This window comes from Ceratotherium simum, chromosome X, assembly GCF_057802395.1.
Source record: "Ceratotherium simum simum isolate JZ-2026a chromosome X, ASM5780239v1, whole genome shotgun sequence".
NCBI lineage: Eukaryota > Metazoa > Chordata > Mammalia > Perissodactyla > Rhinocerotidae > Ceratotherium > Ceratotherium simum.
The window spans coordinates 83,669,207-83,813,385 of NC_141940.1; the positions used below are offsets into that span (position 1 = coordinate 83,669,207).

The following is a 144,179-nucleotide window of genomic DNA, read 5'->3' on the forward strand; positions in this document are numbered from 1 at the left end:
AGCATCATTAATTATCAGGGAAATGCAAATCAAAACTACAATGAGATATCACCTCACGCCCGTCAGAATGGCTATAATTAACAAGACAGGAAACAACATAGGCTGGAGAGGATGTGGAGAGAAGGGAACTCTCATACACTGCTAGTGGGAGTGCAAAATGGTGCAGCCACTATGGAAAACAGTATGGAGATTCCTCAAAAATTTAAGGGTAGAACTACCATATGATCCAGCTAATCCACTGCTGGGTATTTATCCAAAGAACTTGAAAACACCAATGCGTAAAGATACATGCACCCCTGTGTTCATTGCAGCGTTATTCACAATAGCCAAGACTTGGAAGCAACCTAAGTGCCCCTCAAGGGAATAATGGATAAAGAAGATGTTGTATTTATACACAATGGAATACTACTCAGCCATAAGAAATGATGAAATCCAGCCATTTGTGACAACATGGATGGACATTGAGGGTATTATGCAAAGTGAAATAAGTCAGAGGGAGAAGGTCAAATACCATATGATCTCACTCATTATGTAGTAGATAATAACAACAAACAAACACATAGAGACAGAGATTGGATTGGTGGTTACCAGAGGGGAAGGGGGGAGGGAGGAGGGTGAAAGGGATAATTAGCCACATGTGTTCGGTGATGGATTGTTAATTAGTATTTTGGTGGTGAACATGAGAACATTATGTAATCCATGCAGAAACAGAAGTATAATGATGTACACCTATAATTTATAAAATGTTATAAACCAATGTTACCGCAATAAACAAACAAAAAACAAAAGGATTGAAAAACTATCTGCCAACAAATTAGACAATCTAGAATAAATGGACAAATTATTAGACTCATACAATTTCCCAAAACTGACCCAAGAAGAAATAGATAATTTGAATAGAACAATAACAAGTAAACAGATTGAAACAGTCATCAAAAACCTCCCCCAAAATAAAAGTCCATGAATAGATGTCTTCTCTGGAGAATTTTACCAAACATTCAAAGAATATTTAATACCTATCCTTCTCAAACTATTCCAAAAAATAGAGGAAGATGGATCACTTCCTAACACATTTTATGAGGCCAACATCACGCTGATACCAAAGCCAGATGAGGACAATACAGAGAAGGAAAACTACAGGGCAATACCAGTGATGAACACAGATGCAAAAATCCTCAACAAAATATTGGCTAACCTAATACAGCAATATGTTTAAAAGATCAAGTGGGATTTATAGCAAGGACATAGAGTTGGTTCAACATCTACAAATCAATCAATGTGATACACCACATTAACAAAATGATAATTAAAAACCACATGATCATCCCAACAGATGCAGAGAAGGCATTTGACAAGATCCAACATCCATTTATGATAAAACCTTTCAACAAAATGGGTCTAGAAGGAAAGTACCTCAACATAATAAAGGTCATATATGACAAACTCACAGCCAACATCATACTCAATGGGGAAAACCTGAAAGCCATCCCTCTGAGAACAGGAACAAGACAGGGGACCCACGTATAAACTAGAGGAAGGTTGGCACAGATGTTAACTCAGGGCTAAACTTCCTCAAGCAAAAAAAAAATAAAAAAAGAGGAAGATTGGCAACAGATATTAGCTCAGGGCTAGTCTTCCTTGGGGGGAAAAAAAAAAGCAAAAATCAAGAAGTGGGATTACATCAAACCAAAAAGTCAGCCAAAGAAACAATGAACAAAATGAAAAAGCAACCTATGGAATGGGAGAAAATATTTGCAAACCATAAACCCGATAAGGGCTTATTATCCAAAATATATAATGAACTCATATAATTCATTAGCAATAAAACAAATAACCTGAAAAAATGTACAAAGGACCTGAAGAGACATTTATCAAAAGAAGACTTGCAAATGGCCAACTAGTACATGAAGAAATGCTCCACCTCATTAATCAGGGAAATGCAAATCAAAACCAAAATTCGATATCACCTCACACCTTTTAGTATGGTTGTCATCAAAAAGACAAGAGATAAAAAGTGTTGATGAGGATGAGGAAAACAGGGAACACTTGTGCACTCTTGCTGGGAATGTAAATTAGTACAGCCACTATGGAAAACAGTATGAAGGTGCCTCAAAAATTTAAAAATAGAAATACTATATGATCCAGCAATCCTACTTCTGGATATATACCCAAAGGAAATGAAAGCACGATATTGAAAAGATATCTGCACTCGCATGTTTATTGCATCATTATTCACAACAGCCAAGATATGGAAAAAACCTAAGTGTCTGTCATTGGATGAAAGAAGATGTGGTATATATTTACAATGGAATATTATTCAGCCATGAGAAATAAGGCAATCATGACATTTGGGACAACATGGGTGGACCTTGAAGGCATTATGCTAAGTGATATATGTCAGACAGAGTAATACACTTATTCCACTAATATGTGGAATCTAAAAAAGCCAAGCTTGTAGAACCAGAGAGTAGAATGGTGGTTACCAGGAACTAATGTGTTGGGGACATGGGGAAATACTGGTCAAAAGGTACAATCCTGCAGTTAGTAGATGAATAAGTCTAGAGATCTAATGCACTGTGTTGAGATTATATTTAACAATATTGTATTATATAGTTCAAAGTTTCTTAGAAACTAGATCTTTAATGTTCTCACCACAAAAAAGAGGATAACTAAGGAAATGATGGGGGTGTTAGCTACACTACATCATATCACAACATAGAAAAGTATCAAATCAATACACTGTTCACCTTAAACTTACACAATGTTATATGTCAATTATATCCCAATAAAGCTGGAAGAGAAAAAGAAACTATAATTTGGAGAAAATGCTGAGGGAAAATATCTAGCCTACAAATAGGATTAAAGTAACAGATCCAGATATTCAGCATGATGAGCTAAGTCATCAGGCCAGTTCTTCTTTCATCCCTCACCTTGTGATAAGGGTGAAAATCCTGTATTCTGGGCCTCCCTTTCCCAGCTATTCTGGCTTCTTATGATCCCTTGGCCAAGATTCAATGATTCCTTGCTTTGGTTTCACCAGGACATGAATCTTTCCCCTTGTTGACCTACTCTAATCCCTTTCAAAATGTACCTAGTCCCATTCTCGCCTATCCCCACTCATTCTCTGCCCAATGACTGTACCTAAACTGATAAATAAATCAGGATAATATACCTGTGGGTGATAAAATATGAATTTATTTATTAACACTCCCAAGTAAGTCCTGTGTATTTTTTTTTCATCATGCTATGCAGAATAGCATGCAATTTAAAACTTATAAATTGTTTATTTATGGAATTTTCCACTTAATATTTTCAGACTGCAGTTGACCATGGGTAACTGAAACCGCAGAAAATGAAACCAAGAATAAGGGGGATCTCCTGTAGATCAGCTTCAGCAGCACAGGTTTCTGAACCAGGGTGTGTAGGATTGTCCTCAAAAATGACAACACCTTGGGGCTGGCCTGGTGGCATAGTAGTTAAGGTCTCCAGCTCTGCTTTGTTGGCCCGGAGTTTCGAAGCATCGGATCCCAGGCAAAGACTCACACACCGCTTGTCAAGCCATGCTGTGGCAGTGTCCCATATAAAGTAGAGGAAGATGGGCATGGATATTATCCCAAGACCAATCTTCCTCAGGAAAAAGAGGAAGATTGGCAACCGATGTTAGCTCAGGGTTAATCTTCCTCACACACAAAAAAAAGACAATACCTAGGCATAATTTGTTACTTTGTCAATTATTATATTAAAGCCTCCCTCAGCTAAGATCACTTTTTTCCTTAATAGCATTGCTCCTCAGATCACTAAATTCAAAAATTTTGATATTTTTCTTTGTAATTCACTTTTATCAATGAAGCTATAGCTTTTGAAATTATATGCAACAAATGGCGTTTTATATGTAATGTTTACTGTGTAATATGTAACTATGATGTATAATGTAACTATGATGTATAATGTAACTATGATGATATTGAGAATGAAAAGTCTAGTCCTATGATTCAACATTTAATCAAATACAAGTAATGTGATGAAACTTTCACAGAGGCTTCATATTGTTGATGACACCTACAAATTGACTTAAGTAAATTGTTTTTGTCTGCTATGATGTTATTTATAGGTTCTCAGTTTTGTGATACTAAATACAGTTGTAAAATAGGGATGCATGTCCATATGTTTTCCCATATATACACATAAGAGAAGTGGCTATAAGCCCAGATTTTCTTTTTCCCCTCTGTGATTACTATATGAGTATCTGATTAAGGTATCACATGGAGGATGTACCTCAAAATACTTCATGTGTGTCAGTATATAGACACATTGCATAAAGATATCATTTTACCAGCCCTTTTCCTTTCAAAAACTAGGGTCTTTTCATATGTCTCTATTTTTTTTTTTAATTTTTTGTTTATTGCAGTAACATTGGTTTATAACATTGCAAAAATTTCAGGTGTACATCATTGTACTTCTATTTCTGCATGGACTACATCATGTTCACCACCAAAATACTAATTACAACCCATCACCACACACATGTACCGAATTATCCCTTTATTTTTTAATAAAATATTTCAGACGAGAGATGTCTTTGCATTCACTGTTCCCTTGACCATATTCTATGACAGCCTTACAAGTTGTTTCCCTCATGCATTCTCACAGATTTACCTTAAACTCTCAAACTCAGGTCCTTCATTTCTCTCAATACAAAGGCGCAGTTATCTGTTGTGGATTTTTCCAAAACAATGTGATTTGAAGATCATTCCATGTAGGTTAATATAGATCTACCTCATACCTCATTAACTGCTTCATTGTATTCCATAGTATAACTATACCATAGTTTAAGTGATTTCCCTATTGATAGACATGTAGGTTGTTTATAATTTTTCATGATTATAATCAATTCTGAAATGAACATCTTTATTGTACACACACCAACCTCTACATAGATGAGAGTTCCTCTACCGTAGACACCAAAAAGTGGAATTTCTGGGACATACAGTATACGGTCTTTTTCATCAAAATAAATACAGAAAAATTTCCCTCCAACATGACTAACCATATTTTATCTCCAACCAGTAGTGTATAATAATTGCCCATTTCCATATATTTTGTCAACACTTGGTCTAATGAAACTTGCAAATATTTGCCAGTCAAATGAGTGGAAATGGTTATCATTTTAATTTCATATCCATGATTAGTACTGAGGTTGAACATCTTTTTATATGTTTACCAGCTATATATAATCAATCCGGAAATTATTTCCAGATTATTATTGTTAATTTTTATTATTTTCAACTTTATTGTTAATTATTAATTTTTTATTCATGTTGTATATTGTGTCTTTTTTCTTATTATTTGTATGATGTATTTATATATGCTGGATATAAATCTTGTGTTATATGTGTGGCTGTCTGTTAACTTTTTTATGGTATCTTTTATTGTTCACACGTTTTTGATTTTCAGAAATATTGACCACACATCTATTATGACATTTAAGACACTGCTGTGTTTTTATTGCATTCTAGTATCCCTCATTAGAAAGTGAATTTCTTGACAGCAGCTGTGTTTTATTCATCTCCATAGCAACCAGCAAAGAGCCTGGATTATTGATACACTTTCAGTCAATATTTGTAGCACCAAGTTGATGATGCTTTTAACCCAAAGAGATGACAATGACTCTTAGAATAAAGAAATTAGTAAAGAAATATTACTGGGAAACCTATAAGCTCTGAGATTTCTTGTTTTATATCTTTTGTAGTGAAAATCCCTTTCTGGCAGCCCCAGAAATAGTCACTCTTCAATCTTTCCTTCCAGCTCTTGGTCTCAATCTCTCTCATAGAATTTTCCCCTTTCTCCTTTTTTTTCCAGTGTCTCTCTGAAGGACAAAGCTTTCCAAAGCAAAGTCTTCAAAGCAGCTTCCCACATGCCCACCCAGGGCTGGTATTTGTACTGAGGAAGCTTTGGAATTTAAAGCTGTCCCAATACCCTCCTTTCTCATATTATTTCTTAGGAAAAAAACAAACAAACAAAATGGTGAGAACAACAGGGATGGGCAGGAAACCTAGCCAAGTGAGTCTATTTCCCACAAACTCTTATGGTATTCTTTGTAGGAAATATACAAAAAGAGCACGCAGTCTTCATGGAGCCCCATTCAGTGACATGGCTGAACAGCTTCCCAAGAATGGAGAAGTCCTCATGTGCTTACACAAATTATTGTGTTTAAGACATCCCAGCTTGCTTTCTTGCCCCATGTTACTATACAATAGTCTAATCACAACTTTACCCAGTTAAGGGAAAGAAAAAGATCTACTTATGCCATACCATGTTGAGGAAACATAAAATGGAGACAAAGTCAAGATAATAGCCATGGTTTATGAAGTTTAAAATATTTTTATTAATAAAAAAGTATAATAATCAAACAGAAGATTGCTTAGTAACCAAGCACACACCCTGCCTAGATGCCACAGAGGGAGAGTCCCATTGGGCTAGAATAGAGTAACCTCTAAGTGGCCATGATAACTGAGGCAATTCTTGAGTATCTCCAGGTGCATAATAGACTTGTATATGAGAGATTGCTCATGATCCTAGCCTCAAAGCCATGTCTCTGGAACAAGAACTAGTAGAAAATAGAGGAAAAACAGGGTGCTGCTCTAAAGCCCTGAAATAACAAGGCACAAACATAAGAGTTACAGAGACTAAAGCTTAATATACTGTTCTATAATTTCTTTAAACAAACCAACAATGACAAAAAACTCAATAAATCCCTTTACTGCAGGCTCCTTTCCCCAACACACACACACACATACACAAAAGAGTCAGTTTCTGGCACTGCTTTCCCACTGTGACCTCCTGTCAAAACACAAGGATGGACACCACCAAGGATTCTCTTCCTCTTTTCATTCAGGAATACAATAAAAACAGCACTACATATAACATATTTATAAAGTAATGTCCAACACAACTACTTGTACTGCCTCTGGGAAACATCAACTGGAAGGGAAGGAGAGTTTCTTAACAGTTAACAAAATAGTTAACAAAATAGTATCTCTCCCTATACCCCTGACCCACCACCAGAAAAGGAAATGGAAAGTGAAACCAGTGTTTGATAATCAAAGAAATATCCTGTCATGTGTACAAATTCTATCTTCTTCATCCCACTCCCACCCCAACCACCCCATCCCACTTCCCTCCTACCTATACTGTTCAGGGTACACTCAGTGGGGAAAGAGAAATTGTAACTAGTGAAGTCAAACTGGCCAAAGTCTGAAGGGCTCTGGGAAATTCCCTTTGTGCTTCTCATAGGGTGACATGTAATATGGTCCAGGCAGAGTAAGGAAAGGGGAAGAATGCAGCTTTTAAAGCAATGGATTTTGCCTACCTATTCCTTTAGGCCCTAATGTGCTTGGAGTCTGAAAACAGATGAGAATCCTATTGCTAGTAATGAAAAGAATGTAGAGAAAGTGAGAGGAAAAGAAGAAAGAATATTGCTTCCAGTGACCACTCTTCAATTATCTTTGTCACTGACTCAAATTTAGCTCTTTATCACCCAGGAAGCCTAATCCTCTCCTTTCTCTAGGGTAAATATAGGGTACTATACTTATCATTATAGTGATAATCATAATATTTTGTTGTTCATTTAAGGATCTCCCATCATTTTTGCAAACATCCATTAATGAGAATCCTCACAACATTCCTGTGAGGTAGATATTTGGATTCCCATTTTACAGATGAGTTAACTGAGGCACAGAGAGGTGATGCACTTGTCTAAGGTCAACCAAGTGAGAGATGGGAAAATATGGAAGAGAGGTAACTGAGGGTAGCACCCCTATTGTCAGAAAGTCATATTTACCAATGAGAAAATATAGTGCTATGTGTTTCTTTAAATTGGGCACACCCACTTTCCTCTGTGTCCATCTCTCTCTATAGGTATTAGCACACTGTGGAGGATCAATAATTTCTCTTGGCTTGTTCAAGGTTAGGTCAATTTCCAATGGTTTGGCTCTTGAGAAAACTTTTTGGGGACAAAATAGACCCAAACTTCCTGAAACTCAGATCAGAGAAATCTCTAATTTCTAAATTTTTCAGATTACTTTATTTCAAAGAGCTGTTGGAGTTCTAAAAATGTTACTATTGTGTATGTAAGTACTACACTCTAGTCATTTCCCACAGGTGTACAGGTTAACTAGATACCACAATACATGTATACTGGAACTGAACAATTAAGTAAATAGATGGCAGAGTGTGTGAGCCAAGTTTCTCACTGTTGGAGTGGGAGGTTACAGATAAGCAAAGAAAACAGGTTAGAATAATTCATGTGGTAATGGATTAGAGTTGGAGACATTAGTATGAACTCAAGTTTAGCTTAATAAAGATATGGATGATTACATACAGAAATATTTATAGATACATGTATATACATGAGTCAGTGTACACACATATATTTCCTTCCTCTGTCAGCTGAGATGGCCAAGAAGCAACAATACCCAGTACTGACAAGCACATCTAAGGCCCAGATCCTGGTTTCTAATATAATTTTCCATTAAAAGAAACTAGGACTCCTTAAAGAAATGGTTGATTATAGAATTGGGCCCAAAAAATGTACAAGATGAGCCTGGAGCATCTTGTAATGCCAGAAAATAAGGATGTGCTAAAAAAATGATAGGGGTATGTCAAAAGGACTTGGGACTCTACCCAAAAGAGTACCCAATGGCCAAAACTGGAACAATTTAGCAACAAAATAAAGTTGTATTGAATTATAACCCAAAGTATGAGATAAATATCCATGAGTCCCTACTGATACAAGTAAATGATTGCATAAATAAATAAATGAGGGAGAAGAGACAAATTTCCCATGAGGAAGAATTCCAAAAACTTTAGGTAGATACCCTCAAGAATGTAGTGCATAACTCACCACTCAAGTGTGGGCTGCACATAGTGATTTCCTTCAAAGAGTACAGTATGAAGCCGGGGGGGGGAAGAATACAGAGGAGAAATCTGACAAACACTATCTCAGCCAGGTGATCAAGATTTAAATCAAGATTATAAGTCATGTTAATATGATGTGATGAAAATGACAGTTTACCTCTATGTCCTTCCTCCCCCAAACTCATAACCTCAGTTTAATCATGAGAAAAACATCAGACAAATCTCAATTGAGGGACATATTCTTTGGAACTGTCAAGGTCATAGGAAACAAGGAAAGTCTGAGAAACTGTCACAACCAAGAGAAGCCTAAGGAGATATGACTACTAAATGGGACGTGGTATCCTGAATGAGATGTTGGAATAGAAGAAGAATATTAGGTAAAAACTAAGGAAGCTGAATAAAGTTTGGACTTTAGTTAATAACAATGTATCAATATTACTTCATTAATTATAACAAATGTACCATATTAATGAAAGATGCTAATAATAAGAAAAACTGGCTATCAGGTATAGGAAAACTCTCTGTATGATCTTTACAACTTTCCCTAAATCTAAAATTGTTCTAAATTTAAAAATTTATTTAAAAAGTTACTCTCACAAACCTTTCTGTCTTGCCCATAATTCCCTCCACCTAATCCACCCAACCAGTTCCCATTCTTCATAGTTTTTCCTGAAATTTTCAATCATAATTCTCAATAGTTATGTTTAACTGCCAATCATCTACAGATGGAAGAATTCTATTGAAACAAATCCCATGATATTATCCAACCCTATGGAACAAGGCCATTTTCCATGACCTAGGAAACTGTCCACATAATGGTGCTTTGCTGGTGTGAGCACAGAAAATTCAATTAATCTCAAATGCTACCTAAGAGCAACAGTTCCTTTCCATCTCATTGTCTATTTAGCAAAGTTCTATATGCTTTTGGTGCAGTACTCTATTGTACTATATTTGAATCCCTGTACCCTATGAAATACTCTTAATAAATTTTGAAATATTTCTTAAAGAATACATAAATAATTGGAAGGATTGTATATTATTTGGAGGGGAGAAGGTAATGAGAATAGGGTTAGAATTGTTTCCTGACTATAGACAATTAATAAAGCATTAACAAAGTCCTTCATTACTTTGCAGGAAAAAATTTGAATAAAAGCTTAGGGATGTCAGGGATACCAATATTTGAAATCCTAATTTGATCATCCTAATTAGTACAATAGTATGTTTTATAGCCTTTATTTATAAATAGATCATATGCTCCAATGCAAAAGATCCTGAAGTCTGAGGGGCATGGGTCAGTTATAAACTCTGGAAAAGGAGTCTCAGCATCCAAACTCTGGGGAAAATGGGTAATCCCTTGGACTTGACTGTGAAATACCATTATCAACTACTCAATTATAAGCTTAAATCTATGTATGATGGTAATTCAACTTGAACAATCTGTGTTATAGCTACATAGAAGTCCCCTTTAACAGACTGGCCCTAGATACTTCCTAGTGTTTTAGCAATTAGTCTACAGTGTGGAACTTGCACACCAAAAGTCAGGGAAAAGTCTATATCAAAATAACAATAATAATAGTAAAAATCCACATGTCATTTTGAAAAATATGGCAATTTTTGAATTTTTGAGGGATATGGTTTGGAAAGACATTATAAGTTAAAATGAGGTAAATCAAATGTGAGATATAATAGAAAGTGTTAGAATAGAAAAATTATGTGTCTAATGTTATATGTCAATGACCACAAGCACATTTTACATACTATTTAATCAATGGTAAATGATGTTGTGAGTGGTCTAAAGTTTTCTGAAGCATAACATATAAAATTGGACAAATACTGAAAACAATCATATAAAATTTTCTTTAATTTGGTTTAATAATGTGATCCCTGGGAGAATGGGTGTGCAGGTCTACAAGGCCTCAAGGAAACATCTGGGGAAAGAATCTGACCCGTATTTGTCTCACTTGTAAAATACGAATGATGGGTTAGACTAGATGGTTAATAGGATCCCCTCTTAGTGCTAGAATTCTATGATTTAGTCAGAATGGACGGCCTTGGGAGGTAGTAACAAAAAGTATTAAAGCAGGGACTCGTTGAATTTCCACCAAGGAAAAGGGGTTCACAATGAAGACAACCTTTAGGAGAGAGGCCGAGTCCAAAACTAAGTGATGCAACGCCCCCTCGCCTCCGGGAGAGGAAATACGCCATGTGGAGGTAGATCTGAGGTCCAGGGCCTGGAACAGAGGGTTTTATGTTGCAGAGACTATCATGAAACAGTCTGATTGGGTAACCAAATGTATATATTGTGCAACCTGCTGTAATGGCTAAAAGAAATGGCTTAGGCATTCATAGCAATTACAGAACATCAAATTGCTTTTTGTAGGTCAGTTTTCACTAAAAGCCTCTTATATTCTGTTTGAAGCACAGGAATGCATACTAATAAGGAATTAACAAAATTTTTTCTTCCAATCCCTCACCTCTGTATAACATGGCCAGTGTGTGATTTCTCATCATGCAATATGCTCATAACAGTTGTTTTATGTAAACAAAGGAATAAACAGTATAGTGCAGCCCCTCAAGACACGAGAATCTCAACAGGCTGCCATTTGAATGAGGTTTGTGATTACAGCACTTTAGATATCCTATACAAATGAAAGTCCCCCTCTATTTGTTTTCAGAAGCATCTTAGGCCTGATTGTTTCTCTCACTTCCCAACATACTCTCCTGAAACATTTTTCTCCCTACTGGCATGTCAATGTGTGTTTTGAGCATCTGACCAAATTTAACCTAACAAAGATTATCATAATTGTGCAGCAAAATCTTTAATCCTGAAAGAGGAGGAAGAATAGGACAAGGACAAGGACAAGAAGATCCCTTCATTCCCTTCAATAGACTTAAGAAGCAGAAGCACCAGCACTGTCTGAAAACCAAATTGTAAGAAGAAATAGATTGGATTCACAAAACCTTTAAGTTTGGTATGGGACTCAGCTTATTTACTGAGAATGTGCTCTATACTGAGGAACCAAATCTCTGTAAATCTTACCAACCAACTACATTGTTATACCCTCTTCTATCTATGAACTTGAAAAAAGTCATTTTAGAACACTACCAAACACTTTTAAATATACTGATTCAAAAATATAGATAATTCCAGAAAACAAGAGAAAAAATAGGAAAAAAAGCAGCGTATGTTTGTTCACAGCCTTGAGTTTGATTCCTGTTTTGTTATTGTTGGGAAGATGTCCTATCTCAGAGTAGAGATGGGGGTGGAGGGGCAACCATGAGTGCCACACTGGAATTCTACCCACGTGGAGGTTGAAAAAATTGGGGACTGGACAGTGGAGAGGTGAAGGTGGAGGATGAGGAACCTCCATGGGAGACCAGCTACCTTTTCCTCTAGTCTCATCAACCTGGCGCAGTGATCTGCTCCAATCTCATCCTAGAGGCAAGCTGAAGTCAAACAGTTTCCTCATGACTTCAGCACACACACAGGAAAAAGACCAGTGCAGCTCTTCTAGCACGGTCTGTGCCGCTCACATGGTATCATGGCGCCGGCGGTGGAGGGAGAGGTGGTCAGAGCGAGAAAAGCTACGGTTGCAGTCTGTGCACCGGAAGGGCTTGATGCCTGTGTGCTTGCGGAAATGGCGGGTGAGCTCATCTGAGCGAGCAAATTTCCAGGAGCAGCCATCCCAGGTGCATTTATAAGGCTTCTCTCCTAAAAAAAAGGGAATATGACAAAACAAAAGGAGTCAGAGAAGAGATGTTTAGATACTGGAAAGATAACAGAATACACAACCTTTTATCAAGTCTTTGGTCAAAAGGCGAGGTAATCACTTTGAAGACATGCTCTTGTTCACCTTTACAGAAGTCCTAAAGAGAAGCCAAGATGGTAAAGTGGAAAGCACATAGGATCTAGCTCAAACAGACCTTTGCTTGAATCCTAGCTCTACTACATACTAGCTGTTCAACCTTAAATAAATCACTTCTCCCTGGCTGGGTCTCTATTTTATCATCTCTAAAGGGGGATAAAAATACCTCGCAGGGTTATTTAAAACAGTTTCTTTTTTAAACACAGCTAGTAAATGATAAAACTAGGATCCAAACACACATCTTTGACACTTTCCACTGTACCACACTGTAGTAATCACATCCTCTTCTCTATTACCTCCCAACAAATAGTCTAAAATAGAGCCATACACACAGGAAGAAGGTGTGATTCACTAGAATGTCATTCACTAGAATGGGCCCTCAGCTAAGGCTACAAGCTTTCTTCTGTGTAAGGTCAGAAACCAAGGGCCTGGAACAAGTTGAAGAGAAGTGTCAGGTCAAACTTTCTGAAATAGCTCCATGCTCAGTATCTCCTGGTTGCATCTGGGTTATATACATGGAGAACATGTATGCTCCAGATAGAAAGCTAAATGAAAAAAAATAGTATAAAAACATTAACATAGTATGACCCCATTATGGTGTATAGCTCACACACCACATATTTATATACTCAGAATAAAAGCAATATCAATATACTTAAATGTAAATTGAGAGAAATTATTAGTAGTAAGTGAATATCTGGAAAGTGAGGATGAGAATGGTGGGAAGAGGACTTTTCCTTTTTTACTTTTCACCTTTCTGTATTGTTTGAATGTTGTAACAATCATGATGTTGTTTCTTATAATAAAAATTTTAAAATGAAAAGGAAAGAAGCTATATGAGCAAAAATGAATATTAACCGTGGTTAAGTCTAGGTCATAGGATTACAGTAATGTCTGTTTTCTTTTTAATGTGTTTCTCTATTTCCCATGTTCTACAATGAGCATGTATTATTTTATAATCATAAACAAGCAATAATTCAGACACAAAATGCATTGGTATTCTAATGGTTTCTCTTCCTCTGGCTCTTTCTCTTTCTCCTTGTAAATTCTCTGGGGCATTTATTTATTTATTTTTTTTGTGAGGAAGATCAGCCCTGAGCTAACATCCATGCTAATCCTCCTTTTTTTTTTTTTTTGCTGAGGAAGACTGGCCCTGAGCTAACGTCTATTGCCAATCCTCCTCCTTTTTTCCCCCAAAGCCCCAGTAGATAGTTGTATGTCATAGTTGCACATCCTTCTAGTTGCTGTATGTGGGACACGGCCTCAGCATGGCCGGACAAGCAGTGCATCAGTGCGCGCCTGAGATCTAAACCTGGGCCGCCAGTAGCGGAGCGCACGCACTTAACCACTAAGCCACGGGGCCGGCCCCTGGGGCATTTACGTTTATGCTGATCTAAATTCTGGTGGCAATCTAGTTTGCACATACTGTTTTTCAACTTACTGCTCGTCACCTACCAATCCTCCCAAGTGTTTACTAATTAACTGTAGAGCTTTAAAATAATGGGCAACAGAATGGAATTCACTGACTCACAGTTTTGGACCATACCCAGGCAACCATTTTGATTAAAGATTAAAGATAACCAAGGATTAAAGATGTCAATTACTGATCATTTCAATATTCAGAAATTGCTGCAGTAGCTGCTAAGAAGAATGAGAAAGTTGGATGTATTGAGACCAAAAGGTGGCCAATGAATTGTTATCAAATGAAAAGAAAAAGCTACTGAATGGCTACACACACACACACACACACACACACACACACACACACACACAAGGGGATCCCATTTATGTTTTCTAAACCACTGTACCTCTGTGCTTCTGTGTCTCTCTGTCTGACTCTCTCTCTTTCTCTCTCTCATACACACACACACACCAGACAAAGAAAAGATCTGAAAGAGTACACAGAAAATTATTAACAGTGGGGAAGAGACTGAGACTACAGATGGTGTTGAGAGTGTGTAAATGGGATTTTCACTTTTTGGTCTATGTAATTATATCCCATCTCCACACCTCCCAACTGTTGCATTGCTATAAATTTTGTTGTAATCTCTCAAGAATTTCTCCTGAGAATTCCTATCTTCTCTACACCCAAATGAAGAAAATTTGACTTGTAAAGCAGTGACACCCCGTGGCGATGGGAGCTCATTGCTAGAATACACAGATTACTGTACAGGAATTCAGCAAGGAGACCATTATTCCTATTTCAAAAGCAGTTACATTTCATTATTATTGAACAAGCTCTTGTTTGTGCCAATGTACTTCATACAACACAAGTCATGACCTCCATTAACATATCTAAATTGAAGAACAAAGCATACATAGGGAAAACAATTGAAAATATAATGTGTACATATTAAGTATATGACAAAGATAGTTAACGTAAAATAAGTTCCAAGGCTAAATAATAATCTGTGGGCTAGTGTGAAGGCATTGAGCTTGAGAAATGGGTAGATTTAATTTTATTTATTTACTTATTTATTTAGTTAATTATTTATTTATTTAATTATTTATTTATTTTTCTTATTGCAGTAACATTGGTTTATAACATTGCAAAAATTTCACGTGTACATCATTGTACTTCTATTTCTGCATGGACTACATCATGTTTACCACCAAAATACTAATTACAACCCATCACCACACACATGTACCGAATTATCCCTTTAACCCTCCACCCTCCCCCCTTCCCCTCTGGTAACCACCAATCCAATCTCTGTCCCTATGTGTTTGTTTATTGTTGTTATTATCTACTACTTAATGAAGGAAATCATACGGTATTTGGCCTTCTCCCTCTGACTTATTTCACTTTGCAGAAATAGAGTAACACAATAATAGTAGGGGACTTTAACACTCCACTTACACCAACAGATAGATCATCCAAACAGAAGATCAATAAGGAAACATTGGCCTTAAACGACACCTTAGAACAGATGGACCTAGTAGATATATACAGAGCATTCCATCCAAAAACCGAAGAATACACGTTCTTTTCAAATGCACATGGAACATTCTCCAAGATTGATCACATATTAGGCCACAAAACAAGTCTCCATAAATTTAAGAATACTTATTTATTTTTAAGCAAATATTGGTTTATAACATTAGATAAATTTCAAATGTACATCATTATATTTTGATCTCTGCGTAGACTACATTGTGTTCACCACCAAAAGTCTAGTTTCCATCCATCACCATACAAACATCCCCCTTTACCCCTTTTGCCCTCCCCTGACACCCCTTCCTCTCTGGTAAGGGGAATCTGTTCTCTGTATCTGTTTACTGTTATTGTTTTTGTTTACTGTTTACTGTCCATATATATGGAATATGTATTACATCTTTTTTATCCATTCATCTGTCAATAGGCACTTAAGTTGTTTCCAAGTCTTGGTTATTGTAAATAATGCTGCAATGAACATAGGGGTGCATTTATCTTTTTGAATTAGTGTTTTTGTACACTTTGGATAAACACCCACAAGTGAAATAGCTGGATCATATGGTAGTTCTATTCTCAATTTTTTGAGGAATCACCATACTGTTTTCCATACTGTCTGTGCCAGTTTACATTCCTACCAGCAGTGTATGAGGATTCCCTTTTCTCCTCAACCTCTCCAATACTTGTTATTTCTTGCCTTTTCAATAATAGCCATTCTGATGGATATGAGGTGATATCTCACTGTGGTTTTGATTTGCATTTCCCTAATAATTAGTAATGTTGAACATCTTTTCATGTGCCTGCTGGCCATCTGTAGGTCTTCTTTGAATAAATGTCTGTTCAGATCCTCTGCCCATTTTTTAATTGAGTTGGTCATGTTTTTCTTGTTGAGTTGCATGAGTTCTCTATATATTTTGCACATTAACCCCTTACCAGATATATAGTTTACAAATATCTTTCCCCAGTCAGTAGGTTGTCTTCTTTTGTTGATGGTTCCCTCTGCTGTGCAGAAGTTTTAAGTTTGATGTAGTCTCGTTTGTTTATTTTTTCTTTTGTTTCCCCTGGCTGCGGAGACATATTCAAAAAGATATTGCTAAGACTGATGTCAAAGAGCATATTACCTATGTTTCCTTCTAGGAATTTTATGGTTTCAGGTCTTATATTCAAGTTTTTAAATCCATTTTTAGTTAATTTTTGTGTGTGTTGTAAGATAGTGGTCTACTTTCATTCTTTTTCATGTGTCTGTCCATTTTTCCCAAAACCATTTATTGAAGAGAATTTCTTCCTCAATCGTATGTCCTTGAACCCTTTATCAAAAATTAGCCATCCGTAAATGTGTGGGCTTATTTCTGTGACCTCAATTCTGTTCCATTGATCTGTGTGTCTGTTTTTGTGCCAGTACCATGATGATTTGATTACTACAGCTTTGTAGTACATTTTGAAATCAGGGAGAGTGATACTTCCACCTTTGTTTTTTTCCCCTCAAGATTGCTTTGGCTATTTGGGGTCTTTTGTTGTTCCATATAAATCTTAGGATGCTTTGTTCTATTGTAGTGAAAAATGTCATTGGGATTTTAATAGAGGTTGCCTTGAATCTGTAGATTGCTTTAGGTAATGTGGATGTTTTAACTATGTTAATTCTTCCAATAAATGAGCACAGAATATCTTCTGATTTCTTTGTGTCTTTGATTTCTTTCGACAATATCTTATAGATTTCACTGTATAGGCCTTTCATCTCTTTTGTTAAATTTATTCCTAGGTATTTTATTCTTTCTGTTGTGATTGTAAATGAGACTGTATTCTTGATTGCTCTTTCTGCTGGTTCATTGTTAGTATATAGAAATGCAACTGATTTTTGTATGTTGATTTTGTACTCTGTAACTTTATTGTATTTACTTATTATTTCTAAAAGTTTTTTGGTGGGTTTCTTAGAGTTTTCTATATATAAAATCATGTCATCCAGAAATAGTGACAGATTTACTTCTTTCTTTCCAATATCGATACGTTTTATTTCCTTTTCTTGCCTAATTGATCTGGCTAGGACTTCTAATACTATGTTGAATAAGAGTGGTGAGAGTGGACATTTCTGATGGTAGCATCTTATCTTCATTGGCCTATGCAGGTTCTATCCTTTTCCTCTTCACCTTCTACGTTTCTGTTGTCACAAATTATCCCTTTTCATATTGTGAGTTTGTTACCAAACTGAAGTGGTTATAGTTACATTTAAGGCATTTTTTCCCTTTAACCTTTATAATATAATTAAGTGTTTACTAACCTATTCTGATATAGAGTTGCAATTTCTTGATTCTGTCTATCACCTTTCTCAGAGCTTCGTATACCTTTCCCTTTTCATTTCAGGTAGGAGAGCTTCTTTCAACATTTGTTGTAAGGCAGGTCTAGTGGTGATGAACTCCCTCTACTTTTGTTTGTCTGGCAAAGCCTTTATTTTTCCTTCAAATCTGAAAGATTAATTTGCTGTATAGAGTATTCTTGTCTGACAGTGTTCATCTTTCAATATTTTGAGTATATCTTTCCATTCTCTCCTAGCTTGTAAGGTTTCTGCTGAGAAATCTGCTTATAGACTAATGGGGGTTCCTTTGCAGGTTGTTTTCTTTTTCTCCCTGGTTTATTTTAATATTCTCTTTTTGTCATTGAGTTTTGACAGTTTTATTATCATGTGTCTTGGAGAATGTCTTTTTGCATTGAAATAATTGGGTGTTGTATTAGCTTCATGAATCTGTATATCCAGTTCCTTCCCTAGATTTGGGAAGTTCTCAGCCATTATATCTTTAAATAAGCTCTCTGCTCCTTTCTGTCTCTCTTCTCCTTCTGGTATACCGATTGCCCTTTCTAAGGGATAATTCTCTTAGAATTCTCACATTTAATAAAAAAAAATCTTAGTTCTGTCTCCTCTTCTACCTGCATCATTTCTGTGTTTCTATCTCTGAGCTGGCCAATTTTCACTTCCATATGGTCTGCTCTATTTCCAATGCTTTCTAATGCAGTCTTCCTCTAATTTTGCGTTTCTCAGCTCCAGAATTCCTGCTTGGTTCTTTTTTAGAGTTTCAATCTCTTTGGTAAAGTATTCTTCCTGTTCATTGATTTTATTCCTGAGCATATTGAACTGCCTTTCTGAGTTTTCTTGTAGCTCACTGAGTTTCTTCATGACAGCTATTTTGAATTCTATATCAGTTGGACCACAATCTTACATGACTTTATGTTTGGTTTCTGGAGAATTATTTTCTTTTTGTGATGCCATTTTGTCATGGCTTTTTGTGGTGTTTGGTGAATTATTTGTCTGCTGGCACAGTCATAGTAACATTTTTGTTATTTAGGTATAGCTTTGCTTGTTGATTTTTTTTTTTTTTGCTGAGGGAGATTGGCCCTAAGCTAACATCTGTTGCCAATCTTCCTCTTTTTGCTGAGGAAGATTGGCCCCAAGCTAACATCTGTGCACATCTTCCTCTATTTTGTATGTGGGATGCCGCCACAGTATGGCCTGATGAGCGGTGCATAGGTCTGTGCCCAGGATCTGAACCTGTGAACCCCAAGCCACTGAAGCAGAGTGTGTGAACTCAATCACTACACCACTGGGCTGGCCCCAGCTTTGTTTGTTTTGATTGAAACTTTTCAACTGGTTGGATGTTAGAGGCCTTTCTTTTGTTTTTCAGTAGGTGGCACTATAGTGCTGGTTTTGGGTTTCTCATTTGAGCTGCCTCTGGCTATATTTGAGCATCTGCATGGTCTATCCTCCACTGCCTCTATTTGGGGTGTTGCTGGTACTCTTGTTGTCACTCCCTGTGCCTCTGAGGGTTACTGGTGCCCGTGCCACTGTGGTCCTTGGCTTCACTGCTAAGAGTACAGGGATGGATGACACCTCCATCACATGTGGGGTCACCTGGGTTGGAAGCTCCATTGCCATGGCTGGGGAGAGGGAGAGTGGGAAGGGAGCTGGGTTCACAGGGTCCCACCTCTGCTGTTACCTGTTACTTTGTGGCCACAAGTGCTACTGCAGTTCATATGTCAGATTCCTGTGCATGCCTCCACTGCTGCTATGAGGCTCTGAGCCATGGCTGGGGTCTGGAATCATAGGCTCCACCTCTGCTGCTGCTCCAATGCCTGTGACTGCAGGAGCTGCTGCAGCTAACTGGCCAGAGTTGCAAAGTGTGCCTTTGCTGCTGTCCTCTGGGTTCCCTGGGCCTGGGTGCGGCTGGCTAAGCTGCCACAGCTGAGACATCAAGGGTTCCTGGGCTCTGACTTTGCTGTTCTCCTGTTTAGCTTTCTCTATGTTCTCCACTCCACTCATCCTTTGTATGTACTGATGTGTGGATCTCTCTGGCCTCCTGACTTTTGGGCAATGTAGCCTTTGTTGGGTTTTGGATGTTTTACTTGCTGTAGATTGAAGGGGAAGGACAAAGGGATCCTCTCATCCTGCCATGATGATGACATCTCCATGGGTAGGTTTTAGAGGGTAGAACAGAAGGTGAAAAGCAACCCACTCAGTTGGGGGCATGGGCTGATAAGGTAGTACAGTGAATGATGTATAGGGTCAGCTATCCTGAGACATGGGGTATCTTTACAGAAGTGCTATGAAATGGCCCATATTATAAAGGCCAGACTGAAGAAGTTGGATTTTAGCATGAAAAGTAATGACATAACAAAGGGAGGGGGCAATGAGAGTAGTCTGCCTCAGGTATAGGTAATAAGGGAGATGCATTGACTATAAATAATTTATAAAACAATAATAAAATAGACTAAAAGTGAGTTTGTTCTTTGTTATTGTTATGTTCCAATTGTAAACTATGTCAATGATAAAATACTCCTTCCTGCCATGACAGCTCCCATCACTCTCTCCCTCTTGGTACACCAGTGCCCGAAGGCAATGGTCGGGGGGACGGGTAACATTGAAAAATTTTGAACTCAAGAGTAACTTGGTCAAAGACATACATTGAAATTATCTAGGCATGGTACACAAGATGGATTACATTGAATGGAAAGATACTGGGCTAACCCTACTTGTTTGGCACATAGAGAAGGTGCTCAAAGCAATTATTTATTGAATTGATGAAGGAATCTAGCACAAATGTAACAGAAGATTAAAATAAATAAAAGCAGAAATGAAAGAAGAATCATTACGATGGATGCCTTGGAAATAAAAAGTATAATAAGGGACAACTATGAACAATTTCATGTCAACAAACTAGACAACTTAGAAGAAATGGATAGGGGCTGGCCTGGTGCCATAGTGGTTAAGTTCACATGCTCTGCTTCAGTGGCCTGGGGTTTGCTGGTTCGGATCCCAGGTATGGACCTACACACTGCTCATCAAGCCATGCTGTGGCAGCGTCCCATATACAAAATAGATGAAGATTGGCACAGATGTTAGCTCGGGGCCAATCTTCCTCACCAAAAAAAAGAAAAAACAAAAAAAAGAAGAAATGGATAAATTCCTAGAAACATACAATGTACCAAAACTGAATAAAAAAGAAATAGGAGGCCTAAACAGATCAATAAGAAATAAGGAGATTGAATCAGTAATCAAAATTCTCCCAAGAAAGAAAAGCCCAGGACCAGAAGGCTTTATGGGTGAATTCTACCAAACATTCAAAGAAGAGTTCATACCAATTATTCCTAAACTCTTCCAAAAAACGGGAAAGGAGGGAACACTTCTAAACTCATTCTATGAATACAGCATCACCTTGATATCAAAACCAAACCACTTTAAGAAAAGAAAACTATAGGCCAATATCCCTGATGAACATAGATGCAAAGATCCCCAATAAAATACTAGCAAGCTGAATTCAACAGTACATTAAAAGGATCATACACCACGACCACGTTGGCTTTATCCCTGGGATGATGCAAGGATGGTTCAATGTACTCAATCAATCAAACTAATACAACAGGTTAACAAAATTCAAGAAAAAATCTTCATGATCATCTTAATAAATGCAGAAAAAGCATTTGACAACATCCATTCATAATGAAAACTCTCAACAAAATAGGTATATAAGGAACTTACCTCAACACAATAAAAGCCATATATGACAAACCCACAGCTAGTATCATAATCAATGGGGAAAAACCGAAATCTGTTTCCCTAAGATCCAGTACACAGCAAGGATGCCCACTTTTCTCATTTCTTTTCAACATAGTACTGGAACTCCTAGCTAGAGCATTATACAAGAAAGAAAAAAATAAAAGGCATGCAAATTGGAAAGGAAGAAGTTAAATTATATCTATTGCACAAGACATGATTACACAAATAGAAAACTCTAAAGGCTAAAAAAGAAAAAATGTTAGAACTAATTAAAGAATTCAGTAAACTTGCAATATGCAAAATCAACATACAAAAATCAATCACATTTATATGCACAAACAACAAAATATCTGAAAAGAAAGTAATCCCATTCACAATAGCAACAAAAAGAATAAAATATTTAGGAATAAACTTAACTAATGAGGTGAAATATTTGTACACAGAAAATTATAAGACACTGATAAAGGAAATTGAAAAAGACACAGATAAATGGAAAGACATCCCATGTTTATGGATTGGAAGAATTAATATTGTTAAAATATCCATAATACCCAAAGTGATCTACAGAGTCAATGCAATTCCTCCCAGAATTCCAATGTTGTTCTTTACAGAAATAGAAAAAACAGTCCTAAAATTCATACGGAACCACAAAAGACCCTGAATAGTGAAAGCAATTTTAAGCAACAAGAACAAAGCTGGAGGCATCACACTTCCTGATTTCAAACTATATTACAAAGCTACAGTAATCAAAACAGTATAGTACTGGGGCCGGCCCCATGGCTTAGCAGTTAAGTGCGCACGCTCCGCTACTGGCGGCCCGGGTTGGGATCCGGGCGCGAACTGACGTACCGCTTGTTCGGCCATGCTGAGGCGGCATCCCACATACAGCAACTGGAAGGATGTGCAACTATGACATACAACTATCTACTGGGGCTTTGGGGAGAAAAAGGGAAAAAAAGGAGGAAGATTGGCAATAGATGTTAGCTCATGGCCGGTCTTCCTCAGCAAAAAGAGGAGGATTAGCATGGATGTTAGCTCAGGCCTGATCTTCCTCACAGACACACACAAAAATAACAGTATAGTACTGACATAAGAACAGACATATAGACAAATGGAACAGAATAGGGAGCTTAGATATAAATACTCACACCTACAGTCAATTGATTTTCAACAGCATGCCAATAACAAACAATGTGGAAAGGATAGTCTTCAGTAAATGGTGCTGGGAAAACTGGATATCCACATGCAGAAGAATGAAACTGGACCCTTATGTCACACCATATACAAAAATCAACTCAAAATGGATTCAAAACTTAAACATAAAACCTGAAACCATAAAATCACTAGAAGGAAAGCTTCTTGACATTGGTATGGGCAATGATTTTTTGGATATGACACCAAAAGCACAGGAAACAAAAGCAAAAATAGAAAAATGGGATTCCATAAAACTAAAAAGCTTCTGTACAGCAAAAGAAATAATCAACAGAGTTAAATGGCAATCTATTGAACTGGAGAAAATATTTGTAAAAATCAGATATGTAAACCACATATCTGATAAAGGGTTAATATCCAAAATAAATGAACTTATACAACTCAATAGCAACAACAACAACAAAAAAACAAACAACCTGATTAAAAAATGGACAAAGGACCTGGATAGACATTTCTCAAAAGAAGACATGCAAATGGTCAGCAGGTATATGAAAAAGCCAACAGGTATATGCTCAACTTCATTAATCATCAGGGAAATGCAAATCCAAACCACAATGAGATATCATCTCACACCTGTTAGAATGACTGTTATCAAAAAGACAAAAGATAACAAGTATTGGAGAATACGTGGAGAAAAGGGAATTCTTGTACACTCTTGATAGGACTATAAATTGGTACAGCCACTACGGAAACCATTAAGGAGCTTCCTCAAAAAATTAAACATAGAACTACCATATAATTCAGCAATCTCATATTTGGGTATACATCTAAAGGAAATAAAATTAGTAACTTGAAGATATATCTGCACTCCCATGTTCATTGCAGCATCATTCATAATAGCCAAGATACAGAAACAACCTGAGTGTCTATCAATGAATGAATGGATAAGGAAGATGTGCTATGTATATATATATATATATATATATCAGAGGCTGGGGGGAGCATGGAGAGAAGTTGGTCAAGGGGTACAAAGTTTCAGTTTTGCAAGATAAATAAGTCCCAGAGATCTAATGTACAACAATGTAACTATAGTTAACAATATTATACTATATACCTGAAATTTGCTAAGAGGGTGGATCTTAGGTGTTTTCACCACAAAAGGTGATGGATATGTTAATTAGCTTGATTGTAGTGTATATTTCACAATGCATATGTATATCAAATCACCAAATTGCACATCTTAAATATATACAATTTTTTCCAACTATAACTCAATAAAGTTAAAAGAAAAAAAGAATAAATTAAGACAAAAAGCCTAACGGGGTGGCAGTGAGACTAGAATGGAAAGAATATGAATAACAGCTAACATTTATTGAATAGTTGCTATATGCCAGATATTATTTTAAGTGTTTTACACTATTAATACTTCTAGATAAGGAAACTGAGGCAAAGAAAGGTGAAGTAACTTTCAGCTACTGAGTGGTAGACTGGGATGTCAAAGCCAGACAGTGTCATTTTACTCTATATGCTCTTGGCTATTATGTCTACATTCTCAATAAAAGAGCTATTTGAAAGAAGAAATAATAGAACTTTAGAAACAAACAACTGAGGGCATAAGAGAATGTTAAGAATCAATGATAAATTTTGAGCCTGGGTAAATGGGTCATATTAAAAACTAAGGCTTGTGTATATGTTTAATGGAAATTATTGTATTTGTATTTTCTGCTTCGTATGATTGTAAGCTCAGAGGAGATGAACAGGTGCATTGCATGCTAGAGGCAGTATCCAGATAAGCAAGAGCCTCATGGCTCTCTGCTGAGAGAATATCTACCAGAGACAGGGATATCACTCTCTGGGACTTCTTGCAATGAACTCCAATCTTTGGAGGGCAATGAAGCAGGCATTTCTGCAGCTGCCTCAGTTCCAAAGAACCTGTGGAATACCAGTAATATAAAAAAGTATACCTAGGTTGCACATCAAGGTTTGATTCCAAAAAGGTTTTCCCACTTACTAACTGTGGGAGTACTGGCAAACTCTCTATCTCTCTAAATAACATCTCCATCCACCCAGTCACCCGAAACAGAAATCTGAGAGTCATCAGTGTCCCCTCAATCATCAATACACTTCCTTCTCTCCACATCAACTCCCAACATCCTAGTCAGGCTCTCATCATTTTTTTTACCTGGATCACTACAGTAGCCTCTTAAGTGGTCTTCCTCCTTCCACTCTTGCACCCCAATGCTTCCACCACCAACCATTGCACTCAATATGCCCTAGCTATGCTGGGCATATTGTCAGTTATTAGAACAAGGCAAGCTTATTCCCATCTCACAGCTTTTGTACTCTGACTAGCCAAGAACACTCTTTCCTTGAGCTTTTTGCATGGCTGGCTCCTTCTCATATTGATTACATTATTCAATGTGTGAGCCTTGTTTAGATCTTGATTTGAACAAACTTTAAAAAAACATTTATTAGACAATTGAGGAAATCTGATATTAAGGAATTTTTATATGCTAGTAATATTGTGCTTACTTTTAAACATTTTTGTCTTTTAAAGCTATATTCTGAAGTATTTATGAATAAGATGATATGATGTCTGGAATTTGCTTCAAAATAATACAATGGGAGGGGCCAGCCCAGTTGCACAAGCGGTTAAGTGCTTGCGCTCCACTGCAGTGGCCTGGGGTTCGCCGGTTCCAATCCCGGGCACGCACCGACGCACCACTTGTCAGGCCATGCTGTGGCAGTGTCCCATATAAAGTAGAGGAAGAGGGGCACGGATGTTAGCCCAGGGCCAGTCTTCCTCAGCAAAAAGAGGAGGATTGGCAGATGTCAGCTCAGGGCTGATCTTCCTCACAAAAAATAATAATAATACAATGGGGAGTGGGAGAGTTGGTAGGGCTGTAGAAGAAACAAAATTGGCCATATACTGATATAATTGTTGAAGCTGGGTGAAGGGTACACGAAAGTCCAGTAAACTGTTCTACTTTTGAATGTTGAAAATTTAGGTTTAAGTACTTAAGAAAAATATTTATATAAAAAAATATATATAGTCAGTGGAATCAGCCTCCATCCTACATGGAGGAGAAGCAAACAAAACATCAATAAATAAAAAAAGTGCATGGGAATGTTGGGACAATGCAGCCTAGAAATCAGTCACCTGGTCATAGCCTCAGGGCATAGCAACTAGGACTCTGGGTCTTTCCATACAAATCCTAACACAGCAAATGTAACACAGTACATGTTTACAAGAAAGGAAGGCCCCTTCCTTGTCCAGGGTGTCCAAGCCTCAATTCTGAGCTGGAGATGATTGGGGAGGAGGAGTATCCAAGGCAGAGGGTACAAACTGATGACTGACAAGCTATATCTAGCCCATAGGCAGGTTTCTTTGAATCTACGGTATTGTCAAAAAAGTTTGATTAGATGCCAACATTCAAAATCTAAGACATTTCACATAAAAATCTTGATTTTCTGCTTTTCTTTAAAATTTGGAAGACTTGGTAATATTTAGTTGGAGTTGAATGACAGTTCTCCTTCAGATGGGGCAGGTGCCCCCAGTTTGGCACAATCCCCACCAGGTCTGCTTTACTTATTTTTTCTAATGTGCACCCTTTTTCTAATGTGAACCAAAGTATGTTATAGGTTGGTGGATGGTGCTGAGTTCCAAAAGCCTGCTTTAATTGCACTTATTTTAAACTACTTTTGTGCTTTTCAATACTCAGTAATACCAGTGGGGCTCTGGTAGCAAGGGAGGGAGCAATGTCTTAGCTGACTTAATCTTTGCATAAGTGTTATGAATTCCTAATTAGAAACACCCACAGGTACTCAAAGGGGATGATGACTATTCAGAAGACATCAGGCTTAGTGTTTTCCTAGGCTGGATTTATAAAAGCTACCTTAGAGTAGGAACAAGACATATAGGTAAAAGCCATGAACGGAGCTTGGGCCCATGAGTATAAATGGATCAGTCTTTCTTTCAATACTTTCTTCTCTTCCTATCTCTCAGAGACTGTGTGTATGTGTGTGCACATGTGCGTGTATGTTTGTGTGTGTGTGTGTGTGTTGGGGCGTGGGGTGGAGGTGGGCAGACCTGTATGGATTCTGCGGTGGGCTTTCAGGTGAGAGCTTTTGGTGTACACTTTGCTGCATCCAGCAAAGTCACATTGGTGAATCCGTCTTCTCTTGAAGTCAAGGGACTCTTCTCCCTGCATTTGTGTCATTGCTGCTGGTCTGAGCAAAGAAAGAGGAATAAAGCCAAAGAATTATTTTAAAGCGGAGGCTAAATAAATGGACTTACATACAGTGAGACCACCTCATACATGCATTTAATTTATGCAAATATAACACGAGACCCCCAAGAGAAGAAATAATTTAAATATTTAAGCAGTTCCCTCAACTAGGCCATTCTGCTCAGTAAGTGCTGGTCCCAGGGGGTGGCAATGTTTCCTTGGGTGGTTTCTGCTCCCAAACGGTATGAGCATTTCACTCTAATAAGTCTCATTCTTGTGTTTAAAAGAATGTATTTTTCATACCACATAATTGCTAAAACACAAGCCAACTAATTCATTAGTTCCAACATTAGAAGACAAGGCTGCTTTAAACTTATAAAGAGAAACAGTATGTAACTGTATTTTATAGGAAATTTGCAGATTTTTCAAAGGTAAAATTGATAATCTACAATTAGAACATAATTCTGCCATAATATGCATGTCCATGTCCATGTGTGCACACAAACTCATTCCTTCCCTGGGAAGGCAGTTTACCTATATGTTGTTGTCCTCAAATTCTTACTATTGTGTCTGAGAATTTGTTCCACTTCTATCACATACACACACATATATACACAGAGACAGACCTGAAGTAAAGACAAAAGTACTCACTCTTGCTGTAGTCCTTGAATACCCTGTAAGCCCGAGGATCCACTTTCAATTGCACTCTCCTCACTGTCACTTGGGATCTCCAGTGGATACATGGACATGGGGTCAATTTTCACTAAAAGAAAAAGAAAAGGAGCAGTGTGGGCTATAAATATATGTGCTTCTGTAATTATTATCAGGATTCCTAGTTTGGCCCACAATGAGAAGTAGAAGCAAGATAGAGAAATAAAGAAAAAGCAAAGATGGAAGAAAAGTATTTGTAAGGAAAGAAGAGAAGAACATTTAAAATTTTTAGCATAGCAGGGAACAGAAATTCCTTTGAGGGAAAGGTAGTAAAGAACATTCTAGTACCACTAGAATGAGCTTCTCTAGGATAGTGAGTTTGATAGGACAGTAAGCCTCCCAAGGATAGGGCATGGGTATCATTCAATTATCTCCAGCCCCCAGGACAGGGTATGCTGAAAAGTCAGGTTCAATATATGTTTCTTGAATTGAACTTTCTGAATAGTTCCCTGGCTGTCCCAAGATCAATGTCTAGGCTCACCCCACAGGTGAGAATGTCTCCTTTGGTTTCTGTGCTCCTAAATGGAAATGAGTTGATGAGATGAAACACATACCTAGTACCTAGTAAGTGCTTGATACATGTTAGCATCCTTCCCTTCTACCTACATTGGGAGAAGCCCTCAAATATTTTTTTTTTTTTTGTGAGGAGATCAGTCCTGAGCTAACATCTGCCAATCCTCCTTTTTTTTTTGCTGAGGAAGACTGGCCCTGAGCTAACATCTGTGCCCATCTTCCTCCACTTTATATGGGATGCCGCCACGGCATGGCTTGCCAAGTAGCGCATCGGTGTGTGCCCGGGATCCAAACCGGCGAACCCCGGGCTGCCACAGCGGTGCACACGCACCCAACCACTTGCGCCACTGGTCCGGGCCCTCAAATATTTCTTATTATCAAACACTGATGCTTCTGATCCCTAACAAAACTCAATCAGGTGGTCGGCAGTCTGCTAGATCTAGTGAGAGTTTCAAAATTTCTATATAGAAGAAACTTAAGAATGGCAATAAAGTTTGGGGGGGAGAGTATTTGCTTAGTGTAGTTGCCTCCATACATTGATTGTGTATCATTCACTAAAAAGTTTTAAGCATGTATCTCAAGATGTGTTTGTCTTTGTGCATGTGTGTATGATATAAGTGTACTAGTATCCTACAATTTTGTGTACATTATTAAAAATACAAAATATACAAAAAACAAAAATAACATGTAAAGGGTAAGAAAATACAAATAGAAATTTTGATACTTTATTTTTGTGCTCTAATTGTTTTATGTGACTCCTCCCAAGGTGTAAGTATACCATTTTGGAGACCACTGGGCTAATGGGCTTGCTTGAAATTACATTGAACACTTTTAAAATTTATTCTGTTTATTTAGAGTGGTTTTGGTGGACTGATGGATATTATGGGGGGAATTCAAAGCCCCGTCAAACCATCCCTTTGTAACTGCCTTGATATCAGCAAATTCTTACACAGGGAATTTTATTTTCCCATTTCCTTTTTTATTTGGCTGTTTCTCCTTATATGAGAATTGATAACCATATTTTATTTTATTATTATTTTCTTTTTGCTGAGGAAGATTCACCCTGAGCTAACATCTGTTGCCAATCTTCCTCTTTTTTTTCTGCCACCACAGCATGGCCACTGACAGACAAGTGATGTAGGTCCATGCCCGGGAACTGAACATGAGCCACTGAAGTGGACCACTTAACCACTAGGCCACCAGGGCTGGCCCGATAACCATATTTTAATTAACCCCCTCAGGGAATCTCAAAAAGAAGATGGTTATGAATACTTATCATTACCATAATTAACCACTAGTCAATGATGGCATTTTTATTCAAAAGAACACTGCAAAGTGTCAGCAATTTGATGCTTAGTACATTGTTTTTATCAGTCTCCTACATTTAGTGATGGGATGATCACAAGGCACAAGGAGTTTCAAAGGTAGAAAACTCTTAGAAAGTTTTTTTTATACTGAGCTGAAATCTGGTTCCTAGTCTTTTCCACCCACATATCTCCCTTTTGGTCTTTTCAATTCATGCTAAACATTTATCAGCTCCTCATTTGACACGGGTGTGAATCCTCTCACCATCCTAATCTCTCTGCTCTGATTATACTACAATTTCCGAACATCCTTTCTAAGGCACAATATCCAAGTGATTGTAATTCTACAGATGTGGTGAAGCTAAATATCTTGAACCACTTCAGAGGCCATATAATTTTCTTTGATCACTCCCAATTACAAACTAAAGTAGATATACCTCTAGGAGGGGAACTGGGTGGCTGGGGAATAATGGTAGAAGGGAAACTTAATTTATACCTTTCTGAATTTTGAATTTATTTTAAAAATTAAATAGAAGATTACAGCATATGAACTCTCTCCTGGACAAATTTTCAAGTTTGTTAATCAAATTATTTGTTGCAAGACAAGTACTATCTACCACTATGTTAGGATTTCTGGAGATACACAAAGAGAAATAAGATACAGTCTTGTCCTTAAAGAATTTACAATTAAGTTGGGAAGATTGTCCATGCACTTGTGATACAGGTAAGTACAAAAGTAAAATGGAGGATAACAGATGCCAAATGAGGAGGAAGAGAGAGAAGATGGCAATATTTCAAAGAAGACTATTTTACTGTAGCTAAGAGAAAAGGTACGGTGTTGGGAGAGTCAGGAGATAAGGTTGGCTAAGTATGTAGGGCTAGAAATGTTCTCAACTTTTCCACCAAAGCATTCCTAATGGCATAGAAGAATAAACACATTCTCCTGGGAAGTCCCAGGGTGGGTGTCTTAGTAAGCTTAAAATTATTTTTGAACTTGGTGTTTTGTCTTAAAAGGTTATTCAAGTTTTACATTTTTCTCTTTAACAAAATCATATGTTTAAAATATAAAATGTTTTAAATTACTTACTATCAAATAATATACAGGTTTTAGGAAGATATATAGTATTTCACTCAAGGATATACATATTCCAGTTTGAGAAGCATGGGATAAACAAAAGAGAGGCATTGTACATTGTTAATCATTGAAGAGACATGATCAAAACAGTATTTATGAAAGATTACTCTTGAAGCTCTGTGCAAGAATAATCAGAGGGGGTGAAAAGAGACAGAAGATAGGACAACTCAAAAAGAGAATAGATGGAGAAAAGTGAGGCCTAGGAAAGGGGCACATTGATGCTTACCTGATCCAGCATTTTTCCCATCTCCTCCAATGAGTGGGACTGTAATGGCTGCAGGGCCCCCATCTGCAGGCAAAGTAGTATACACCATGGGCAGCGACTGCACTACCACTGGGATAGTCTTCAAGCCACCCATCTTATTTGGCAGATTGACTGAGGGGACAGTGTGAATCACATGTAAGATCTGCTGGCCACCAGTGCCCTGAGAGGAGGCCAGGATAGAGCCTGGAGTCAGAACCGTAGGGATATTTGCTGAAGTGCCTGTGTCAGATGTTGAAGTGGACACTACAAGGGCCTGGGGAGTAGGCTGTGGCTTGGGAGGACGTACTGGAGCTTGCAGCATGCTAGCAGGCTGGAGAGGAGCCTTGGGCTTGTGAAAGGAGAGGTCGACTGGTTCCACCTGAGGCAGGTTGAAATCGTTAGCCAGAAGTTCTTCTGGGGGCTCAATCTTGATGTCATTAAACAGTGTTGGGTTCTCCATGGGATTAGCATCCAGGAGAGATGGAGATGTCATATTATGTCTGTCTGCTATCTTAGAGGGATCTGTGATCTGAACAGGACCAGTGACCTAAAACAAACAAACAAATAAATAAATAAATAGTAAGTAAATAAGTAGATAAATAAATAAATGAGAGATGCAAAACAGTCAGTGTTAGCAACCTGGAGAAGATACATGTGAGCAATGAAAGAAAGAAATCTCTATTCTCTTCTCATGGGCAGAATATACAAGGAGTTGAGAGAAATGAGACTAGACTACACAAAAGAGGAAAAAGGAAGGGAAATTTTACTGAACTCCAATACCAGGCACTGTATCAGGCAATTGACACAAATTATTTCATTTAATCTTTACAATAATCCTGCAAGATTATTTAAAGTCAATGCTTTCTGAATATCCCCTATAAGTACTAAGTCCAGTAAGGGCACACATGAATATGCTATAGCCATGAAGTGCATACTGACATACTAACTATAAGGATAGAACAATGTGAGTAGCTTCTAAGTCATACTACAGTAAGTGATGCAGACACATATGCAAAGTGTTTAAGAAAAGGGAACGATTCTTTCTGTCTAAACAGGATCAGAAAAGGGTTTAAGGAGGAAGTGATATTTTAGATGGGCCTTAGAGAATTAATAGGAGTTCTCTAGGCAGAGAAGGGATAAGAAAAATATTCCTGTCTGCAGAGACATAAGAACAGACAATATGCTTAGGGAATAATGATGCAGTACAATCAGTTGTATTATACGCAAAATCGAACTGTGCAACTTTTAAATTTAAAAAATACTAATTAAATGATCACTTTATAGGTAATATATAAAATAACATAAAACCTCAACTTAATTAAAAATTTTCTAAGAATTCCATGAATTCAAAGGTCAAGGATATTGTGAACTGTGTATGCCATCGCCATGCAACACTCTGGACCTTGAAGACGGCCTTGGAAATGATGGTGCTATGTCAGCCAGTAAACAAATCAAGACTCCATACTTTATCAGGATTATATTTGAGCTACAGGAGTTTTGAATTATGAGAAATGTTCAATAATGCATCCCTTACACAAAATACAACTATCCTTTAGTTTTGTATATTTGGAATATGAGGGAAGTTGGAGTTCAAGGAAAGGCTGGGTGATAAAAGATAACTGTTTTGAGGAGGGAATTGACATGGGCAGAGCTATTTCTGTGAGATTTAACTAGTTCCTCAATGAAGGATAGATTGAAGGAGGAATAAGACTGGATTCAAAGAGACCAAAAAGGAAGCAAGAGGAAAAATCTTGGGGAGACATTTATGAGACAATTGGAGAAATCTGAATATTGACTGGATATTGGATGATATTAAGGAATTTATTGTTAATTTTTAAAGGTTTGATAATGATTTTATGGTTATGACTTTTAAAACTTTAGGTGAGAGATAAGGGCCTGAACTCAGAGAATGATCAGGGGCAAGGAGAGGCAGTATTCTCTTGCTCTGACTTTGTTTAAAAAACCCTCAGAGCATGCTGGGAGTGAGTAAAGGCACCAAGAAGCATCCATACTTTATCTACAGAATTTCGCCAGACTGCTACTTTCTCCCTCTGCTATCCTATGACGCTCTTGATTTCTTGATTTATAAGCCCCAGCCCCAACTCAGGCCTTGTTTGTGGTCCAAATATTGCTTTAAGCTGCTCCTCTGAGACATGACTTCTGTGATTTGTCCCACTGTTTCACATACTTCTAATGTAATCCAACCCTTATGGGAGGATTCACTCCATCCAGATAAAGAGGGCAGCAGAATCCTGTTGGTGGGGGTGGGGAATGATAAGGAAAGAACTTGTCAAGAATGACTCTGCTAAACTTAAAAATTCCTTGTCCTCTGAATCTCCCAAATCAACTTTGGCACCTATTTTTCCTACATTTCCCACTTGTGTCTTTACCTGAACAGCTCCCTTCTCAGATTAAAGAAGCAGAAGCCCAGGAGTCTCTAAGGAAGAGTGGGAAGAAGTGTCTTTCTATAGTCTCTTTATCAGGGCTGTCAATAACATTGAGAAATATAATTACAACAGAAAACATGAGATTGGTTGTAATATCATTTTCTACAAGAATGTAGATTGTGGGTACAGCTGTATAAATAAACACTAAGTCTGCAAATATACAATAAGGATCTAGGTAAATTTTTATGGACTTTCTGGACTCTATGCTTTAGGCCCAGAAACCTAAGGAAACTGAAGTTCTGAATACTAAATATAAAATGGAGACTACTTACAGTCTTGTGCTAAACAGAGGCCATCTCCAAGACCCTGAGTGTTGCCTAGAATAATGTTATTAGTTCAAGGCCTTGTGCTTAGCTGGTACTCGATCCACAGTTGTTCATTTTATTGAAAAATATATTATTCAGGAAAATCCAAAATGGAAACTTACCAATGAAAGTATAGAAACTGAACATATAGACTATTCTTACTGCCTTGATTAGATAAGATGTTATAGGGCCCTACTTCAGCAAGCAATCATGAGTTACCCTGTAGACTAAGCCCGCCCTGTGGTCTACCAATTCTTAACAAAACCCTGTCCACAATAGGACTTCAATCATTACTCCTCTTATGCTATCATTACAAGACTTTGAAAGAAATGTTGGAAGTCCAGTCGTTTGGGTTTTACTGTTTTAATAGTAACTTCCTCAAAGTATATCATCACATATTCTCTTCTATATATATTACTTTAAAGTGTACCTGTTATGCCTAAGTGAATCCAGACTGCAGCAAGGATTTTCTGGCTTATGAATGATGTATTCTGAAAGTAAGCTTCCTCAGGAAAACAGACTATGCTTGAAAGCAGCTCTCAAGGTTGACCTTACTGTTTCTTGCTTTGTGGCCCGAGGACATAATATGACAAGTATTCCATATCTACACATTACTATGGTGAATAACTTTTTGTGTGTACTGAGAATTCTCTTTTCCATATGGTCAAAATAATTTTAATAAGAAGTCTGATATACAGTTTGATCACTTCCATATTTTTAATATAACTATGCCTATGGTTAAAAAGAAATCAACACACTATCTGTGTTACCTTCTCCCTGTACATAGCATACTATACTTAAAGATTCTGAAGAATACATAAAGTAAGGAGTGAATGCGGTTTTAGCCCTAGAGTTTTGTTGATTTTCAAGAATTCTCACTAAGATGACTCAAGATGGCTCCCCATTCCACTTTTCATTAAAGACAATTATCACAGCTTTAGAAGCTCATCTGATGATTGATTTAAAGCTGTGCCATCAAATTTTTCTCTTTAAATCACATATTTTCATCTTCAACATTCTGTAATGGCTTAAAATTTTAAGTGTTCTGTAGTAAGTCACTACCACTTTTCAAAGAAAGAGAATAGCTACTTTATCCACTTGCTATTTTAAAACTTTAGGCTGCAGCTTTCTAAGATTTCTGAGTCTATGAAGAAGGTTGGGTATAAAAAAATACAGAAACTTGGAGGTGGTTTGGAGAGGTTTTAATTTCCATAGTCTTTCTCCTCAAATGTCCAGAATCCTAATTAGATTTTAATGCAATCTCAGTTGACCAAAAAAAGAGTTATTTATTGATATATCACCAAAGATGATGGATAAAGGCATGAAGGACCCTCAATTCTAGAAAGAAACTCAGAGAAAATGTCATCAATTTCACAAATATTTAATTCCTTGAGCATTGATAAAGACAGGTAGAAAGGCCTGGGAAGTGGAGGGTCAGGAGAATTAACCGCTTAAAACAGCTCTGATTTAGAGTGGGATTGAAAGTGGGAAGGCAAGACTGAAAGAAAATGAAAGAACAGGAATTAAAAGAGTTTATCACCAAGAAATCAGTCTTACAGGAAATGCTAAAGGGATTTATTGAACTGGGAAAGAGAAGACCACAAATAGGAATAAGAAAATTATCAAAAAAAAAACAATAAAATCAGTGGTAAAGGCAAAAATATATTAAAGGAAGCAGATCAACCACCTAAGAAGATAATATGAAGGTCAAAAGACAAAAGTATTAAAATCATCAATTTCCATGATGAGAGGGTAACAGATACACATGCACAATAAAAGAGGTTAGATATGATATCAAGAGCATAAAACATGGTAAGAAGGGAATAAAAGTGTAGAGCTTTTAGCAAGAGATAAAACTAAACAGACCACCAACTTAATATAGATTGCTATATACATAGGTTATTATATATGAACCTAATGGTAATAACAAACTAGAAACCTATAATAATACACAAAAAAATGAGAGAAAGGAACCCAAACATAATACTAAATAAAGCCATCAAACCACAGAGGAAGAGAGCAAGAGAAGAAGAAACGAACAGAAAAGAACTACTAAAATACCCAGAAAACAAGTAACAAAACAGCAATAAGTACATTCTTATCAGTAGTTACTTTAGATGTCAATGGACTAAATGCTCCAATCAAAAGGCATAGGGTGGTCGACTGGATTAAAAAACAGGTCCCATACACATACTGCATACAAGAGACACACTTCAGACCTAAAGATACTCAAAAACTGAAAGTGAAGGGATGTAAAAAGATACTCCATGCAAATGGCAAATAAAGAAAGCCAGGGTAGCAATACTTATATCAGATAAAATAGACTTTAAAACAAAAACTGTAACAAGAGACAAAGAAGGGCACTACATAATGATGAAGGGAACAATCCAACAAGGATATAAAACTTGTAAATATCTATGCACCCAACATTGGAACTCCTACATATATAAAGCAATTATTAACAAGACATAAAAGGAGAAATAGACAGCAACACAATAACAGTAGGGGACTTTAACACTCCACCTACACCAATGGATAGATCATCCAAACAGAAGATCAATAGGGAAACATTGGCCTTAAATGACACACTAACCAGATGGACTTAGTAGATATACAAAGACCATTACATCCAAAAACCACAGAATACATATTCTGTTTAAATGCACATGGAACATTCTCCAGGACTGATCACATATCAGGCCACAAACAAGTCTCAATAAATTTAAGAAGACTGAAATAATAACAAGCACCTTTTCTGACCACAATGGTATGAAACTTGAAATCAACTACTGGAAGAAAATTGCAAAACCCACAAATATGTGGAGATTAAACAAAATACTACTAAACAATGATTTGGTCAATGAAGAAATCAAAGGAGAAATCAAAAAATACCTGAAGAGAAATGAAAACGAAAATATGACATGCAAAACTTATGAGATACAGCAAAGGTGGTTCTAAGGGGAAAGTTTATAGCAATACAGGCCTATCTCAACAAACAAGAAAAATCTCGAGTAAAAAATTTAACAGTGTACCTAAAGGAACTGGAAAAAGAAGAGCAAAGCCCAAAATCAGTAGAAGGAAGGACATAATAAAGAGAAGAAATAAATGAAATAGAGACTAAAAAAAGAATAGAAAAAATCAATAAAACGAAGAGCTGGTTCATTGAAAAGGTAAACAAAATTGACAAACTTTTAGCTAGACTCACCAAGAAAAAAGAGAGAAGGCTCAAATAAATAAAATCAGAAATGAAAGAGGATAAATTACAATGGATAGCTCAGAAATACAAACGATTATGAGAATACTTTGAAAAGCTATGCCAACAAATTGGATACTCTAGAAGAATTGGATAAATTCTTAGAATCATACAACCTTCCAAAACTGAATCAAGAAGACACAGAGAATTTGAGTAGACCTACTACCAGTAAGGAGATCAAACAGTGATCAAAACACTCCCAAAAAATAAAACTCCAGGACCAAATGGATTCCCTGGTGAATTCTATCAAACATTCAAAGAAGATTTAATACCTATCGTTCTAAAACTCTTCCAAACAACTTAAAGAGGAGGGGAAGTTTCATAACTCATTCTACGAAGCCAGTATTGCCCTGATACCAAAACAAGACAAGAACAACACAAAAAAAGAAAATTACAGGCCAATATCACTGATGAACATTGATGCAAAAATCCTCAACAAAATACTAGTAAATCACATACAATAATACATTAAAAAGATTATACACCACGATCAAGTGGGATTTATTCCAGGTATGCAGGAATGGTTCAACATTTGCAAAGCAATCAAGGTAATACACCACATTAATAAAATGAAGAATAAAAATCACATGATCATCTCAATAGATGCAGAGAGAGCATTTGACAAGATACAGCATACATTTATGATAAAAACTCTGAATAAAATGGGTATAGAAGGAAAATACCTCAACATAATAAAAGCCATATATGACAAACCCACAGCTAATATCATTTTCAATGGAGAAAAACTGAAATCTATCCCACTAAGAGGAACCAGACAAGGATGCCCACTTTCACCACTCTTATTTAATATAGTATTGGAATTCCTAGCCAGAGCAATCAGGCAAGAAAGAGAAATAAAAGGGATCCAAATTGGAAAGGAAGATGTGAAACTGTCACTATTTGCAGATGCCATGATTTTCTACATAGAAAACCCTAAAGAATCCACCAAAAACTTTTAGAAGTAATAAACAAATACGGTAAAGTTGCAGGATACAAAATCAACATACCGAAATCAGTTGCGTTTCTATATACTAACAACGAAGTAGCAGAAAGAGAAATTAAGAGAGAGGAGGGTGAAAGGGATAATTCGGTACATGTGTGTGGTGATGGGTTGTAATTAGTATTTTGGTGGTGAACATGATGTAATCTATGCAGAAATAGAAGTACAATGATGTACATCTGAAATTTTTACAATGTTATAAACCAATGTTACTGCAATAAACAAAAAATTAAAAAAAAAAAGAATACAATCCCATTTACAATTGCAACAAAAAGAATAAAATACCTAGGAATAAACTTAGCCAAAGATATAAAGACCTGTGCACTGATAACTATAAAATATTGTTGAAAGAAATTGAAGAAGACACCAGAAATGGAAATATATTTCATGCTTTTGAATTGGAAGGATTACCATGGTTAAAACGTCCATACTTCCCAAAGCAATCTACAGCTTCAACGTAATCCCTATCAAAGTTCCAACAACATTTTTCACAGAAATAGAAGAAAGAGTCCTAAAGTTTATATGGAACAACAAATGGAATCCTGAGAAAAAAGAAGAAAGCTGGAGGTATCACACTCCCTGACTTCAAAACAAACTACAAAGCTATAGTAACCAAAACAGCATGGTACTGGCACAAAAACTGACATACAGATCAATGGAACAGAATTGAGAGCCCAGAAAGAAACTCACACATCTATGGACAGCTAATTTTCAACAAGGGAGCCAAAAGCATACAACGGAGAAAGGAAAGTCTCTTCAATAAATGGTGACGGGAAAACTGGGCAGCCACATGCAAAAGAATGAATGTAGACCATTACTTTATACCATACACAAAAATTAACTCAAAATGGATTAAAGACTTGAATTTAAGACCTGAAACCATGAAACTTCTAGAAGAAAACATAGGCAGTATGCTCTTTGACATCAGTCTTAGCAGCATATTCTAAAGTATCATGTCTGACTGCACAAGGGAAATAATAGAAAAAAAAAGAAAACAAATGGAACTACATCCAACTAAAAAGCTTCTGCACAGGAGAGGAAATCATTAACAAAACGAAAAGACAACCTATCAATTGGGATAAGATATTTGCAAACCATATATCTGATAAGGGGTTAATATCCAAAATATATAAAGAACTCATACATCTCAACAACAAAAAAACTAACCACCCAATTAAAAAATGGGCAAAAGATCTGAACAGACATTTCTCCAAAGAAGATATACAGCAAGCACATGAAAAGATGTTCAACATCACTATCAGGGACATGCAAATCAAATCTAAAATGAGATATCAGCTCACTCCCGTCAGAATGACTATAATTAACAAAACAGGAAATAATAAGTGTTGGAGAGGATGTGGAGAGAAGGGCACTCTCATATACTGCTGGTGGGATGGCAAACTGGTGCAGCCACGATGGAAAACAGTATGGAGATTTCCCAAAATATTAAGAATAGAACTTCTATACAATCCAGCTATTCAACTGCTGGGTATTTATCCAAAGAACATGAAAACAGGAATGCATAAAGGTATATGCACCCCTATGTTCGTTGCAGCTTTATTCACAATATTTAAGACTTAGAAGCAATCTAGTTGCCCACCAAGGGACGAATGGATAAAGAAGATGTGGTATATATACACAATGGAATACTACTCAGCCATAAAATCGGATGAAATCTTGCCATTTATGACATCATGGATGGACCTTTGAGGCTATTATGCTAAGCGAAATAAGTCAGAGGGAGAAACTCAAATACCATATTATCTAACTCACAAGTAGAAGATAAAAACAACAACAAACACATAGAGACAGAGACTGCATTGGTGGTTACCAGAGGGGAAGGGGGGAGGGAAGAAGGTGAAAGGAGTGATTAGGCACACCTGTGTGGTGATGGATTTTAACTAGTCTTTGGGTGGTGAACATGATGTAATCTACATAGAAATTGAAATATAATGATGTATATCCAAAATTTATATAATTTTATAAACCAATGTTACCACAATAAAAAAATAAATAAATAAAACAGATCCTAAGAAAGAAAAAAAAATAAAATGAAAGAACAAAATACTTCAGACAGCACAGTAGGTGAAAAGGAGAGGAAGGAGTATTATCATGGTAAGAAGATAAAACCTAAACTGCTCCCTAACAGAAGGAGGAAAGCTGCTTTTGTACACAGGTCCCTTCTAGCTTCACTCTGGGTTTAGACCAATAATTTTCATGCCTGGGTGCACACGTATGCACATACATACATATATGTGCACATTCATTGTTTAAGTCAAAAAGTCAGTTTAACCTTCTGAAACGCCAATCTTTCTCCAATTAACACATCAGGTGTTTGGGTTTTAGAGAAAGGAGAGGTAGATGGAGTTGATTATTAGAAAGCTAGACCTAATCTAAACCTAGAGGGAATTCAAATCTTATGTTACCATCATCTCAATAACTTCAGGAAATGGAGCACTATAAGAGAAAAGTATTCATCACTTTGTATACACTAACAAACTAGGCAATCCTAAGAGATTGGGAGAAAGTGTGAAGCATAGTAGCAGCCACATCCAGGCAAAATGAGGTCAGAAATATGCATATGTGTATGTACATATGTATGTATGTATATGTGTGCATATATTTATTCATTAGGTATTTGATTAGTACTAGCATGAAAATATGGAAATACTATTACCTAGCATTTCATTCTATGTAAAATATGAAAAATAATAAAATGAAACAGTTTTTCTTCCTCAAAACACCTAAGATGGTTTTGGGGTGGTGCATGGATAAGTTGTTTTATTTTAATAGTTAAATATTTATTTATTTATTATATATTAGAAAAAAATATATACATATAACACATTGTAGTGGGCTCAATGGTGTTCCCCAAAAAGATATGTCCACATCCTAATCCTCAGAACCCGTGAATGTTACCTTATTTGGAATGAGTCTTTGGAGACATAATTAAGCTAAGGTTCTTGTGGAGATTATCCTGGATTATTTGAGTGGATGCTAAATTCAATGGTAAGTGTCATTATAAGAGGCACACAGAGGAGAGACACAGGAGAAAGCAATGCAAAGATGCAGGCAGAGCACTGAGGCCACAAGCCAAGGAATGCCCACATCAACCAGAAGGTAGAAGAGGCAAGGAACAGATTTTCCCCTAGTGCCCCAAAAGAGATCATGGCACTGACAACACCTTAATTTTGGACTTCTGGCCTCTAGGATTGTGAGAGAATAAATTTCTGTTGTTTTAAGCTACCTAATTTGTGGAAATTTGTTGTGGTAGCCCTAGGAATTTAATACCCCACATCCAACCCAGAATTCTCCAGATTGCTTGGGACAAAACTAATATAGGTATTTATTCATTTTTAAATGAGCTAATTTTTAACAAGTAAATAATATTAATGATAATGATATGGCAAAAATTGTGAAGGTGGTATATAAATAATTTAAGTTTGAAAGACAAAGAATATCATGTGAAAACGAGATATTTACATGAAGCAGTTGACAATTAGAAAACAAGTAATAAGCAGAGCCATGTGAGTGACTGATACAGACAATTTAGCATTCCAGGCACTCAAGTGTACTAGAGATTAATGAGAGTTGGAGTTATCAGTAAAAGTTTTATAGAAGAGATAGAATTGGAATTTGGGCCCTAAGGAAAGTGTAGGATTTGGTAAATTAGACAGGCTGATTGAAGCACATTCCAGGCAGAAAGAACAGTGTGGGAAAAGGTGTCACTGAGAACCTTTTAAAAATGTATGACCCAATTAGATAATGTTATAGAAATATTGTTAATTTTCTTCGGTGTAATAGTATTGTTGTAGTTATGTAGGAGAATGTCATTATTAGTAGGTGATGCATGCTGAATTATTTAGTGGTAAAGTTGCTTGATGCAAATTATTTTCAAAGGTAAGAAACAAGAGAAAAAGAAACAGAGAGAGATAGAAATGGGGGTGGCATAGAGAGAGCAAGAGAGAGAGAGAGAATATATGCAACTATGTGAGAATATGTGCCAAAATGTTAACAATCTTAAATTGGAGGGGGGAAGACATGTATAATACAATATGAACCCTAAAGCTGCTCACACACTTTGTCTAAGAAATCCTACTTTTAGGAAATTATCAGAAACTAGAAACAAAGGGCAAGTGATAACAAAGTGCTCATTCGTTATATGATATAATGATGTAGGAATTCAAAGGAGGAGCAGTACATGTGTACTGAACTAGACAGCCACCCACCAATCCTACCTCATGACATAAACAAATCATATAATGAACCAAACCAGGAAGCTTCTACCCACTAGGCTGTTACCAGCATTGTACTGCTATAGAACACAAGATCTGGACCTTTGTCCCCTGGACACGGCCATGTACCCCCAAGCACCCTAGCTTTACTAAAAGCAAGATATCTTGGAGATGTCAAGAAACAAAAAAAGTGCTTAGATCATCTATTATCCACAATTTTCTACAAATTGAGTAAATTTCAAAGTGCCTTCCAATTCTGGAACCTTAGTATACTTAACCCATGGAAAAACATTTTTTGAATTGTACTTAGGTATACTGAGATTTCAAAATAAGGTAGCTATGTATGCTTGACATTTCACTGAGTATTTTTTTATTACAATTCCAGTAGATTTCTATCTAACACTTATACTCAGCTTCCTCTTAGTATTAACTATGACTAAGCACCAGAAACCAGCAGATATTTTGCAACAATTCGCAAGTTTTGATGTGCTCATAGTCCCTAAATGGCATCAGCTACAAGTAAGGTAAACAAGACATTAAATTGGGTTTAATACCATTAAAACAGTACAAAAGCATCTCATCCATATGCACATGTAACAAATTCAATTGTATACCAAGGGAAAAACATTTAATGATTAAAAACATTTTTTTTTTGTAAAATACGACTCCTAAATGTAAGCCAGATACTTTATCTGATGACTTAAGTAAAGAAACAGATCAGTACTGGATACGCAAAACTGTATACTCAACTTTATAGGTGATTTAAAGGATTTTCAAGGGTAATTTTGACTGTATTTGGGTTTCACTTATGTGACGACTTTAGAACTCAACCCTGAGCAAAACGGGACTTCCACATCTAACAGAGTGCTTGGCTATAAAACCCAGATAATCTGTTTTGAATCCTTATTCCAGGAATGTCCTAGGTCACAATTTTCTTATCTGTAAAATGAGAACAATGAGAATACCTATCTGTGATGGTTAATTCTATGTGTCAACTTGGCTGGGCCACGGTGCCCAGGTATTTGGTCAAATATTATTTGAATATTTCTGTGAAGGTGTTTTTTGGGTGAGATTAACGTTTAAATCATTGGACTTTGAGTAAAGCAGATTACCCTCCATAATGTGGGTTGGCCTCATGCAATCTGAAGTCCTTAATAGACAAAGATTGACCTCCTCCAAGCAAGAAAGAATTCTTTCAGCAGACTGCCTTTGGACTCAAACTGCACTTCTTCCCTGGGTCTTCAGCCTGCCAGCCTTCCTCATGAGATTTTGGATTCACCAGGATTCCACAATCATGTGAGCCAATTCCTTAAAATCTCTCGACAGATAGGTAAATAGATAGATAGAGATAGATAGAGATATATTTTTATTATATATGATATGATATCTTAAATACAAAGATATATATTTTATTTATATCTATAGATATATAGATATATGTAAAGAGAGAGATTGAGACATATACATTCTGTTGGTTCTGTTTCTCTAAAGAACACTGACTAATACACTATCCAACAGAATTGTTGTGAAGATTATTAAATAAGACAATGCATTTAATCTTCAGAGTGCCTGGAATATTGAATAGTGCTAGATAAATTGTTGCTATTGTCTACCAAGTGTCTAATCTTGCCCCTATAGCCTTGATCCTAGAGGCTATGTTTCTTTTAGGCCAGAATTACTCCCTATTTGAACCTGAAATCCAGGCATTTAGGTACTTCCTGGAAGCCTCCTTTTCTTCACCCCTTCTCAGTCCTCAATATGCTGTTAGGAAGCAAAATGAGCTTCAGCTCTGTAATGACTACCAGGTACTCAACACTATTATGGCTCAATATTATTATCTCATTTTCCTAATAACTAACCTGTCTGAATACATGCATTGAGCCACTTTCCGAATTTAGTTGGACCTCCAAGTTGTTTATGAGTTGATCCATATCTGGAAAAGAGACAAGGGAAAGACAATTTTAAAACAAGATCTAACTCACTATATGCATATAGTATGCCACTTACCTTTGGTTACACTTGTTTGTGTTCTATGAACATTTTTTTTCAGGACTTATTAGCTACTGAGAAGTCAGCATTTGGACAACATTATAATTTACATATTCTACTCATCAAAATGGCCCTGACTTGTCCCGAGCGATATTAGCTGTCCCCTCCCCTCAAATCCTGTATGCATATGAATTTGTTTCTTCTAAACTTTCCAACCCTTCCTATCTCCATAGGAATATCAGATTAGCTACATAGTTTCTAGAATCCTCCCTTTCCTGGCCTAGTTCTCATTCTAAGGTGTTCTATGTTCCTGTATGGATATTTACCCTGATGAAATTGTTTACATCTCAGTGCCAAATCTCTCTAAAGAAGCATTTTATCTGTCTATCTCTCTTAAACATCCAAGCCAGGTGGGGTTAATATAAGCAGTCTTCTATTTCCTTGTTAGATAGCTTTCCCTCCTATGAAAGGAGAGACTTGGTGGCCTCATTCAGCTGCCCTACACTATCACAATCATTCCCACCAAAAGCGCCTATCAGCACCTCTTCAACCAGATTTCTTTTGATGTATCGAGTCTAATCTCACTAGAGAGAAAACATAGGGCAAAGAAGAAGAATCCACAGCTTGCTTATGACTTAACTTGTCAGATTTCAGATCATGCTGTGTCTCCAAGTCAATTACAATTAGTTTCCTCAGTTATGACCTGGTTGCATTTCAAAAGGTGTTCCATACATCAATTAATTATTTGGAATGTCAAATACATTTACCCACAGAAGTGTTCATTTTACAGGTCACTTCACAATAGCCATTTAAGACCTAATGCAATTAAAATACAACAAATGCAAAATTAGCAAAGAAACAAAATTATACTATAGCCACACAAAAAAGTAAAAGATAAACCTAAAAACAATTCCTTTATTGATTGAATGTCAGGAATTGAGGAACCAGTCCTAATTAGATGGCAATAACACACAAAGAATCTTCTATTCAGATTATGAGGAAAACTTCTAGGCCACTATCAAACAGTTTGGAGAATTCTAACACTTTAAAATATTTCCAGTTTTATCTCAAAACACATGGATTTTCTTTTCTTTCATTCAAATATGAGTAGAACTGCTCACAAATACATCCATCATTCACTAAATATTTATTGCAGGAGAAGTCAAGATGCCAGCGTAGGCAGACTCCGAATTCACCTCCTCCCACGGACACAGCCAATTTACAACTACTCTTGGAAAAATTACCCCAGAGAAAGAACTGAAAACTGGATAAGAGGAACTCCTGCAACAAACAACAATCCTAATTAAGGTGGAAGAGGCAGAAATTCCCTTCTGGAGAGGAAAAACACCACCTTCACAAGCCACAGTGCTTCATGGCCACCCATGAGCAGCCCAAAGGTACACACGCAGCCTTCCCTGGAGGAGTGGGGACCTGAGCCCGGGAGCGTGCACACTATAGGCAGTTTTTGGACTCAGCTCAATCTAGGCGAGTGGCATAATATCTGACTTTGCTGGCTACTAAAACATTGGGGAGTACCCAGAGAAAAGCTGGTCCACAAAGAAATTAAAACTGGCTCTTGGGCCGGCCCCGTGGCTTAGCGGTTAAGAGCACGTGCTCCGCTACTGGTGCCCCGGGTTGGGATCCCAGGCGCGCACCAACGCCATGCTGAGGCTGCCTCCCACATGCAGCAGCTAGAAGGATGTGCAACTATGACATACAACTATCTACTGGGGCTTTGGGGGAAAAATTTAAAAAAAACTGGCTCTTAAAGGGCCCACACACAAATTCACCCATTTCAGAAAGCAAACTAAAATCACCAGAAAGAAATATGCACAGCCCTTTGGGGAAAAGAGACTCACCTGATAAGCTCTGAGTGCATTTCGGTGAGAGGTGAGACCTCTCCAGGGACTAGGACATTGGCAGCGGCCATTGTTGTGGCCTGGTGTGGGCATGCTGACCCACACGCTGGCAGACGCCATTGGAGTTCTACCTGTGGCCTGCTAGCCCAGGGTCTGCCCCACCCACTAGAGCACTGATTTAATCCAGCTCAGCCAGGGCAGGCAGCCCACCCTAGGGACTGGCGTCCCCCTACTACACGCCCTCAGACAACTTGTGGGCCTGCTAAGTGAGCTGCCTGGATTCTCAGTAGCCTGGCAAGTGGGCCCACCTCTTGGGGCAGGGCATGAGCAAGGAGTGGAGAGTGTAGGGCCATGGTGGTGTGTGGGGGGCTCCTGCCTTGTAGAGACTGGGTACACTTCAGGAGGTCAGGGTGCATGCACTGGGCAGGACTGTATTGACTGTGTGTGTGGACCTGTGGGCAGTAGGGCTTGTCAGCTGCAGAAGACTTGTGCTTCTCAAAGAGCCACATAGGAGGTCGGCCCCACCTTCCAAAGAAAGCCTGAAACAATTGGGTGCTTCCATGCCTCAGGCCAGCCCCACCCATCTGCAATGCTCAGAGAGCTGACAAGAGACCTAAAGGCTAGAGGCTTATAGCAATTGTAAGCTCTTGAGCCTAACAACCTGCCACGCTGGTGGCCTGCTCACGTAATAGAAATACTGCGACACAAATGTGCTATTAAAACTTGAAGCCAACTGTGCTGGGGCTCGCCACAACCCATACAGAGACTGAAGGGCCCACAACAACTACAAGCAGCTGAGCATTACAACAGCTGGCCAGAGGAATAGCTCAGCCTCCCTGGGCACCTATGAGAAGAGCAACCACACCACAACAGACGGAAACACACAGCCCACATAGGGGTCACTCCTGGAAACCTCGGAAGTGAGGGAAGGGCACTGCTGGGTCTCACAAGGGATCACTTATATAAGGTCACCTCTCCAAGAGCAGGAGATGTAGCTCACCTACCTAATACATAGACACAAGCACAGGGAAAGAGGCAAAATGAGGAAGCAAAGGAAAACGTTCCAAGTAAGGGAACAGGACAAAACCTCAGAAAAGGAACTAAGTGAAACAGAAATGAGCAACCTACCCGAATTGAAACGAAGAGTGAATTCAAACAAAGAGTGTTAAGGATGCTCACTGATCTTGGGAGAAGAATGGAAGAACTCAGGGAGAATGTCAACAAAGTAATGGAAGATATAAAAAAGAACTAATCAGAAATGAAGAATACAACACTGGAAATGAAAAATTCACTAGAGGGTCTCAAAAGCAGAGTAGGCGATACAGAAGAACAGATCTGCAAGCTGGATGAAAGACTAGAAGAAATCACCCAGGCTGAACAGATAAAAGAAAAAATAATTAAAAAGAGTGAAGACAGTCTAAGGGACATCTGGGACAACATCAAGCACACTAATATCCATGTTATAGGTGTCCCAGAAGGAGCAGAATGAGACAAAGGAGCAGAGAATCTATTTGAAGAAATAATAGCTGAAAACTTGCCTAACCTAAGGAAGGAAACAGACATCCAGGTACAGGAAACACAGAGAGCACCAAACAAGATAAACACAAAGAGGCCCACACCAAGACACATCATAATTAAAATGTCCAGAATTAAAGATAAAGAGAGAATACTAAAAGCTCCAAGAGAAAGACAAGTTACATACAATTGTAACCCATAAGGCTACCAGTTTACTTCTCAGCAGAAATCTTACAGGCTAGAAGAGAGTGGCACGATATATTTGAAGTGCTAATAGGAAAAAATCTACAGCCAAGAATACTCTAATGGCAAGGTTATCATTCAAAATGGAAGGAGAGATAGAAAGTTTCCCAGACGAGCAAAGATTAAAGGAGTTTGTCACCAAGAAACCAGTACTACAAGAAATGCTAAAGAGACTTATTTAAGAGGAAAAGAGAAGACCATAAATAGGAAAAATTATCTATTTCCATGATAAGAGGGTAATGGATACAAATGCACAAAAAAGAGGTTAGATATGATATCAAAAACAGAAAATTTGGGAGGAGGGGAGTTAAAGAGTAGAGCTTACAGATAGAGGTTAAACTAAAGAGACCATAACCTTAATATAGATTGCTATATATGTAGGTCACTATATATGAACCCCGTGCTAATCACAAACCAGAAACCTATAATAAATACAGAAAAAACTAAGAGAAAGGAATCCAAACATATTAAAGAAAGAGATCAAACCACAACGGAAGAAAGCAAGAGAAGAAGAAAGGAACAGAGAAGAACTACTAAAACACTGAGAAAAAAATGTTAAAAAATGGCAGATGGCAGCAAGTACATACTTATCAATAGCTACTTTAAATGTTAATGTACTAAATGCTGCAATTAAAAGGCATAGGGCAGCTGATTGGATTAAAAAACAAGAACCATATATATGCCACACTCAAGAGACACACTTCAGAAATAACGACACTAACAAACTGAAAGTGAAGGGATGGAAAATGATACTCCATGCAAATGGCGATGAAAAGAAAGCTGGGATAGCAATACTCATATCAGACAAAATAGACTTTAAAACAAAAACTGTAACGAGACAAAGAAGGGCATTACATAATGATCAAGGGAACAATCCAACAAGAGGATCTAACACTTGTAAATAACTATGAACCCAATGTAGGAGCAGCTAAATACATAAAGCAAATATAACAGACATAAAAAGAGAAATAGACAGTAATACACTAATAGTAGGGCACTTTAACACTCCACTTACACCAACGGATATATCATCCAAACAGAAGATTAATAAGGAAAAATTGGCCTTAAATAACACACTAGAATAGATGGACCTAGTAGCTATATACAGAACATTCCATCCAAAATCCAAAAACTACACATTCTGTTCAAATGCACATGGCACATTCTCCAGGATTGATCACATATTAGGCCAGAAAACAAGTCTAGATAAATTTAAGAAGACTGAAATAATACCAAGCATCTTTTCTGACCACAACGGAATTAAACTGGAAATCAACTATAGGAAGAAAATCAGAAAAGCCACAAATATGTGGAGATTAAACAAAATGTTACTGAACAACGATTGTGTCAATGAAGAAGTCAAAGGAGAATTCAAAAAGTACCTGGAGACAAATGAAAATACGACATGAGAGAATTTGTGAGACATGGCAAAAGCGGTTCTAAGAGGGAAGTTAATAGCAATACAGGCCTATCTCAACAAACAAGAAAAGTCTCAAATAAACAATCTAAAATGCACTTAAAGAAACTGGAAAAAGAAGAACAAATAAAGCCCAAAATCAGTAGAAGAGAAATAATAAAAATCAGCAGAAATAAATGAAATAAGAGACTTCAAAAGAACAGAAAAAATGAATAAAACCAAGAGCTGATTCTTTGAAAAGATAAATAAAATTGATAAACCTTGAGGTAGACTCACTAAGAAAAAAAACAGAAAAGCCTCAAATAAGTAAAATCAGAAATGAAAGAGGAGAAATTACAACAGACACCTCAGAAATACAGAAGATGATAAGAGAATACTATGAAAAGCTATATGCCAACAAATTGGACAATCTGGACGAAATGGATAAATTCTTAGAATCATACAACCTTCCAAAACTAGATCAAGAAGAAATAGAGAATTTGAGTAGACCAGTAAGGAGATCGAAACAGTAATCAAAAACCTCTCCCAAAATAAAAGTCTAGGACCAGACGGCTTCCCTGGTGAATTCTACGAAACATTCAAAGACTTAATACCCATCCTTCTCAAACTCATGCAAAAAACTGAGGAGGAGGGAAAGCTCCCGAACTCATTCTACGAAGCCCACATTACCCTGATACCAAAACCAGACAAGGACAACACAAAAAAAGAAAATTACAGACCAATATCATTGATGAACATCAATGCAAAAATCCTCAACAAAATACTAGCAAATCGCATACAACAATACATTAAAAAGATTACACAGCATGAACAGGTGGGATTCATTCCAGGGATGCAGGGATGGTGCAACATTTGCAAATCAATCAACGTGATACACCACATTAATAAAATGAAGAATAAAAATCACATGATCATCTCAATAGATACAGAAAAAGCATTTGACAAGATACACCATCCATTTATGATAAAACTCTGAATAAAATGGGTATAGAAGGAAAGTACCTCAACATAATAAAGGCCATATATGACAAACCCAGAGTGAATATCATCCTCAATGGTGAAAAACTGAAAGCTATCCCTCGAAGAACAGGAAGCACACAAGGATGCCCACTCTCACCACTCCTATTTAAAATAGCATTGGAAGTCCTAGCCAGAGCAATCAGGCAAGAAAAAGAAATAAAAGGGATCCAATTTGGATAGGAAGAAGTGAAATTGTCACTATTTGCAGATGACATGATTTCATATATAGAAAACCCTAAAGACTCCACCAAAAAACTTTTAGAAGTAATAAACGAATACAGTAAAGTTGCAGGACACAAAATCAACATACAAAAATCAGTTGCATTTATATACACTAACAATGAAGTAGCAGAAAGAGAAATTAAGAATACAATCCCATTTACAATTGCAACAAAAAGAATAAAATACCCAGGAATAAACTTAACCAAAGAAGTGAAAGATCTGTACAGTGAAAACTATAAATCATTGCTGAAAGAAATTGAAGAAGACACAAAGAAATGGAAAGATATTCTGTGCTCTTGGATTGGAAGAATTAACATAGTTAAGATATCCACACTTCCTAAAGCAATCTATAGATGAAAGGCAATCCCTATCAAAGTTCCAACAACATTTTTCAAATAAATAGAACAAAGAATCCTAAAACTTATATGGACCAAGAAAAGACCCCAAATAGCTAAAGGAATCCTCAGAAAAAAGAACAAAGCTGGAGGTATCACACTCCCTGATTTCAAAATATACTACAAAGCTATAGTAACCAAAAAGCATGGTACTGGCACAAAAACAGACACACAGATCAATGGAATAGAATCGAAAGCCCAGAAATAAACACCCTCATCTATGGACAGCTAATCTTCGACAAAGGAGCCAAGAACATACAATGGAGAAAAGAAAGTCTCTTCAACAAATGGTGTTGGGAAAACTGGACAGCCACATGCAAAAAAAAAATGAAAGTAGACCCTTACCTTACACCATACACAAAAATTAACTCCAAATGGATTAAAGACTTGAATGTAAGACTGGAAGCTATGAAACTTCTAGAAGAAAACATAGGCAGTACGCTCTTTGACATCAGTCTTAGCAACATATTTTCAAGCACCGTGTCTGACTGGGCAAGAGAAACAATAGAAAAAATAAACAAATGGGACTACATCAAACTAAAAAGCTTCTGTATAGCAAAGGAAACCATCAACAAAAGGAAAACACAACCTACCAATTAGGAGAAGATATTTGCAAACCATACATCTGATAAGGGCTTAATCTCCAAAATATATAAAGACCTCATGCATCTCAACAACAAAAAAACTAACAACCCAATTAAAAAATAGGCAAAAGTCCTGAACAGACATTTCTCCAAAGAAGATATACAGATGGCCAACAGGCACATGAAAAGATGTTCAAAATTATTAACTATCAGGGAAATGCAAATCAAAACTACAATGAGATATCACCTTACGCCCGTCAGAATGGCCATAATTAACAAGACAGGAAACAACATGTGTTGGAGAGGATGTGGAGAGAAGGGAACTCTCATACACTGCTGGTGGGAGTGCAAACTGGTGCATCCACTATGGAAAACAGTATGGAGATTCCTCAAAAAATCAAGGATAGAACTACCATATGATCCAGTTATTCCACTGCTGGGTATTTATCCAAAGAACTTGAAAACACCAATGCGTAAAGATACATGCACCCCTGTGTTCATTGCAGCGTTATTCACAATAGCCAAGACTTGGAAGCAACCTAAGTGCCCATCAAGGGACGAATGGATAAAGAAGATGTGGTATATATACACAATGAAATACTACTCAGTCATAAGAAACGATGAAATCCAGCGATTTGTGACAACATGGATGGACATTGAGGGTATTATGCAAAGTGAAATAAATCAGAGGGAGAAGGTCAAATACTGTATGATCTCACTCATTAAGTAGTAGATAGTAACAACAACAAACACATAGAGACAGAGATTGGATCGGTGGTTACCAGAGGGTAAGAGAGGAGGGAGGAGGGCGAAAGGGATAATTAGGTACATGTCTTTGGTGATGGCTTGTAATTAGTACTTGGGTGGTGAACATGAGAACATGATGTAATCCATGAAGAATTAGAAGTAAATGATGTACACCTGAAATTAATACAATGTTATAAACCTATGTTACTGCAATAAACAAAAAAATATTTATTGCATGATTACTACGTGTCAGACGTTATATACGCACCTTGTTATCAGTCTGGGATCTGCGACAACCAGACATGGAGAGTCAGCATGTGTAGCAGAGAGCACTGACCTGGGAGTTAGATGCCCAGGAATCACATCCCTTGTCAAGGCCTTTTTCTTTCTAAGCCTCAACTTCTCCATCTAGAATTAAAAGATTTAAAACTGTTCTCTGCAAACTCTTAAGGTTTCTATGAACTCTCTTTGGGAGTGGGGGTTGGGGTTAATGGGGGAAGAAGTGTAGCAAGGAATAAGCACAGTAGAAGTCAAACACACAAAAGTCTGATTTCCATTAGACTGTAAACTTTTTGCTGGAAGAGATTTTAATATTTGATTTTTTTTCCAGTGATATATTTCAAGGGCTCAGAACAGTGCCTAGAACATGGTAGGTGTTCAAAACATTTCTGAAGGTTTTTGATTAGAGTGACAGAAAAGGAGAAGTGAGGAAGCATGAGGAAGTCTCAAGGAATTGGACAAGAGTGGGAAAGAATGAAAGAAAATTAGAGAGGTTATATGTCAGAGACGTTTGAGGTGTAATTAACTATGAAGTATGAAGTGCCAGAAAGGGCAGCTTTTTATGATTTCAAGGAGGAGGGCAAAAGGAGGTACTATGGTAGAAAAAGAATGTTAGGTCAGATAACTCAGATAATCCACAGAGGGGCACCATGAAGCCAGGAGATCTTGCTTGGTTGCTGCCAGAAAAATCTGCAGGAGAGAGTGAAGAGAATTCAGTTATTCCTCTCCATTCATGTCTTCTTCAACTAGGCCCCATTATTTCTAGCCAGGACAACTTACAAGAGCCATCTCCTATCTGGTCTTCTTCAATTCCTATGGATTACAGAACAGCAGGGTTGAGGAAGCAGAGTAACTCTGACAAGCTGTTTAGTCCCTATGAACCTGTTTTTTCACCTGCCAAGAGGGGCGTAAATGGTACTGATTTAGAAGAGTTAACGTGAGAATTCCATGAACTAATACATGTGAATGCACTTAAAACAGTTCTTGGCATATAAAACATTTTCAATATAGTTATTATTATGATCACCATTATTACTGTTGATGGCCAGAATCTTGAGCTCTGGCCCCCAGAGATATCTCCTAGGCATCAAACAGGTCCTTTACACTCAATGTGCTCACAAACCTTCTCCACCTCTTATATTTACAATGTAAATTTTTAGCACCACTATCAACCCAGTCTCAGTCAAAAAACCTGAGAGTCAGTCACCCTTGACTCCTCTCTCTCCATCTCTAGCTAATTGGTTATCAGCTGCAATAAGTTCTACTGCAGAAATATCTCTTAAACCTAGCCCTTCATTATCTCCCAGTCACTTCCCCTTCTAGTCCATACTCCACATTCCTCCCCAAGTGTGGTAAAAAGGTGTGGGCGCTGGAGTTAGTGCCTAGGGTCATATCCTGGCTTTACAACTTCTTAACAATAAGAGCTTGGGCAAGTTTTTCTACCTCTCTGTGTCTGTTTCCCCATCTGTAAAATGGGAATAATAATAGTACTAGCTCATAGGGTTATCATGAAGATTTATCAAGTTAATATGTGTTCAAGTGTTTACAACAGTACCTGGCACAAAGAGATACTGTCTGTCTGTTTCCCTCACCATTAGGTGAGCCCCTCAATATTTACCTAGTCTCGTTCTTATCTGTAGCCCTATCTTTTAGGAAAGTATCTCCTCCATACAATATGCTAATGTCCAGTGAATGAATGATCATGGGAATAAGGAAGGTTATTTAATAGCAGCAAGATTATAATATTAAACATTAATATTACTTAATAGCAACAATGAAGGAGTCTGAAAAATACTTCTTGCCTCCCCCTATATCACAAATATTTTTGTGAAGGGGCCTAAGGGGGATAGCTGACAATTAGGAATGTCTCAACCATTTCTGGTTAGTGTCTTCTCACCCAAAGAACAGCCAATTGGAATAGCCATTAGATAACCCTGGACAACATTCTAAATGTTGGTAAGAGTGAGTATGGGAAAAGCTATCAGGAAGGTGTATAACCTTCTCTTTAAAAAACAAAATTGTTCTCTTTAATATTTAGTCAGCCAAAATTTAAAACTGAAGGAAATTAGGGCCTACAGAATAGTCTTAAAGACAGCTTAGTTTTGTAAAAAGAGGACCTTGTAAGTCTTTTGCTTTCCTCTAGAGCTGGAGCTGCTTATCTAAGTGTCTGGGACCAGACCTCTGTACAGAAACTGTGAAGGAAGAGATGAGGAAATACCCAAAGGGGTTTAGGGTATGTCCTGGGCCACTGAAATGTGAATCACAGAGGCAGGAGGGCTTCAGAACTGCTAATTACCTACTTGAGATAATAACCATTATTTTGCCTAGATTGGCTCTTCAAGCCTTTGTGTCTGGAAGCTGGACTTTCTGGTCCTTCTCCTAAGGGAGGGGTTACTTGAGGAGGAAATGGAGGAGATAGGGAGGAAGACTGAGCCCCATCCACAGTGGATCAATGTCTCATATATGTAGAACATCACAAACAATATTCCAGGGACCATGGCCATAGAAATTTTTGTGAGTGTGTGTGAGGAAGATCAGCCCTGAGCTAACACGTGACGCCAATGCTCCTCTTTTTGCTGAGGAAGATTGGCCCTGGGCTAACATCCGTGCCCATCTTCCTCTACTTTATATGGGACGCCGCCACAGCATTCCTCGACAAGCAGTGCATCGGTGCACACCCAGGATCCAAACCGGCAAACCCCGGGCCACTGCAGCGGAGCGCACACTTAAAGACTTGCGCCACCGGGCCGGCCCCATGGCCATAGAAATTTGATAAGATTATATTACTTTTGTCATGTTCCCAAGTTTATTTTGTTATCCAAGTGGCATTTTTCATAGTGATGTGCTTGTTTTATGAAAGTGAACATTGCCTTCAAGGGACAGGAAAAGGTGGCTGGCTGATAAGAACACATCCCACCCACTGACAGGCCTGAGAGGGAAAAAATGTCTAGGGATGAAGTGAGAAGTTAAACCTTTAAGGGGGAAAGCAAAGCAGAGTCACTGAGGCCTACAACTTCAAAAGAAAGCAAAGCGTTGGGAACCCTGACACAGACCTAAGAAGGTACCCAGTGTCTTAACACGGTAGAATATTTGGACAATACAAATAATAATCTCTCATGTGCATCTACATAGCTTTACAGTAGAGAAATAGACAGCTTTAATATATCTTTCCCATTCACAAATAATGAATCTGGAGGCCCAAGGTCACATAGCTTAGAAGTGTTGGAATCAGAACTGGAACTCTTATCCCCTGACTCAAATTACAGTGCTCCCTCACTACTTTCTAATATCCCAAATCTGGTGAGCACCTTCTTTCTGAAAAACTGCTAAAAGAAGAACAAGTTTAAAGACAACAAACCAATCATTTCAGAAGACCTTGAGCAGGTATCATTCACTTTCAGCCTCTGACCTATAAGAAATGCTGGAACTGTTGAAAAATGAAAATCAATCATTTAGGGTTTTGAGATTATAAGTAGTTTTTAAAAATTATTACCTACATTTTTAATATTAGAAAAAGATAAAGAACTAGAGCACACATATATTTTCAGACAGTTTAATTGTATATCTTCCAGGGGAATAGACAGTAGTTGGGGGATGGGCCTCTGGGGAAACTTCCAGGATTGAGGCTACTCTGCAGCATGATATTAACAATAGAATGGTGATAAAAGAATAATAATTGCCAACGTTCACTGAGTACTTACTATGTGCCACGTACTGTTTTGTTAAAAGAACAAATACTTATATTAGCTCATTTAATCCTCATAATTCTAGGAGTGGGCATATTATTTCCCCATTTTTAAAATAAGGAAACTGAGGCACAAAAAGATGAAGTAGCTTATCCTCAAATTACCCAACTAGTAAATGGCAGAACTGAGATTTGAACCTCAGCAGTCCAGAGCTATAATGAAGCTACAATGCTCCTTGACCTGGGTGTCAGTGGGATTCCCCCAACCTCTGCTTGAAGCAGATCACATAATAGAGGGTAAATGGTTGCTAGAAACAAACTACCTAATAAAAGGAGATTGCAAGATCCTCTAGTTTCTCTCATTCCCTCCAAACAGGGTCACACCTATCACCATAGGAACTACTGGAAAACCCAAACTCAAAGAACCCCCACTTGTGGCATCTCAGCAGGTAGCATAATATGACTTCCTTGTTCAAGAGTTTCAACATACACAAAATCTGGAGGGTGTCTGAGGTACTTAGTTCAAATTATAGGAACCACCACCAGAGCAGGTACTCATAAGTGGCTCCAAGAAAGGAAATGCCTTCAGCTTGCCTTCTCAGCTTTCCTGGAATGAGATTAAAGGAAGTAGGGGCCAACTGAAATGCTGAGAAGAATACGAATTTAGGAAAGAACATAATACCACAAAAATAAGTGAAGACTGACAGCACATACCATGTGTGGATGATAGTGAAAGAAAGAATTAAATTAAGTATTTTGCATCATTACTACAATAGCCAGCTAAGCTTGAAGTAGTGAAGAAGTGTAAGGTAATGAAAAGAAACAGCCACTTGTGACAACATGGATGGACATTGAGGGTATTATGCAAAGTGAAATAAGTCAGAGGGAGAAGGTCAAATACCGTATGATTTCCCTCATTAAGTAGTAGATAATAACAACAACAAACAAACACATAGAGACAGAGATTGGATTAGTGGTTACCAGAGGGGAAGGGGGGAGGGAGGAGGGCAAAAGGGATAATTGGGGACACATGTGTGGCGATGGATTGTAATTAGTATTTGGGTGGTGAACATGAGAACATGATGTAATCCATGCAGAAATAGAAGTATAATGATGTACACCTGAAATTTATACAATGTTATAAACCAATAAAAAAATAATAAAATTAAAAAAAAAAAAAAAAAGGAAACACCAGAAAAGAGCTGTATGACTTTGGGCAAGCCATTTGACTTTTCTATGCCTCAGTTTTCTCATCTGCAAAGTGGAGATACATCAGCCTAGCCCTGCCCCCTCAGAGAGTTGTTATGCAGACCATCATGATAACACATGTAAAAATTCTTTATAAAATGTAAATGTGAAATCTCCATATAAGTTTTTAGGATTACTTTTGTTAGAAAATCCAAAAATAAAGTACATAAAAATACATACAGTCACATTTTTAAGATCCAAACTATTCACAATAACAATACCTATCTTACGATGTTTGATATATTTATCTCTGTTCACTTATGAGTTCATGTTCTATAAAATCACCTGCATAGCCTCCAGTGCTTTCAGCCACTTTCCTTCCCCTCAAATGCTGATGTTAAGCCCCATTTTCTCTTCCACAAAAAGAAAACAAATATGCGTGAAAGAAAAATCACCTTGGAATGTGCTAGAGATTGAGTCTTCATTCTGGAAAAGATGAAAGTTAAGGGGAATTATTATAAAAGTCTAAAACTAGTAATACAAGTCTATTTCAGGTTCAGTGAACTCCAGGCCTCAGTTTCAGTTCTAGTTTAATCACCAAATTGTTGAATAACTTTGGACAAGTCCCATCACTTAATATAGAAAGTGGAAATAACTCCTGCTCACTTACCCCATAGGATCATTTTGAGGATCAATTGAAAGAACAGATTTAAAAATATTGTACAAAAGTATTGTATAAATATAACCTCAGATTTCTAGAACTAGTCCTCTTGTCCTGCATCCCCATCAAACAGGGAAATTTATTTTTAAATAAAACTTAATCTTACATGCAATAAACTGACAGAACTTATATTAAAAGTGCTATAGTTAAAGAAGATAGTGTGAAACAATGGGAAAATCTTTTAACTAGGAGCTGGGAGACCTGGGTTCTACTCCAGGCTCCACTGTTATTTAGCAGTGTCATTTTGAGTAAACTTCTGAGCCCTTTTCAGGTCTCTTCCAGTTATAACATTCTATGATATATGATTCTATGATAAGGACATAGATGGAAGATCTATAATATCTTTCCAAGTTTCTGCTTAATCTGTGAGGTTGATGTCAAGAAAGACAATTAAACTCTCCACAAACCATTAGGCAAACTTAGGTCTCTCCCATAGCATTAACAAAAAACAACTTTTTATTATGTATAATTTCAAATGCATACAAAAGTAAAGATGAATCCCCATGTGCCTATTCCCAGCTTCAAAAATTTTCAGTTCATGGAAAATCTTGTTTCATCTGTTCCCTCAACCCACTCCCCCCACCTCAATGGGTATTTTTAGGCAAATCCCTTTTGCAATGATATATCATTTTATTCCTATGGCATTTCCAATGGGAAATATTTAATCTTAACAATCTCTGTGAGGTAGCTACTACTGTTGATTCCATTATACACATGAGGAAATAAAGGCTCAGAGAGATTAAGTAATCCTAAGGTCAAATAGCTGGTAAATACTGGGATTTGAATCCAGGAATGGTGTCCAACACCAAAGCCATTTTTCTCCCTTAAAGTAATTGCTACTACCCTGCACTTTGAAACAGTTTGATGATGTTGAAAATAATAATAATGGAGATGTTTTTATACCATAGCAGTAAGCTCTATGGTTGAACATCTGCAAAGAATATTACAGGATTCCCACTAATCACGATGTTAATTATCAGATGAAGTCTCTAGGAATACAGAGCTTCAGCATGGCACTGAGGCATCAGTTTAGAAAAAGGACAAAGAGCCATAGCAGTACAAGCTCATTGCTCTGCAACAACATGTAAAATTTCATACAATCCACTTCGTTACTTTACACCGTCGTTTCACGCAACAGTTTCCTCCAACAAATTAAACGTGGTGCCACTGCAGCAACTAAAAAGAATGTACAACACCACGGTGGTCCTTGTCCATGGCTTAGCATAATAGATACTTAAGGGCAGAGACTTGATCTCTTAAATGGCCTTTCCACTCACTGTCTGAGCTACCTGGCTCAGGAGCACTCAGTCAAGTAGACCTATAACAGTCCTGGGCCATCTCAACTTGTAGGACACCAGGAGGTCAGGTTAATGAAGGGACCAATATTAATAAGCATTATTATTATTTTCAAGGCTACATATTGATTCTAGGATCTAGCTCCTCCTCCTAAGAGGAGCTACATTCTGTATATTCATCAGAACTAATTTAAAAAACAAGAAAATGAATAGATTCACATCACACATTCCCATTCTAACTGAAGATAAAACAACTAGATCTTTGACAGCACAGAAAGAAACAAACGAGCTGGGATAATCAGCTCTAAATAATCAAAAGTTAAGTATATGCTCAGCAATTTGAAGACCTTTCTGAGGATACTGTACCTTGTCTGTGAGTTTGTATTTCAAGAGAAATGAAATGGAAGAGAAATGCAGAAAAAAAAAATGAAAGAAACCCTAGAGAAATAAAGGATCAATTTTTTAAAAAGAAAAAAAGTGGAGCTAGGTCAAGGAATTTGGATGGTTACATTTGGAAAAAAGGAAGTAGGGAAAAAGAAGGCTGTCCTGATAATTGTCTTCAATGGCACATGTTAAGTATTTGGAGAAAGCAGAACTGCTATATTACTACCGGAGATTACAGTAGACTTAAAGAGGAACTTACTGATGATAATCAAGTCTTTATAGAGAACCTACTAAATAGCCAACACTGTGTGTATGTATGGGGAAAAAGCAGATAACACCAGGTTTCCACATGGTCTCTACCTGGTCTCTACTCTAAGGGAATTTGCAGTCTATGTCAGATAGAGAAAATTAGCAGCCCACTACAGATGCTGACCAGGTTCTCACAGTGATGTTAAAAATTAAAATCAAATTAGCTGATAACTTTCAAAAGCATATTTCTTTTTTCAAAAATTCTATTTCTTGCTTTTCTGAAAAAGTTGGGAGATCCTACAACATGGGGTCTACATTGGCACAAGAAAAAATCAGCTGGAGCTGATCAGTGGCTACCCCCTTTATACAGGACATGATTCTTTCATTTTATTTGGCCCTGCAGAGATATGAGATCCCAGGTCTATGTGGTGAGATAAAACTATATATAAAACAATAGCAACTAAATATTATTAGATGATAGATGCTGCAGTGCTGAGTTATGATTTGAGGCTATGAGAACTAATTAGAAGAGGAGATAACTGAAAGTCAAATAGAAAAAATTCCAAACAAATGGTCAGTGGTGAGGTGGGCCTTGAGGAACCAGGATCAGTCAAGAAGAGACAGAAAGGAAATCCAGATGAGAGGAATAGTAGACCATACACTTTATGAAGGCGAGAGTCCCATCTAAATCATTCACCACAGTAACCCCAGTTTCTAGTATAATGCCTGGAACTTTGTAGGCACCCAGTAAATTATTGTGGAGTGAAGGAGAGTGGCATAATAAAAAAATGTGTTTTAAAGAAGATATCCTAGTGTGGTCTATAGAATAGAGAAGGCAGAAATAATCAAGGTAGAACTAGAAGTTATTGAAATATTCTATGTGTATCGTGGTAAGAGCTTACATAGGTGTCAGAAATTCAATACGTAGAGGGGCCAGGCAGGTTAAGGTTACCTAGGCCAGATGGGAAATACGGTGAACTGAGAATACATGTCCTGTCAGAAAAGGGAGGGAGAGAGCAGTTCATCAACTCTAGGCAGTTGTTCACAAGAGGGAATACTGGTCCAGTATCTTCTAATTATTCAAGAGAAGCTGGAATTCTAGAGTTTTAAGTAAAATACGATTTTGAAATGTTGGCAATCAACCATTTTTTAAAATGTGGGACTGAGTAAACTGACATGCTGCTATAGACTTAATTGTGTGTGCCCACCCTCCCTCCCAAATTCATATGTTGAAGCCCTAACCCTCAATGTGACTGTATTTGGACATAGGGCCTTAATGGAAGTAATTAAAGTTAAATGAGGTTATAAGGGTAGGGCCCTCATCCAATGGGATTAGTACCCTTATAAGAAGAGACACCAGAGAGCTCACTCTCTTTCTCCATGAGCACAAAGAAGAGGTCATGTGAGCACACAGGGAGAGGCAGCCATCTGCAAACCAGAAAGAAGGCCTGTACCATAACCCGACCATGCTGGCACCCTGATCTTGGACTTCCAGCCTCTGGAATTGTGAGAAAATAAATTTCTGTTGTGTAAGCCACCCCATCTACAGTATTTTCTTATGGCAGCCTTAGCAGACTAATATACATACTTAAAGTGTTTTTTTTAATGCTATTGCAAACAATGCTGCAAAAGTTTGGAACTATCTTAAATGTCATTCACTAGAAGACTGTTTAAATAAATCCTGGCTCATCCATATAGTGAAAAACCACGTAATCACAGAAAATAATGAAGTATTTCTTTATATAGAGATATGGAAAGGTCTCCGAAGTATATTTTTAAGTAGACAAAGCAAAGTGTAGAACAATGCAGAGTGTGTTACTATCTGTGTATAAAAGGGAAGGGGGAGAAAAACATATATACTCATTTGTTTAATATGCATAAAATGTCCGTGGAAGGATTCCTAATAAGCAGATAACTTTAGTTATTTCCAGTGAGGCACAATGGGTGGCTAGAGGATAGGACTAGGAGAGAGACTCTTCACTGTATATTTTTTTGTGTATTTTGAATTTTGAGCAATGTTGAATACATTTCCAATTTAAAATACATTTTTTAAATGAAAGTTTTAATAATTTAGAACAAACAAAACATGTGTGGCCTGTCTTTGGTCTGTAGGCTAATTGTTCGTACCCCTGGATTAAATTAAGGTGGTGGCAGTTAGAATAAAAAGAAAGGAACTAATGCCAGATACAAAGCAAAAAAAAAAACAACAGCCCTTGCAACTAAGTAGATGAGGAAATTGAAGAAGAGGGAAAAGTTGATGCCAGCATTTTGAGCATGGCCATACTCCGTGGTTCCCATACTAACCACAACAACCATGTTTCCCCACTGCTTACTATGCTGTCATGCATTCTTCTAAGTGCTTTACAAAATTAACACATTTATTTCTTACTGTAATCTTAGTATCTACTATTATCCCCAATTCACAAATGAGAAAACTCAAATGCAGTGTTTAAATAACTTCACCAAGATTATGATAATGGTAAATTGCAGAACCAGGGAAGTGAAAAGGAGCAGTCTTAAATGAGGGGTGGGGGAAGAGTCTAGAGGTGATGCTAGATTCTGTTTTAGAAATGATAAGTTTGAGTTACAGCAAAATGTCAAAACGCTAGTGATTTGATATCTGGATTGGTATCAAATACCTAGATTTGGCTCTAGAGTTATGTTATAGCTCCTTAATTTGAAGTGTTTAATAATCCCAGAGTTTGGTTTGCCTGCATTACATCTATTTTGTTTAAGTACACAGATAATATCTTTTAGTTTATTATACAAAGAACCTAGCATGTTACAGACATTAAATTCAGCTTCCTGTCCCACTAATCTACCTTCTTCTTCTTCAAACATACAAGCAACATTTAAATAAAATAAAGTACTCAAAGTAACAAAAATGATGACACCGTCCACTTATGAAATATGTATTAGAAGTCAGGAACCGGGTCCAATGTTTTACTACATTATTTATCATCATAAATTACCATATCATTTTAGAGGTGAGGAAACTGAGGCTAGATGACAAAGCAGAATTGGAAATAATAAACATATCAGAAACTCAACTTCAGGTATAAAACCCAAATTGAAAACATTATGAGACATCATATGAAAACATTTGAGAGTCAGAAAGTAAATAAAACAAGGTCTCACACTGTCTTTGGGTAAACTAATAAGTCCAATATGATAATGTTACTCATTCATACCCTACTTAGTAATGAGATGGTAATTGTACTAGATGATCATCTAGGTCAATCATCCCAATCAAGTTTTCCTTTATTGACAAAAACATGACATTTTGGAGCTAAATCTCAGAAGATCATCCAGTGTTTACATGGGAAAGGTAACTGGGTAAGTACTTTGAAGATACAATCATAGTACATGTCCTCAAGCAACTTTCTGTCTGAAAAAGGGGTAGAGGCTTAGATATGAACACATATGACCATAGTATGGGGAAGAGAGTAGTGTAGCTTCCAGATAACGCAGGTAAAGTGATATGGAAACTCAAGAGCTTATTTCTATATGCAAGGATCAGCGAAAGTGCCATAGAAATGGCATTTGATTTGCGATTAATAATGGAGGGAATAATATTACTACTGTTTTAAGGAAAAATAATGACAACAAGTATATTACTGGGAAGTTCATTTATGATAAACATCAACTGAGCAGAACAGACAGTGATGTACAATTTCTAAGGAACAGCTGAGGAGATAAGGAAGGCTTGATGTGGGGGCCAAGGACCAAAATAGGATTTGAAGGAAGTTGGGATTTAGATGGGAGGGGAGGAAAAAAGAAAACATTTAAGATGGAAGGAATAGAAAAATGAGTTTTTAACAATTTTCTCATTGCCTGACACATAGTATGCCAACACATATTTGCTAAATGAATTATATATCCAAAAGCAATCTTCCCCATTCATCAATTTAAGTGAGGTAATAAACTACAAATGACTCAAGGCAAGGGTGAATATATGAATGTGTCAAATAATAATAATGCCCCTGTCAGAATGAGAAAGGATAAATGGTTGATATCCCTCACTACCAAACACACACAGCCTGGAGAGATGAAAGATGACTAGACTAGGCTTGGTGGCTTGGATATTGGAATTCAATTAGCTGAACGAACAAGGGCTCCATCTCAGAAATGTATATACTAGAATGACAGGAGTAGGGGGGGAGTGTTGGTGGTGATCTAGTTCACGTTTTTTTCTGCAATTTTCTTTCCATTGTATCCTGAAAGCCTAAAGAAGAAGGACCTATAGCTCCCCAGAGCTCTGAAAGTAGAGCCGTTAACTAATTTGGTCTTGAGAATGGACTAGATGCACATGTCACTTTTACCTTTGAGTTTATATTTCTGCCCTTCCTATGTTTTCTGCCTGTCTGCCCTCCAAACTAACCTGAAGATACTGTTCCCAGCTCATTCTCTGTGTCCCCAACAGTCACCAAAGATTAACAACCCTCATATATAAGGGTACCCCCCAAAATCCTGAAGAATGGGATGAGGTCATTTGTGAGTCACTGGTTTCTGTTCTGTTCAAAAGTCTTGTTGGTTATATCATCCTGGTTAAGTTGCCCAAAGAATGATGGGAAAGGCAGGCTAGTGGCCCTTTCTCACAGAGGTGCTAAAGTCCAGTGGGAACAATGTTAAATCAGAAGCAAACAAAACCTGTGTTCTAGCCTCAGCCTAGGGACAAGCTAATTCAATCTTCTGAGGTCTCCTTTCACCCCACCTGAAAGATGTCTTAAGGACATCAAACTACTAATTCTATCAGCAGTGCTCCAGGGAAAGAGTCTCAAATTGAGAAGGAAAAGGAAGAGAAACTAAGATAAACATGGAGTGGCAGCCTCTGTCACATACACTATGGTATTTAATCTACCCAAATATCTTTTGACATAACATTTTTAATCCACATTCTCTAGAGGAGAATAGCAATGCTCAGGGTCACACAACTAGTAAGTGGTGGTATTAAAGTTTCAATGCAGATCTCTCTGTTACCCCAAACCATTATAGTCTCCATCAGTTTCAAATCCAAACTTAGAGATGATTCTCTTTGCCCAGTTATTATCACAGAGTGACATCATTCAGGTGCTTAATAAATGCTTTTCTTTACAATGAAGACAATATCAAAGTAAATAACAGATCGTTCCTTTGACCATCTGTTTGGATTTATTTTTCCAAAGAATAAATTTTATTTGTGGTTTATTTTTTTCCCCCATTCTTAGGGTTAAAAAAAACCACCACAAAAAGAGAACTCTTCAAGTGATCATTGCAAGTTGATTCGCTCCAGCAGTCCCAGCAATCCAGCCCAATCTTCCACCTACACAGATGAACCAACTGCCTTGGCCACGTCTTAAAGAGCCAGGGCAGGGCCTAGCCTTCCTCCTCCAACCAAGCCCAGCCCCTCCTTAAAGAGCCGGCACGCCCAAAGCAGCTCCTCCCCAGCGGCTGCCTCCGGAGCCTCCCCGTTTGGCGCCCCCAATAGCCTGGGCTCGAATCTTAACCCCCTGTCCGCTCCTCCTTTCTTTTAGAAGCATCTCTAAGTACTCTCTACTGCTTAGGGGGGTTACCTGGGAGCGTTGGGCTCTGAATCCTGTTTTCTCTGGCTGCAACTTTGGTTATATGGGGTTAAGTCAAAGACATGCCTTACCGCTTAAGGAGAAATGAGAGCGCCCAGCTAGGGCGGACTAAATTAGACAAATCCATCCATTCTTGCCCTCCTTCATTTCTCACACTAGGCTCCCCAAAGTACCCTTCCCCTTCCTATCTCGTCTTTGCTCAGCCCTTTAGCAAAGTCATTTTCCTTTGAGTTTCATTTGATTCCACATAGTGTTCATACACTTCGCTCCCCAACCCCCCACTCCCGCTGCTAAAACCTTAAAGAGAAGTGGGGGTGGGGGAAAGAATCTAGACGGAGGAGATAGGAGTAGATAGGTTCCAATCCCAGAGTCACTTACCGTCCATGTCAGTGGCTGGGGACTCCTGAAGCGTCCGGAGCTCATGCCGTCCTCCGGGAGGCTCATACTCCAGAGCTGATCGCAAGACAGCCGTTTCCTTCAACCCGCCCCTGTCTGACAGCGCGCCAGGCGACTCGCTCTTGCTTTCTTTTTTTCTGCCTCCCACCTCCCCTTTTTCTCCTCGCTAGAAAAGGGGGAGGAGGGCCAGAGAAGAAGGAGTCGATTCGGATCAGCTGGGCCACCCTCGAAACAAGGAAAACAAAGCTCTCAAGCAACCAACCCCAAATCGGGGGGCCAGCAAAGCAGACTTTCTAAACAGAATCCTCCCCCTGCTGCCAATGCAGCTCTTTTCCTCTGCTAAAAATAAAATGGGTTTGCTGGGCCGAAGTGGACAAGGCTGAGGATCCTCCGTTCCCCTTTCACCTCCACCAATTCAGTTCCGGCCAAGCCCACTCTCCACCCATCCTCTGAACTCCACACACCCTTGAGGAGAGGGCCGGGGGTAGGAGCTAAGAAAACCAACCCAAATCCAAAAGCACTACTTGAATACAAAGTTGAGGCAGAGAAGCACTCCTTCAACACAGGAACCCACGAGAAGATATCACGAGGGGAGTCCTTTACTGCCGCTGTTGCCGCTGCACACCCCAGCGCCTTCCTAAAAAGAAAGAAGGAGGGGCAAATGCCTACGATTGGTGGAAACATATAGGGGCAACCCCAGCCCAGGGCAGGGGCTTCAGTGAAAAATGGCAACGACTAGTGGGGGTCCTCTGGGGCGAGACTTCTTGGAGGCACATAGCTGCCCCACTGGGGACCTCGTGCCTATGCGGGTCAGAGCCTAAAGTGCTCGCTGGGCAACCTGAGTGGAGGGGTGGCTCTGTCTCCGCCCCGGCTAGACCCCGAGGAGAGGTGTGACTATCGTGAGGGTGGAGTTCCTTAAAAAGGGACAGCCGGCTGCTAGAGGAGAGTGCAGAGTGGGAGGAGGTGGAGAAGGGTGGGGCTGAGACCAGGGAGGGTTAAGGGAGGGTGTAGGGCGGGGCCCTGGGCTGAGAGCTCTAGTCTCGCCCCTGGCGGCGGCCTCTTTCAGTGGCCAGCATCAGCAGGTATAACTCGAATCAATTTCAGTTCCTTATCCGTCCCAGAAAGAGGCTTGCAAGCACACTGCTTGGTCTATCCACTCGGGTTAAGCTAACTCACCAAGGAAGGGTGAAAGTGATGCGGGGATTGGGAGTGGGGGCTGTCTAGGAAGAGAGGAGTGGGGAAAGGGAAAAGCAAGAAAACTAGCAAGTGGAAGCATATTTATCCTCCTATCTCTCCATGGTAACAGTATGACACCACCAAGGACAGTGAGGTCACAGTACAGTGTCTTCTCAGGGAGACTAAGAGCAAAGGAGAATGGAGCTGGAGGCATTTTGTAGCAAGAGATAAGGGAAGGAGGTGAGGGTGAAAGGGTGGGTGGTGAAGAAGGAGGAGTTGGAATTGTGAATAGGGAAAGGCTCTTTTACTCTCCCAGATACCATACCTCTAAGAATAGAGTTGTCAACCCCCTGAGACTGCCTGTCAGCCAGGCATTGGTGAACATCCCTGTAGAGCTGAATCCATAAGATAACAGCCACATTTCCAGGTTTTCTTTGCCCTTGCCTGAAAGTCCCTCTCTAGGTCATTTTAACAGGAGGCCAGGAAGTCAGATGCAACCATAGACCCTTTTCAGTGCTTCTCCCCTACCACAATTCTTTTAAAGGGGAGGAAAGAGAAGAGAGAAAAGAAACCAAGCAGAGAGACAGGAGAAATAATAATAGCTACTGTGTATTCAGCACCTAACATGGGCAAGCCACTGAGCCAGGTGCTTTTACATTCATCATTTCTCATTTATTCCTGATAACAACCATGGAAAGTAGGTACTATTATACTCTCTAAGCCCCTTTTTTAAAATAAGGAAACAGGTTCAGAGCCCAGTACTTCCTGACACATATGCCCACTCGCTTGATATTTCTACCTGAATGTCTAATAATAATCTCATTGTCTCCTACCCCACCCCAAACTCTATTCTTCTCCAGGTAGTTCACCAACTACATGAATGGCATCACCATGCACCCCAACATCCAAGGCGGCACCCTGGGACTCATCCGTTAACCTGCTGTGATTTGGACGCTGCCTACCTCTCAAGCAGCAGATCTTTTGCTGCTTTCCTGGGCCTTCCTTATATTACAAATCCCTGAGAATGCCAGACTGTTTCCATCCTCTATGCTTTGGCTCACCCTGCTTTCTCTGTCTGAAATGTATGTCCACCTTCTTGAAAGGACTAACTGAAGATCATCTCCCCTCCTTACTTAATTCATCTAAGCAGAACTGACCATTGCTTCCGCTGAGCCCTTCTCTTCCACAGGGTATATATTTGTTGATAAAATTGCCTCCTCCTACTAGACTATGAAGTCCCTAAGGTTAGGCACCGGGTGTTATCATTTCTGTAACCGGGTACCAGGTATTAATATTAACAACAATAATAGTTATTGAGCATTAACTATATGCCAAGCTCTATTCTAAGCCATATATATATATATATATATATGTATGTGTGTATGTATACGTATATATATATGTATACACACACACACACTCATTGAATCCTTCTGACCACCTTATGGGTAGGTATTATTACTATCCCATTTTGCAGATAAGGAAACTAAGGGACAGAGATTAGATAACATGCATATGTATTTGTTGAATGAAAGAATATCCCTGTAGTGGGGGGTTTATAAAGAACTCCCTATTTCACTATACCATCTATTTTCACCATCTGCCCAGTTTACAAGGTAAGGTGTCTTCATATGGAACCATATAGATAAATGTACACATTCTTTAAAAATGAATCACTTCATCCTATGGAGCCTTAGTATCTCAATGTATAAAATTTGGGGAGTTCTACTCAACAGAGAATTCCCACCACTCTAACCAACACTATTTTCAGCAATACTGGAAAGCTTTCTGTTAGATTCAAGTGCATAAAACTACGTTGAGCTGTTTATATCAAGAATGAATGCATTTTTGTGATGCACAGATGAAAATGAGCATATAACTGAAGTAAAATTTTGAAAAGAGCAGTCACTAGACTTCCCTATCTAGGCTAGGTGTGCCGCAAGGTCGTGAGTTCCTTGTTCAATCTGGAAAGGCTTCTTAAGAAGCTATCCATCTGCAGATAGCTAAACAGTTTACATTCTTTTTTTGTGTGTGTGAGGAAGATCAGCCCTGAGCTAACATCTGCCAATCTTCCTCTTTTTTTTTTGCTGAGGAAGACTGGCCCTGTGCTAACATCCATGCCCATCTTCCTCTACTTTATATGGGACGCCACCACAGCATGGCTCAACAAGCAGTGCATCAGTGTGCCCCTGGGATCCGAACCGGCAAACCCCGGGCTGCCACAGTGGAGCGCGCGCACTTAACCACTTGCGCCACCGGGCCGGCCCCAACAGTTTACATTCTTATTAAAAGCTTTCTTAACTAATTTATTTTAAGCCCTAGTTTTTTGTTTGTTTGTTTTAGTAATACTGCCTCAACTTTAATTGTGAGAAAACTAAGACCTCGGATGGCAAATTTAGTTTTTGAAAAACATCAAGTAAATTATTGAAACTTGGGAAAACAAACCAAAGATTCTTCCCTGTCCATTCTTCCATCTATTTAGTCCATAAAATGCATTCAACACTTGTGCTTTATCAAGAACCATGCTAGGTGTTAGGGGGGGAAATAAGAACATCCATTTTCTCCAAGAGGCACCAGTGAAGGAGCCCTTGGTTTACCATACACAGCACATTAGTCCACATTGCCCTTTAGTCTTTTAGAACTGGCTTCTGTCTCAAATTTGTACTCAAAGATAGCTCACAGAGAACTATGTATCCCATGACGACAGTTAATGGCAAAGGTAGGACTTTTGCTTTATATTGTTTGCCTCTTGACACATCAATAACCAGCATGTGGCTGGTGTTGTATAAGTCATAGGAAAAGGTGTGGGGAAGCAGGTATGGAGAACTAGAAGTTATGATCAGTTTCCCTCTCCTTCTAGGAAGCACCACAGGCTTTCCTTTGTATTAGTTGACTTAAGAAATAAACCAAATAGCGACATGCAATATCTTCAACACCTTCCATCCCACCCTGAACTTTAGTGAGACTGCCTACTTGGAGTAACAGCCTGTGCTTTCCTCTATATAACCAAAGAGTCAGATGAGGAGTATAAGAGTTACATTAATCATGGAACCTAATGAAACAACAGCTAAGAAATATGCAGACACCACATGTGTCAGAGCCCACTTGATGCTGTTCTTCCCTTTCCCTCTTCCTCTTCATCCTCCTGCTTCTCCTCCTCCTTTTCTTGAAAGCCAGCTGACAAGCTTCTAGGGTGGAGCCCAGTCTAAGGGCTGGAGGGAGGGGAGGAAAAGCCTCAGTAAGAGCACTCCACCCTCCCTGCTCCCAGTAGAACAACAACAACAAAAAAGAATGCTTTGGGAGCTGGGGCTGAGAGGAAGGTGGGGCAGAATAGGTTGAACTGAGAAAAAGTGGGGAGAGCGAAGTTAGGGGCCCAGCAGGGTAGAGCTGGTCTAGGGAAGGGAGGGAAGTCAAGCAGTATATAAACAGAAAAGTCTGCATTCTTGTCACTGTTGTTCATGGAATAACAAAAGTTTAGCTGAAACCAGTGCATAGCTCAGATCTAATGGGAACAAAATTGCCCTCCTCACCCACTTCCTTCTTGCTTGGCAGTTCCCCAGAGGGCATATTCCCTCCACAAGCTTAGCTAGAAGGAGACCTTTTGCCCCTCTGCTAATGTTGAACCAGTGTTAAGTTCCTCACACATCCCAGAGGACAGTGCCAAGGTTACTGCTAGAAAAGGATAAGGATATTTTGGAGAAAGAACTCTAGTTAGCTGAGAAGAGAGAGCCTGGAAGGAGATTGTGGGAGAAAAACAATGACTTAGCTTACAAGCTGTACAACCTTGGGCAAGCGACTTCACTTTTCTGAAAGTCAGTTTCCTTACCTATTTCTTTTAAAGGTATACTACTAGTACTTACTTTTCAGATTGGTCAAAAAGATTAAATAAAATGCAAAGGTGGCTTTACAGTGAAATTAATAAAGCTTGAGCTTCAGGGCCCCTCATTTGAATGGGCCATTTCCAAGACCCTGGGAGGGATCTAACAGTTTGCTTTTCTTAAAGAGGGTCTCCAAAGTTGTATAAGCTTCAGGCCTCACAAAACCTGGATCTGCCCATGATGAGATTATGGCCTGCAAAGCACAGTGCCTGGCACAAAGAAAGCACTCAATAAAAGATAACTATTATTCTTAGCAATGGCAGCTCTTAAATCTACTAGCTTTAGATTGAGTCTCTTTCTCGCCACAGATATTGGGAAAATGTTTCCTATAACTCTCATCCTTGTATGTATGAATAAACCAACTTATAAAAATTAATAACTAAACTGCTTTCTGGAGACATTCAGAGGCATGAATAAATTCAGCTTAGGAATGGCCAATTGTCCAGGAGCAGATGACCAGGCTTTGAAATTCTCCTGGCAAAGCACCATCCCAGGCAAGCTCTAGCAGGCTTGCTAACTCCCACAAGTTTAGTTGTGCCTTAGGCTTCTAACTTTATGAGCAAAGAACTAGAAGAGGGTGTGTGTGTGTGTGTGCATATCTGTGTGTGTCTGTGTTTTGGGTATGCATGGATTTTTCATACCAGTTTAGACCCCAAATGCTACCACATCCATAAATTGGAGGAGGGAAGAGGCTTTATAATCAGCGACCAAGCCAAACCAGAAAAACTGGAATCTTCAGCTTCATCTGCAGGAAAGGAATAACACCCTTGGCCTGGTCCCCAAAATGTATATTCCTGAGTCAGGGAAGAAACTTAGTGTACAAGAAAAAGACTTGCCTTCTTGCTTTCATATTAAACAAATATACAAGATTGTCTTAGGAAATGTATAAATATAACAGGAACTTCTTTATCACTGAGCAATCCAGAGAGGTGACAGGGCCCTGAAGGCCTTCCAAAATCAGGCTTGTGCTTATCATCCTTGCATTACCACAAGCACGTCTCACTTCCCTAACAGAGGGGTTGTGTCCATCTCCCACTGTCCCCCAAACCAATGGGAGATTGGCCTTCACCCTTCTGCCCATTGCAGTCTTATCACTTTCCCCAGAAAGTAAAAGGGAGAGAAGAAAGAAGAGGAGCATGTCTTTGGTGCTTTCTTAAAACCTTTTCACTAATATTCCTATCAAAGTACTGTGCTTTTACTCTTTCCTTCCTCTGCTGTTTGTTTGCCCAAATGGCCCTGTATTGTGGTAGTCCTTTCCTCTCAAGTCAATATCACAAATATAGTTAGAGCAGCCTACCATGAAGCCACAATGATAGGACATTACCTTCTCAAGTCAGACTAACAGTGAGTTTAAAAGAGTAAGGCAGGCAAATTAGCAGTAGTAATTCACTTCCTAAGGTGAGATAAGAGATTTGATCTAGGAAGAGAATCTAATTAGTACATCATGGGGATTTAGGCAACTACACCTGTCTACGTGGTATAAATGCACAGCTGAAACAATCAGGATTATGTGAACAACAGGTGGAAAGAATATACACAAATATGCTGAAAATAAAACATTAGAGGCATACATTGGAGGCAAGAGTTATTCACCCAAGCACAGAATGTTGCTGTAGGAAGGTCCTGAAGAGGTTTCCATCCAATGTTTTTCAACATGTGCTATGCATACCAATAGTGGTATAAAGGATTATCTTAGGTAGTACATAGATAAATATTTTCTAATAGTATGCATTTATTTTTATGGCTGCTTTCTATTTTTGAAGAGTAAAACTGGTTTTCTATGTATGTTAGTGCTATTTTTGATGAAAATTTTTGAGTAAAATAAGTTTATTTAAGGAAGCATATTAAGTAAATAATGGTACATGTGATACTCAGATATGGTCTAAATCATGAAGGTGAAATATAAATAATTGAACTTTAGCAAGCAATGATTGAATCCAATTCTCCCAATTCAGAGTTCTTTTACCAGACACCTTGGTTTAGAGGAGGGTCTAACCCCGAATCAATAAATATATAGCAAGCCTGCCTCTTCCTCCTGAGCCCATGGCAGAATTGCTAATAGAACATGGACGTGTTCCACTGAACCTGGTGGAAGACTTATACTCTTTCTAAACACTGTTCTACAGGATATTTTCCTTGAACCGCCAGTTTGGGCTAAGGGGCCCTCTTTTGGCCCCTATAGCACCCTGACATACTTCTCTCATAGATCTCACCACATTATAGTACACCTATCTTTTTACACGGCGGTCTCCCCATTTGACTGTCAGTTCCTTGAGGTCAGGAGTTCAATCATCAGTAGTTAAATCATCTTTATACTTTTAGCTCTGAGCACAATGCTTGTCATATGACAAGTATCCAATAGAAGTTTGCAGAATGGAATAATTTAGAACCACAATGCCTGGGTGTGAATACTGGCTTCATCACTTACTAGCTGTGTGACCTTGGACAAGTTATTAATGTATCTGGGCCTCGATGTCTTCATTTATAAAATTGGAATAATAATAGTATCTACCTCATAGAATATTGAAAGGATTATGTAACTTCATACATGTACCTGTAACATGCTTAGAACAGTACTTGACACAGAGTAAGCACTATATAAATTTTTGCTTTTATTATGTTAAACTGAAATATACCTCAAGATTTCTTCCTATTAGTCCTGGGGCTGACCTCTGGAGAAACATAGAGAATGTTACCATTCCTCAAATGTCTCACCTTCTTTTCTCTCCCATAAACATCCCTGATTGCTTAATCCATCTCTTATATAATATGATTTCCATACTCTCAACCACTTGTTTTCTTTGTTGATTAGAGCAAAATGATAAGGACTCCCAGCCTAGGGATGCTATTTCACAGAGAACAATATTCCCATATTGTTTACCAGGTAAGCAAGTGCGAGGGTGAGTATAAATATTTTCATTACCAGAAAAGGAGAGATGCGGACAAAGGAAGGTCATCCCAGATTTCAATATAATAATGAAAAGTTGGAAAGAATCAAGATGTTCACAATAAGATACTGGGTAGCTAAATAATAGTACACCCATATGATAGATTATACAGCCATTAAAATACAAGTTTTTCAATAATTCTCAGTGACTATGGAAAATATTTATTTCATGATGTTAAGTGTAAAAACAGGACACAGAAGTACACTTACACTATAATTTAAATTTTGTTCGACATACATGCCACACATTTTACCACAGAAACAAACACATTTTAGTATTAAAAAAGGATAGCAGTAGGATTATAAGAAAATTTTATTTAAAAATCTTCTAGGGGCCGGCCCAGTGGCACAAGCGGTTAAGTGCACGCGCCCCGCTGCGGCGGCCCAGGGTTCGCCGGTTTGGATCCCGGCCGTGCACCGATGCACCGCTTGGCAAGCCATGTTGTGGCGGTGTCCCATATAAAGTGGAGGAAGATGGGCATGGATGTTAGCACAGGGCCAGTCTTCCTCAGCAAAAAAAGAGGAGGATTGGCAGATGTTAGCACAGAGCTGATCTTCCTCACCAAAAAAAAAAAAAAATTTCTATAATGAGCATGTGTTACTTTTATAATTAAAAAAAATATTTGAGTTGGACATAGGATTATATTTATAGGTGGTTGAAGGATTATGGGAATTTTATTTCCTTTATTACACTTCTCTGTTTTCTAGATTTTCTATAACAAATTTCTATCATTTCTATAATTAGAATAAAACAAATAGGATGAATTGTTCGTAAATCAGCATCTTATAATACTCATTTGCTTGAATCACATCAGCTTAAAGATACTTAAGTAGCCTGTATATGTAACACTAGTAATGAACCACTCACATCATTTCTTACCTAGACTACCAAAATAACCTCCTAATTGGTCTCCCTGTCTTCACTTTTGCTCTCATGCACTTCAGCTAGGATTGATCATTCCAAAATCAGAAATTTCTCAGAGGTGTCTCATTGCCCTCAAGATAAAAGCTAAAACCTCTTAGTGCGTTCTACAGGAAAGGTCTTCATAAATGGCTCATTATTTTTCTCCCTAGCCTCATCTCCTCAACTAGATTTGCCAACTGCTCAGGACAATGCTTTTCAAGACAAAAAACAGGAATTCTGGCTGAGTGTCCCTGCTCTCCCTACACATTTGGCAGAACGATTTTCCTTAGTAGTAATAATCATAATTTGTAATTAGGTATGCTATGCATTTGTGTGATTATTTTTTCTATACCTGTCTCTTCCACTAGACCTCTTTCTGTGAAGGCAGAATACAGGTCAATTTTACTCACAGATGTGATCCAGTGCTTGAAAGACAGTAGTTGCTAAATAAATATTTATTTATTTATTTTGTGAGGAAGATCAGCCCTGAGCTAACATCCATGCCAATCCTCCTCTTTTTGCTGAGGAAGACTGGCCCTGGGCTAACATCTGTGCCTGTTTTCCTCCACTTTATATGGGATGCTGCCACAGCACAGCCTGACAAGCGGTGCATCATCGGTACACGCCCGGGATCCGAACCTGGGCCGCCAGCAGTGGAGCGTGCGCACTTAAACACTACGCCACGGGGCCGGCCCAATAGTTGTTTGCTGACTAGCTGACTGAATAATATCCTCATTTGCTTTTTTTGAATGTAAAGTGTTTATCTTTGACTTCTCTGATCTACAAATCTCCTGAACGTGCCCGAATGGCAAGGGGTCATATTAGTGGAGGTAGAGTAGAGTGGAGTAGTTTTTTCCCATTAATGATAATTGGGGAAAGAGCTTGGGGCTAAAATTAGTCTACATTTCTGTAATAATAATAATAAAACATGAATGGGGTACAGTCACTGTTCTAAACACTTTATATGTAATAAGGCATTTAATTCCTGAAACAACTCTATAAGTACCATTATCCCCATTTTACAGAGGAGGAAATTGAGGCAGAGAGAACTTAAGTAACTTTGCCAAGATCACATAGCATACTACCCCTTTCAGTTATCCGATTGTATATGGTTCCAAAGAACATGGGACATGCCCCTGGATCCTCAGGAATAGGTCCTAGAGATCTGGGTAAGGAACTATTTTAAACCTACACAAGTTTTGTCAAATGACAGTCCTTTTTGCATGTTCACATCTGGCCTTGGCTACACTGCGTTGGAATGAGAACAGAGAAGTTTCATCTAATGACCCCAGTAGGAATGAAGCTGGAGGTACTATTCCATGGTGACCAAAAAGGCCATTTGCTGTGGAGTTATTTTTGCATTTAGTTTGCTTGAAAGTCCTGACAATTCCAGCCATTATTATTGTTCTCATTTTAGAGTGTGAAAAATGCACAGTGTTTGTGAAAAAGTGCCTCACACAGAATCAAGATTTTGTGACAGCACTTAAAATTCCAGTATATCATGGTTCTCACACTTCAGTGTGCATTAGAATCACTTGGAGATCTTGTTAGAACACAGATTGCAGGGTTCTACCCCTAGAGTTTCTGATTTGGTAGGATGTGGGCTGGGCCCAAGAATTTTCATTTCTAGCAAGTTCCCAGGTAATGCTGAATGCTGCTATTCTGGGGACCATACTTGGAGAACTAATGGTCTGGGATTTTTGCTCATTAGGGTAATGGGAACATACATCCTGTTAGCCTGTAATTGCCCTATAGGTGTTAGAAACCAAGAATTGCTCCATAAAAAACATTTTTTGTTGATTTTCTGAACAAGGAGTGCTTTCTCTAGTTAATTTAGAATTTTTTTCCGTTTTATAGAAACAGCTAATAATAATGGCTACCATATCTGAGTACCTACTCCCCTGCTAATCACTTTTTAGACGTTACCTCATTTATTCCTCACTACAACATTGAGACTCCCATTTTGCCCTGGGTAGGGGTTAAAGGCCCAGTGATGAAAAAGGGGGCTGAAGACAAAGGTGGCTCTGAAGAACATAACTGGAGAGAATAAATAATAATAATAATTAATAATAACAGGAATAAAGGGTTAACATTTATGGAGCACTGTGATAAGCCCAATATTGGCCTTACTTAATCCATGCAACCACCCTCAGAGTTAATATCCCAGTCTTATAGCTAAGTACATGTCAGACTGCCTGTGTGCTCATCCTCTACTGCCTCCTAATGTTCAGAGTCAGTCTCAAGCTATCAGTCGTTTTGAATTGGATAGATGGGAAAGACAGCAATGTGTGTGGAAGGAGAGGATACTGGAGAGAGGCTGGAGGTCAGCAAGCATCTCTAGCACTAGTCCCCATCTGAATATCCCTGGACTCTAGCCTTACGATAGCTAAGAATCATATTTTTTTTTTCTTTTATGGAGGTCATTTTTACCATGAGGAGAAAAAATGACTTTAAAGGCTTTAGCAATGGCCCATTCCCAGTTGCTAATACCTAAGGCTTAGAGCCACTCAATTTTAATGATCTGTCTTCACAGAACACCTGGTAGATTCACTCATCCTGCTGGAGAAGCTGTAATAACCACCCACTTATCATCTGTGTTTAACGATACTCATTCCTCAGAGAGGTCTCCAAATAGCTTTAGGTTCCTTTCATGGCCTATCACAGGCAAAGTCTGAAAAAATCATTTGTCCAAGGCCGCACATTCCCAAGAGACATCAAATTTCAACTTTTGTCCTTATTGCCAAATTGCAGCATTTAATTTTTTTTGTGTGTGTGAGGAAGATCAGCCCTGAGCTAACATCCATGCTAATCCTCCTCTTTTTGCTGAGGAAGACCGGCTCTGAGCTAACATCTATTGCCAGTCCTCCTCCTTTTTTTCCCCAAAGCCCCAGTAGATAGTTGTATGTCATAGTTGCACATCCTTCTAGTTGCTGTATGTGGGACACGGCCTCAGCATGGCCGGAGAAGCGGTGTGTCGGTGCGCGCCCGGGATCCGAACCCGGGCCGCCAGTAGCGGAGCATGCGCACTTAACCGCTAAGCCACAGGGTCGGCCCCAAATTGCAGCATTTAAAGATTTCATCATACAAATTCAAATGTGGATCCCATGGTTGGACCATACTTCTGGCAGTACACTATTTTTTATATTTATATTTAAGAATGGTTTTTTCACCCTTGTGAATAGCATTGTATTATGCATGCTTACTAAAAGTATCATTTTGTTTAATATGAGACTTTAAAATATGTCACAATTTGGGGGATACTATTTTTGGTATTTTATTTTTTTAGAAATATTCTGAGGATTCCAACAAAAAGAAGTAGTCCCAATTCCTTTGGCCACCATGAGGTCTGGCCCCATGCAGTTACCCCCTTCCCTAAACTGACTCTAGATTGTTTAATCCCACATCTCTACTCTCTCAACATGAAAGCATAACCTAATCCTCACAAACCCTTTTCAGTTCTACAAATCTGTACGGACAGCTTCTGAAAAGGAGATTTGCTTCCTAATTTATCTATAGTTAAATTAAAAGAGTTAAATTTTTCATTGGCCTTCCAACGTTCCTTACTATTTACAACTAATTACAGTGAGGCTAAATAGCAATTATGTGTATCAGTAAACATGTTAGATTAACTTTTACATTCTAGTTTGATTATGTCACTAAAACTTTATGGATTCTTTTGATCTTCATAGTATATTGTTCAGATGATCTGATGATGATATGGTGATCTGCTCATAATAAAAAGGAAGAATTATTGGTTTTAAGAGGAGACATTGGTGGTATGTTTATTGCCAGCTTTGTATATAGGAAACATCCAGTTTATTTAAGAGTTCCTATCACAGAACACTTAGTAAACCAGCGAAAGGACTGTTTTTATCATACCCCAGGATATACCTGCTACTGAGCAGGACTCTTTGCTTTCCATCACTCTAACTCAAATTCTGGGTTCAGCTCCCAGAACTTCAGCCTAGGCATATTACCTCACTATCCACTGCTTGAAGCAGAGGGGAATTTGGATACTTTATCTGGTACCTCAGACACTTATAGAGTTCTGAATTAATTTAATCCAAAGCATCAAGGTTACTTCATCCCTGCCCCTAGGAACAGGTTACCTTTGGATCCTCTCTGTACACATACAGGCACCGGTACAAGTTTTCCTTTTTGCTGTTGGTATGTGATGCAAGTCAGATGATTCTGCCTCTTACTAAGGCCACGGCTGCAATGGCTGCTCAGTAGTCCTATCTTAGACCCAACTAGTTTCTGGGATTCTGCCAATTCCATCTCCAGCAGTGATCTCACTCCCACCTGGTCTGTAGCAAGTGACCCTAGCTATAGCCAGGGAAGTATAAGCTAGGACCTCTTACCCACCACTCATCCTTCTTCAGTGTACTGTCCCTTTCTCGTTCATCTATCTCTATATTACCAATCCTAATTTACTTCTCCATTTCAATGTTCTGCCTGTCAGAATATCTGTTAACTCTAATGTTGTTTTCTTCTCTGAAAGACATAATTTCCTCTATTCAGAAACTTGAATAAGATCCTCAGGAGCAGTGTCCAGGAGACTACTGGGAGGGGTAGTAAATCCTCCCCACAATACCTTCTGTTTTAACTCTTGGGTCACCAAATATCTTTAGCCTTTTAAAGGTACAAGTGAGAATGTCATGGAAGAATCCTGAATTCTACAATCCCAGTTAGTTGGAACCTGGAGCAATTAGCCTTTCATTTAGTTCTAGTGTATTCTATCAGGAAAACACTATCAATAATAAATTCCTCTACATAACTCTAGTTGAAGTGAAGATGTTCTGGTTTCTAATGGGCAAACTACATATGAAAAATTACCAGGATATAGCTCACTATGCTTGAATAGGCCTCCAAAATAGGAAGGCAAAGAGTACTAATTTTTGCTATTAGTTATGCTCTCCAAGTAGGCAACACATACTTTCACTACCATTGTGAAAACAGTTGTGCAGAAGTTCACATCCTTAGCCACCATGAGCTAGCAGAGCCATATTCTGAACAGCATTAGGGCCCTCCTCTTTTGGAATCCATCTTTTTATTTAACTGATATTTGTTTGGCACATACTGTATGCTATGAGAGAGAGACCTGAGCTAACAGGGGAGATCAGAGAAAGCTTACCTGAGGATGAGTAAAAGCTAACTAGGCCCTGAGGGTAGAAAATAGAAAGAAGAAGCATAATGGGCAAAGACCCTGTAGCCGCAGGGGCTATATATGTCCAAAACTCAAAAGTCCAGAGACGTTGAAGGAAAGTGAGTGAGAGTAGCATAAGTTGAGGCCGGAGATAAAGGAAGGAGCTAGACTCTACAGGAGTATAGAGAACATAAAGAGTTTTTTTTTTTTTTTTTTACCATCTTTCTTTTTTTTTTTTTGGAATTTTTTGTTTATTGCAGTAACATTGGTTAACATTGTATAAATTTCAGGTGTACATTATTATACTTCTATTTCTGCATAGATTGCATCACGTTCACCACCCAAATACTAATTACAACCCATCACCACACACATGTGCCAAATTATACCTTTCGCCCTCCTCCCTCTCCCCTTCCCTTCTGGTAACCACCAATCCAATCTCTGTCCCTATGTGTTTGTTTATTGTTGTTGTTATCTACTACTTAATGAAGGAAATCAAATGGTATTTGACCTTCTCCCTCTGACTTATTTCACTTTGCATAATACCCCCTTTGTGCATCCATGTTGTCACAAATGGCTGGATTTCATCGTTTCTTATGGCTGAGTAGTATTCCACTGTGTAAATATACCACATCTTCTTTATCCATTCGTCCCTTGATGGGCACTTAGGTTGCTTCCAAGTCTTGGCTATTGCGAATAACGCTGCAATGAACACAGGGGTGCATGTATCTTTACGCATTGGTGTTTTCAAGTTCTTTGGATAAATACCCAGCAGTGGAATAGCTGGATCATATGGTAGTTCTATCCTTGACTTTTTGAGGAATCTCCATACTGTTTTCCATAGTGGATGAACCAGTTTGCACTCCCACCAGCAGTGTATGAGAGTTCCCTTCTCTCCACATCCTATCCAACACATGTTGTTTCCTGTCTTGTTAATTATAGCCATTCTGACAGGCGTGAGGTGATATCTCATTGTAGTTCGGATTTGCATTTCCCTGATTAGTTAATGATTTTGAACATCTTTTCATGTGTCTGTTGGCCATCTGTATATCTTCTTTGGAGAAATGTCTGTTCAGGACTTTCGCCCATATTTTAATTGGGTTGTCAGTTTTTTTGTTGTTGAGATGCATCAGTTCTTTGTATATTTTGGAGATTAAGCCCTTAGCAGATGTATGGTTTGCAAATATCTTCTCCCAATTGTTAGGTTGTCTTTTCGTTTTGTGGATGGTTTCCTTTGCTGTGCAGCAGCTGTTTAGTTTGATGTAATCCCATTTGTTTATTTTTTCTATTGTTTCTCTTGCCCGGTCAGACATGGTGCTTGAAAATATGTTGCTAAGACCGATGTCGAAGAGCGTACTGCCTATGATTTCTTCTAGAAGTTTCACAGTTTCAGGTCTTACATTCAAGTCTTTAATCCATTTGGAGTTAATTTTTGTGTATAGTGTAAGGTAAGGGTCTACTTTCATTTTTTTGCATGTGGCTATCCAGTTTTCCCAACACCATTTGTTGAAGAGACTCTTTTCTCCATTGTATGTTCTTGGCTCCTTTGTCAAAGATTAGCTGTCCATAGATGTGTGGGTTTATTTCTGGGCTTTCGATTCTATTCCATTGATGTGTGTGTCTGTTTTTGTGCCAGTACCATGCTGTTTTGGTTACTATAGCTTTGTAGTATATTTTGAAATCAGGGAGTGTGATACCTCCAGCTTTGTTCTTTTTTCTCAGGATTCCTTTACTTATTCGGGGTCTTTTGTTGTTCCAAATAAGTTTTGGGATTCTTTGTTCTATTTCTGTGAAAAATGTTGTTGGAACTTTGATAGGGATTGCATTGAATCTATAGATGGCTTTAGGAAGTATGGACATCTTTATGTTAATTCTTCCAATCCAAGAGCACAGAACATCTTTCCATTTCTTTGTGTCTTCTTCAATTTCTGTCAGCAGTGTTTTACAGTTTTCCATGTACAGCTCTTTCACCTCTTTAGCTAAGTTTATTCCTAGGTATTTTATTCTTTTTGTTGCAATTGTAAATGGGATGGTATTCTTAATTTCTCTTTCTGCTACTTTGTTCTTACCGTATAGAAATGCAACCGATTTTTGTATGTTGATTTTGTATCCTGCAAATTTACCATATTCGCTTATTACTTCTAAAAGTTTTCTGGTGGATTCTTTAGGGTTTTCTATATATAAAATCATGTCATCTGCAAATAGTGACAGTTTCACTTCTTCCTTTCCAATTTGGATCCCTTTTATTTCTTTCTCTTGCCTGATTGCTCTGGCTACGACTTCCAGTACTATGTTAACTAGGAGTGGTGACAGTGGGCATCCTTGTCTGGTTCCTGTTCTTAGAGGGATAGCTTTCCGTTTTTCACCATTGAGGATATTAGCTGTGGGTTTCTCATATATGGTCTTTATTATGTTGTGGTACTTTCCCTCTATACCCATTTTCTTCAGAATTTTTATCACAAATGGGTGCTGTATATTGTCAAATGCTTTCTCTGCATCTATTGAGATGATCATGTGATTTTTGTTCTTCATTTTATTAATGTGGTGTATCGCGTTGATTGATTTGTGAATGTTAAACCATCCCTGCATACCTGGAATAAATCCCACTTGAACATGGTGTATAATCTTTTTAATGTATTGTTGTATGTGATTTGCTAGTATTTTGTTGAGGATTTATGCATCAATGTTCATCAGTGATACTGGCCTGTAGTTTTCTTTTTTTGTGTTGTCCTTTTCTGATTTTGGTATCTGGGTAATGTCGGCTTCATAGAATGAGTTAGGGAGCATCCCCCCCTCCGCATTTTTTTGGAAGAGTTTGAAAAGGATAGGTATTAAGTCTTCTTTGAATGTTTCATAGAATTCACCAGGGAAGACATCTGGTCCTGGACTTTTATTTTTGAGGAGGTTTTTGATTACTGTTTGGATCTCCTTACTGGTGATTGGTCTATTCAAATTCTCTACTTCTTCTTGATCCAGTTTTGGAAGGTTGTATGATTCTAAGAATTTATCCCTTTCTTCCAGATTGTCGAATTGGTTGGCATATAGCTTTTCATAGTATTCTCTTACAATCTTTTGTATTTCTGAGGTGTCTGTTGTAATTTCTCCTCTTTCATTTCTGATTTTACTTATTTGTGCCTTCTCTCTTTTTTTCTTGGTGAAGTCTAGCTAAAGGTTTGTCAATTTTGTTGATCTTTTCAAAGAATCAGCTCTTCGTTTTATTAATTTTTTCTATTGTTTTTTGGTCTCTATTTCATTTATTTCTGCTCTGATTTTTATTATTTCCCTTCTTCTACTGATTTTGGGCTTTGTTTGTTCTTCTTTTTCCAGTTCCTTCAGGTGCATTGTTAGATTGTTTATTTGAGATTTTTGTTGTTTGTTGAGATAGGCCTGTATTGCTATAAACTTCCCTCTTAGAACCGCTTTTGCTGTATCCCATAAATTCTGGCATGTTGTATTTTCATTTTCAATTGTCTCCAGGTATTTTTTGATTTCTTCTTTGATTTCTTCGTTGACCCAGTCGTTGTTTAGTAGCATTTGTTTAATCTCCATGTATTTGTGGCTTTTCTGATTTTCTTCCTATAGTTGATATCTTGTTTCATTCTGTTTTGGTCACAAAAGATGCTTGGTATTATTTCAATCTACTTAAATTTAAGGAGACTTGTTTTGTGGCCTAATATGTGATCAATCCTGGAGAATGTTCCACATGCATTTGAAAAGAACGTGTATTCTTCGGTTATTGGATGGAATGCTCTGTATATATCTACTAGGTCCATCTGTTCTAGTGTATCTTTTGAGGCCAATGTTTGCTTATTGATCTTCTGTTTGGATGATCTATCCATTGGTGTAAGTGTAGAGTTAAATTCCCCTACTATTATTGTGTTACTGTATATTTCTGTTTTTATTGTCTGTTAATAATTGCTTTATATATTTAGGTGTAACTACATTGGGTGCGTAGATATTTACAAGTGTTATATCCTCTTGTTGGATTATTCCCTTGATCATTATGTAATGACCTTCTTTGTCTCTTTTTAGTTTTTGTTTTAAAGTCTATTGTGTCTGATATGAGTTTTGCTACTCCAGCTTTCCTTTCATTGCCATTTGCAGGGAGTATCTTTTTCCATCCCTTCCCTTTCAGTTTGTGAGTGTCTTTAGGTCTGAAGTGTGTCTCCTGTATGCAGCATACATATGGGTCTTGTTTTTTTATCCAATCAGCCACCTATGCCTTTTTCTTGGACCATTTAGTCCATTGACGTTTAAAGTAGCTATTGATAAGTATGTACTTACTGCCATTTTTTAACTTTTTTTTCTCAGTGTTTTAGTAGTCCTTCTCTGTTCCTTTCTTCTTCTATATAGAATTGATGGACTCTTTAGTTTGACTTCTGTCTGAAAGCTCTACTCTTTAACTCCCCTCCTCCCTCCTTTTATGTTTTTGATATCATATCTAACCTCTTTTTTGTGCATTTGTATCCATTACCCTCTTATCATGGAAATAGACAATTTTTCCTATTTGTGGTCTTCTCTTTTCCCCTTCAATCAGTCCCTTTAACATTTCTTGTAGCACTGGTTTCTTGTTGACAAACTCCTTTAATTTTTGACAAACACTTTTAATTTTGCTCCTGGGAAATTTTTGATCTCTCCTTCCATTTTGAATGATAACCTTGCTGGGTAGAGTATTCTTGGCTGTAAATTTTTTCCTTTTAGCACTTTAAATATATCATGCCATTCTCTTCTAGCCTGTAAGGTTTCAGCTGAGAAGTCAGCTGAGAGCCTTATGGGGTTTCCTTTGTATGTAACTTGACTTTGTCTTGCGGCTTTTAGGATTCTCTCTTATCTTTAATTCTGGACATTTTGATTATGATGTGTCTTGGTGTGGGCCTCTTTGGGTTTATCTTGTTTGGGGCTCTCTGTGCTTCCTGTACCTGGATGTCTGTTTCCTTCCTTGGGTTAGGGAAGTTTTCATCCATTATTTCTTGAAATAGGTTCTCTGCCCCTTTGTCTCACTCTCCTCCTTCCAGGACACCTATAACACGGATGTTAGTGCACTTGATGTTGTCGCAGTGGTCCCTTAGACTGTCCTCACTATTTTTAATTGTTTTCTCTTTTACCTGTTCAGCTTGGGTAATTTCTTCTAGTCTTTTGTCCAGATCACAGATCCGTTCTTCTGTATCCTCTACTCTGCTTTTGAGTCCCTCTAGTGAATTTTTCATTTCCAGTATTGTATTCTTCATTTCTGATTGGTTCTTTTTTCTATCTTCCATTTCTTTGTTGACATTCTCACTGAGTTCGTCTATTCTTCTCCCCACATGAGTGAGCATCCTTAACACTCTTTGTTTGAACTCTCTGTCAGGTAAGTTGCTCATTTCTGTTTCACTTAGTTCCTTTTCTGGAGTTTTGTCCTATTCCCTTACTTGGAATGTATTCCTTTGCCTCCTCATTTTGCCTCTTTCCCTGTGCTTGTGACTACGTATTATGTAGGATAGCTACGTCTCCTGCTCTTGGATAGATGACCTTATATAAGTGATGGCTTAGGAGGCCTGCTGTGTGCTTACCTCAGTTCTCAATGTTCCAGGGGTGACGCCTATGTGGGCTACATGTGTCCTTCTGTTGTGGCCTGTTTGCTCTCCCTGTAGGTGTCCAGGGAGGCTGAGTTATGCTCCTGGCCAGCTGTTGTAATGCTCAGCTGCTTGTAGCTGTTGTTGGCCCTTTAGTCTCTTTATCAGGTGTGGGGAGCCCTAGCACAGTTGGCTGGAAGTTCTAATACCACATTTGTGTTGCAGTATTTCTTTTAAGTGAGTAGGCCCCCAGGGTGACAGGTTGTTAGGCTCAGGGCCTTACAACTGCTGTAAGCCTCCAGGCTTTAGGTCTCTTGTCAGCTCTCTGAGGATTGCAGCTGGCTGGGGCTGGCCTCAGGCACGGGAGTACCCAATTGTTTCAGGCTTTGGGAGGTGGGGCAAACCCCCATGTGGGTCTTTGAGAAGCACAAGCCTTCTGCAGCTGACAAGCCCTGCCGCCCACACATCCACACACAGTCAACACAGTCCTGCCCCATGTGGGCGCCCCAACCTACCGAAGCGGACCCAGTCTCTCCATGGCAGGAGCCCCACACACTCCACCACTGCCCCACACTCTCCACCTACTCCTTGTGCACGTCCTGCCCCACTGAAGTCGGCTCAGTTGCCAGGCTGCAGAGAATCTAGTCACCAATCTATGCAGGCCCACAAGTTGCCTGTGGGCTTGTTGTTGGGTGGGGTCAGTCTCTAGGGTGTACTGCCTGCCCTGGCTGATATGGATTAAATCGGTGCTCTAGTTGGTGGGGCAGACCCTGGGCTAGTAGGCCCGAGGGAGAACTCCAATGGCGTCTGTGTCAGCATGCCTACACCAGGCCACAACAATGGCTGCCGCCATTGTCCCAGTCCCTGGAGAGGTCTCACCGCTCACTGAGATGCACACAGGGCCTATTAGGTGAGTCTCTTTTCACCAAAGCAACCGTGTACCTTTCTTCCTGGTGATTTTAGGTTGCTTTCTGAAATGGGTAAGTTTGCGTGTGGGCCCTTTAAGAGCTGGTTTTAGTTTCTTTGTGAACCAGGTTTTCTTGGGGTACTCCCCAATGTTTTAGTAGCAGGCAAAATCAGATATTATGCCACTCATCTCGATTGTGCTGGGTCCACAAAATGCCCCCAGTGGTGACACTCCCTGGCTCAGGGACCCACGCATCCAGGGAGGGTTGCGTACCTTTGGGCTGCTCCCGGGCAGTCATGAGGTGCTGCGGCTTCTGAAGGTGGCATTTTTTTCTCTCCAGAAGGGAGTTTCTGCCTCTTCTACCTCAGTTAGGATTGTCCGTTGTTGCTGAAGTTCCTCTTATCCAGTTTTCCGTTCTGTCTCAGGGGTAATTTTTCCACGAGTAGTTGTAAATTGGCTGTGTCTGCGGGAGGAGGTGAGTTAGAGTCTGCCTACGCCGCCATCTTGACCTCTCTCCAAGAGTTTTGTTTTTATCCAAAGAGCTGCTAAATATTTTAATCAAAGGAACAACATAATCAGATATGCATTTTGAAATATATCTTTGGCTGCATCATAAGATCTGATCAGAGAGGGCTGTGGTAAATTGGGAGAGACAAGTTAGGATTCTGATGCAGGAGCTCGGCAATAAAGAATTATATCTTAGGGGCCGCCTGGTGGCGTAGGGGCTAAGTGCACACACTCCACTTTGGCGGCCCAGAGTTCGCAGGCCTGGATCCTGGGTGTACACCGACGCACCACTTGTCAAGCCATGCTGTGGCAGGCATCCCATATAAAGTAGAGGAAGATGGGCACGGATGTTAGCCCAGGGCCAATCTTCCTCAGCAAAACGAGGAGGATTGGCATCAGATGTTAGCTCAGGGCTAATCTTCCTCACACACACACAAAAAAAGAATTATAGCTTAGACCAGGTAGGGGCAGTGAACATGCAACGAAGTAGACTGATTTTAGAAAAACCTAGAAAGTCTTATCAATAGAACTTGGTAATGGATTGAATATTGGAGGTGAGGGAGAAGGAAGTGTCTAGGATAATTCTAAGAATTCTAGCTTGAGCAACTAGATGAGTAATGTTGTCATTCACTGAAAAACAATGGAGAAGAACCACCTTTAAGGAGGGAAGATTATGAGTTTGGTTTTGGATGTGAGTTTGAGGTTCCTTTTAGGTAATGTCAAGTAAGCAATTGAATACGTGGGATTCTGAGGAGCTGCATGCTCATTATGGAGGACTTATACCTTATAGAGCACCAATAGCTTCTGCAGACCTTAGGTCTTGTTCTACTTTATATATAAGCAGTATTCAGAACTTCTACTTGAACCTCTCTTCTAACAGCATTTTAGACTTAATTAAGGGAGACTTGTTTGGTTTGGAGCCACATTTTTTTTTCTTTTGTCAAAACAAATTCTCTCCTGAATCCTCCAACCAACTCTTATTGAATTAATTAGCCATCTCTAGAATAGTGAGGACTTGTTCATTTAACATACATATCACCAACGTAATAGTGGTAGTCTCAAGTTGTAAATTACATTCCCTTGATAAAAACAATCAGAGCAAATAATTATTGAGCACTTAATATGTGATACATCTTATTTTATAGACTCTGGAGATTCCAAAATGAATTAAGATCTGTTCACTGTCTGCAAGAGACTTGTAGTCTACTAATCAACTTGGCCACTTACCTATGTCCTATGGCATATAATTTAGCAATACTTATATTTCTAAACTGGAAGGCCACTGACGTGTTGAGAACTTATTATGTGTCAAATATGAAACTGGTATTTGAGAAGTATTTGTGTATAAAAGGCAGTATACGGTAGTACTTAAGAGTGCAAACTTTGGAGTTAGACTGCCTGGGTTCTAATCCTGGCTCTGTGACTTTGTGTAAGTTATTTAACCTCTCTGTGCCTCAGTTTCTTCCTTTGAAAAATGAGGCTAATAGTAGTACACGTGTATATTAGTTTGCTAGGGCTGCCATAACAAAGTACCACAACTGGTTGGCTTAAACAACATAAATTTATTGTCTCACAGTTCTGGAGGCTGGAAGTCCAAAATCAAGATGTCAGCAGGGTTGGTTCCTTCTGAGGGCTGTGAGGGAAGGATGTATTCCAGGTATCTCTCCTTGGTTTGTACATGGCCGTATTCTCCTTATGTCTCTTCACATCATCTTTCCTTTATGCATGTCTCTGTGTCCAAATTTCCCCTTTTTATAAGGACACTAGTCATTTTGCATTACAGCTTACCCTAATGACCTCATCTTAACTAATTACATCTGCTATGACCCTATTTCCAAACAAAGTCACATTCTGAGATACTGGGGGGTTAGGAATTCAACATGTGAAGTTTCGGGGGACACAATTCAATTAATAATACTATGTCATAGGATTGTTGTGAAGATTAAAAGAGATAATCCATGAAGTACTTAAAACAATTTCTGGCACATTGTGCACACTCAATGAATGTTAATTATTAAGCTGTATATTATTTCATTTAATCTTTATACCTATAGCCCATATGAAGTAGGTCATTTTTAAGGATGAGGACACTGAGACTCAAGGACACACAACTAGTTATTGGTAGAGCCAGGATTCCAATGTAGCTCTGACTGATCCCAAAGCTGATGCATGTTTCGTTATACCACGAGACATCATCAGTTGACTAGGTTATTGTCTGTGTGAAACTGACTGCCAAAGAAATATTTTAAGATATGGTCAATGACTTCATGTATCAGTTCTAGGATCTCACTGTCTGTGGGACTCTGATTAGCAATAGCAATTGGTCATATATATCCTTTATCATTCTAACACTACTTCCAGGCCATCTTCACTATCAACAGTATCATTGAGAATAAAAGGCCTGCCCAAGCAATATGGGAGGAAACTTAGGTCCTCAAAAGTCTGTTTGTAGCTCTTCTCTCTCATAGACACTCCAACAGTACACCTGTTGGACTATTGGACAGTATCAGCATTCTTCATGCTCACTCTGCAGGGATAGATACTCTGCTCTTCTCTTGTACACTCAGATATTTGCAAGTAGAGTCTTAAAGGGCTTGGCAATGAGAGAGAAATTGTTGACATACTTCCTATGGTTCCTCATAAATCCCCAAAACGTTCCGAATTCTTGACATTCGGTAGGGCGTCTCCAAGTGTCAATACCAGTGTTCGCATGGCTCCATGTTGTTCCACTTGATAAATTATATAACTCATATATCTTATCTAAGTCTAGCAAAACTGGAATTTGTTGAGGGATGACTTAGGTCCAGCCTCACTTAGGCTACTGGATTTTTGAGAAGTATCCATTTACAAGCCTACAAAAGTTTTGCCTAAAACTGTGACATAATCTAGAAACACAAACATTTTCAAGTGATTTATGACTTTCACCACCTTTTTCATTGGCTATTGGAACATGGCTGTGTTTCCAAAATTCCTCAAGGCAGGCTTTCAAACTGATAGAATCTCACTTGACAGAAAAAAAATGTGGAAATATACTCCCCATCATGGCTATCTTGTAGCATTTGCTATGAAAATCCAACATGGAAAATAACTGAATACAGGGCCTAAATCATTGATCCACTTTCATGTGCTCCCTTAAATTCTGATAAATAATGTATATTTGATTTTGCCTAAAATCTTCCACAGGTAGGCAAGAGGTAGTATATTTAAGAATATGGGTTTGGGCCAGCCCTAGTGGCCTAGTGGTTAAGTTCGGCATGCTCCACTTCAGCAGCCCAGGTTTGCTTCCCAGGAGCAGACGTACACCACTGGTCAGTGGTCATGCTGTGATGGCGGCCTACACACAAAATAGAGGAAGATTTGCCATAGATGTTAGCTCAGGGCGAATCTTCCTCAGCAAAACATAAAAAGGATATGGGTTCTGAATCAAGATTTCCTGCACTGCAATATTATCTCTATTACCTACTTGCAGTGTGACCTTGGGTAAGTCATTTAACCTTTCTGTGCTTAGGTTTCACTTTTTATAAAATGAAAATTGTGATAGTACCCAACTCATAGTTACTGTGAGAACTAATTGAGATAATACTAAAAAGTGCTCAGCAAAGTGTCTGTAATGGTAATTGCTCAATCAGTGTTACTAACTGTTGTTATTAGATATGACTCTAACAATCATTATACTGCACAGTGGTCCTTTGATGTGAGTCCTCAGACTCATAATTTTGGGTTCAGGGGGTCTCTTAGGTGGCTCTCTTGAAGCCAAGAGTCATGAATGAAGCTCAGCAGTGATGAGCTTTTCTAGCCAATACTGTAGTACTAACTCATTTCCCAGTCTTTTCCACTAGGTGGGCACTGGAGAGGACCCCAAATCAAAACTTCATGACTCACGTGTGGCAACCCCATTGCCTTCTGCAGCTGTTTCTCTAGTCCCTGATCACAAGGGGAGATTCACTCACATTCCTTTTAGTGGCCATAAATTCAACATGTATGACCATTGCACACTCCATGTTCCAAAACACGTGCACTAGGACTTGTAGGCAGTTGATCACAGGTGTGGAGACCTTGGAAGCGTTCTCTCAGGCTTTCAATTAATGAACTCTTTTCTTCAAAGCCTGATACTTGTCACATCTGTAGCATCTCTATAGAATTCGGCCAGAACGCAAATGCTTTCTCCCTAGAAACATATATCACATTTCCAGAGAACACCTACTGCTGTTACTAGCTAGTCAGTTAAGAGTGGGACTATATAGTCTGCCTAAGACTCTTCCCCAATACTGGTGATCAGGAAATCTTGGGATACTAAAGAACCTTGAATAATGGAAATGTAGCTCACATTTAAGATTGGCATATACAGAATGACACTATATTTACCTCCCTCTATAGAAGCCCTGTACCCATAAATGCAGGTTTTACAGCACAAATTCCATTCATTCTCTATCTCTACAGTGGTTCTCAATGTATGGGTTGCAAATCCCCTGGGGTCCCTGAGACCTTTTCAGGGGGGTCTATGAGTTCAAAAATATTTTTATAATAATATGAAGATATTATTTGCCTTTTTGCTGTGTTGGCATTTGCTCTGATGGTGCAAAAACAATAATGGATTAAACTGAAGTCTGGGGCCGGCCCAGTGGCTTAGTGGTTAAGTGCGTGCACTCCGCTACTGGCAGCCCGAGTTTGGATCCTGGGCGCGCACTGACGCACTGCTTGTCCGGCTGTGCTGAGGCCACGACCCACATACAGCAACTAGAAGGATGTGCAACTATGACATACAACTATCTACTGGGGCTTTGGGGAAAAAAAAAGGAGGAGGATTGGCAGTGGATGTTAGCTCAGAGCTGGTCTTCCTCAGAAAAAGAGGAGGATTAGCATGGATGTTAGCTCAGGGCTGATTTTCCTCACACACACACACAAAAAAACTGAAGTCTGTTTCAAAAGCACATAAAACTGAACTGGTTCACCGATCAAAAAATGGGCAGAGGAAATGAACAGACACTTCTCCAAGGAAGATATACAGATGGCCAATAGGCACATGAAAAGATGCTCAACATCACTAATCATCAGGGAAATGCAAATCAAAATAAAACTAAGATACCACCTCATGCCCGTTAGAATGGCTATAATCACCAAGACAAAAAACAACAAATGTTGGAGAGGATGTGGAGAAACAGGAACCCTCATACACAGCTGGTGGGAATGCAAATTGGTGCAGCCTCTATGGAAAACGGTATGGAGATTCCTCAAAGAACTAAAAATAGAGATGCCCTATGATCCAGCCATCCCACTACTGGGAATCTATCCAACGCACCTGAAATCAACAATCCAAAGAGGCTTATGCACCCCTATGTTCATTGCAACATTATTCACCATAGCCAAGAAGTGGAAGCAACCTAAGTGTCCCTCGACTGATGATTGGATTAAGAAAATGTGGTATATATATACAATGGAATACTACTCAGCCATAAAAAAAGACAAAATCGTCCCATTTGCAACAACATGGATGGGCCTGGAGCGTATTATGTTAAGTGAAATAAGCCAGAAAGAGAAAGACAAACACTGTATGATCTCACTCATATGTGGAATATAAACCAACACATGGACAGAGAAAACTGGACCATGGTTACCAGGGGCAGTGGGGGTGGGGGGTGGGCACAAGGGGTGAAGGGAGTCATATATATGGTGATGGACAAACAAAAATGTACAACCCAAAATTTCACAATGTTAGAAACCATTAAAACATCAATAAAAAATAAATAAGCATCCATGTCAGCAGGAGTAGGGGCTGGTGGTGGGGGGCTGAGGTGAAGGCAGGGAGAAGGAAATTTACTCTAATGAAACTAGGGCTCCAGGTTCATCCCATCATGGATTTATCTGAGGTGAAGCTATTAAGAAATTCTCACTGTCACCTCTATCTCTCTCTTCCCCCATTCACTCACAGTTGAGTCAAAGAGACCTATGGTCTCAGTCTAGAGCCAATGAAGCCAGTATGGATGGGGCCATTTGACTTGGAGAGAATCCAAAATTTAAAATCAGCTCATGCTCCAGTGCATTGCAAAACAGAGAAGCCTGAGTCTTCACTCTAAACTGATCTCCTGCCCAACATACAAGTAGAGCTAAAATATCTGTTGAAGTTGGTGCTTAGCAACAAACGTTTTGAATAGCAAAAAAATAATAATATATAACATTTTCATGGAATCCTCAGCACTTAAAAAAATTAATGAAAGTCTCTAGAGTTTGTAAAATTGTAGGTTTTATGATGTGACGGAGTTGCAGTGATACTTTCTTGCTGTTAAAGTGTCATTAAAGGTAGGCCTTGGAAGGAATTCTGAATTGAATACTACCCTCAAAGCAAACAACAGAAGGGGCAGGGTACTATAAAAGAAAGAATTTTCAAATTAGAACCATACAGAGAAAGTCAGAGACATCAGAAAATGGCAGACCTATCTTCCTGAGGTGAGATAAGAGATTTTACAAAATATAAAGAATCCAACGTTTAACGTCATGAGTGGTTAATAAGAAGTTACTGAGACTACTGAATGCATTCTTCATTTTTTTTTTTTTTGGTGGGGAAGATTTGCCCTGAGCTAACATCTGTTGCCAATCTTCCTCTTTTTGCTGAGGAAGATTGGCCCTGGGATAACATCTATGCCCATTTTCCTCTACTTTATATGTGGGATGCCTGCCACAGCATGGCTTGACAAGTGGTGCCTAGGTCCATGCCTCGGATCCAAACCTGCGAACCCTGGGCTACCAAAGCGGAGCATGTGAACTTAACCACTATGCCCTCAGGCTGGCAGAATGCATTCTAAAATTTGAATCATCACTGATTTCTGGAGTAGGATTGACTATTTTAAACTTAAAGCTCATTTGAGAAGCCTGTCCAGGCCAGTGCAAATCTCTAATTATAATGAGTTATATATGGAAATTTTCTTCCATTAAGAAAGTAAAGTTAATCTATGAATTTTTTTATATGTTTGTGTGTGTAGGGGTGTGTGTATCTAAAGAGCATAAGATATGGAAAAGAAAGCTCAAAGCATAAGAGTTATATGTGAAGAATATTTCCTTTCTTACCCATTCTGGGTACCATCGACAGTCCAGGAGGAATGTGATTTGACCACAAATGGGGCACGGGGGTTGTGGAGAATGATACAGGCATACCTAGGAGATATTGCAGGTTTGGTTCCAGACCACTGCAATAAAGTGAACATTACAATAAAGTAAGTCATACAAATTTCCACTGCAATAAATTGAACATTACAATAAAGTAAGTCATACAAATTTTTGGTTTCCCAGTGCATATAAAAGTTATGTTTACACTATATTGTACTCTATTGTGTGCAGTAGTATGATGTAAAAAAAAAAAACGAATGTACATATCTTAATTTAAAAATACTTTATTGCTAAAAAATGCTAACCATCATCTGAGTCTTCAGTGGGTCAATCTTTTTCTGTTGGAGGGTCTTGCCTTAAAGTTGGTGGACACTGACTGATCAGGGTGGTGGTTGCTGAAGGTTGGGGTGGCTGTGGCCATTTCTTAAAATAAGACAACAATGAAGTTTGCTGCATCAATTGAGTATTCCTTTCATGAATGGTTTCTCTGTAGCATGTAATATTGTCTGACAGCATTTTACCCACAGAAGAATTTCTTTTAAAATTGGAGTCAATCCTCTCAAATCCTGTGCTGCTTTATCAACTAAGTTTCTGTAATATTCTGAACCCTTTGTTGTCATTTCAACAATCTTCAAAGCATCTTCGCCAGAAGTAGATTTCATCTCAAGAAACCACTTTCTTTGCTAATCCATCAGAAGCAACTCCTTATTCATTAAAGTTTTATCATGAGATTGCAGCAATTCAGTCACATTTTTAGGCTCCACTTCTAATTCTAGTCCTATTACTATTTCCACCACACCTGCAGTTACTTCCTCCACTTGAAGTCTTGAATTCTTCCAAGTCATTCATGAGAGTTGGAATCAACTTCTTTCAAACTACTGTTAATGCCAATATTTTGACCTCTTCCCATGAATCACAAATGTTTTTAATAGCATCTAGACTGGGGAATCCTTTCCAGAAGGTTTTCAATTTACTGTGCCCAGATCCATCAGACGAATCACTATCTATGGCAGCTATTGCCCTAAAAAATGTATTTCTTAAATAAGACTTGAGGAGAAGAAGTCAAGATGGCAGTGTAGGCAGACTCTGAACTCACCTCCTCCCATGGACAAAGTGAATTTACAACTACTTGTGGAATAATAACCCCTGAGAGAGAACTGAAAACTGGATAAGAGGAACTCCTGCAAAAAACGACAATCCTAATTGACGTGAAAGAGGCAGAAATTCCCTCCTGGAGAGAAAAAATGCCACCTTCACAAGCCGCAGTGCTTCACAGTCTCCCTGACAAGCCCAAAGGTACACAGCCCTCCTGGGAGGAGGGGGGACCTGAGATGGGGAGCACCCCCGCTGTAGGCATTTTTTGGATCCAGCACAATCGAGATGAATGGCATAATATTTGCTTGCTACTAAAACATTGGGGAGTATCCCCAGAAAAGCTGGTTCACAAAGAAATTAAAACCAGCTCTTAAAGGGCCGATGCACAAATTCACGTGTTTCAGAAAACAACCTAAAATCACCAGAAAGAAAGGTGCACAGTCCTTTGGTGAAAAGAGACTCACCTGATAGGCTCTGAATGCATCTCAGTGAGAGATGAGACCTCTCCAGGGACTGGGGCATTGGCGGTGGCCATTGTTGTGGTCTAGTGTGGGCATGCTGACATAGACTCTGGCAGATGCCATGGGAGTACTCCCTGGGTCCTGCTAGCCCAGGGTCTGCCCCACGTACTAGAGCACTGATTTAATCCAGCTCAGCCAGGGCAGGCAGAATACCCTAGGGACTGGCCCCACCCAACAACAAGCCCTCGGGCAACTTGTGGGCCTGCTAAGTGAGCTGCCTAGATTATCCTCAGCCTGGCAAGTGGATTCACCATAGCCTGGTGAGTGGGTCCACCTCTGTGGGGCAGGGCGTGTGCAAGGAGTGGGTGAAGGGTGTGGGGTAGTGGTGGAGTGTGTGGGGCCCATGCCTTGGAAAGACTGGGTACATAGGAGGTCAGGGCATGCACACAGGGCAGAACTATGTTGATTGTGCCTGTGGGCTTGTAGGCAGTGGGGCTTGTCAGCTGCCAGAAGACTTGTGCTTCTCCAAGACCCACATAAGGGGTTTGCCCCACCTTCAAAAGCCAGAAACAATTGGGTGCAACTGTGCCTGAGGCCAGCACCACATAGCTTCCATCCTCAGAGGGTTGAAAAGAGACCTAAAGGCTGGAGTCTTATGGCAATTGTAAGACCCTGAGCCTAACAACCTGCCACACTGGGTGCCTAATCACTTAAAAGAAACACTGAAACACAAATGTGTTATTAGAATTTATAGTCAACAGTTCTGGGGCTCCCCACACCCGATAAAGAGACTGAAGGGCCCACAACAACTACAAGCAACTGAGCATTACAATAGCTGGCCAGGGGCATAGCTCAGACTCTCTGGACATGTACAGGAAGAGCAACCATGCCACAACAGAAGGACACACGTAGCCCACATAGGGGTGACTCATGGAAAATTTGGAACTGAGGGAAACAAACTGCTGGGGCTCATAAGGCATCACTTATATAAGGTCACCTCTTCAAGAGCAGGAGATGTAACTCACCTACTTAATACATGACACAAGCACAGGGAAAGAGGCAAAATGAGGAGGCAAAGGAATACATTCCAAGTAAGGGAACAGGACAAAACCCCAGAAAAGGAACTAAGTGAAACAGAAATGAGCAACCTACCTGACAGAGAGTTCAAACAAAGAGTGTTAAGGATGCTCACTGATCTTGGGAGAAGAATGGATGAACTCAGTGAGAATGTCAACAAAGAAATGGAAGATAGAAAAAAGAACCAATCAGAAAGGAAGAATACAATGCTGGAAATGAAAAATTCACTAGAGGGACTCAAAAGCAGAGTAGAGGATACAGAAGAACGGATCTTGGAACTGGACGCAACACTAGAATAAATCGCCCAAGCTTAAGAGGTAAAAGAAAAAAGAATTAAAAAGTGTGAGGACAGTCTGAGGGACATCTGGGACAACATCAAGTGCACTAACATCCGTGTCCTAGGTGTCCCAGAAGGAGAAGAGAGAAAGAAAGGGGCAGAGCATCTAATTGAAGAAATAATAGCTGAAAACTTCCCTAACCTAAGGAAGGAAGCAGATATCCAGGTACAGGAAACACAGGGAGCACCAAACATGATAAACCCAAAGAGGCCCACACCAAGAAACATAATTAAAACGTCCGAAATAAAGATAAAGAGAGAATCCTAAAAGCTGCAAGAGAAAGAAAAGTTACATACAAGGGAAACCCCATAAGGCTATCAGCTGACTTCTCAGCAGAAATCTTACAGGCTAGAAGAGAGTGGCATGATATATTTAAAGTGCTAATAGGAAAAAACCTATAGCCAAGAATACTCTACCAGGCAAGTTTATCATTCAAAATGGAAGGAGAGATAAAAAGTTTCCCAGAAAAGCAAAAATTAAAGGAGTTTATCAGCAAGAAACCAGTACTACAAGAAATGCTAAAAGGACTTATTTAAGGGGAAAAGAGATGACTACAAATAGGAAAAAATATCTATTTCCATGATAAGAGAGTAAGGGATACAAATGCACAAAAAGATGTTAGATATGATATCAAAAACATAAAATGTGGGAGGAGGGGAGTTAAAGAGTAGAGCTTTCAGACAAAGTCAAACTAAAGAGACCATCAATTTAATGTAGATTACTATATACGTAAGTAATGTGTATGGACCTCATGGTAATCACAAACCAGAAATCTATAATAAATACACAAAGCTAAGAGAAAGGGACCCAAACATAATACTAAAGAAAGCCATAAAACCACAAGGGAAGAGACCAAGAAAAGAAGAAAGGAACAGAGAAGGACTAGTAAAACACCAAGAAAAAAATGTTAATAAATGGCAGTAAGTACATACTTATCAATAGCTACTTTATTATTTATTTATTTATTTATTTATTTTCCCCCAAAGCCCCAGTAGATAGTTGTATGTCATAGCTGCACATCCTTCTAGTTGCTGTTATGTGGGACGCGGCCTCAGCATGGCCGGATAAGTGGTGCATCGGTGCGCCCCTGGGATCCGAATCAGGGCCACCAGCAGTGGAGTGCACACATTTAACTGCTAAGCCACCAGGCCGGCTCTCAATAGCTACTTTAAATGTCAGTGGACTAAATGCTCCAATTAAAAGGCATAGGGTGGTTGTTCGGATAAAAATACAAGACCCATATATATGCTGCATACAAGAGACACCCTTCAGAACTAAATACACTCACAAACTGAAAGTGAAGGGATGGAAAATGATACTCCTTGCAAACGGCAATGAAAAGAAAGCTGGGGTAGCAATACTCATATCAGAGAAAATAAACTTTAAAACAAAAACTGTAAAAGAGACAAAGAAAGGCATTAAATAATGATCAAGGGAATAATCCAACAAGAGGATATAACATCTTTAAATATCTACGCACCCAACAGAGGAGCACCTAAATATATAAAGCAATTATTAACAGACATAAAATGAGAAATAGACAATAACACAATAATAGTAGGGGACTTTAACACTCCACTTACACCAAAGGATAGATCATCCAAACAGAAGATCAATAAGGAAACATTGGCCTTAAATGACACTCTAGAATAGAAGGACCTAGTAGCTATATACAGAACATCCCATCAAAAAAACGAAGAATACACATTCTTTTCAAATGCACATGGAACATTCTCCAGGATTGATCACATATTAGGCCACAAAACAAGTCTCCTCAAATTTAAGAAGATTGAAATAATACCAAGCATCATTTCTGACCACAACGGTATGAAACTAGAAATCAACTATAGGAAAAAAATCGGAAAAGCCCCAAATATGTGGAGATTAAACAAAATGCTACTTAGCAATGATTGGGTCAACAAAGAAATCAAAGGAGAAATCAAAAAATAGCTGGAGACAAATAAAAATGTAAATACAACATGATAGAATTTATGGGATACAGCAAAAGTGGTTCTAAGGGAGAAGTTTATAGCAATAGAGGCCTATCTCAACAAACAAGAAAAATCTCAAATAAACAATCTAACAATGCACCTAAAGGAAGTGGCAAAAGAAGAACTAACAAAGCCCCAAATATGATGAAGAAGGGAAATAATAAAAATCGGCGCAGAAATAAATGAAATAGAGACTAAAAAAACAATAGAAAAAATGAATAAAACCAACAGCTGGTTCTTTGAAAAGATAAACAAAATTGACAAACCTTTAGCTAGACTCACCAGAAAAAAAGAGAGAAGGCTCAAATAAGTAAAATCAGAAATGAAAGAGGAGGGCCGGCCCTGTAGCTTGGTGGTTAAGTGCGCGCGCTGCGATGCTGGTGGCCCGGGTTCGGATCCCGGGTGCGCATCCAGGCACCACTTCTCCGTTCATCCTGAGGCCGAGTCCCGCATACAGCAACTAGAAGGATGTGCAGCTACGACATACAACTTTCCACTGGGGCTTTGGGGGGAAAAAAATAAAATAAATAAAAAATCTTTAAAAAAAAAAAAGAAATGAAAGAGGAGAAATTACAATGGACACCTCAGAAATACAAAAGATTATAAGAGAATCCTATGAAAAGCTATATGCCAACAAATTGGAGAATGTGGAAGAAATGGATAAATTCTTAGAATGATACAACCTTCCAAAACTGGATCAAGAAGAAATAGAGAATTTGAGTAGACCAATCACCAGTAAGGAGATCAAAACAGTAATCAAAAACCTCCCCAAAAATAAAAGTCCAGGACCAGACGGCTTCCCTGGTGAATTCTACCAAACATTCAAAGAAGACTTAATACCTATCCTTCTCAAACTCTTCCAAAAAATTGAGGAGGCGGGGAAGCTCCCTACCCCATTCTATGAAGCCGACATTACCCTGAGACCAAAACCACACAAGGACAAAACCAAAAAAGAAAATTACAAGCCAATAACACTGATGAACATCTATGCAAAAATCCTCAACAAAATACTAGTAAATCACACACAACAATACATTAAAAAGATTATACACCATGATCAGATGGGTATTATTCCAGGGATGCAGGGATGGTTTAACATTCGCAAATCAATCAACGTGAAACACCACATTAATAAAATGAAGAATAAAAATCCCATGATCATCTCAATAGATGCAGAGAGAGCATTTGACAAGATACAGCATCCATTGATGATAAAACCTCTGAATCAAATGGGTACAGAAGGAAAGTATCTCAACATAATAAAGGCCATATATGACAAACCCATGGCTAATATCATCCTCAACGGTGAAAAACTGAAAGCTATCCCTCTAAGAACAGGAACCAGACAAGGATGCCCACTCGCACCACTCCTATTTAACATAGTATTGGAAGTCCTAGCCAGAGCGATCAGGCAAGAAAAAGAAATAAAAGGGATCCAATTTGGAAAGGAAAAAGTAAAACTGTCACTATCTGCAGATGACATGATTTTATACATATAATACCCTAAAGAATCCACCAAAAAATTTTTAGAAGTAATAAACTAATATGGTAAAGTTGCAGGATATAATATCAACATAGAAAATTCACTTGCATTTCTATACACTAACAACAAAGTAGCAGAAAAAGAAATTAAGAATCCCATTTAAAATTGCAATAAAAAGTATAAAATACTTAGGAATAAATTTAACCAAAGAGGTTAAAGACCTGTACACTGAAAACCATAAAACATTGCTGAGAGAAAGTGAAAACACAAAGAAATTGAAAGATATTCTGTGTTCTTGGATTGAAAGAATTAACATAGTTAAGATGTCCATACATCCTAAATCAATCTATAGATTCAATGCAATCTCTATCAATGTTCCAACAACATTTTTCACAGAAATAGAAGAAAGAATCCTAAAATTTACATGGAACAAAAAAGGATCCCAAATAGCTAATGGAATCCTGAGAAAAAAGAACAAAGTTGGAGGTATCACACTCCCTGATTTCAAGATATACTACAAAGCTATAGTAACCAAACAGCATGGTACTGGCACAAAAACAGACACACAGGTCAGTGGAATAGAATCGAAAGCCCAGAAATAAAACCACACATCTTTGGACAGCTAGTCTTCAACAACGGAGCCAAGAACATACAATGGAGAAAGGAAAGTCTCTTCAACAAATGGTGCTGGGAAAACTGCATAGCCACGTGCAAAACAATGAAAGTAGACCATTACCTTACACCATACACAAAAATTAACTCAAAATGGATTAAAAACTTGAATTTAAGACCTGAAACCATGAAACTTCTAGAAGAAAACAGGCAGTATGCTCTTCGACCTCAGTATTAGCAACATATTTTCAAGCACCATGTTGGACTGGGCAAGAGAAACAATAGAAAAAATAAACAAATGGGACTACATCAAGCTGAAAATCTTCTGCGCCGCAAAGGAAACCATCAACAAAATGAAAAGACAACCTAACAATTGGCGAAGACATTTACAAACCATACACCTGATGACGGGTTAATCTCCAAAATATATAAAGAACTGATGCATCTCAACAACAAAAAACTAACAACCCAATTAAAAAATGGGCAAAAGACCTGAACAGACATTTCTCCAAAGAAGATATACAGATAGCCAACAGACACATGAAAAGATGTTCACAATCATTAACTATCAGGGAAATGCAAATCAAAACTACAATGAGATATCACCTCACGCACGTCAGAATGGCCATAATTAACAAGACAGGAAACAACATGTGTTGGAGAGGATGTGGAGAGAAGGGAACTCTTATACACTGTTGGTGGGGGTGCATACTGGTGCAGCCACTATGGAAAACAATATGGAGATTCCTCAAAAAATTAAGGGTAAAACTACCATATGATCCAGCTATTCCACTGCTGGTTATTTATCCAAAGAACTTGCAAACACCAATGCATAAAGATACATGCACCCCTGTGTTCATTGCAGCGTTATTCACAATAGCCAAGACTTGGAAGCAACCTAAGTGCCCATCAAGGGACGAATGGATAAAGAAGATGTGGTATATATACACAATGGAATACTACGCAGCCATAAGGAACGATGAAATCCAGCCATTTGTGACAACATGGATGGACATTAAGGGTATTATGCAAAATGAAATAAGTCAGAGTGAGAAGGTCAAATACCGTATGATCTCCCTCATTAAGTAGTAGATAATAAGAACAACAAACAAACACCTAGAGACAGGGATTGGCTTGGTGGTTACCAGAGGGGATGAGGGGAGGGAGGAAGGGTAAAGGGATCATTAGGCACATGTGTGTGGTGATGTGGTAAGTACTATTTGGGTGGTGAACATATGAACATGATGTAATCCATGCAGAAATGGAAGTATAATGATGTACACCTGAAATTTATACAATGTTATAAACCAATGTTACCACAATAAACAAACAAAAAAAGAGATTATGAAAAAAAAAGACTTGAAAGTTGAAATTACTCCTTGATCCATGGGCTGCAGAATGGCTATTGATTTAGCAGGTGTGAAAACCACATTAATATTTTTGAGTATCTCCATGAGAGCTCTTGGGTGACCAGGTGGATTGTCAAGAGCAGTAATATTTTGAAATAAATCTTTTTTTCTAAGCAGTAGGCCTCACAGTGGGCTTAAAATATTCAGTAAACCATATTATAAACATCTGCTGTCATCCGGGCTTTGTTTTTCCATTTATAGAGCACAGGCTGAATAAATTTAGCATAATTCTTAAGGGCCCTAGGATTTGTGGGTGGTAAATGAGCTTTGGCTTCAACTTAATGTCATCAGCTGCATTAGTCCCCAACAAGAGAGTCATCCTGTCCTTTGAAGCTTTGAAACCAGGCATTGACTTCTCCTCTCTAGCTATTAAAGTCCTAGATGGCATCTTCTTCAAATATAAGTTTGTTTTGTCTGTATTGAAAATCTGTTGTTTATGTGGCCACTTTCATTAATTATCTTAGCTAGATCTTCCAAATAACTTGCTGCAGTTTCTACAGCAGCACTTGCTACTTCACCTTGCACTTTTATGTTACAAAAATTTTCCTTAAACCTTTCCTTAAACCTCATGAACCAACCTCTGTTAGCTTCCAACCTTTCCTCTGCAGCTTTCTCACCTTTCTCAGCCTTCATAGAATTGAAGAGAGTTAGGGCCTTGCTCTGTATTAGGCTTTGGCTTATGGGAATGTTGTGGCTGCTTTTATCTTCTATACAGGCCACTGAAACTTTCTCCATATCAGCAATAAGTCTGTTTTGCTCTCTTATCATTCGTTTGTTCACTCCAGTAGCATTTTTAATTTCCTTCAAAAACTTTTCCTTTGCAGTCATAGCTTGGCTAATTGTTTGGCACCAGAGGCCTAGGTTTTGGCCTGTCCAGGTTTTCACCATGCCTACCTCAATAAGCTTAATAATTTCTAGCTTTTGATTTAAAATGAGATATGTGCAACTCTTCCTTTCACTTGAACACTTAGAGGCCACTGTAGAGTTATTAATTGGCCTAATTTCAATGTTGTTGTGCCTCAGGGAATAGGGAGGCCCAAGGAAAAGGAGAGAGATGGGGGAATGGTTGGTCAGTGGATCAGTCAGAACACACGTATTTATTGATTAAGTTTGCTGTCATGTGGGTGTGGTTCATGGTGCCCCAAAACAATTATAATAGTAACATCAAAGATCACTGATCACAGATCACTATAACAAATATAATAATGATGAAAAAGTTTGAAATATTTTGAGAATTACCAAAATGTGACACAGAGACACGAAGTGAGCAAATATTGTTGGAAAAATGGTGCTGATAGATTGCTTAACACAGGGTTGCTACAAACTTCAATTTGTAGAAAACACAGTATCTATGAAGTGCAATAAAGCAAAGCACTAATAAAATGAAATATGCCTGTGGAATGAAAGCAGGAATTACTCTTACTTTTTGGCATACAAAAAGCAAAGATTATTTTAAAATATTTATGTCTTGGAGAACCAGGAAAACAGTGTTGCCCTGACCCTAAAAGGGAAAGTTGAGAGGGTGCAAATCTTAAAAGGGCTAGTGAAGAACACACTTTTTTCTCCTGAGATGGACATCTGGTCATAGCCATGGTTCTGACCTGTGCTTTCAGTTTCATTTAAAGAAAAGTGAGGGCCAGCCCCGTGGCTCAGCGGTTAAGTGCGTGCCCTCCGCTGCTAGCGGCCCGGGTTCGGATCCCGGGCGTGCACCGACGCACTGCTTCTCCGGCCATGCTGAGGCCGCGTCCCACATGCAGCAACTAGAAAGATATGCAGCTATGACATACAACTATCTACTGGGGCTTTGGGGGAAAAAATAAATAAATAAAATTAAAGAAAAGTGAGAAAGGTGTGAGTTGGTTTCCCTAGGCAGGAACCAGGAACCTGATGATCAAGCCAATGCCATAGAAACATCCAAGGCTGAACTTCGGAAACTTTATCTCCCAAAACATTATTGTCTTCTTTACTCTATCCTTCTTTAGATCTGCATTTCACATGTAAACATACATACTTTCTTTGCTTTTCCATGACAATAAAAGTGGTATCATGTACTTTTTTACCTCACTAATCCTCTCTAGGCCCCTTATCCCATCTAGTCTCTTCCAGATTCACACAGGTCAGTCCAGGGCACTGTTACTAAGAGGCTAAAGAGTGCAGATGAACTTGGTTAGAATTGATGCACTGCTGCTTGAGTAGAGTAACAAGTCCTCAATAACATCCCACTTAACTGTTTAGAGCAAATATAAGTTTGAAAGTAGAAAAAAATTAAATGACAACATAGGCATTTCCAAGTAATGGTATAAATAAGCTACAATAAAGTCTATGAGAATCACAGTAAAATAAACATTTGCTCAAGGTAATAATAACCAATATTTTTGGGTACTATATATGAATATTAGACATTGTTCTAATCAGTCTGTATATATTAACGCATTTAATCTTACAACAGCCCTATGAAAAAGGTTCTATTATCATACGCATTTTACAGATGAAGAAATTGAAAGGAATAAGTAATTTGCCCATCATTACGTAGCTAATAAGTAACAGAGCTGGAATTTGAACCCAGATGTCCTGGCTCAAGAATCCATGCTCTTGGGGCCGGCCCTGTGGTGTAGCGGTTAAGTGCGCGTGCTCCGCTGCTGGCGGCCCGGGTTCAGATCCCGGGCGCACACTGATGCACTTCTTGTCAGGCCATGCTGTGGCAGCATCCCATATAAAGTGGAGGAAGATGGGCACGGATGTTAGCTCAGGGACAGTCTTCCTCAGCAAAAAAAGGAGGATTGACATGGATGTTAGCTCAGGTCTGATCTTCCTCACACACACAAAAAAGAATCCATGCTGTTAACTATTATGCTATATCGCTTTCTATGAGATAAAATAATTTTTAAATATAAAAATCTATATTGAAATATAAAATTTGTAAAAAGCTGCTAAATTTTCAATATTGAAATTGAAAACTAAAAAAAAATTGTAGATGACTTTCCTTTTTTCACCTCATGTGAATTTAAACATTCCTAAGACATTATAATTTTATAAGTTTTTCGTATTTAAGGAAGGAATGGAACCAAAATTTATTTGTGGCCTAATTCCATCCTCACGAAAAACCCAAGATAGTGTTATTATGTCCAAAGTGACACAGCCAGTAAGACTTGAGGCTGAAATGCAAACCCAGGCCTATTAAAGTTGAGGACTAAACTCACCTCACAATACCACAAACAAGTCCTCATTCAACTTCAGAGGTGGATGAGGTCAATAACATAAAATACATGAATAAAAAAATTAATGCACAACATACAGAATATTTTCACCCATTTCCATAATCTGTTAAGGTACATAGGTAAAATTCATTTTCCTAACTACTTAATGACATCATCAAGATCACCCTCTGTATCATCTCTCTACAATATTGCTTCTTTTTTAAGTCTACCTTTACCACCCTCTCATCATCTCAGTTGTTTTTATATCTCAACTTCAAGAACACTTACATGTCTTCTGGGTGTATTTCAGCATTTTCCTCACAAGTTTCTCTCCTTTTCTTCTCCTGTGGTCCTTCTTAGAATACTAAAACACATACCTGACAAGCCATCCAATACTTGGACCTACCCAAGGCAGGAAGTGGAGGTACCTATCATCTCTCCACTTCAGTGGGCACAGCCACCACTGAGACCCTTGTCATCACTCAAAACTACTCCATCTTCTGGACCTTGAACTCTGTAATTTCTATCTCTGTCTTCTGCCTTCTATCGTTCCAATTTCTTCCACTCCTATCCTCCTACTGAAATTGTTCTACACCCTTATCAGTATTTCTAGTCCCTGGATCCCTCTCTATTCTTCCAGGCTTATTCTGACTTTATTTTAATTTTTGCTCATCCTAAACGATGTGATTAGCCACTTCAGGGATGCTGTCCATAAAATTCTCAGTTGCTCTGCTTCTGTGTCCTTCTGCTTTGCAAGTTGCTAAGTTCAGGTAAACCCCATCATCTTTGTTTGCTCTTACTGTGCCTGAGCTGCAAGGCCTTTCTGGAGAAAGTCAAGAAACTGGGTTGATTCTTCAGCCTGGGTGGACCCTCCCCTCCCAATTCTGCTTGGCAGAATATGGTATTCGACTCATTCCTGGTCGAGTATCATATTCCCTATAGAGGCAGTCATAAATCTCCATCAATTTTAATTTACTAATCTCAAGCCTGCTCCCATCACTATCTATAGATAACTTCATTGACTTGTTTATGGAGTATCAAGATTAAGATCCAGCTGATGTAAATTTTTATAACTTCCTTCCTCTGCACCATTGCAATATACTTCTCTGTAACTTTTCCTATCCTTTTATCATGCCCTCACTTCTGAGGAGATTTTCCTCTTCTCTTCTGTGGAAATGTTTGGCTCAGGACCCTCTACTCTGGGACCTTGCTTCAGCTATTTTTATCCTTCCTCTCTTCTCTGATATCTTTTATTTATACCTCTCCATTCTGTCCTCCCTCAAACCTATAATTGGGTGTATTAATTCTATTATAAAATAACATTATAAACAACAAAAGCCTAATACATTCCTTTGATTCAACTATTTGCACCATCTTCTATCCTTGCTGACTCTTCCTTTATTGCCTGAATTTTAGAAAGAGCAGTCCATATTTACTGCCACTACTTCCTGACCATTTTCTAGCTCTAGGAACCCTTTTTCATGAGGCTATTATGAGAGTAATGTAGTTGGTGGTCAAAGTTCACTTAAGAACAACCAAAGACCAGCATCAGGAGATCCCACAACCACCACCAAGTTGGGAGAAACACATTTTTAGTTATTGGGGAATTTAGTCAGAACAAGGCCAAAAGGGTAATCTATGGGGGAAAACTGAATAAGTGGATAATACCAGAAAATAAGTTTGGAGAGAAGAACAAGGTCCAACTCCTTTTATGAGTGTGTGGCAACAGGGTTAAAATGAGATTGAAGATGACAGCTAGGCTAAAGTCAGGAGGAAGGAAGCACTTGGGACTCCAGAGTTGGTCTTGTTTGATCTCAAACAAGAGATCTTGTTGGATCTTGTTGGATCTCAAACGCTGGTGGGAGATGAGATGTAGTAAGGGTCACAGGCTTAGCCAAATTGTCTTGATACTGGGGAGGTAGGTTCCATCTGCTTTAGAGAAGGCAACTTGCCCAGAGAGCCCCAGGGCATTTACTCATTGTTTTCTGTTGAATTGTGTTCTCACAAAATCCATATGTTGAAGTCCTAACCTCTAGTATCTCAGAATGTGACTTTACTTGGAAATAGGGTCCTTGAAAATGTAATTAGTTAAGATGAGGTCTTACCAGAGTAGGTTAGGCCCCCAATCCATTATAAATAACATCCTTATAAAAAAGGTAAATTTGGACACACACGTGCACACGACAAGAACACCATGTGAAGATGAAGCCAAAGATCAGGGTGATGTTTCTACAAGCCAAAGAACACCAAAGATTGCCAGTAAACCACCAGAAGCTATGGGAGAGGCATGGAATAGAGTTTCTCTCATAGTCCTCAGAAGGAACCAACCTGCCAACATCTGGATCTCAGACTTCTAGCCTCCATTGAGACAATAAATTTCTGCTGTTCTAAGCCACTCAGTTTTCCGTACTTTGCTATACCAGCACTAACAAACTAGTAAACCCATTAAAAAGCCAGATACAGTGGTCAACAACACTTTCCATTTGGCTTCTCTCTCTGCTACTCCACTGAAATTGCTTTCCCAAAGGGATTTCCTAATCATCACCAGTGGGATCCTTTCTTTAGGCATCGTTCTGCTTGATCCTTTTTGGGGGCATATAACACTACTGATGCCCCTCTTTCTTGGAACTCTCTCCTCCATTGTCTGCTGTGACATAGCTTTCTTCGCCTATTCTGTCCTCTTCTTCTCTGTTCCCTTCCTGGCTCTTCTATCTTCTCCTAAATGTAAACTTTTCCTAAAGTGCAGGTATCTTAGCATCCTAGTCCTGGAAATAAAATTGAAATACATACAGGGGCCAGGCAAGAAGTGAAAGCAGCTGAATGGGAACTTCAGAAAAGTAGACTATGCATGCCACATCTAAAAGGGATGGCCACTACTCAGCTTCATTGGGAATGCAAGCACAGTGTTGCCAGATCTTTGGATATTCTAGGAAAAAAAACATCAATCTGGAACTTTGTTTACGATCTGGTGATTTTTAATATTGAAAACTAACTCAATTTTCTAAGCGAATCTTTGACACACTGTGAACCTGTGCACCCACATTTTTCAACCAATGCTTTGTAGCCTGTCCCTTTGAATCTCATATAGTCTCATTTAGATAAGCCCCAAATCTAGATTTCTACCACAGACCTCTGTCCTGAATGTCAGACTTTTATGTCCAATTATCAACTAAATGTCTCTATTCAGATTTTATAGATATAAATGTGCTCAATTCTCTTCATTTATACCACCATAACCCAAGTCCCAGTCTCTAACATCTGTTACCAGGACTAATGTAATCACCTCTTCACTGGTCTCTGCTTCCATTCTTGCTCCCAACAATCCACTTCTCATCTTCCATTATATTTTGAATAAAACTCAAACCTTTTAAGTGTCCTACAAAACTCTGCATGATCTGGGTTTATGGCTTCTGCCTTGACTATAGCCCTGTGGTAAATGAATCAATATTTACATTTTACTAGTCTTCCAATCTTACCAAATTCATAGAGTCATTATCATGATTTCCATCTTGCTACTTTGACTCCATAGGGAGTGCATAGTAAACTTAATGTGTTTTTCTCTAGGAAACAAAAGAAGTTTCTGAAGGATACATTATTTTAAAGTTTGAAAGTGTTTTCATTTCTAAGAAATGGTATAAACTCACCAACAATGAGAAATGTAGAGTTGGGTAATGAGTTTGGTAATTTATACAAGTGGGAGAAGAACACAGCAATAAAGGCAGGGGGTAATACTTGAAATAATTAGGGCCTAATTTTAAGTCACTCACATTTTTCCTGTCTTACTTATAGTTTTTTATACATACATTTCTGTTTGTTCTAAATTTACTGTAAGTTCCTTCTAGGCAAAGACTATATCATATATCTTTCTGATTCCCCAGATTGAACCGCCATGATAAGTATAGAACTTTATCCTTTGAACAAGCGATCTTAAATGTTTGTTAAAACTTTAAAAGTGTTAAAAGTTCACTGAATTGAATCAAAATCTTTTATGTTTCCAGTATAAAATTCAACATCTCATTTGATTATTTTTCCTTTTGTGGTGAGAACTTTTAAGACTTATCCTCTTAGCAACTTGCCAGTATAAAATACACTATTGTTAACTATAGTCACCATGCTGTAGATTAAATCCTCAGAACTCATTCATCTCATAAGTGGAAGTTTGTATCCTTTGACCAACATCTCCCCAATTCCCCCACCCTCCAGGCCCTAGCAACCACCATTCTACTCAATGTTTCTACAAGTTTGGCTTTTTTATATTCCACATATAATTGAGATCATATAGTATTTGTGTTTCTCTGTCTGACTTGTTTTACTTAGCATAATGACCTCAAGGTCCATCCATGTTGTCGAAAATGGGAAGATTTCCTTCATTTTTATGGCTGAATAATATTCCATTGTGTGCGTGTATATATATATATACATATATATATATATATACACGCACATACCACGTTTTCTTTATCCATTCATCTGTCCATGGACACTTAGGTTGTTTCCATGTCTTGGCTGTTGTGCATAATGCTGCAACAAACATGGGAGTTCAGATATCTCTTTGAGATAGTGATTTTATCTCCTCTGGATATATACCCAGAAGTGGGATTGCTGAGTCATACAGTAGCCCCATTTTAATTTTTTGTGGAACCTCCATATTGTTTTCAATAGTGGTTGTACCAATTTACATTCCCACCAACTGTTTACCAGGGTTCCTTTTGTCCATATCCTCATCAGCATCTGTTATCTCTTGTCTTTTTGACAATAGTTATTCTAACAGGTGTGAGGTGGTATGTCAGTGTGGTTTTGATTTGTATTCCCCTGATAATTAGTGATGTTGAGCATCTTTTCATGTACCTATTCGCCATTTGTATGCCTTCTTTGGAAAAATGTCTATTCATCCTCTGCCCATTCTAAAATCACATTATTTGTTATTTTGCTATTGAGTTACTTGAGTTGCTTATATATTTTGGGTCTTAATCCCTTATCAGGTAGATGGTTTGCGAATATTTTCTCCCATTTTGTAGGTTGCTTTTGCATTTTGTACATAGTCTTGTGCTGTGCAGAAGCTTTTTACTTTGATGTATTTCCACCTATTTATTTTTGCTTTTGTTGCTTCAGCTTTTGGTGTCATATCCAAAATATTGCTGCCAGGAAGCTTTTTACTTACGTTTTCTTTTAGAAGTTTTATGATTTCAGGTCTTATATTTAAATCCTTAATCCATTTCCATTAATTTTTGTGAGTAGTGTTAGATAGGGATCCATTTTCATTCTTTTGGGTGTGAATATCCAGTTTCCCCAACATCATTTATTGAAGACATTATCCTTCCCCCATTGAATATTCTTGGCTCCCTTGTCAAATACTAGTTGACTGTATATGCATGGCTTTATTTCTGGACTCTTGATTCTAGTCCATTGGTCCATGTGTCTGTTTTTATCCCAGTATCATACTGTTTTGATTACCATAAGTTTGTAATATAGTTTGAAACAAGAAAATGTGATGCTTCACTTTATGGTTCTTTTTCCTCAAGATTGCTTTGGCTATTCTGGGTCTTTTGTGGTTCCATAAGAATTTCAGGATTATTTTTTTCTATTTGTTTAAAAAATGCCATTGGAATCTTGATAGGGATTGCATTGAAGCTATAGGTGGCTTTGGGTAGTATGGTAATTTTAGCAATATTAATTCTTCTGATCCAAGAACACAGGATATCTTTCCATTTAATTGTGTCTGCTTCAATTTCTTTCATCAGTCTTGTAGTTTTTGGTGTAGAGTTCTTCTACTTCGGTGGGTAAATCTATTCCTAAGTATTTAATTTTTTTGATGCTATTGTAAATGGGATTGTTTTATTTATTTCTTTTTCATATAGATACTGCATTGTTAGTGTATAGAAATACAACTGATATTAGTATTTTGATTTTGTATGTTGCAACTTTACTGAACTCATTTATTAGTTCTAACAGTATTTTGGTGGAGTCTTTAGAGTTTTTCCATATAAGATTATGTCTTCTGCAAACAGACAATTGTATTTCTTCCTTTCCAATTTGGATGTCTTTTAATTATTTATCTTGCCTGGTGCTCTGGCTAGGACATCTACTACCATGATGAATAGGAGTGGTTTGCATATACACCGTTTTCTTTTTCCTAATCTTAGAGGAAAAGCTTTCAACCGTTTACTGTTGAGTACGATGTGAGCTGTCGGCTTGTCATATTTAGCCTTTATTGTGTTGAAATAAGTTTCTTCTACGCCTAATTGGTTGAGAGTTTTTACCATGAAAGGGTGTTGAATTTTGTCAAATGCTTTTCTTCATGTGTTGAGATGATCATATGATTTTTATCATTCGTTGCATTAATATGGCATATAACATTTATTGATTTGCATATGTTGAAGCATCCTTGCACCCCATTGATGAATCCCACTTGATCATGGGATATGATCCTTTTAATGTTCTGTTGAATTAGATTTGCTAGTATTTTGAGAATTTTTGCATCTACATTCATCAGGGATATTGGCCTGAAGTTTTCTTTTTTTGTAGTGTTCTAATCTGGCTTTGTTATCCAGTAATGCTGACCACATAAAATGTTTTGAGTGTTTCCGTTTCTTCAATTTTTTTTGAAGAGTTGAGAAAGATTGGCATTAGTTCTTCTTTAAAAGTTTGGTAGAATTTGCCAGTGAAACCACCTGGTCCTGGGCTTTTCTTTGGTGGGAGGTTTTTGATTACTGAATCATCAACTTACACATTATGAATCTTCTCATATTTTCTATTTCTTCAATCCAGTCTTCTTAGATTGTAATTTTGTAGTAATTTATCTATTTCAGTTCAGTTATACAATCTTTTGTTGTATTGTTCATAGCAGTTTCTTATGATCCTTTGCATCTCTATGGTTTCTGTTGTAATATTTCCTCTTTCATTTCTGATTTTGAGTCATATCTCTTTTTTCTTTGTCTAGCAAACTTTTGCGTAATTTGTTAACTCAGTTTTGTTGAACTTTTCTATGGTTTTTCTATTGTCTACTTCATTTATTTCTAATCTAATCTTCAATAATTCCTTCTTTCTGCTAACATTGGGCTTAGTGTGTTCTTGTTTTTGTAGTTCCTTAATGTGTAAAGTTAGGTTGTTTACTTGAGATGATTCTTTTTTCATTTTTTTACTTTTATTTTTTGTTTATTGCAGTAAGATTGGTTTATAACATTGTATAAATTTCAGGTGTACATCATTATACTTCTGTTTCTGCATAGATTACATCATGTTCACCACCCAAAAACTAATTACAACCCATCACCACACACATGTGCTGAATTATCCCTTTGCCCTCCTCCCACCCCCCTTCCCCTCTGGTAACCACCAATCCAATCTCTGTCTCTATGTGTTTGTTTATTGTTGTTACTATCTACTACTTAATGAGGGAGATCATACGGTATTTGACCTTCTCCCTCTGACTTATTTCACTTTGCATAATACTCTCAAAGTCCTTCCATATTGTCACAAATGGCTGGATTTCATCGTTTCTTATGGCTGAGTAGTATTCCATTGTGTATATATACCATATCTTCTTTATCCAATCGTCCCTTGATGGGCACTTAGGTTGCTTGCAAGTCTTGGCTATTGTGAATAACGCTGCAATGAACACAGGGGTGCATGTATCTTTACGCATTGGGGTTTTTAAGTTCTTTGGATAAATACCCAGCAGTGGAACAGCTGTATCATATGGTAGTTCTACCCTTAGTTTATTGAGGAATCTCCATACTGTTTTCCGTAGTGGCTGCACCCGTTTGCACTCCCACCAGCAGTGTATGAGAGTTCCCTTCTCTCCACATCCTCTCCAACATATGTTATTTTCTGTCTTGTTAATTATAGCCATTCTGACGTGCGTGAGGTGATATCTCATTGTAGTTTTGATTTGCATTTCCCTGATATTAATGACGTTGAACATCTTTTCATGTTCCTGTTGACCATCTGTATATATTCTTTGGAGAAATGTCTGTAAACAGGGGTCTTTTGGGTCTTTTGCCCATTTTTTAATTGGGTTGTTAGTTTTTTTGTTATTGAGATGCATCAGTTCGTTATATGTTTTGGAAATTAACCCCTTTTCCGATTTATGGTTTGCAAATATCTTCTCCCAATTGTTAGGTTGTCTTTTCGTTTTGTTGATGGTTTCCTTTGCTGTGCAAAAGCATTTTAGTTTGATGTAGTCCCATTTGTTTATTTTTTCTATTGTTTCTCTTGCCTGGTCAGACATGGTGCTTGAAAATATGTTGCTAAGACCAATGTTGAAGAGCATACTGCATATGTTTTCTTCTAGAAGTTTCATAGTTTCAGGTCTTACATTCAAGTCTTTAATCCATTTTGAGTAAATTTTTGTGTATAGTGTAAGGTAAGAGTCTACTTTCATTTTTTTGCATGTGGCTATCCAGTTTTCCCAACACCATTTGTTGAAGAGACTTCCTTTTCTCCATTGTATGTTCTTGGCTACTTTGTCAAAGATTAGCTGTGCATAGATGTGTGGGTTTATTTCTGGGCTTTCGATTCTATTCCACTGATCTGTGTGTCTGTTTTGTGCCACTACCATGCTGTTTTGGTTACTATAGCTTTGTAGTATATTTTGAAATCAGGGAGTGTTATACCTCCAGCTTTGTTCTTTTTTCTCAGGATTCCTTTAGCTATTCGGGGTCTTTTGTTGTTCCATATAAGTTTTGGGATTCTTTTTTCTATTTCTGTGAAAATTGTTGTTGGAACTTTGATAGGCATTACATTGAATCTATAGATTGCTTTAGGAAGTATGGACATCTTAACTATGTTAATTCTTCCAATCCAAGAGCACAGAATCTCTTTCCATTTCTTTGTGTCTTCTTCCATTTCTTTCAGCAAAGATTTATAGTTTTCGCTGTACAGATCTTTCACCTCTTTGGTTAAGTTTATTACTAGGTATTTCCTCTTTTTGTTGCAATTGTAAGTGGGATTGTATTCTTAATTTCTCTTTCTCTTACTTGGTTGTTAGTGTGTATAAATGCAACTGATTTTTGTATGTTTATTTTTTATCCTGCAACTTTACCGTATTCATTTATTACTTCTAAAAGTTTTTTTGGTGGATTCTTTAGGGTTTTCTATATATAAAATCATGTCATCTGCAAATAGTGAGTGAGAGTTTCACTTCTTCCTTTCCAATTTGGATCCCTTTTATTTCTTTTTCTTGCCTGATTGTTCTGGCTAAGACTTCCTGTACTATGTTAAATAGCAGTGGTGACAGTGGGCATCCTTGTCTGGTTCCCATTCTTAGAGGGATGAGTTTTAGTTTTTCACCATTGAGGATGATATTAGCTGTGGGTTTGTCAGATATGGCCTTTATTATTTTCAGGTACTTTCCTTCTATACCCATTTTATTCAGAATTTTTATCATAAATGGATGCTGTATCTTGTCAAATTCTTTCTCTGCATCTATTGAGATGATCATGTGATTTTTATTCTTCATTTTATTAATGTGGTGTATCATATTGATTGATTTGCAAATGTTGAACCATCCCTGCATACCTGGAATAAATCCCACTTGATCATGGTGTATAATCTTTTTAACGTATTGTTGTATGCGATTTGCTAGTATTTTTTTGAGGATTTTTACATCGATGTTCATCAGTGATATTCTCCTGTAATTTTCTTTTTTTGTGTTATCCTTCTCTGGTTTTGGTATCAGGGTAATGTCGGCTTTGTAGAATGAGTTTGAGAGCTTCCCTTCCTACTCAGTTTTTTGGAAGAGTTTGAGAAGGATAGATATTAAGTCTTCTTTGAATGTTTGGTAGAATTCACCAGGGAAGCCATCTGGTCCTGGACTTTTATTTGTGGGGAGGTTTTTGATTACTGTTTCGATTTCCTTACTGGTGATTGGTCTATTCAAATTCTCTATTTCTTCTTGATCCAGTTTTGAAAGGTCGTGTGATTCTAAGAATTTATCCATTTCTTCCAGAATTTCCAGTTTGTTGGCATATAGATTTTCATAGTATTCTCTTATGATCTTTAGCATTTCTGAGGTGTCTGTTGTAATTTCTCCTCTTTCATTTCTGATTTTACTTATTTGAGCCTTCTCTCTTTTTTTCTGGTGAGTCTAGCTAAAGGTTTGTCAATTTTGTTTATCTTTTCAAAGAACCAGCTCTTGGTTTTCTTTTATTTTTTCTATTCTTTTTTTGTCTCTATTTCATTTATTTCTGCTCTGATTTTTATTATTTCCCTTCTTTTACTGATTTTCGGCTTACTATAAACATTTATTCTTATGAACTTCCCTCTTAGAACTGCTTTTGCTGCATCCCATAACTTTTGGTATGTTGTAATTCCATTTTCTTGTTTCAAGGTTTTCTTTTTTTATTCCCCTTTTGATTTCTTCTTTGATGCATTGGTCATTTAGTTCTGTGTTTAATTTCCACATATTTGTGAATTTTCCAGTTCATTTCCTGTAATTGACATTTAGTTTCATACCATTGTTTTTGGCAAAGACAATTAGTATAATTTCAATCTTCTTAAATTTGCTATGACTTGTTCTGTTACCTAACATATGATCTATCCTGCAGAATGTTCCATGTGCCCTTGACAAGAATGTTTATTCTGCTACTGTTGGACCGAATTTTCTATATATGTCTGTTAGACCACTTTAGACCTCAGATTTGGTCTAAAGTATAGTTCCAGTTCAATGTTTCCTTATTTTCCATCTAAAGGACCTACAAATTGGTGAAATTGGGATATCCAAGTCTCCTACTATTAATGCATTGTTATCTATTTCTACCTTCATATCTATTAGTCTTTGCTTCATATATTAAGTGCTTTGATGTTGGGTGCATATGTATTTACTATTGTTATATCCTCTTGATGAACTGACCCCTTTATCACTAGATAATGACATTCTTTGTATCTTCGTACAGTTTTTGACTTAAAGTCTATTTTTTCTGATATGAGTATAGCAGCCTTTGGTCTCTTTTGGTTTCCATTTGCATGGAATATCTTTTTCTATACCTTCACCTTGAGCCTGTGTGTGTCCTTAAAGATCAAGTGAGTATCTTGTAAGCAGCATATAGTTGGGTATTCTTTTTTCACCCATTCAGCCACTCTATGCCTTTTGATAAGAGAATTTAATCCATCTACATTTAAAGTAATTATTGATAGGTATTACTAATGCCATTTTATTAATTGTTTCCTGATTGTTTTGTAGTTCCTTTGTTCCTTTCTTCCTCTCTTGTTGTCTTCCTTTGTAAATTGATGATTTTCTTTAATGGTACGCTTTGATTCCCTTCTCCTTATCATTTGCATATGTACTGTAGGTTTTTGCTGTGTGGTTACCATGAAGCTTACAAAAAACTTCTTATAGGAGGGGGTCAACATGGATAGAGACATGGGAGAGCCCCGAACGCTCCTCCTTCCCTGGACAAACTGATTTTACAACTACAAATGGAGCAATTCCCTCTGAAAGACATCCAGAAACTAGCTTTGTGACTCCTACATATTGAGTGAATGAGAAAATACCCACATCAAAACAGGTAAAAATGACTGAGACACACTCTTGCCATTAACTGCACCCCCTCCATGGCATCATATTTTTGAGAGGAAACTCTCAACTTCAAGCTTCTCTCTGAGGAGTGAAGCGTTTTAATCCCAGATTTAGTACTCCAACTTTTAAGACTCTCAACTGAGAGATGGGGCCCCCAAACACCTAGCTTTGAAAGTCAATGAGGCTTGCATTCATGAGACCCATAAGACTACAGCAAATAAAAATTCACTTTTTAACAGGTGCATAAGCAATTGACACAGTTACCTCCTCAGGACTTAATGCAGAGGGATCAGGCAGAAAAGTCCATCTCTGGTCTTTCACTATAAAGGATCCATCTGCATACTTTAAAACTTGCTGCCTGAGGTTCAAGATTTTAATTTATCATGCATCTAAGGGCTGGCTTTGATCCTCCTCAGGGACCAGTGAAGTGGTGGACACCTCCCCAACCTTCTCCTTCTAGCCTTCTCCAAGTTGCCAGAAATTACCTGGAAGGATCTTGAACAGACATATGCATCCCAGCATTTGCAGCTGCCACCCAAGGGAAGGGTCCCCAGATCACCTGGCTCTGATAGCCAACAGGGCTTGCATTCATGAGTCCCACAGTATTATTGCAAAAAAATGAAGCAATTCTTAAAGAGAAAGATCACTTGCTATCTCCCCAGGGCTCAACACAGAGGGAATAGGAAAAATACACTTCTACAAGTATTTCCCTGAAAGGGTTCCATATATATACTCTAAAAACTGCTGCCTAAAGGTAAATCTTCTATTTCAGCATGCATCTAAAGGCTGCCTATGATCCTCCCTGGAGACCAGGGAATCCAGTGGATATTCCCCCCACCTTTTCCATCTATTCCCCTCCAATTCACCAGTATATTCATTGAAGGGGACTGTACACACAAATGGCTCCCAAGATTTTATGGCTACTTCCCAAGGGACAGGCACCAGGACAGCATGGCTATGATAGTGAACTGAGATGCATACATGTGTCTCACAGTATTGTAGCAAAGAAGTAGTTCTCAATGGAAGCAGGATCACCTCTTTGCTGTGGCTATATACCTGGGCCCAGTGCAGAGTAAGCAGGAGAAAATGCCCACATCCCAATTTCTCCTATTAAGGGGCTTAGCTCTATACTTTCCAAGCTGCTGCCTGAGGGTCCAGCTTCCAATCAGCCTGCACCTAGGTGTCAAATGTAATCCTCCCCTTTGGGACACTGACAGGACTTGGCACACCTTCAACTACTGGGAGCCATTAAGAACAAAAGAGGTGGCTTGGACTATCACAGAGGTTTGAGAAACAACCACAAGCTTGGACTGGGCTGATTGACAATATTCATCTCATACATGAGACCACTCTTTCAAGACTAGGAAAGGTAACTTTCTTATCCAATGTGCAAAAACCTACACAGAGAGTCAAGGAAAATACAGAACCCAAGAAATATTTTCTGAACAGAAGAACAAGATAAATATACAGAAACAGACCTTAATGAAATGGAGATAAGTGAATTACCTGATAGAGAGCTCAAAATAACAGTCATAAAGATACTCATTGAGGTCAGGAGAGCAATACATGAACAAATTGAGATTTTCAACAGACATAAAAAATATTAAAAAGTGCCAAATATAAATATCAGGGCTTAAGAATACAATAACTGCACTGAAAAAAATTCAATAAAGGAATTTAATGGCAGACTAGATCATGTGGAAGAAAGGATCAGTGAACTAGAAGACAGAGCAGTAGAATTCATTCAATCAGAGGTGCAAAAAGAAAAAAGAATGTAAAAGGGTAATATAACTTAAGGTACATATGGGACAACATAAGCAGAACAATATGTTCATTATGGGAGTCTCAGAAGTAGAAGACAGAGGAAAGGGGCAGAAAGTTTATTCAAAGAAATAATGGCTTAAAATTTCTGAAATCTGGGAGAAAAAACAGACATCCAGATCCAGGAAGCCAGAAAGTACCAAGTAAGTTAAATCAAAAGAGACACACCCTGAGATACATTATAATTAAAAAGTCAAAAGTTAAAGACAAGGAGAGAATCTTAAAAGCAGCAAGAGAAAAGCAACTTGTTACATAGAAGGGAATCACCATAAGTCTATAAGCATATTTTTAAGCAGAAATTTTGCAGACGAGGACAAAATGAGATGATATATTCAAAATGCTGAAAGAAAAAAAAAAACTGCCAAAAGGGAATAATCTCCCCAGCAAAGTTGCTCTCCAAAACTGAAGAAGAGATAAGGAGTTTTCCACACAAACTATAGCTGAAGGAGTTTATCTCCACTAGACTGGATTTACAAGAAATGTTAAAGGGAGTTGTTCAAGTTGAAAAAAAGGATGCTGATTAGTAACAGGAAAATATATGAAAGTATAAAACTCACTGGTAAATGTAAATATATAGTTAAATTCAGAATATTATAATGTTGTTATTGTAGTGGGTAAATCACTTATAACTCTAATATGAAGATTTTAAAAAGTATTAAAATAAATATAAATACAATATTTTGTTAATAGATACACAATATAAAAAGACGTACATTGTGACATCGAAACATACAATGTTGGGGGGAATGTATAAATGTAGAGCTTTTGCATGCATTCAAAGTGAAGTTGTTGTTAGCTTAAAATAGAATTAGAAATATAAGATGTTTTATGTAAGCCTCATTTTTGTTACCACAAACAAAAACCTATAGTAGATACACAACAGATAAAGGGACCGGCCCAGTGGCACAAGCTGTTAAGTGTACATGCTCCACTTTGGCAGCCCGAGGCTCGCATGTTCGGATTCCAGGTGTGCACAGACGCACTGCTTGTCAACCCATGCTGTGGGGCATCGTATATAAAGTAGAGGAAGATGGTCAGGGACGTTAGCTCAGGGCCAATCTTCCTCAGCATATAAAAAAGGAGGATTGGCATCAGATGTTAGCTCAGGGCTTATCTTCCCCCCACACACACACAAAAAAGAAGTGAATAATAAAATAAATAAAATTTGAAAAAAAAATAAAGAGAAATGAATCAATCATATCACTACATAGAATCACCAAATCAAAAAGGAAAAAAGAAAGAGGAAAGAAGAGAACAAAGGAATTATAAAACAACTAGAAAATGATCAATGAAATGTCGATAGTAAATCAATACCTATCAATAACTACTTTAAATGTAAGTGGACTAAATTATCCCACCAACAAAGTGGTGGGATAAAAAAAAAAAAAAAAAAAAACAAGACCCAACAATATACTGCCTACAAGAGATCCAATTCAGGTCTGAGACATACAGACTGAAAATGAAGGGGTGAAAAAAGGTATTCTATGCAAAAGGAAACCAAAAGAAAGCATGGATAGCTATACTTATTTCAGACAAAATAGACTTTAAGCCAAAGACTGTAACAAGAAACATAGAAGGACACAATTGAATGATAAAGATGTCAATTCATCAAGAGAATATAAAATTAGTAAATATTTATGTACCCCACATAGGAGCACCTAAGTATAAAAAGCAGAAACTAACAGATCTGATGGGACAAAGAGACAGCAATACAATAATAGTAGGGGACTTTTATATCCCACTTTCAACAATGGATAGGTCATCCAGACAGAAAATCAATAAGGAAACATTGGTCATAAACCACATGTTAGACTGGAGTGACTTAACAGACATATACAGAACATTCTGTCAAAAAAAAAGTAAATATGTGACTTGATGGGTATATTAATTAACGTGATAAAAGGAATCCTGTCACAGTATATACATATATCAAATTATCACATTGTACACTGTAAATATCTTATGATTTTGTATGTCAATTATACCTCAACAATGGTGAAATAAATCTTATAGACATGGTCTATTTTAAGCTTATGACGATGTAACTTTGGTAACATACAAAAACTCTACACTTTTACTCTCCTTACCCACCATTTTATGTTTTTGATGTCACAATTTACATCTTTTTTTTTTTTTGGTGAGGAATATTGGCCTTGAGCTAGCATCTGTTGCCAATCTTCCTCTTTTTCTTGAGGAAGTTCGTTCCTGAGCCAGTCTTCCTCTATTTTGTATGTGGATGCCTCCACAGCATGGTTTGATGAGCGGTGTGTAGGTCCATGCCCTGGATCCACCCTGGGCCACCAAAGTGGAGTGCATGAACTTAACCACTATGACACCAGGCCAGCCCCAAAATTTACATCTTTTTATATTGTGTACTAATTAATAATTTATTGTAGCTATAGTTATTTTTAATACTTTTGTCCTTTAACCTTTACACTACAATTAAGTTATTAACACACCACCATATCACAACATTAGAGTATTATTTGACTTTATACTTACCTTGACCAGTGTGTTTTATATTTTCATATGTTTTCATGTTATTAATTATTGTTCTTTCCTTTCAGCTTGAAGAACTCCTCTCAGCATTTTTTGTAAGGCAGGTCTAGTGGTAATGAACTCCCTCAGCTTTTGTTTGTATGGGAGTCTTTATCTCTCCTTCATTTGTGAAGGATGACATTTTCTAGTAAAGTATTCTTTTTTATTTATTTATTAATTATTGTGGTAACATTGGTTTATAACATTGTATAAATTTCAGGTATACATCATTATACTTCTATTTCTGCATAGATTACATTATGTTCACCACCCAAATACTGATTACACTCCATCACCAAACACATGTGCCTAATCCAGCAATCCAATCTCTTTCTCTATGTGTTTGTTTGTTGTTGTTTTTATCTTCTACTTGTGAGTGAGATCATACGGTATATGACCCTTTCCCTCTGACTTATTTCACTTAGCGTAATACCCTCAATGTCCATCTATGTTGTCACAAATGGCTGGATTTCATCATTTCTTATGGTTGGGTAGCATTCCATTGTGTATATATACCATATCTTCTTTATCCATTCCTCCCTTGATGGGCATTTAGGTTGCTTCCAAGTCTTGGCTATTGTGAATACTGCGACAACGAACACTGGGGTGCATGTACCTTTATGCATTGGTGTTTTCATGTTCTTTGGATAAATACCCAGCAGTGGAACAGCTGGATCCTATGGTAGTTCTATTCTTAATTTTTTTTTAATTTTTAATATTCTTATATTTTTGTGAGGAAGATTGTCCCTGAACTAACATCTGTTGCCAATCTTCCTCTTTCTGCTGAGGAAGATGGGCTCTGAGCTAACATCTCTGCCCATCTTCCTCTATTTTGTATGTGGGACACTGCCACAGCATGGCTTGATAAGTGGTGTGTCGGTCTGCTCCTGAGATTCAAACCCGTGACCCCACAGTAGCCAGAGCAGAGCACGTGAATTTAACCACTACACCACCGGGCTGGCCCCCATTCTTAATTTTTTGAAAAATTGCCATACTGTTTCCCATAGTGGCTGCACCAGTTTGCATTCCCACCAGCAGTGTATGGGAGTTCCCTTCTCTCCATATCCTTTCCAGCACTTGTTGTTTCCTGTCTTGTTAATTATAGCCATTCTGACGGGTGTGAGGTGCTATCTCATCGTAGCTTTGATTTGCATTTCCCAGATAGTTAATGATGTTGAGCATCTTTTGATGTGCTTGTTGGCCATCTGTATATCTTCTTTGGAGAAATGTCTGTTCAGGTCTTTTAGCCATTTTTTAATTGAGTTGTTAGTTTTTTTGTTGTTGAGATGTATGAGTTATTTATATATTTTGGATATTAACTCCTTATCTGATATATGGTTTGTAAATAGCTTCCCCCAATTTTTAGGTTGTCTTTTCATTTTGTTGATGGTTTCCTTTGCTGTGCAGAAGCTTTTTAGTTTGATGTAGTCCCATTTGTTTATTTTTTCTATTGTTTCCCTTGCCTGGTTAGTAAAGTATTCTTGATTGGCTTTTTTTTTCTTTCATCACTTTAGATATATCATCTTACTCATTCCTGGTCTGCAAGGTTTCTACTGAGAAATATGCTGATAGTCTTATGGGGGTTCCCTTGTATGTGAGGAATTTTTTTTCTTGCTGCTTTTAAAATTCTCTCTTTTTCTTTCATTTTATTTTTCTTTAAATTTCTTTTTTTTTTTCATTGAGGAATATTGGCCCTGAGCTAACATCTGTGCCAATCTTGTTCTACTTTGTATGTGGGATGCTGCCTCAGCATGGCTTGATGAGCGGTGTGTAGGTCCGTACCCGGGATCCAAACCCATGAACCCTGAGTTGCCAAAGCAAAGTGCATGAACTTAACCACTATGCCACCAGGCCAGGCCCTGTCTTTGATTTTAGATCTAGTTTTATTATAATGTGTCTTGGAGAACATCATTTGGGTTGAAAATTTGGTAGGTCCTATGAACTTCAGGAACTTGGATTTCCAAATCCCACCCTAGATTTGGAAGTTCTTAGACATTATTTCTTTAAATATGCCTTCTGCCCCTTTCTCCCTCTCTTCTCCTTCTAGGACTCCAATAATGCATAGATTGGTTCTGTTAATGGTATCCCATGGTTCATCTAGGCTTTCTTCATTCTTTTTTCTTTGTTCTCTTCTGACTAAATCATTTCAAATGACCTGTCTTCTGCTTTATAGATTCTTTTTTCTGTTTGATCAAGTCTGCTGTTGATGCTCTCTATTGCATTTTTCATTTCATTCACTGTATTCTTCAGATCCAGAATTTGTTTCATTCTTTTTTATGATTTTTATCTCTCTGTCAAACTTCTCGGTTTATTTTTTTCATGTACTGATTTCCAGATTTCATTGAATTGTCTTTCTGTATTCTCTTATAACTCACTGAGATTCCTTAAAACAAATATTTTGAATTATTTATCAGGCACATAGCAGATCTCCATTTCTTTGTGATCACTTTCTGGAAAATTATTGTATTCCTTTGGTGGTGTCCTTTTTCCTGGTTTTTAATATCCCTTGTTGCTTTTTATTGCTGTCTTCACATTTGAGATACAGTCACCTCCCCCAGTCTTTATTGACTGACTTGGAGAGAAAAACAGCTTCTGTCAGCCCTGTTAGGGATTCCCATGCTTTCTAATAACTTTTCTATGGTATACCTACTCCACATTTCTTCATCCTTCTTGTGGTGAATTCCTTAGATTGTATGCCCTCTTTCAGTTCTGAAAATCCAGTCCAAGTGCTAACATCCTCCCATTTGCTTTCTCTAGGGTGGTGCTGAATGTTCAAGTTTGTGTGCTTTCTCTCAATCCCACAGAGTTGAGCCAGCTAGCGAGTGTGTGCTCACCAGCTATCTGCAAAGGCTCTTTCTCCCTGTCCTCAGGGGTTCACACAGAAAGCCAGCCACAGGGTATGGCTGGGTGTAGGTGAGGTGCACAGAACTTTGGGGGTGTCTATTGCCAGTTGGGGAGATGTGAAGGCAATGCAACCCCAGCATTTCATGGACAGACTTCCTGATGGAGTCCACTAAGTGGTTAGTAGGATATATGTTCTTTGGTGCCCTTTGAGAGCCCTGGATGTTTTTCTTTGAGACCCTCTCCCCCTCTCTCCAAGTTGTACAGCTCATCTCAGTTTTCTGGATGGAGCAAAAAAGAAGTGGGTCTCTTTGGCAGCATCTTGCACAGCTAGGGAAGCTGGGTGTTTACTCACTCACTCTCACTTTCCCTTGTGAAAGAAATCACAGGCTAAGAAGGTCTCCCTTGACAGTGAGCTGTGCCTCCTTGGAAGAAGGATGATGTGGGTAAAGTGAAACTGTTTCTCATACCTTCTTCAATGTGTCTAACCTTGAATATTTTTGCTCTAATAGTGTGCTGAATCATTCCCACTGGACACTCAGACTTCCACAAAGTCACTCTCATCCATGGGTCATCGTCAAATTGTCATTCTTTGGGGGGAAGATGGTAGAAAACTCCTACTCTTCCATTTTGATGATATCACTCCTCTTCTTATTACCTATGGTTTTAAATTTTTTTTCCATTCTTTGAATTCTTTCCCAAACAATAATACTAAAAGTGCACTAAGAATTTCTGAAGGGGTTTGTGTGAGTCTATGATATGCATAATACATAGTATTCACCTCAAATTTTAAATTGAGGTAAAATCCACATAAGCCACTAGCACAAAAATAATCACTTCAAATCATATAATTGTGTCATTTAGTACATTCAAAATGTTGTGCAGCCATCACCTCTATCTAGTTTCAAAACATTTTCTTAACACCAAAGGGAAATCATGTTCCCATTATTTAATCACTTCTTATCCTTCCCTCCCCCATCCCCTAGTATCCCTAATCTGCTTCTGTCTCTATGGATTTATCTATTCTGGATATTTCATATAAATGGAATCATATACTATATGACCTTTTCTTTCTGGTTTCTCTCATTAGCATAATTTTTGAGGTTCATCCATGTTGTAGCATGTACTTCATTACTTTATATGACTGAATAATATTCTATTGTTTGGATATACCAAATTCTATTTATCCATGCATCTGTTGGTAGCCATTTGGGTTGTTTCTAACTTTTGGCCATTGTGAATAGTGCTGCTATGAACATTCGTGTACAAGTATTTGTTTGAATACCTGTTTTCAATTCTTTTGAGTATATACCCAGGAGGGAAATTGCTGGGTCATATGGTAATTATATATTTAGGTTTTTGAGGAAATACTAAACTGCTTTCCAAAGTAGGTGTTTCATTTTACCTTCATTAGTAATGGACAAGAGTTCCAATTTCTCCATATCCACACCAACACTTGTTATTTTCCAATCTAGTAAGTGTAAAGTGGTATCTCATTGTTTTTTTGATTTACATTTCCCTTAATGCTTCCCTTAGTGATGATGAGCATTTTTTTATGTGCTTGTTGGCCTTTTTAATATCTTCTTTAGAAAAATGTTTATTCAAGTCCTTTCCTATTTTGTAAGTGGATTGTTTGTCTTTCTGTGGTTGAATTATGAGTTATTTTTATATTCTAGATACTAGACCCTTTTATGATATATGATTTGCAAACATTTTCTCCTACTCTGTAGGCTGTCTTTTCACTTTCATGATAGTGTCCATTGATGTATAAAAGTTTCATTTTTCTGCATGTGGATCTCTAGTCACCCTAGCACTACTTGATGAAGAGGCTTTTCATTACTGATTGAATAATCCTAGCAGTTACATTACTAATGTTGGATCATATTGAGATCATGATTAATTGAAATCCCCTGTTGTTATTTTTTAAATAAATATTGGATTTTCCCTATTTTGTAATACCATAGCTGTCTTATTGATCTCAAGCATAGAACTTGATATTTGTCTCTGACAAATTTCTTCTTGTGGATTTTTATTCAATTATTGATTCAACAAACATTTATTGAATGTCTACTATATATCAGGCACTGTGATTACCAAAGCGGTTCAATTTGGCAAGATTATTTAAATGGTTATAGAAAGTGTAAACATTTTATTTTTTCTTTCTTTTTTATTTTCAAGTGATGTATACAACACACATCCATGACTTTCATACCATCACTGGGACTTACCTCATAGGGTCAGGAATGTGAGGATTCAAGAATGATAGGGATGAGGTGAAACTCAGTAATGGAATTAAGCTCAGGGACATGAAAGGGGGTGAAATTAAGTGAAGGTGTCTATCGTGCATGCTATCCATCCATTCATTCATTCATTTATATATCCATCAGTTCTTTATTGAATACCTACTTTGTGTCAGGCACTATTATAGGCACTGGAGAATATATTAATGAACAAGAAAGATAAATACCTGCCCTTGTGTTCCTTACATTCAAGTTGAGGAGACGGATAATGAATACACAAACTGATATACAATGTTAGATAGTGTTAAGTGTGAGCAAGTTAAAAGAGAGTGAGAGAACAAGCTTTGCTACTTTAATGAAAGAAGGCCTTTTTAGGAAAGTCACATTTGTGTAGAGACCTGAGTGAAATAATGGAATAAGACATAGGAAGATCTGGGGAAAATGTTTTAAACAAAGGGAACAGTCAATGCAAGGACCCTGAGCTAAGAGCATGCCTGGTACATTCTAGGAATAGTGAGGAGGCCAGTGTGGCTGAAGTGCAGACAGCAAAGGGAAGAGTGGCAGGATGTGAGGTCAGAAAGGTAGCAGAAGGCCACAGTGCATAAGATCTTGGAGGTCATGGTAAAAACTTTTATTTTTACTCTGCATGAGATGGAAAACTATAGGAGGGTTTCAAAGAAAGGAGTGATAACATCTGATCCATGTTCTAAAAGGATCACATTAGACTAGGAGCAAACAAGGAGACAACTAAGTCAGATATTGCATTAATCCAGGTGAGAGATGGTGATAGCTTGGCTCAAGGAAGCAGTGATAGAGGTGTTGCAAAGATTGAAATCTGAAGGCAAGGCAGAAATGATGTGATCTGACATGGATAGGGTGTAGAGTATTAGAGAGACTTCCAAGAGACTATTTCAAGGCTTTGGGCCTCAGAAAATGAAAGGATGGAATTCTCCTTACTTGAAACATATAAGACTGCAGGATAAGTAGGCTTGGAGACTAGGGGACGAGAACAAGAGTTATGTTTTTGCTATATTATGTTTGAGATGCCTAATAGACATCCAAGTAAAGATATCAAGTAGCTGGTTAAATTTATGAGTTATGATTTGAGGAGCATGGTTTTAGCTAGGTATGTAAAATTTAGGAGTCATTGGCATATAGATAGCATTTGAAGTCATGAAACTGGATCACAGCACCTAAAAAGTTAGCATATATTGAGAAGAGCTTTGAGGACTGAGCTTTGTAGCACCCCAAAGTTTAGAGGTGGGTGAGATAAGGAAGGTTTAGAGAAGGAGACTGAGAGGAGAGGCCAGAAAGCTATGAAGAAAACCAAGAGAGCATAGGAACCTGGAAGCCATATGAAGAAAGTGTTTCCAAGAGAGGAGGTAATGAAAGCTATCATTTTCTGCAGATAATTTTGAGTAAGATGAGGACAGAGAATTTACTATGGATTTGGTAACTTGGAGGTCATTGGTGACCTTGACAAGAACATTTTCATTAGAGTGGTGGGGGAAAAAGCCTATAGTTAAAAATCACAAACAAAAAGATAGTTTAATGGTTTATTTTGTAGGCTACATCAAAAATTTATGTGCCTATTAGAGAAGGCATAACAGAGAAGGGATAAAATGAAGTGAATTTTGAAGGATAAATACAAGTTTTCTGGTAAAAGAAAGAAGGAGGGATAGTCCAGATAGAAGAAGTAGCATGAGGCAATGAGGTTTATGAGAGGTGAAGGTTTGGCATGGTGTTTTTGCTTACATTTGCAACATGAGAGAAGGATTTCAGATGAGAACTTCGGCCATTTGTACCACCATCAAGTAGTAGTGAAGGCATCACCACATAATATTTATTAAGCATACTTTTGAGCTTGATACTATCCTCAAACCATACTAAGTAGGCATTTATATTGCATTAGTTTTCCCCCAGTTAAGCTATACAATTAATGTAATTCCAGTAAAAGTATGAACAGTCTTATTCTACCAGATGTCAAAAATGATACCATAAAGTTACAGAAGTAAAAACAGTGTGAAAATGTCATATGATTAGACAAACAGATTAATGGAAAATAATAGAGTTCAAAAGTAGACACACGTATATGTGAGGATTTAGTATTTGATAAATGTGGTAGCATTTAAAATTAATTGGAAAAATAAATTATTTAATAAATGGCACTGGGTCAACTGGCTATCCATTTGGGAACAACAAAGTTAAATTCTTACCTAATACAACATAATCAACTTTCTTCTCCACAAAACATGGGTAAAAGATACAAATAGGCAATTCACAGAAAAATATAGATAGCCTGAAGCTTAATCTCAATTAATTGTGAAATAAATGCAAATTAAACAATAATAAGAATTTTTTATCCTCTTAGGTTAGCAACTTTTAAAAAACTGACAATACTCTGTAATGGCAAGAGTGTAAAGAATCAGGGAGTTTTATGCACAGCTGGTGAGTACGTAAGTTGGTACTGCATTTTTATTAAGATTTAAAATGTGAATACCATCTTACCCAGAAATGTTATGTCTAGAAATCTAGCCTACTAGTATGCAAAGACAGAAGAAAAAACATGTCCACATTATGATCATCATCATCATAATCACTTGAGTATTACTCTGAGCCAGGAACTGTTCTAAGAGTTTTTACCTATTCTACCTCATTTAATCCTCACAGCAAATCTCTGAGGTATGTACACTATTCTTATTTTCTTTTACATGCTAGATGATTGAGACACAGGGAAAATAAGCAACTTGCCCAAGTTCACACAGCCTGAAAGTAGGCTAAAAGTCAAATCTGAGCAATCAAACCCTAGAGACTGGATGCTGATACACATCTCACATGTGTCTACAATTTTGTATTCTACTCTACCTCCTCCTCTCTCATTTCATTATCTTTACCTCCTTGTATTCTTCTCCACCATGGCTACACAACTGCTTTTGCTGGATTATTGTGAAGATTCTAGCTAAAGCAACTTTTGTGAACAGAAAGGAGCAGACTCTGTTCCTGGGAGAGGGAAGAGAGCAGCCAGTCTAGAGGAAGGGCTCCCATTGGAATAATCTATTTATGGAAGGTTATGGAAGTCAGACACAAATTGATGATGATGACTAACAGGAAACATGAAAGTAACATGAGGAGATGACATTACTCAGAGACCCCTTCGGCATATGTGGAATCAGATCAAACTGGAGGCAGAGAAACTAGTTATGAGACAATTGTACTAGGTCAGACATGAGAACCTAGAGGAACAGGAAAAGATGGATATGAAAGAGATTTAAAAAGACACATTTTGATTTTATAACTAAGTAGACCTAGGTGGCATAGGAAAGTGAATCATCGTCACTGCCCAACTCTACCAGGGGTACCTCCTTTAATCCACCCCACATTGTGATCTAGCATAATAACATTAAAAAAAAACTATACAACTAGTAATTTACTTATCTTTCTCCCTCATTACACTGCCTTGCACATAGCTGTCAATCAATTCACATTTGTTCAATGATGGGTGTTTGAAAACCTCACAAAATCTCACATTATGACACTAAATCCAATTCTCTCAGCTGTATTTTCTCACCAACTACACCATGGATTTGGGTTTTGGTTTGTATTTCTGATCTTATTTGTCAGTCTAATAAAACCTTTACAACCTAGACTAAATACAGAGTTAGACAACTGATCTAATTTTGATCCAATTTGGTTCATTACCAGAGGGTATCAGTTTGGCTTATAGATGGGTGTGAGGCCTTTAAAAGTGGCTGTGCAATAATCAGAGAAACGCTAAGCCATTCATTTAAAGAGAAACTTCTTTATATTATGTCAAATATGTAAGTACATCTGCATTTTCTTCATTCATTTATTGGGGTTGGGGTTAGAGTAGCAAATGTTCTCTTGTGAACAAACAAAGGTACTCTGGAAGTAAATAAGTAATAGATTTCCCTGCCAAAGCTCTGAAGAAAGGATATTCTGACAATTTTACCTAAATCTGGTGAGTTGCACTAAGGTTTGACTACAATAATATTTTCTATTTTCTGTTCCTTACCTGAAGTAGAAGATGTGCTGACCTGAGGGACATAATGCAGGCCTGAAAGACAGAATTTGAATAACTTTCAAAAGCATCAGTAGCTCCTCCAGTCTATTAGAACGCCTCCCAAGTGAATGGAACTTTGCACATTTCACATTCTCTTCCTGTTCACTCTAGCCTTTGACTGGGCTGAGAAAAGGCAAGTCCCTTGAGAAAAATCAGCAAGAATCCCCCTTCCCCACCACATGTGCTCAATACTCTAGTACCAGGAGTTTCTCTGACTCTATCTTTAAATCATTCTCTTTATACATAGCTGTTGCTATATTATTTTACATCTCCATGTCATTTTACTTGCTCTTCTCTCCATTTGGAATACCTTCTCAATGCATCCCTCCTACCACCACCCTTTGCCCCTAATTTGTTTGGTGAATATTCATCCTTCAAATTCAGCTCAAATTCTAGCTCTAGCATTATGTTCTCTTGTGACCATAGGGTCTCTTATGACCAACCTTCCTGATGAAGGCTTTCTTGTTACTTGTCATGCACTTAAGCTCTGTCCTCTAAACTACCGCAGCACCTGGTAAAGATCTTTATTATAGCATTTGGCATTATAGTAGAAATTGTATATTTACATTACTTCTTTGAGGGCCTTCATCTTATCTTAGTTTGCAAACTCCTTGAGACTAGCCCATGTATTATCTGTAGCCCTGGTGTTAGATACAGTATAACATAGCACGTACTCAGTAGATTGTTAATTCATTTGTTCAACACTGGAGATTAGTGAAAAAAACAATGTCCCATATGGAGGTTAAATTTTAGTCAGGGGAAATGGACAATAAACAATACAGAATATGTAAGAGAAAATAAGAGAGTAGTAGGGATGGGGAGTGCTAGAAAGGGTGTTACCATTTTACATAGGTCTCTCTGGGAAGGTGATATTTGAACAGAGGCCTGAAAGAAAGGAGAAAGTGAGCCACGTGGATATTACAAGAAAGAGGATTCCAAGCAGAAGGAATGGCAAGTTCAAAGTTCCTGTAGCTTGCACAGAGTGAGTGAATGGGGAGAGGGGGTAGGAGATGGGGTCAGAGAGGGAGCAGGAGCCAAATCATGCAGTCATGCAGTTTTTTGTGTGCCAGGGTAAGGACTTTGGCTTTCAGGTTGAGTGAGATGGGAAGCCATTGGAAGGCTTTGAGCAGAGGACTGACCTGATCTGACTTAGATTATAACAGGATAACTCTGGCTGATATATTAGGAATAAATTTTTAGGGGCAAAGAAAGAAGAGAGATGACGAGCTAAAAGGCTATTACAATATTCTGGAGGAGAGATGGTGGTAGCTCAGATCAGAGGTGGTATGTGGGAAGTCATGAGAAGTGGTTGGACTTAGGACATTCTATTTTATAAGGTTAGAGCCACTAGAATTTGCTGATGTATTTATTACATATGGGATATAATGATGACTCTAATATCTTTGGCCTGATCAACTGAAAGAAACTGCAATTTACTGAAAAAGAGAGGGCTGGGAGGAGCAGGTTGGTGAGAGTTATGGGAACCTTGAGTTCTCCTTTGGCTAGGTTAAGAATGGGACAAGATAAGATGAATAGATGAAGATGAGCAGTTTTAATGTCTTTCCTAGAGCCAGATTAACTCTACCTGACTTTGGTGTTTTTTGAGGTGCTGTTCATCACAAAACTACAAAACCAAAATCAGTAACAACAATTATAAAAACCACTATAATTTGTTGAATAGAAAATAAGTACCAGGCATTGTGGGAACTTTATGTGCATGATCTCATCTCATTTTTCTCTAAATCCTAGAAAGTACAAATTATTTTTTCCCTTTTTTCAGATGATATAGCTGAGATTCAGAGAGTCTAAATATCTTGTGCAAGAAATGACAATGCACTGCTAAGTGCCAGAGAACCTGTCACACTCCAAGATCATCATGTATTTCTACTCTACACCCTTGCCCACAAACTAGATTTGAACCATCTTTGTTATAGTATGTTTTGTCCAGTTCTATAATTGGAGAAATGAAGATCTTGGGAGGTAAAAGGTACTTACTTAAGGTCTGACTACTGGCAGTGATTCAGCGAAAGATACCATAGTCCAGAGAAACATCCCTTCATTTAAAAAACATTTGCTGATAGAAATAAACAACAATAGAAAAGCTAGAAAATTCACAAATATACAGAAATTAAACAACACACTCCTGAACAACCAATGGATCAAAGAAGAAATCAAAAGGGAAATAAAAATATATCTTGAGACAAATGAAAATGGAAACATAACATACTAAAACTTATAAGATGCACCAAAGGCAGTTTTAAGAGGAAAAATTATAGCTGTAAACACATACATTAAGAAAAAAGAAAGATCTCAAATAAACAAAATAACATTACAGCTTAAGGAACAAGAAAAAGAAAAACAAACTAAGAACAATGTTGGCAGAAGGAAAGAAATAATAAAGATTACAGCAGATATAAGTGAAATAGAGAATAAGAAAACAATAGAGAAAATTAACAAAACTAAGAGTTCATTCTTTGAAAAGATAAACAAAATTGACAAACTTTAGCTACACTAACCAAGAAAATGAGAGAGAGAACTTCAATAAATAAATTTATAAGTAAAAGAGGAGACATTACAACTGGTACCACAGAAATACAAAGGATCATAAAACACTACTACGAAAAATTATACAACAAATTGGACAACTTAGAAAAAGTGGAGAAGTTCCCAGAAACATATAATATACCGAGTTGAATCATGAAGAAATAGAAAATATGAACAAACCAATAAGGAGTAAGAAGATTGAATCAGTAATAAAAAACCTCCCAGAAAAAGAAAGTCCAGGATCAGATGGTTTCCCTCGTGTATTCTACCAAATATTTAAAGAAGAACTAATGCCAATCCTTCTCTACTCTTCCAAAAACTTGAAGAGGAGGGTAAACTCCCGCACTTATTTTATGAGGCCAGAATTACCCTGATATTGGAGGCAGATAAAGACACTACAAGAAAAGAAAACTGCAGGCTAATACTCCTGATGAATATAGATGCAAAAATTCTCAACAAAATACTACCAAACCTAATTCAATAGCACATTGAATGAGCATACACCATGATCAAGTGGAATTTTTCCCTGGGATATAAAGATGATCGCACATTTGTAAATCAATCAATGTGATACATCACATTAAAAGAATAAAGAACAAATTCACATGATTTTCTCAACAGATAAAGAAAAAGCATTTGACAAAATTCAACACCCATTCATGATAAAAACTTTCAACCAATTAGGTATAGAAGGAACTTACTTCAACACAATAAAGGTGATATATGACAAGCCAACAGCTGACATCATACTCAATGGTGAAAGGTTGAAAGCTTTTCCTCTATAATCAGCAACAAGACAAGGGTGCCCACTCTCACCACTCCTATTCAACATAGTACTAGAAGTCCTAGCCAGAGTAATTAGGCAAGAAAAAGAAATAAAAGGCATCCAGATCAGAAAGGAAGAAGTAAAATCATCTCTGCAGGTGACATAATCCTATATATAGAAAAACCTCAAGACTCCACCAAACAATTCTTAAAACTAAAAAATAAATTCAATGGAATTGTGGGATAGAAAATCAACATACAAAAATCGGTTGTGTTTCTATATACTAACAATGAACTATCTAAAGAATAAATAAATAAAACAATCTCATTTACAACGGCACCAAAAATAATAAAATACTTAGGAATAAATTTAACCAAGAAGGTGAAAGATCTGTATACTGAAAACCATATGACATTAATGAAAGAAATTGAAGACACAAATAAATGGAAAGATATCCCATGTTCACAGATTAGAAGAAATAATATTGTTAAAAAGTCCAGACAATAGAAAGCCATTTATAGATTCAATACAATCCCTATCAGGATTCCAATGGCAGTTTTATACAGAAATAGAAAAAATAATCCTAAAATTCTTCTGGAACCATGAAAGACTCCAAATAGCCAAAGCAATCTTGAGAAAGAGGAACAATGAACTGAGGCATCAAATTTCCTGATTTTAAACTATATTACAAAGCTGTAGTAAGCAAAACAGTATAGTACTGGCATAAAAACACACACATGGACCAACGGAACAGAATCAAGAACCCAGAAATAAACCCATGTGCATACAGTCAATTAATATTTGACAAGGGAGACAAGAATACTCAATGGGGAAAAAAGTATCTTCAATAAATGATGTTAGGAAAATTAGATTCTTACATGCAAAAGAATGAAACTGGACCCCCAGCTTACACCACTCATGAAAATTAACTTGAAATGATTAAAGACTTAAATGTAAGACCTAAAATTATAAAACTCCTAGAAGAAAACATAAGTAAAAGCTCCTTCACATGGGTGTTGCCAACTACATATATATATATATATATATTGCAAAATGATTACCACAATAAGATTAGTTAACACATCCATCACCTCACATAGTTATCAATTTTGTGCGTGTGGTGAGAACTTCTAGGATATACTCTCTTAGCAATTTTCAAGTATAAAATAGTGTACTGTTAACTCTAGTCACCATGTTGTCCATTAGATTCCCAGAAATTATTCATCTTATAAATGGAAGTTCGTACCATTTGGCAACGAATTTTTGGATGTGACATCAAAAACATAAGCAAAATAAACAAGTGGGACTACATCAAACTAAAAAGCTTCTGAACAGTAAAAGAAATCATAAACAAAATGAAAAGGCAACCTGCAGAATGTGAGAAAATTTTTGAAAACCATCTTTCCAATAAGGGGTTAATATCCAAAATATATAAGGAACTCATACAACTCAATACCAAAAATAAACAAGCAAAAAAGAAATAATGTAATTAATAAATGAATAGAGGATCTGAATAATCATTTTTCCAAAGAAGATATACAAATGGCCAACAGCTACATGAAGAGATACTCAACATCACTAATTATAAGGGAAATGAAAATTAGAAACACAATCAGATATCACGTACCACTTGTTAGAATGGCTACCATCAAAAAGACAAGTGATAACAAACGTTGACGAGGATATGGAGAAAAGGGAACCCTTGTGCATCATTGGTGGGAATATAAACTGTTATAATCACTATGCAAGACACTATGTAGGGTCCTTGAAAAAATTAAAAATAGAACTACAATATAATCCGGCAATCCCATTTCTGGGTATATAGCTTAAGGACATAAAATCACAACCTTGAAGGCACATATGCAACCCCATGTTCATTGTAACATTATTTACAATAGCCAAGACATGGAAACAACCTAAGTGTCCGTAAACAGATGAATGCATAAAGAAAATGTAACATATATATATATAGATATATACACATATATATGTCTATTTATATATAGACATATATAGAGATATATACACATACATACCCACAAAGGAATATTATTCAGCCATAACAAAAAGGAAATCTTGCCATTTGTGACAACATGGATGGACCTTGAGGATATTATGCTAAGTGAAATAAGTCAGACAGAGAAAGACAAATACTGTATGATCTCAGTTATATATGGAATTTTAAAAAATGAACTCATAGAAACAGAACAGATTGTTGGCTGTCAGGGACAGAGGGGTGGGGAAAATGGAGGAAGGTGGTCAAAGGGTACACATTTCCGGTTATAAGATGAATAAGTTCTGGTGATGTAATGTACAGCATGGTGACTATAATTAATGATACTGTATTGTATACTTGAAAGTCGCTAAGAGAATAGATCTTAAAAGATCTCACCACACACAATAAATTGTATCTATGTGAGGTGACTGTTGTGTTAATTAACCTTATTGTGGTAGTCATTTCACAATACATATATATATATCAAATCATCACATTGTACACTTTTAAGTTACACAATGTTATATGTCAATTATATTTTAATAAAGCTGGGGAAGAAACATTATTTGCCAAAAAATAGAAGAAAAAACACATTTGTTGAGTGCTAGAGAAGGTGCCAGACAATGATATAGAATGTTAATGAGACTTGAGAGCCTCATAATGTAATGGAGGGAGCAGGCTGCATTGCTCATGTCCTGGTGAGTGTAGACACTAACACATGGAATCATCTTAACTAGTTTTCATTCTTTAAATAAGCTCAAGATATTTTATTCCATCTTTACTATAGTGCACATTATATTCCTTAAGACCTTGAAAATTGTCATGTGAACATTTGTCTTTCTGCTCCCCTGAGATGCATCTCTTATTCTGAGAAGACATTGGGAAATTGTTTGCAGGGGCCAGGCAAATGAGGAAGGGTTACTTCTGGTGTCTGTAGACTATGAGGATGGGAGAATGAAAGAAAAAGATAACAGGTACATCTGGTCTTCTAATTTAAAATCACCACCACCCTTTCTTTCATATTTCTTAAAAGTACAGGTAGAAAAAAGCATTATTAATCATACTGTAGTTCCTATGAAGACATAAACTGGAAAACTGATTCAGATGCTGAGCTGACCAAGACACCAAGGCTCTTTCAGCTGCCATCTCTATCAAGCCTTCTCGCTTGAGTAACCTAAAATAAACTAACTATAGAAAGAGACTTCTGAAGGGATATTGTAGTGCATTTGCATTTCTGAATGAAATCCACAGTTGAACTTCCTCTGACTCTTGATCTTCATTAAGAGGGTTCTTCTTGTGACTCAGGAAAGGAGAATGAGAATGTGAAAGGAATGGGCATGAAAAGGTCGCAGCTATGTCACACAAAAGAATCATTTTTTCTGGGTTCAGCCTCAACCAACACTCAAAAACAAATGCACAAGCCTTTATGGCATCACAGTTCTTTACTCGGAATTACCATAGTGTACATAGGATGGGCTTAACTCAGCCCACAGGGGCTTGATGCAGGCTGAGAGTTCTCCCAGAAAAAGCCCTTGGCAATGATACAGAAGACTCCACTGACCTCTCCCTATATAGGCCACAATAACCTGTGGTTTGTAAGGGCAGATGTGGAAATCATCATATTTTATATGGCATCGGAAATTTATGCATAATTCATATGCTTCAGGTAGAGAGATACTAGGGTAGGTAGAGAGAGCAGGCACTGAAGTTTGCCTGGGTTTGAATCTGCACTCTGCTATTAACAAGCTGTGAGACCTTGAACAAGTTGTTCATTCAGCAAATATTAACTGAGGCTTTTTTTTTAATAATTTTATTTATTTACTTATTTTTCCCCCAAAACCCCAGTAGATAGTTGTATGTCATAGCTGCACATCCTTCTAGTTGCTGTATGTGGGACTCGGCCTCAGCATGGCCAGAGAAGCGGTGCGTCGGTGTGCGCCCGGGATCTGAACCCGGGCCGCCACCAGTGGAGCTCGCACACTTAACCGCTAAGCCACGGGGCAGGCCCCTTAACTGAGGCTTTAATATGTGCAAAGGTTTATTTTCAGAATTTTAGATACTTCAATGAACAAAACAAGTACAGATCCTTGCCTTCATAAAGCCTGCATTCTAGTCGGGGGAAATAGACAATAATAAATGTAACAAACTCTGTACTATGCTTGAGGGTGAAAAGTTCTAGGAAGAAAAGAAAAAGTAAAGCAAGATAAGGGAGATCAGAAAGTCAGGTAGAAGGGAGTTAGTTATCCTCTCTGGCCTCAGTTCCCTCATTTGAAAAATGGGTATACTAAGTGATTTATAAAGGTGAAGTGCTGTAACAGTGCCTAGCACATAGGACATCCTTCATTAATTTTAACTATTGTTTTTACTGGCCCATGATGTCATTTGGCCAGAGACTGTTTCCTACTAAAATGTCATTAGTCCCCTAGAAAAATACTTCTTGAGTTCACTTTCTCTTTTGTGGATATAGTCATAGCATCCCATCCCAGAGTTAGGTAGATTTCAGGAATGGCTGAGGAGAAGAGGCCAGCTAGATTGGGTGCCACTTGTGTAAAACATCCCTATTACATAGAGAATAAATATAGAAAACAAACACTACACTGATAACTTATCTATCAATTTGTTTCCTTCCTCAATGAGTGACACCTCATCACTCTTCCACTTAGCAATAACTCCCTTTATTGATATTTTTCTTTAAAAAACCCTCTCTTCAAACAGTTTGGTGGTTACCAGAGGGAAGAGAGTTGGGGGGGTGGGCACAAGGGGTGAAGGAATGCATTTATATGGTGATTGATAATAGTGTACAACTGGAATATCACAATGTTATAAACTATTATGATATCAATAAAAACATTTAAAAAATAAAACCATCTCCTTATAGTCTTACAAGTGCCTTCTGTCAAAGTCCCCTGCCTTCATCCAATGGCTAGAGGAATTATAATCTTAAGGAATTCAAAGGTTGTTTTAGGCTTGTGTCCAGGGTCAAGCCTTTAATTAGTTTTGATTTCATGGTTAATCATTATTGGTGACTCTTTTTGTAAAGTAAAGAGAGTGCACTGGCTTTCTGTCAAATACACTTAGGGAGAAAGCTTAAGAAACAAAAGAGGAAAATGTTGAAAGGAAGCACAGAGGGGAGCCCTCACGCCAGAAACCATGTTCCCTAAGACACTAGAGGTGCCAAGAATGCAGGAATGCTTAGTTAGAATTTGCTTGACCTCCTAGACTTTACTCATTTATTGTGTATGTGTCTTTCAGGGTGAGGAGGGGGTGGAAAAGGAGGAAGACTTAGAGAACCATGTATGAAAACCACAAAAGGAAGGAAAGCATGGAAGGAATTAAGTGAGGTAAGGCAAATCAGGGGCCTTAAACCCAAGTTCAACTCCAGGGACTAGAATTATAAGAAAAAAAAGAGAAAATAGGTATCAGCAGAATACACATTCTTCTCAAGTGCACACGGATTATTCTCAAAGATAGACCATATGTTGGGAAAGAAGACAAGACTCAGTAAATTTAAGATTTATATCATCTCAAGCACCTTTTCCTTTTTTTTTTTTTCCAGTATTTCTTTTTTTTTTTTTAATTTTTTGTTTATTGCAGTAATATTGGTTTATAACATTGTATAAATTTCAGGTGTACATCATTGTACTTCTATTTCTGCATAGATTACATCATGTTCACCACTAAAATACTAATTACAACCCATCACCATACACATGTACTGAATTATCCCTTTCATCCTCCTCCCTCCCCCCTTCCCCTCTGGTAACCACCAATCCAATCTCTGGCCCTATGTGTTTGTTTATTGTTGTTATTATCTACTACTTAATGAAGGAAATCATGCGGTATTTGACCTTCTCCCTCTGACTTATTTCACTTTGCATTATACCCTCAATGTCCATCCATGATGTCACAAACGGCTGGATTTCATCGTTTCTTATGGCTGAGTAGTATTCCATTGTGTATATATACCACAGCTTCTTTATCCATTCGTCCCTTGATGGGCACTTAGGTTGCTTCCAAGTCTTGGCTATTGTGAATAACGCTGCAATGAACACATGGGTGCATGTACCTTTACAAATTGGTGTTTTCAAGTTCTTTGGATAAATACCCAGCAGTGGGATGGCTGGATCATATGGTAGTTCTATCCTTGATTTTTTGAGGAATCTCCATACTGTTTTCTATAGTGGCTGCACCAGTTTGCACTCCCACCAGCAGTGTGTGAGAGTTCCCTTCTCTCCACATCCTCTCCAACACATGTTGTTTCCTGTCTTGTTAATTATAGCCATTCTGACGGGCTTCAGGTGATATCTCATTGTAGTTTTGATTTGCATTTCCCTGATAATTAGTGATTTTGAACATCTTTTCATGTGTCTGTTGGCCATCTGTATATCTTCTTTGGAGAAATGTCTGTTCAGGTCCTTTGCCCATTTTTTAATTGGGTTGGTAGTTTTTTTGTTGGTAAGATGCATGAGTTCTTTATATATTTTGGAGATAAAGCCCTTATCAGAAGTATGGTTTGCAAATATCTTCTCCCAATTGTTAGGTTGTCTTTTCGTTTTGTTGATGGTTTCCTTTGCTGTGCAGAAGCTTTTTAGTTTGATGTAGTCCCATTTGTTTATTTTTTCTATTGTTTCTCTTGCCCGGTCAGACGTGGTGTTTGAGAAGATGTTGCTAAGACTGATGTTGAAGAGCGTACTGCCTATGTTTTCTTCTAGAAGTTTCACAGTTTCAGGTCTTATATTCAAGTCTTTAATCCATTTGGAGTTAATTTTTGTGTATGGTGTAAGGTAAGGGTCTACTTTCATTTTTTTGCATATGGCTATCCAGTTTTCCCAACACCATTTGTTGAAGAGACTTTCTTGTACCCATTGTATGTTCTTGGCTCCTTTGTCAAAGATTAGCTGTCCATAGATGTGTGGGTTTATTTCTGGGCTTTCGATTCTATTCCATTGATGTGTGTGTCTGTTTTTGTGCCAGTACCATGCTGTTTTGGTTACTATAGCTTTGTAGTATATTTTGAAATCAGGGAGTGTGATACCTCCAGCTTTGTTCTTTTTTCTCAGGATTCCTTTAGCTATTCGGGGTCTTTTGTTGTTCCATATAAATTTTAGAATTCTTTGTTCTATTTCTGTGAAAAATGTTGTTGGAACTTTGATAGGGATTGCATTGAATCTATAGATGGCTTTAGGAAGTATGGACATCTTAACTATGTTAATTCTTCCAATCCAAGAGCACAGAATATCTTTCCATTTCTTTGTGTCTTCTTCAATTTCTTTCAGAAATGTTTTATAGTTTTCGGTGTACAGATCTTTCACCACTTTGGTTAAGTTTATTCCTAGGTATTTTATTCTTTTTGTTGCAATTGTAAATGGGATGGTATTCTTCATTTCTCTTTCTGCTACTTCGTTGTTAGTGTACAGAAATGCAACTGATTTTTGTATGTTGATTGTGTATCCTGAAATTTTACCGTATTCGTTTATTACTTCTAAAAGTTTTCTGGTGGATTCTTTGGGGTTTTCTATATATAAAATCATGTCATCTGCAAATAGTGACAGTTTCACTTCTTCCTTTCCAATTTGGATCCCTTTTATTTCTTTCTCTTGCCTGATTGCTCTGGCTAGGACTTCCAGTACTATGTTAAATAGGAATGGTGACAGTGGGCATCCTTGTCTGGTTCCTGTTCTTAGAGGGATAGCTTTCAGTTTTGCACCATTGAGGATGATATTAGTTGTGGGTTTCTCATATATGGTCTTTATTATGTTGAGGTACTTTCCTTCTATACCCATTTTATTCAGAGTTTTTATCATAAATGGATGCTGTATCTTGTCAAATGCTTTCTCTGCATCTATTGAGATGATCATGTGATTTTTATTCTTCATTTTATTAATGTGGTGTATTACGTTGATTGATTTGCGAATGTTAAACCATCCCTGCATCCCTGGAATAAATCCCACTTGATCATGGTGTATAATCTTTTTAACGTATTGTTGTGTGCGATTTGCTGGTATTGTATTGAGGATTTTCGCATCGATGTTCATCAGTGTTATTGGCCTGTAATTTTCTTTTTTTGTGTTGTCCTTGTCTGGTTTTGGTGTCAGGGTAATGTCAGCTTCGTAGAATGAGTTAGGGAGCTTCCCCCCCTCCTCAATTTTTTGGAAGAGTTTGAGAAGGATAGGTATTAAGTCTTCTTTGAATGTTTGGTAGAATTCACCAGGGAAGCCGTCTGGTCCTGGACTTTTATTTTTGGGGAGGTTTGTGATTACTGTTTCAATCTCCTTCCTGGTGATTGGTCTATTCAAATTCTCTACTTCTTCTTGATCCAGTTTTGGAAGGTTGTATGATTCTAAGAATTTATCCATTTCTTCCAGATTGTCGAATTTGTTGGCATATAGCTTTTCATAGTATTCTCTTATAATCTTTTGTATTTCTGAGGTGTCTGTTGTAACCTCTCCTCTTTCATTTCTGATTTTACTTATTTGTGCCTTCTCTCTTTTTTTCTTGGTGAGTCTAGCTAAAGGTTTGTCAATTTTGTTGATCTTTTCAAAGAACCAGCTCTTGGTTTTAATAATTTTTTCTATTGTTTTTTTGGTCTCTATTTCTTTTATTTCTGCTCTGATTTTTATTATTTCCCTTCTTCTACTGATTTTGGGCTTTGTTTGTTCTTCTTTTTCCTGTTCCTTCAGGTGCATTGTTAGATTGTTTATTTGAGATTTTTCTTGTTTGTTGAGATAGGCCTGTATCGCTATAAACTTCCCTCTTAGAACTGCTTTTGCTGTATCCCATAAATTCTGGCATGTCGTATTTTCATTTTCATTTGTCTCCAGGTATTTTTTGATTTCTTCTTTGATTTCTTCATTAACCCAGTCGTTGTTCAGTAGCATTTTGTTTAATCTCCACGTATTTGTGGCTTTTCTGATTTTCTTCCTATATTTGATTTCTAGTTTCATACCGTTGTGGTCAGAAATGATGCTTGGTATTATTTCAATCTTCTTAAATTTATGGAGACTTGTTTTGTGGCCTAACATGTGATCAATCCTGGAGAATGTTCCATTTGCCTTTGAAAAGAACGTGTATTCTTCGGTTTTTGGATGGAATGCTCTGTATATATCTACTAGGTCCATCTGTTGTAGTGTGTCGTTTAAGGCCAATGTTTCCTTATTGATCTTCTGTTTGGATGATCTATCCGTTGTTGTAAATGGAGTGTTAAAGTCCCCTACTATTATTGTGTTACTGTCTATTTCTGTTTTTATGTCTGTTAATAATTGCTTTATATATTTAGGTTCACCTACATTGGGTGCGTAGATATTTACAAGTGTTATATCCTCTTGTTGGATTGTTCCCTTGATCATTATGTAATGCCCTTCTTTGTCTCTTTTTACAGTTTTTGTTTTAAACTGTATCTGATATGAGTACTGCTACCCCAGCTTTCTTTTCATTGCCATTTGCGTGGAGTATCTTTTTCCATCCCTTCACTTTCAGTTTGTGAGTGTCTTTAGGTCTGAGGTGTGTCTCTTGTATGCAGCATATATATGGGTCTTGTTTTTTTATCCAGTCAGCCACCCTATGCCTTTTAATTGGAGCATTTAGTCCATTGACGTTTAAAGTAGCTATTGATAAGTATGTACTGACTGCCATTTTTTAACTTTTTTTTCTCAGTGTTTTAGTAGTCCTTCTCTGTTCCCTTCTTCTTCTATACAGAATTGATGGTCACTTTAGTTTGACCTCTGTCTGAAAGCTGTACTCTTTAACTCCCCTCCTCCCTCATGTTTTTGATATCATATCTAACCTCTTTGTTGTGCATTTGTATCCATTACGTTCTAATCATGGAAATAGATAATTTTTCCTATTTGCGGTCTTCTCTTTTCCCCTTAAATCAGTCCCTTTAACATTTCTTGTAGCACTGGTTTCTTGGTGACAAACTCCTTTAATTTTTGCTTATCTGGGAAAATTTTGATCTCTCCTTCCATTTTGAATGATAACCTTGCTGGGTAGAGTATTCTTGGCTGTAAGTTTTTTCCTTTTAGC

The 144,179-nt window shown here is 37.9% G+C and overlaps 1 protein-coding gene across 6 annotated transcripts; it reads right to left on the reverse strand.

Annotated features, from left to right (window-relative positions):
* Window positions 1-6,367: 6,367 nt before the first annotated feature.
* KLF8 (KLF transcription factor 8) lies at window positions 6,368-66,880 on the reverse strand. 6 transcript variants are annotated; one of them, XM_087427169.1, is made up of 8 exons: window positions 66,556-66,878; window positions 66,014-66,256; window positions 57,881-57,911; window positions 44,142-44,215; window positions 31,025-31,589; window positions 27,787-27,898; window positions 26,997-27,136; window positions 6,368-12,628 (listed from the first exon to the last, which is right to left on the reverse strand). In XM_087427169.1, the coding sequence occupies exons 2-8, from the start codon at window positions 66,077-66,079 to the stop codon at window positions 12,447-12,449; spliced, it is 1,170 nt and encodes a 389-aa protein (XP_087283295.1). In that variant the 5' UTR covers window positions 66,080-66,256; window positions 66,556-66,878; the 3' UTR covers window positions 6,368-12,446. The 6 variants fall into 6 exon arrangements, with proteins under 6 accessions (XP_087283295.1, XP_087283296.1, XP_087283293.1 ...); XM_087427170.1 differs by having other exon boundaries at window positions 66,014-66,197; window positions 66,537-66,878; XM_087427167.1 differs by having other exon boundaries at window positions 66,537-66,878.
* Window positions 66,881-144,179: the final 77,299 nt, after the last annotated feature.

What these genes read in the sequence shown, in the direction of transcription:
- KLF8 (XM_087427169.1), bottom strand. Translation starts at nt 66,079, where the DNA reads ATGAGCCTCCCGGAGGACGGCATGAGCTCCGGACGCTTCAGGAGTCCC. An exon ending in CCCAGCCACTGACATGGACG is followed by an intron (nt 57,912 to 66,013) that starts GTAAGTGACTCT and finishes CATCTTTTCCAG; the next exon opens with AATGAAGACTCAATCTCTAG. An exon ending in TGGGAAAAATGCTGGATCAG is followed by an intron (nt 27,899 to 31,024) that starts GTAAGCATCAAT and finishes TTTTTCTTTTAG; the next exon opens with TGAAAATTGACCCCATGTCC.